The sequence below is a fragment of the Juglans microcarpa x Juglans regia genome, chromosome 3S (genome assembly GCF_004785595.1).
Source record: "Juglans microcarpa x Juglans regia isolate MS1-56 chromosome 3S, Jm3101_v1.0, whole genome shotgun sequence".
Classification (NCBI taxonomy): Eukaryota; Viridiplantae; Streptophyta; class Magnoliopsida; order Fagales; family Juglandaceae; genus Juglans; species Juglans microcarpa x Juglans regia.
In genome coordinates, this window is record NC_054599.1 from 487,106 (window position 1) to 616,259 (window position 129,154).

Genomic DNA, 129,154 nt, shown 5'->3' on the forward strand with positions numbered 1-129,154 from the left:
ATACTCCACATTAGATATACCATCTTTTTGCTAAGAAGTTGATATCGAATGTTGACGAATTTGTAATGCAGGACTCTAGATCCCATAACTTTAGAATAAACATCATTTGATGCTTACGTGACTCTAGATCCCATTTCTATGGAGATTGTGTGTGGTATCAAAAGTTCGTCAATCTCAATCTGTAATAGATAATAAAAATACACATTCTTCATTTTCTAAAACCATTAAAAAAAAGTGATAAATTTGAAAACAAACATACCACTTTCTTCCACGTCTCACCGTTTGAGTGAGTGTCATCTTTTTTCTTACGAGTTGTGACAAACTATTGAGCTCAACTTGGTAAAGTACCGATTGATTTGTTGTGTGTAACTTATGAGTTAACATATATATTAAAAAAACTAATAAATATTAAATAATAAATAAATACTGCATCATGAGCATATCTTATATAATTTTTTGATTCATCATTGTAAAAAATGTATAAGAGGAAGATGAAGATGAAGAGATGCCGATAAAGGCCGATAATAATTTATATACTTACCTGCACATATAAAAGTGTCGGGAATATAAATCCTGGTAAACTGACTTTTTATTTTTTATTTTTGATTTTTGTAGTGGGTCCACAAATGATAAATACCAAACAATATGATCCCATCAACAGTGCGGTGAACAGTTTGCTTGTTTTTACATAAAACCCGTGACCCATGTCGTTAATAACATGCATGTTTATGAATAAGTTCAGAGCGGTAATTCCCTTGAAGTGGATTCTCTCGACTCTCGTTATTTATGCGCTGAAAAACATTCAGGTCCGAAGTTTTTCGTCTCATAGACCATGAAGCCGTACGTGCCTAGGATTGAATAGAAAAAATCTATTCATCATCTCAACTTTCATCATTCTCTCATCATGTTATGATATGATATTAAATGATAGGTTCATAAGTGAAATGTAATAAATAATTTTCAATTACCTAATGCCACATCATAGGATGATGAAATGATGAGTAATATTACTTTTCAGAACAAACTTGCATGCATGTCCTTTCTTTTCTGATGAATATATATGCTTCTGATTTCTCCATATTAATTATAAACTTTGTTAAGGGTTTGAATCTCACAAAACAGACTGTTCCTTTGCATATTTATGATCTAATTGTTAGAGCATTGTCATTACCAAGTCCAAATTTTGATTAAAGCTAGAGTTTTTAGCTAAAGTCCAAACCAATAGAGGTAGTGCTCCACGTTGGACTAGTCATCCTAAAGTTAAAATAATAATATAAAATTAGATGAAATTGATGTAGCTCAAAGAACTTTGGCTAGTCCAATATAGATCAATTTTAACACTTTTAGCTATAATTTGATGAGCAACTTGTATTTGGCTAGGCCAATACCAATGTTGTAATTGGGTCAATCACGAGTGACACTATATTATATGTGGTGGTAATGGACTCGTAGCGTGATTTGGTTACATAGATGAAACTGTTTCATCTTATATAATTATTACAATTTTCTCAAATTATCACACAAAATATAATAAATAATTTAATTTTTTCAAATTCAAAAATAAAAATTATATTCTAACAATATTTTATTAAATTTTTAACTTTTATCTCATTTTATCTCATCTAATCTGTGTAACCAAATAAAATCTGACTAGCTCGATCTGTTCTGTTTTTCCTCCCAAATTCATGCATAAACACACGTATTAAGGACTGCTTCAATAGTCTCAGGGGATGATTGCATTGCAGTAAGTGGTTGGATATATATGGAAGAAAAATTCTACTCAGCATCCTCACACTACACGCTACACATAATTTTTTAGTTTTTTAATTTTTTTCTTTTACCAAATCTGTAGTGTATGAATGGTGAGTAAAAGAATTCAATTAGTTTAAAAAAAATAAAACAAATAAAAAATAAAAAAATAAAAATAAATATGATGTGTATGGATGATGGGTAACAAGCTCTATATAGAATATTCAAATTTGGAATGCCCACAAATTAAGCACCTAATCATCATCATTAGAAGGCTTACCTTCATTTCCCCCCGACAGTGCAGGCTATTGCTGCCCATTGCTTTAGGTAATGAAATGTTTGGTGGAATTCAAGACGTTAGGATTCAAGACATCACAACCATGATTAATACTCAATCTGGAGTTAGAATCAAGATCTGTACTGCAATCAGTACAAGAGCTTTCGCGAAGGACATCTATTTACAACCAAGGTAAAACTCATCTCATAAAAGCACTTGTGAATGAGATGATGCCTTTCTCAATGTAAAGTCGCTAGACAATCTCTTCTCCTATTGGGGGTCCCTTGCCATGGGACCAATATCCACCTCGGGGGACACTTGCCAGTAGGGACCTAACAATACTGACACATCGTTTGGCTCTGATACCAATAAGATATAACTCATCCCACATAAATGCTTGTAAAGAAGAAGATGTCTTTCTTCATATAAAGTCATTAGCAGTATCGATCACTACTAGCCGATGTGGGACAAAACCTTCCCCACTCGAGGGTCCCTTGCCATGGACTCATATCCACCTCGGGAGATCCTTGCTAGTAGGGACCCAGCAACACCAGCGCACATAGAGGAATATTGAATGGCCTTCAAGACAATGAAGTATGTTTTCTGGATGACAGACACTAATAATAAACACCCTCACTCTAGATACGATCAAAAAGCTCTTCATTCCAGAGATTTTAAACGAATCAATTAAAGAGATCATGAGGTGGCGAAGAATATATATATATATATTTATATATGCTATATTACTAATTGTTAAGCATGACTTGAGGGGATTGCCAATCATGATCATTTTAGAGGAATATATATGCACTTCTAATGTGACTATCTCATTGACTAAGAAGCCAAAGGAATTACAATATTGGAATTGTACTAAGGGTAGTGCTAGTGTGCCGCCCAACTTTGACCACTGAGCGTGCTTACTAGTATAAATTTCATTTTTTATTATTATCATTATTTTTACATTCTTTAACATATTTAAATATTTTAAAAAATAAAAAAATATATTAATACAGTGATAGTCACTTTCTTAATTAGTAAGTAAAAAAAAAAAAAAAATTAGATACATGAATGGTCAAAATGAGAGAACAAAATGAGGCGACATACTATAGTATTATTCATTGTACTAATTAAGAAAAAATTTTCTTATCAGTTATTATTCACTAATCTATACCTTACATCTTATAAAAAACATCTTCACACCTTATGAAAAAGTTATAAGTATGAGGTTAAGAGCACTCTCATTGGATTAGCCAAAGTTAAAGGACATTTTTTATGAATGTAAGAGAAATTTGACTTTTGGCTATTCCATTCACATAAATTTCTATATTGGAATAGTTATTTTTTCATTATATAATAATAAAATAATATAAGATGAATTTGATTTTAGTTATTCACATCAAATCTCTACATTAGATTATACATTTATTCATTATATAGTAGAATAACTAATAATTTCAAAAATATTTAATTTTTTTAATTATTAATTTATTTTATTTTATCATATTTTACTATTCTACCTATTATATATTAATTAATAATCATATTCTTATTAAATTAATATATCACTAACTCAAATTAATATATTAATTGTGATAAAATATGTGATAGAAAGAAAGGGAGAGAGAAATAATTAATAAAATATGTATTTGATATATGTATAGTAACTTTCAAATTTGAAAAAAACTTTTGAAAGTCACTGTGGTTAAATTCTAAATATTTAGAATTTGACTAATGTAATGTAAGTATATTTTGTTCTTTAATAGCTAAATTCTCATTAGATTTAATTTTTAGAATGCGTTTAGATGTTGAAGTGAGTTGAGTTGAGTTGAGTTGATAAAATATTATTAAAATATTATTTATTATTATTATTATTATTTTGAGATTTAAAAAAATTGAATTATTTATTATATTTTATATTAAAATTTAAAAAAATTATAATAATGAGTTGAAATGAATTATAGATATAAATCTAGCCTTAATATCATGCCAATTGTTGCTTGAGAAGAAAAGCCAGCTTGATTGTTCCTAATTTCCTGAGGCGGCCGGCTAAGGACAGGTTGCCCATTGATGATGTTCCCTTGAAGACTTTTACCTACTGCCAGTAATTGTGACATGACGTGAGTCTGCAAGAGCTGAGAGAGAGATGCGGAGACGGAGACATACGGCGTCCAACTCATTGATGACCTCCATGATGATCATCACTATGATAATTTCCAAAATGATCATCAAATGGTAGCTTTTGGAAGCTGCTTTCACCACCTTTATTTGTTGTGTTAGGTGATCCACCACCACCAGCAGATACGGAGACGGCTAAACTTTCTTCTGGGTGATTACAACAAGAAGTTTCTCTCATTTTCCGGCCGAGATCCTTAATTAGTATATATAAGAAACAAGGGAAAGTGGAAATATTGTAAAAAGAGAGTGAAAAGAAAAAAAAAAGGATAGAAGACATGCATTCAGAAGAAACGTCAGATTGCTCTTACATCATTGAGTAACATATCACAAGGCTCGAGCATGTGAAGAACATCTCCCATTTTAGGCCTATCATTTATATTAGGATCCACACATCGAAGAGCAACCAAAATAATCCGTTTGAGTTCCTTTGAAGAAGGCATTTCTTGCAATTTAGGATCCAGCACATAATCAACTTTGTGATTTGCAACCATTGACTTCAGCCACTCAATCAAATATGGCTGCAATATTACGTCAACTCGTTCAAATTCATGATCTAGTAATGTATATATAAGAAGTAACAACAAGTACTGTTGGGGGTAAAATTAGTTAATTAGGTACGTAGCTTATAATTATATACATACTTGGGGATCATGACGGCTATCTACAGGGGTCCTCCCAGAGATGATCTCCATGACAAGTATCCCGAAGCTATAAATATCGTTCTTCTCAGTGAAAGCATCAGTTGAATCATATTCTGGAGCTACATAACTGGAGAGTGATCACTATAATATATCAGACTTTTTACGGCGCTCAAAATAATAACGGCTGGAGAGTCGGTACTACTTTTTCACTTTTAACGTCGTCAAGATCAATTCCAAAACAATAATAATAATAATAAAGGATATGCTGTAGATTATCACATTTCATGTATATTTATGTTTATAAAGCTAGCAGAGATCTGACCCTAATGTTTCCATTATCATGCGACTCCACTCGGGACCAAAAAGCATAGCAAGGCCGAAATCGGTTATCTTTGGATTCCATTTGTGATCAAGCAGTATATTGCTGGATTTTAGGCATCGGTGAATAACTTTCGGTTCAAGGTCCTCATGAAGGTAGGCTAATCTGCCAAAAAAAAAAAAAAAAAAAAACACATTCATTTGAACTCATGTCACCGTAAACTCGTAACGAGGAATTTATAATGAAATAATTAGATGCATTGAAGATTTAGCTAGGATGCTACATCGATCTCACCCTTTTGCAATTCCTCGAATAATTTTAACCCTTATACTCCATGTTAGAGGACTGACTTTTTCTGGATTTTCATGAAGCCACTGGAACAGATTACCATTATCCACATACTCATATACAAGCATCCTAACAGAAAAGATCAAAGTCATGAAATTTAGTGTTTGAAAATCTTAATTATCACCTAATATATAATGGCAATTAAAACATTCTCATAATATTTAAGTCAGAAAAAACAAAATTAAAATGACTTATCCTATAATAATTAGAAACCAAAAATTAGATGATACCTGTAAGTCCCTTCACTGCAGTATCCAAGCAAATTGACCAGATTCTTGTGCCTAACTTGCCCAAATGCCTCCATTTCTGCTATGAAGCCCTCAGCTTTGCAACTGATGATTATTCATGAATATTCCATGAAAAAATCACATATAATATGGTTCATTTCGATTCAAAAATAAGATTTGGTTGAAGACTCTAAGCATGCATATTGCATAGAATTACAATTCAGTATGTTTCGGGCCGGGTCAATCTATTATATATGGTCCAAATCATTTCCGGCATCAGAATTATAAAATGAACAAATCATCAGCATCCAAATCTAGCACAAGGTACGTACACCGCATCTATATATATGGTTACCAGCCCATATATGATTATGCTAAAAAGCCTGTCGACACTGTTGGCCAGTCTTACTAAGGCAGCAAATATTGATTTTCACTAAAGCGCGAACTAAATCTGCCACGGGAGAATCAATTAATAGCAAGAACTGGGTTATTACCTGACACTAACAAGCTTCTTCACGGCCACGGGCGTATTATCCAACAAAATTCCACGATAAACAGCCCCATAATCCCCACTTCCGATCACATTTGCTTTTGCCAACCCGTTCGTGGCCATCTCAATATCCCTTAGACTAAACCTGCTTCCCGGCCTCCAAACCTCCTTAGCCCCCGGCAAGTACATAGAAACTTTCTCCATATCATCAGAAAAAGCAGCATGATGTTCCAAATACCCCCGATTGCTCATCTCAGACTCGTGTATGTGACGTGAAAGCAACCTCCTATCGAGGGAAGACATGCTGTGACTATCGAAATGACGATGCTTGGAAGGGACAGGAATGGTTAAACAGAAGTTGCTGCCTTTGTAGGATTTTCGGCGACGACAAAAGACAAAGTAGAGTGATAGGATGGCAACGATGAGAACAAGGAAGAAAGCAAAGAGAGATACTATCAAAACCCATAATGGAAGGCCAAAGAAGGAGGTATGCTTAGAGAGCTTTCTCGTAACAATATCGGTGAAAGACATGATTAGGGATCGACTGCAAAAAAATGTAAACCAAGAGCTTACCGTTTGCAAAAGCTATAAAAATTACGAAGCTAGCAGATCAAGAGGAAGAGTTCAGCTAGAACTAGAAGTCTCCGGCCTGTAAAATTGAAATTCAAAGTTGCAAACTAATCGGCGCGAGCAGCGGGAAAATATATAATAGTTGGCCAGCATATATAAGTTCTAAGTTCATATATATATATATATATATATATATATATATATATTATAGTGAATGAACCAATAGCTATTTGCCTCCTCTAACAAATATGCAATCACGTTACGGGTTCCTTTGACGTGGTAGATCATCACACCAACAAGGAGTTCTCTTTTTTCTTTTTAAAATTTTACTATTTCTTATGTTCAAGATATTGAGTTTGAATTTTGAAGTCATAAATGCCGATTTGAAATTTCTCTTTGATAAAATTTTGAAAAAAGCATTTATTTGAATTGAGTTCTTGCAAACCGGTGTACTGGAAGACACATCATGATCATCCACGTGTTACTGACTTGGTGACATGTCATTTGCAACATTCAAAATCTTAAATTAATTTTGCAAATCAAATAATGTCACATCAACAATATAAAAGATATTACTATGACTCTACACTGATTTGCAAATAGAATGTTTCATTCAAATTTAGAGAAATCTACTTCTACATTGCTCTAGCATATCTTAGTGGGGGCTCGTTGCTTTTGATGGTAATGATAAGGTCGAACGTCCATCCTTTTCCATCATGTTTTAATCCATGTGAAAGCATAAAGTTGGGAGCCCTTGGAACATAGCCTGCGGGGATATTAAACCCCTGAAAAAAATGTATATACCAAGATGAAGCATATATAGATCTTCAAAACTATGAAAAGAAGACACTATGGGAATGTTACAATGACGCTAGATCCACATTCTTAATTAATCCTAAGTTCAGAAACCATAAACTCCAAAGAACAAAAGTAACTTCAAGCAAAACTTGAACTCGGGGGATCAGCTGCACCATTGCCGCGCCCACGGCCAAAGCCTGGCCTTCCACCAGGAGTCTGCATTATCAAGAGAGCATATGAATTAGTATACAAAAAGTATTTATCACTATAGTTGCATCCCAAAGCTAAGCACTTTTGGCAGGATAACTGTAAAGGCTAAGAACACCAATCAAATATATATTTTTTTATAAGTAAAAATATTATATTAATATCAATAGACGTAACCAATTACACCGAGTGTATACAGGAGAGAATACCTAACCCATAATAGAGAGCTCCTGAATGAACATCGCCCAAAGAGGGAGGAATTAAAAACCTATCCAATTATATACACCAAGCCCTATTGTGACAAAACACGCATTCCCAAAGCAAAGCAAGTCACTCTAACTATCCCAACCCTTTGTCTCCCACACCAATCAGATATATAAAGTTATGAATAAATTTTTAAGAATCTGAAAAGACAATCAAATAGTACTAAGTTTGCGTGGAACACAACTTAATATTACAATTGACTGACACGATTTCAGGTCATCTAAAATGGAAAACCCCAGCATTGCTACCATTAAAATTTTTTGGATAATCCTAAATAATAATTATCGAACAGGAGATGTGTGATACCCCATATGATAAGGATAATGGCAAGTGATATATGAGATTCCATATAGCTTGGGAAAAAGAAGTTCTTACTCTTTATAAGATTTTGATGGGCTTCCAATTATATCATTAACTAGTTCTTTTGGAGTATAGACCATATGATTTGGGTCTTCCATTGGGGCGTTACAGTTGGTATCAGAGCCAGGTTTGAGGTTCTGTTAGGGGTGGGCAGCGGGCCCCGCACCCCGTTGCCCCTCTCCCATTCGCCTCGCCTCCTTAGGGCAGGGCGGGCAACCCCGCTCCCCCCATGCCAGGGCTGGGCCCCTCGCCCTGCATTTAGGGCTCCTAGCGGGGCCGGGTGGCGGGGAGGGCCCAAACCCCCTAGCATTTCCCCACCTCGCCCCTGTCTACATTTATATACATATATATTATATATAAACATAAATATATATTTATATTTTACAAATTGTGTATATATAAATATATATTACAATTTGTTAGACTTGTTCACAAAATATGCATTGGCAAGTTTAAAAACTACATAGTTTAAAAGCTAATACACTACAATTTACACAAAATATACACTAGCAAATTTAAAAATTACATAATTTTTAAATTATAGTTATATTTAAAAAATTTAAATTTATAATTTGGGTCTAAAAATGTATTTTTAATTACTTTTACACTTAAAAATAATTTTTAAACCAAATAAAATGTAGTATTTTTTTAAGTAGATGGAGGTGGGGAGGATTGGGATCTGCCCCGTACCCTGCCCCCCATCCCGGGGGCGAGGGATGGGGGTGAAAACCCCACCCCCCGCCCCATGCGGGGTGGGGTGCGGGGAAGGGGTGGCCTTGCCCCTTAGGGGCGGGTAGCACCCCTAGGTTCTGTAGACTTTAAAATATGAGATTTTGGATATCTGTGGCTTTAGGAAATAATTTTTTGATTTGATGTTTAGGAATTAGTGGACTTCAAGAGACAATTATGTTGATATTTAAGGTTTAAGGTTCCGTAGACACTAATATATGGGGTTTTGGATTTCTGAGGACTTTAGAAAATAATTTTCAGATTTGATATTTAGAGTTCTGCAAACTTCAAGAAATAATTATGTTAGTATTTAAGGTTTTAGAATCTTTAGGCTTTAGGGAATGTGTCTTATGAAACTTGAGGTGTTAGATTTTGTAGATTTTAAGAACTGATTTCATGACGTTGATGTTTTAGAGTTTGTAGGCTCATTCTGAAGACTACAAAATGTTTGTGATAAGATTTAAGGTTTAAATGTATATAATATTGATCGAATGACAGGTTTTAGATCTTGCAAACTTTAGTATATAATTGTTCAAGTCTAAGGTTGTAGATTTTGCAGACTTGTCCCTCTATCCCCAAACAAAAAAAGGTCAAAGGGCCTAATACAACAATGCTTGCATCGTGAATATTAAGAGATGACTTTTATGGGATTTACAGTTTTAGACTCAGTAGACTTAAAGAAGTGATCTCGATAAAGTTCAAGATTTGGATTTTGTAGATTTTAAGAAATAATTCTTTTCGAGATTTAAGTTTTACATTATGCAGACTTTAGGAGAACGATTTTGATTAGATTTGGGATTTTAGACCTTCCAGACTTTAATAATGAGTTGGATGAAATTTAAGGCTCCAGATTTTGCAGACTTTAAGCTATAATCTTTTCAGATTTAAGGTTATAAACTTTGCATATTCTTTGAGCAATTCATTTTAATCGAACTTGAGATTATAGGTTCAACAGGTTTTAAGAAATGATTCTTTTCAGATTTGAGGTTATTAATTGTGGGTGAGAATGAAAGAGAGTATGTAAGAGTATAGTGAGTGTGCATGGATTTAGGAGACAAGAAGTAGGTTGCTATCAAAGTGAGGTAAGAGTCATCTTGATAGGTACTGAAATGGATTAGACTCCTAGTTTTAGACATTTTGTCAAAGTTGTTAAAGTGCGCAACGGAAGCGTAGTTTTTGGTACTTAAATGTTGAGATCACTTAGGACTTAAATGTTGTGGGCACGATTTGGATACCTTCATGAACCGAGTGTGAGATTAAGTACCCTAGACTTTGGAGAATTTTATTTTGCTATTGTATGAAGTTATTACATTGTGTGGATAGTTCTATTTACTATTTTATACGAGGTTAAAACAAAAATTGGGTGGAACTTTTGTTAGGCATGGAATGGATGTGAGGGATAAGTATTTTAGACTTTGTTTTAGCTGTAGCAAATTTCAACAACGAATTTTTTTATGGGGGCAAGAAGTAACACCCATGCCCAGGCCAAGCCTGCATACTATTTTTTTTTTTTTGTTAATATGTATGGAAAACTCACTTGAGATTTAATGAATAATTTTGAATAGCTAGGCAACGAGTCCAAAATTTATTTTGGTGGAATATGGATCAATTTTATTGGGCTTGATAATTAGATTAAAACTATTTAATATTTTATGGACCAAGTGAAATCTATTTATTTGGTAACTGGCTCGAAAAAAAATTTATGAGCGAGATTATTAAGTATAGTGGATTAAGCATAAAAGGATGCCATGGTTATTGAAAAATGTTATTCAGTAAATTTTTTGTGCTCTGATGACGTGGTATGCTAAGAAGTTGACATTTATATTAAGACTTTGTGGTGTTCCTAGTTGATTATTTTGGAGTAGTTGGTTTAAAACATATTGAGATCTATGTGTAATTGAGAATTTGGAGCTTATATCTGTATTGTGAGATGTGATTGTGAAGTGAAAGGAAGTAACTTTCCGATCCCATTCGGGTGCGGGGCATTACAAGATGATACTATATATTAATCCATCACAAGTTCTGGATGCTCAAATGATTTTATTAAGTAATTAAGCTAACCCACTGACCATTGGTAGCTTAACTAAAAGCTAATCTACGTGGTACATACAACATTAATTTCATCCAAAAAAACATATATATAGACAGATTAAACAGTATATTACACAATAAAGACAGATGAGTACCAAAGAAATTACCAACAATAACATGAACAAACTAGTCAATTCAAACATCCACAAGAGTTAAATTACCTTGTAAGAAGGTTGGAAGTCTAGTGGAGCTCCTCTTTGTCATTGGAAGGCCCACGTGCACCTCCACGATACCCATCACGATCGCCAAATCTTGAACGTCCCTCAAAGCGACGTGGGCCACTAGAAACTCAAAACAATTAAAAATAATAATCACTGTATAAGAACATGCAAAATTGCAAATAAATCATACAAGAGATCTCATATAGCGTGGACGGTCACCAGGTGAGCCCCCAAATGGCCTGCTAGGAGGCTTTGTGGATTTCTTCAAATTTCAGATGGAAGATTGAGGTAAGTTTGTAAATACTCAATTCCATCCATTCCATGCAAAAGTCTCATGCACATACTCCTTGGATTTAAAGCTTTACATGATATTAGCTTAATCACCTGCAGATTCGGGACATCGATCTCCGGATGCTTTGCAAGATTGAAATCCTTCTTTGCAAAGCATGAGACTCCCTCTGTTGGTAAGAAAAGGCTGCTAGCATTGCTTTTTCAGGAGGGGCTCTCATTGCTCTTTCAGTAAACTAGGATAGAAGAGGAGTATTATGTTATACATATAGCTAGCTAGGCAAGTTCCCTTTTTTTTCCCCCTTGGGTTAAATAAGGGATCAAGTGGGAGGTTGGTTCCATTACTTTTACTCATGAAATTAAAATAGGATGATAGTGTGGTATATATAATTTTTTCTTTTACTTTATTACAATGAAGTGACATTATCCATCAATTTTTTATTTATTTTAAAAAAAATTAAGAGATAATCTAAAGACAATAGAAAGTGCCAAATTTACAAAGTGAAATAAAAATGAAATATATAATAATACATTATTAAACATTACTACAACAACAGAATAAGACCATAATAGGATAGTGATATAATTCATATCTTAATAAGTTGGCTGGTCGCTTAACACATCAAATTGAATAAATAAGAGAATATGCATTATGTTATGTTCTGTATTTCTTTTTTTTTTTTTTTTTTGAGGGAAAGGTTTTCATTGTTATACTAGGCATACAATCGACCGCTTCTCACCGTAAAAGATGAAATAGTCGCTTTCGATTGCAGTGACAGACTTTGGATGACAACATTGGACCATATAACATACGCTGGCTGGTTGTAGTAGTAAACATTAACCCATAAAAACTAGGGGTGATACCCGCATGGTGCGGGGCGGGGGGGTACCCTCCCCTGCACCCCGCCCCGCACCATGCGGGGGTTGGGGGTTTTTCCCCCGCCCCCCGCCCTCGGGAGGTGGGGGCAGGGGAATGGAAAAAATCCCATCCGCCCCGCCCCTCGCTTAGGCCACCCCATTGTGTTTAAAAAAAAAAATTTTGGTCTAAAAATATTTTTTAAACCCAAATTATAATATAATTTAAATAATAAATTAAAATTTATAAATATAAAAAAACCTTAAACTCATTAGAGTCAAATTTTGGATTGATTTGGCCTCCTAGGCCAACCTTTATATAAGAGACCAATGCAATACAATAGTCATTCTTAACCAATGTGAGACTTAGTAGTAAATCTCACATTGGTTAAGAATGACTATTGTATTGTCTTGGCCTCCTATATAAAGGTTGGCTTAGGAGGCCAAGACAATCCAATGACTTGAATATAATTTTAAGTCTTTGATAAATTGTATATATCTATATACAATATATTTATTTATATATTAATATACATATAAATAAAAATATATATATATGGAAAGCGGGGGCGGGGGCGGGGCCTCGCTGCCCACCCCTACAAGAAACCACCATGAATGGATGACTCTCTATTTTTTTTTTTAATTTATTTATTAAAAACCTTACTTATAGCGGAGAAAAATTGTGGTAACAATCCAGACACCTGGGGTTACATATAGAAACCCAGGCATCAAAAGAAATAAAGACCCAAAACTATTTTGTACAAACCCAATAAAAATCCTATCTTGACCAAATATAAGGTAAACCCCATCTATCACTGCGTACAAGACCACGAAACCAACCCTTATCAAAACTATCCCCCAATAAAATCCAAAGAAACCCCTTGGTACCTTCCTTTGCCACAATACTTGTTTCTCGAAAGACATGTCGCACCTGAGCATTAAGAGAGTAGATGAGCTCTTAAGCGTCCTCCCAAAACTCACATAAATACCAAAATTTACAAACTACCGACAAGAACCATCCCACTACAACACTTGAATCCGGTTCCACCAAAATATTCCTCAAACCCAATTGCCGACACAACTTCAAGCCATCTACAAGCACTCTAAACTTTGCAAGAGTATTAGTCGCATGTCCATAATGGTGTGCAAAACTCGCCATGACTCTACCATGAACATCTCGAATGACCCCACCACCTCCTGAAGGCCCCGGGTTCCCAGAAGACCCTCCATCCACATTAATCTTGAACCGCCCCTCTTGAGGCCGATTCCACGCTACCCACTTCGAAGGCTTATAAGCCACGGGAACTACAGAGCAATTAAACTCCTGCAGCAACAAAACATCTTTATGATTCAATCTCTTAAATTGCCGAAGGGTTTGAGATTTCCATGAAAAAACCTTTAACTACACGGATAATAGCCCTCCAATTAAATGTTACCCCCTCCATCCGAGCTGCACATGATCTAGCTCTCCAAATCTCCCAAGAAATAACAATAGGAGCAACACCATGTAACCACCCCACTTGAGAATTCAACGATGCTCGCAACCACCAAATATTGAGCACCCCCTTCCACAACCTCACTTGCAGCAAACGGACCCTAAAAATTCCTGTGAAAAAATCCCAAACTTTCCTCACCCCCTCACCATCACACAAAACATGATCTAACGTTTCAACCTTAGGCTGCACACAACAATCACACTTTGAAACTAGCGGCACTCCCAACCCCTTAATAGCCTCATCTATCGGCAAAGCATTTTGTCGTACCCGCCAGCTGTAACGCCTCATTCCTGGAGGTTTGGAGAGTTATCTCTTGTAATCTAAAAACATCTCTCATAACATATTTATATACTCCAAATTCTCCATCAAAATACAAATTAATTTATTCAAACTAAGTATATATGTTCTTCCACTAGGAGACCAAATAATTACTTCAATGAAATAGTTTAAAAACTCCATAAAGATTCAGAAATATCCATAACTCCAAATAGTAAATAACATAAAATTATAAACCTACTAAATAAGACTCTCCAATAAAAACTTGTATCCTCTAGCACTTATTCCTCTATGATCATCAAACCTTACTAACACTTCATACTCTTGACTTCCAACAGAGGCATCAAAATTATCTAAAAAATATTGTAAAGATAAGGGGTGAGTTATTAATAACTCAGTAAGCAAAGAACATATACTAGTATGCAAACATGAGCATTTTTAGAATTTAGAATGCAAAACAAAATATTTACTTTAAGAATGCAGAATCAGAAACAACTACTTTCAGAATGCAAAATCAAAACATGTTACTAGAATATCATAGCGAAACTTTCAGAAAACATTCTTATTCAAAAATCATTTGGCATATCAAAATCTGAGACCTCATCCTCATCAATCAGATCATCACATCGAGACAGATACCATATTTAACCCGCGTGGTAGGATTATAAACCACAATTATAACCCGTGAAATGACCGTATCCACTATTATAACCTGTGGTTGGGCCGTATATTATGTTTAACCCCCGTAGTATGGTTATAAACCACAATTCTAACCCGTGGAATGGCCGTATCCACTATTATAACTCGTGTTTGGGCCGTATCCACTAATATAACCCGTGGTTGGGCCGTATGCCACTATTATCACCCGTGGCTAGGCCGTAACGGAAATTGAACTGAACATCATAATTAGACTTAATCAGAATACAGAATCAGAATCTCATGCCAAGGTTTTCAGATGCCACAACATATCCAAATAGAGTACTAAACAAATTCAGATCTTTTCATATATTCAAAAACAATTTCAGATTATTTTCGCATCACATGTACAAATTTTCATAAATTTCATATTCGCTCTTTTTGCATAGTTCAGAAACAGAAAGCACAAAATTAGCTCATATCTACATCAGTCATGACAGAAAATATTTTATCTTATACAGTTTTCATGCATATGCAGAACATATATCTGAGATTGTTTTCAAATTTCTTTTTGAAACAAACATGCGTATTTTCAAAATTAATCTCGTTTCATTTTCTTTTATGTAAAGTCTAGTATAGGAACTCCGCTTATTTGGATTTCTTAACTTTTCAAAAACTTTCCTCAATAATGCCAAACAAAATTACTCGTCACCTATAAAATAATCACATAATTTCTGTAAATTTTCAAACCAATACGTATTTTGATATTTAAACCTGAAATCCCAAATTAATCTATTTTAATTTCTCAAAACCTAAAATTCTCATAATCCTAAAATACCATAACTTCCCAAATTCTCAATGTCCACTTATTATCTTCGACTAAGATATTAAATTATAACTTATTTACTATTGAAATCAAACTATAAAATTTAATACTATATAATATAATGAAAGTAATATACTTTAAAACCCTAACTATGTTCTGTAATAATATTTATACTTAAAACCAAGCCCAACATATAACCAGGGGTATTTTGGAAAATATTCATATAATGCATGGGTTCTTTGATGAGTAAGTTACAAAAAATAAACTTCTGAAAATATAAAACATAACCCATGATAGCACTAATCTCACCAAGAGAGAAGAAGCCGCGATTGGGCTGGGCGGCTGAGGTGCATACTCCGGCGAGCTGGGCGGCTGAGAGAGAGAGAGAGAGGGAATCCGAGAGAAACAGGGAGAGACGGAGAGGGGACCGTGGGGAGGATTTGAGTGGGCTTTCCGAGAGAGAGCAGTGGCTTGGAGCGGTGTAAAGTGTCTGGTAGTGTTTTCTGTGCAGGTGGTGACGAGGGAGAGGGGGCTGGCGTCGTGAGGTGGCTGGGTCGTGGCCTACAGTAGGGGAAAATTCCTCTATTTTGGTGCAATAAAACAGAATGTTTCGTTGGTGGTTTTCAATGGCTGGGTGACGGTGGTGTAGGGCAATGTTGTGGAGGCTCTTGACCTTGCACTGTGGCTGAGAGGGAGGAGATTGCAACATGGTGGTGGTGGTCATACGCGTTTGCGTGTGGTGTACGTGTAATGGCGTTGCTAGCAGGCTTCATGGTAGTTTTGTTCTGGACAGTTTGGTTTCATGTGGTGGATGACTAGTATTGGGCTTCCATGGTGGCGAGGATGCAGCCTAGAGTTGAACGACGGCTTGGTGGTCACGGCCAGGGGGCCCAAGGCTGGCGGTTGGATGTGAAGGTGATGACGACAGTGTATGGGAGGAGTCAAAGTGGTGTGGAGGTGCAATAATGCAGGCTACAGCAACCCTATTCTGGGAGTTTCTTCATGTAGGAGGGATAAAAGTATGTATATATAGGTGATTGAAAACAAAGAAGAAAAACCTAGCAACGAGGGAAGAGAGACGTACGTGCATGGGACTATGGGAGTGGAAATCGTGCATGGTGGGGGTTAAAAAAAAAACTGACATTGGTTCTCACGGGTTAGATTTTGAGGTGATCGGGTAGGGTCCATTTCAAGTATTTGGGCCCATGTCTTGGGTAGTGTCTGAAAATAATAAATGAGTTTTTTCCCGAGTTTTGGGTCTCTAATCAAGCTCTAAAATACTCCTACTTTTCCTACAAATTTCTTAGCCTAATAAAAAGATTCCACCTAATCTAAAAATATTTAAAGATTTTCACTTCATAAGCAAGCCCAATAAATATTCGATATCCTCAAAAAATAAAAATTGAGCCCGGGTGTTACACCAGCAAACAAAAGACATTTTTTTCGGGATTTTCCGCTGCCAGAACCACGTCCTCCATATACAAACAGCACCATGATACCGAATTAGATTCCATGCAGACTTGGCACCTAAATGAAAATATCATCCGCTTCTTTGAACCGCACCTGAGCACGTCTAGTTTTCTCCACCATTTCCTCATTTACTAACTCATGCAGCCTACAAAAATCTCACGTAGCTTCAGTTCTCAATTCACTCAGCTTGATACTAGGATCACCCACCACTCATACTGCATCAACCATAGCCCCTCCCAACCAATTATTAAGCTAGAAACTCAAATCACCTCACTTAACTAAGTATCTTGAATTACTCAACACGAGGTAAGACCCGTAGAACCCCCTTCCAAAACCGAGAACCTCTAGTAGTGAAACTAGAGCCCCTACCTCTTTTACTGATACATAAATCATGGACCAAGACACCCAATTCCATTTTTTCTTCCCCTCATTCGAACCCCAGAGAAAGTTCGAAAAAAAATTTCTTCAAGCCTTTAAGAACACCTTTTGGCAAATTCATCACCGAAAGTAAATGTATCGGCATACCATTCAGCACATGTTTTAAAAGCACAAATTTACCACCAAATGATAAGAGTTACTCTTCCATCTCGCAAGCTTTTTCTATACTTTAGCAAGAAAATGATCAGACATTCTTAACTTTAATCTCCTCACATGTAATGGCACACCCAAATAAATACAAGGCCATGTCCCTTCTGTAAAACCATAAATTCTCATCATTTCCTCCTCCCTCTTCTTTCGATAAATCACGAATACCCAAACCTCCCTCTGGTAATTGTTGCGGCCTGGAGACTACAACATCAGCAAACAGCACTGAGTCCCTTGCAAGTGATTTTCCCCAACCCCTGCCTATCTTGGCTACATCTTGCACTGCCAGATTCTCTTGAGAGCCACTAGAAGTCTATAACCCGCCGCCAGCCCCTGATTGACAACGGAAGACACCATGGAAACCCTAGAAGAATCCAATCTAATGCCCATAAAACCACCATGCCATTACACATCAATAGAAAAACCAAAAGTTATTTAATTATACAGAGCAACTCACCAATTAGTACATTTGAGACAGGATTACACTGGTATACACAAGATACTACATTTTCTCAGCAAATTAATCCTAAGAAGCCAAAACTTGACAGCAACAAGTCTTGACACTGTACACTTAATCCAATTCGTATTCTTTTGTCAGATATATACATGACGCCAAAATGGCAAACAATTATAAGCTAAACTATTTAGCCAATGGCCTCACTATATGCAATACTACTCCTAACCAGTGCAGCAGATCATCATCAACATCAAGGACTTCAACCTGTTGAATCGTCACCTTTCCCTCGCGGAATCAGTGTGGGTTGTGCAGAAACTTATGAAGAGAGCGCAAGCGCAACAAATAAGGTAAGAACAAAAACTTGATCTCATTTTTTGTACCATGTTATGCAACATTCTTGGATGGATCATTATAAAAGGCTTTATCAGCTTCACCATAGGTAATTGTGTCTATGTCAATCTCGTAGGATGACAGCAACCCTCTCTGCATTGAAGCAAAATATAAGCATATATCCACAAAGAGGCAATTATATCGATGAACTGGTATAAGCAAGCAATTACTTAGAATGAGGCAAGAGCATAATAATCGTACCAGTATTAATGAGGTGCAGTACCTGATCTAGGAATAGTGTCGAGAAGTTAAGATTTAAGACACATGGTTATGTAGACTTGCCAACATAAGGACCAGAATCATATAACAAGCTCTAATCAGGTTCTTCCCCACACTACAAGTGAAAGAGAAAATGTGAAGACCACCATTGAAGCAGCCCAAGCAATACTTTACTATATCCATGTGAATTATATCCCCTAATCTCTATTAATATGATGGAATTATTCTACTATGGTTCACTAACCATTATCATGTTCTTTAATAATAGTGGAATCCCTAGCAAAGAGTCAAAAGGGGATTCTAACCCATCACAATTGATGAAACAATCCAATAAACCCACAATTATAATAGTTTCTTATATGATTTCTAGTTAAACCAGAATGTCCTTATTTTGTGGCAGAATCTAATGGTGAAACTATTTTTGAATGCAATGCATTCACATAGCTAACTGTAAAATCACAAAGAAACGTCACTTGCAGGCAAGCTAACCGAGTGCAGGGTCATATGATGTCTATCGGATCATCCTGTGCCAGTTTTTAACCCATTAATGCAGAAGCCCAAAAAAACAGAAAAAATAAATCATATGTAATGTATCAGACTTGGAAACATAATTGTAAGCTGAATACCCAAACTCAAAAATTAATATAGAACTATGGGCCTTAAGATTGCAAAGGAGAGAAACAGAAGTTAAACTTTCATTCATATGCAACAATGGGCCTTAAAAATACCATTTTCATACCATTCAATCTGCCAAAAATGCAGTAGCCAAATTTAACTTTTTGGCTGCTAAAGGAGTCAAGGACTAGCCAAAGTAATTATTACTCTTGATCAAGTTATACCACAATAGGTAATTTACCAGTGCCCGTGCATATGCAGTTTGCCAAATATTCTCAACCATTCAAAAAAGATCTTGATGAACCGGGTCTTACATGATCCTCAAAATCAGGGCTGGTCAGATTGACGGATAGGTTTCTCATTAACAGTAGCACCTGGAGAAGAGCCAAAGATATGAACAAATTACTGTGACATCTTCAGAGCATAGGTAAAAGTGTTTCATCTCATCTCATCTCATTATTAGAACTTTCACAAATTCTCACACAAAATATAATAAACAATTCAATTTTTTCAAATTTCAAAACAATAATAATATTAAAAAATAATATTCTAACAATATTTTATTCAACTTTTAACTTTTATCTAAAACCATCTCATCTCATCTCATCTCACTATTCAAATTGCACCGGTTTGTCTTTATAATTGTACTAGTTGAAGTGCGAAAAGCACGCCTAGACATGCTAAAAGTGCAAAACGCTGAAGCATAGAAATGTATGCTATTCAATTACAATAATTATCGATCACTAACTAACTAAAATTTACCCTTGATTAATGATAGTCAATTTTTTCACAACTTGGAAAATTTGGTTAAAACTATGTGCTCAAGTTTGATCACTTCTGCCATGTTATACATCAAACTAGAACTTCAAACTAGAAGTTCAAACAATTTGCAAAGATTAAGCAGCATCTTTCCCGCCCAATCCTACAACCAGGTAACATAAAACATTATAGGTTTACATACTGTTTCAACATTTATAGGGTCCATCTTTTTTAGCTTCTGCAGATGACCAGTAGCATTTGGATCAAAGACACCGCCAATAAAGCTGTATACTTGAGCAAAGTCAGGCAGAACTGCATCAGAAAAAGAGATTTTGAGCATGCATACATTGTGTAATATCTGAGACTTTTTCTTTTAATAAATTACCCAAGACCTACTTTATGCCTTTAGTATGAAGAATTTCGTTGAATAATAATTGGACATGTTCCAGCATGTGTGTAGAGAGAGAAGTGCTACAGCCACAAAGAGATCTGTAAAAGTAAACCTACAAACTGATATGACTTCATATATAAATTTTTTTTTTTTTTTTTTATAAGGGCTTCATATGATATGTTAGATCTACTTTACAATAAAAGTAGTTTTATAATCTAACATACCACATTAATGTATGTCAGTTTGTAGATTTATTTTTGTGAAATTTCTTTGTGGTTAAAGTATTTCTCACACACACACACACATATATATATATATATATATATATATATATATATATAAAGCTGTATGATGGTTCTGTTTTAAATTAGATGTTTATCTTTAAAAATGGGAAGGATTTGTTTCTAAAAGAAAGTGCAGCCTGCTTAGGATTTTAGAGAAGTAGAAAAGGAAATAGAGAGGCAAACAAATATGGATCAAATCTCTACAGAGATTTTAAGAGGAATACACGGAGCTGTTTATGTAGGAATTGAAGCCCTAGGTAGAATCAACTATACCGCACGGTCCCTTTCCTCTTGAGTTTCCAGCTTTTATAAAAAGAGACCCTTGAGCCCAAAAATCAAAATGTAACACTAGCAGTCTCAAAACCCACCATACACTCTCTGCCACCCTCCATCTGTAGCCCTAGTAGATGAATTCAAGAAAAAGTTCAGCGGAGAAGAGTATATGTTACTTCAGCCACAACATGAAACCACTCCCTTTGAGGAGTAGTTTGCAGGCCAGAGACACAAGAAGGGCCGTCTTAGTTAAGGATAGAATAAGTGCCAAGCACATAGGATATTACTTTTATGTTTAAGACGAGGTTTGAAGTTTATGTTTCTTCATTTTCCATATTTTATGAGTTTCTTTAGTTAAATGCTTTGAACAGTCTGGTTTATTAGAACTCTTAACACCTTGGTGCTACGTAATGAGATGAAGTAACATTCCTAAACCCTTGGAAGGGGGTCTTACATTACAAATCACAACTAACATGTAATAAAAGCATCATATGTATACATTATTTTTTTTTATAAGTATGATACATATACACACTATGAATCACTGAAAGCATGCAACAAAAGTTAAAACCACCATTTTTTTAAGTATCATCATGATTAAAAAGACAAAGGTAAGAGAAAAAAAAACTAGAAACACGAGAAAAAACACGGCGCTAGGGTTGCGATGCTTGCCGCTGGGGGCCTCAGCATCGTCTAGCCGACAGTCCTTTGCTGATATGTTGGCCCAATCTCCATAACCTCTTCCTGAGGTGGAGATCCCTTTGAGGCCACTGAAAGTTTTGGATGGAGAAACCTTCATCAATTTCTCCAAGGAGGAAATTGATCAGTCTGCGAAGCCATTTAAGTTCTCACCGATTTTGAAGTTTCTTCAACAACGGCCTTCACTGGATTCTATTAGGGCATTTATTCATGGTATATGGGGTTTGGATTTTCAGCTTTGTGGTTTCGGCAATGCCAAATCCCAAAGTTGTCTTTGTGAGGTTTTCCAATGAGGTGGATTTTACCAAGGCTTTTTTGAGGGAAACCTGTGAAGTGGAAGGGATGTCGTATCAGGTGTTTCATTGGAGCCTGGATTATTCTGAGGAGTCTGAGCCGGAGGTGGTTCCTGTCTAGATAGTGTTGCCGGGATTACCCCGCAATCTCTATCATGAATCGTTTCTCAAGAATATCACTATGCCATTAGGAAAGTATGTGCGTAGAGATAATTGTACTCGGTGTGCTTCTCGCACTGATGGTGCTAGGGTGTGTATTGAAATGAATATTGCCAATGATTCGATTGATTCATTCTAGATTGGTATGCCACATCAAAAGGGAAGTTTTATTCAGTATGTGGTGTACGAGACTTTACCGGCGTATTGTAGGAAGTGTGCAAGGGCATAATCTGAATACGTGTAAACGAATTGGAAAGTAGCAAGGTGAACAACAGAAGGTTGATGGTGGTAAACATGGCCAAAGATGGGTCTAGAAGTATAAATAGGATGTAGACCCAGATGAGTTGCAGAAAGTTAGGGAAAAGAAGGTTTTGAATAAAACAGATGTTTTGAGCTTTGATGTGAGTAGTGATGTCCTGAAAGGTAGTGGTTCTAGTATTGCTCTGGAAGGAAATACATCGTTTGTGTTGTCTCCTATTCTTGAGGAGGGGGTCGAAGGCTTGAAGGCTAGGAATACGGATGTTCATACTCAGAGAGAAGACAATGTTGAAAGTTTTGTTGTTGTTCTTGTGGAATCTTTGGCAAAATCTAATATAGGATTGGAGGGTGTCATTGTAAATGGGAGTGGAGAGCATGGCGATGGTTTTTTGGGCTTCCCGGTTAATGAAGTAGATGGGAAGGAATTTGAAATTTTGGCAGCAGATAATATTGTGTTACGGAAGTGGTTGATGGAGAATGTTGTGATGAAGATGTGGTTCAGCAGGATGATGATTGTGACGCGGAAGTTAGATCTGATTCTGGGCAGGATGAGGATATATCACAGTTATGTAAAGAGAAGGATATTATGCCTTGGATCCCGATATGTTTTGAAAGGGAAAAAGAAAGGCATTTCTATCAAAAGCTCGACCAGGGCTAAAAGCAAGCCCCCAAGAATGAATTTATGATGCATCCAATTATATATTGGAATATTATGGGGTTAGGTACTTCGAAAAAAAGATTGAGAAAATTATGTAGGAAAAATAAAAATGGTATTCTGGTTTTGGCGGAGCTGTTTCAATCTAGTAGCAAATTGGATAAGGCTCAGAATCATTTTGGGTTTTCTGGCTGTTTGTCTAACGAAGAGAAAGGGGGAAAGTTGTGGCTTTTGTGGAGATTTGAGGTGCAGGTATCGATGGTGGCTACGTCTAATTAGTCAATTACAGTTATTGTGAAAGATAAAGATGAAAGTATCTGCCATTCGTTTATGTATGCAAAATGTTCTCAATATGAGCGAAGGGAGTTATGGGAGGAGTTGCGTAATGTAAGTCCGAGTGGGATGTCGTGGGTTGTTTTGGGAGATTTTAATATTATTAGAAGAGATTCTGAACGTAGAGGAGGAAGTTACCTTCTGCAATGGAAGATTTTAATGATTTCATCGATGAGGTGGGGTTGCTAGATATGAGGTTCTCAAGAAATCAATTCTCTTGGTGTAATGGACAAGAGGGACGATCGAGGAGCTGGTCGAGAATTGATCGTGTATTGCTCAACTCCGATTCTCTTACTAAATTTCCTGGTGCACATATGAGGTATATGGATAGATTAATGTCAGATCACTCTCCAATGGTGGTTTGGATGGAAGAGGATGATAGGCGATATGGATTTCCATTATTTAAATTTCAGCAGATGTGGATAACACATGATTCTTTTAAGGATTGTGTGGAAAAAGCTTGGTGGTTGATGTTGAGGATGGTGGTATGGGGAGGCTTGTCCGGAAACTGAAAAATACAAAAGTGGCGTTAAGAAGGTGGAATAAAGAAAAACTTGGAATATTACGAGGTTGCAAGATAGGCTATCAAAATTAGAAGGTATTTTGCAAGAGGATAATTCGGAAAAAGATGAACAAGATTTTTTGTGTACAAAAATTGAATTGCAAACTTGGACAGACCGTGAGACTACCAGGTTGAGGCAACAGGCTAAGCAAAATTGGTTGGACGAAGGGGAGGCATCAACTGAATTTTTCCATGCTCATGCTTCTAAATTATTTATGGTGGTTAATGAGATGAGACTTCATGATAGAACGCTGTTATCATCTCCGGAAGAGGTTCATGAAGGGGCGGTAAGGTACTTTGAGCAGTTCTTGGCGCATAAACAAGTTCACTCTATACCTGATCTATCTTCTATAGTTAGTAAAACCATTTCTGAGTGTGATAATGATATGATATATCAGCTCCCTTCAATCCAAGTTATTAAAAATGTAGTTTTTTCCATCCCTGTGAATAGTAGTCCTGATAATGATATGATATATCACCTCCCTTCAATCCAAGTTATTAAAAATGCAATTTTTTCCATCCCTGTGAATAGTAGTCCTGGCCCAGATGGATTTGGGTCAGGTTTTTTTCAAGCTTGTTGGAGTATTGTGGAGGAGGATGTTGTTTGCACAATGCATGATTTTTTTCGAGGTGTTGAATTGCCTCTTTTTTTATTGCGTCAGCTTTTTTACTCATTCCAAAAGTTGAAAACCCGGCACCCTTTGATAAGTTAAGGTCGATCAGTTTATGTTCTATGTTTTATAAAGTGTACTCCAAGATTCTTGTAGATCGTTTGGCTACTATTTTACCGAGCATTATACCTCAGGAATAAGGTGCTTTTATTAAAGGAATGAATATATTTGAGAATATTAGTCTTACTAAGGGATGGTCCATTGTATTAATAAACCTGTGAGGGGTGGAAAAGTTATCCTTAAAATTGATATGGCTAAAGCTTATGATAGTGTGGATTGAGAGTTTTTGTTCCATGTGTTGGAAGGTTTTGGTTTTTCTGAGATGGTGTGTAAATTGCTTCAGCAATGCGTTACAACACCTTAGTTTTCTGTTGTGATGAATAGCGTATCCAAAGGTTTCTTTAAAGGGGGTCGTGGGTTGAGGCAAGAAGATCCTCTTTCTCCATATTTATTCATTATGGTTGAGGAAATGTTATCTCGGTTGTTGAAGAAAGCATTTGTGGATAATAAAATAAAGGTTTTTATCACCCTCGGAACACTCCGCTTATTTCTCATTTATTATATGCAGATGATATTTTTCTAATGGTGGTAAATCTTCCCTTAAGTCCATTGCATTTTGAGAAAGTACGAGTTGTGGTCCGGACAATCTGTTAGCAAAGAAAAGTTTTTCATTACTTTTGCAAGATATATTTCTCCTTCTCGGCAGTGTCTATTGTCGGTGTCTATTGTTACGAATGATGAGTTTTGTGGAAGGATTTTTTCCGTTTTGGGGTGCCTATTATTTCAGGAAGGTTAAAAGCTATCCACTTGGAGGATTTGATTGGGAAAGTTAAAAAGAAATTGGAAGGATGGCAAAACTGATTTCTGTCTGCTGGGGCTCGGCTATTGTTTCTGAAATATGTGCTTTTGAGTTTATCGATACATCTTATGTCCGTTGTTCAAGTGCCTTTAACTGTTTTGAGGAAGTTAAATCGATATTTCAGTAACTTTTTTCTGGGGGATGGTTGATGGGAAGCCGAAGAAACATTTGGTGGCATGCCAGATTTTATGTCAATCGGTAGGTGAAGGAGGAGTGGGTTTGAGGAAGCTTCAAGATATTAAAAAATCCTTGCATATGAAATTTGCTTGGAAAATACTTGTGAATAATTCTTTGTGGTCTCAATTCTTTAGTGCAAAATATATTCATAATAAACATGTTTCATTGATTGATTGCAGTAAGGGGTCTCAATTTTGGAAATCGGTTATTCATAGTATGCCGGATGTGCTTCGGTTCTCGAAGTGGAATGTTAAGGAAGGAAATGTGTCTTTTTGGTGTGATAGGTGGCTTGAGGAGAGGGGCCATTGATGCAGCTACAACAATAAGTGAGAGACCGAATTTGGTAATAAAATAGTACAAACTGGATTCTGGTTGGGATGTTGGTCTGATTCAACGTATGGTTGTTGCGGATAGAACAACTGAAATTATGAAGGTTTTGAGTAAGTGTCGAAATGGGGTAGATTGTTTGGTATGGCTGGAGAGTGTGGATGGAAAATTTTCTACCAAGAGTGCTTGGGATTGTATTCAAATACGTGCACTAAAAAATAGATGGTCGGATTGGGTGTGGCACTCTTGTTTGCCAAAAAATATGTCGGTGACGATGTGGAAGGTTGTGCTTAATGGTCTTAGTGTGGATGAGCGAATTAAAGCTATTGGGATTCCTTTAGCTTCAAAATGTGGCTGTTGTATGCATGGGGACTTTGAAACTCTGGAACATGTGCTAGCTAAGGGGGACATTGTTAGAGAAATATGGAGAATAAGCTATATGTTAGTGGGGTTGCTATTTGTGGAAGGGAGGGGCTGGAAAGATATGGTAGAAATATGGATCTGTAGAGCATCTCGAACATCTCAAATGGAGCAGCTGATTGGTTTGTTACCGGGAATAATTATTTGGTGTCTTTGGATGAGGAGATGTAGAGCTCGGATGGAAGGTATAGTGGATAATGTTGCTACGGTTTGGAGGCATATTGTGTACTGGGCTTCTTGAACTGGGGAGAAATTAAGTGCAGGAAGGGGTCTTTCTAAAAGAGATGAAGCTATTTTACTAGCCTTGAATGGTCCTATTAAACCGACCAAGAGAAGAATGCCAAAGTTGGTGCACTAGAAGAAGCCGGAAGCAGGGTGGATTAAGCTCAACACGGATGGTTGTAATCGTGGGAATCCAAGTGATGCTAACGTAGGTGGTGTGTTGAGAAGTCATGAAGGAAAGCTTCTTTATGCTTTTGCAGTATCAGTGGGGTCTGGCACAAATAATTTTGCAGAATTGATGGGTTTGTTGCATGGACTTAGGCAGGTGAAAAGACTGGGAGCAACCTGTGTGGTGCTAGAGCTTGATTCCTTGGTTGTTCTTAATTGGATCATAGGAACACGTTGTAACACCTGGTACTTGGAAGACTATTGGAGTGAAATTTTGGAATTGCTTCATTAGATTGATTTTTGAGTGCAGCATGTTTATCGTCAAGGAAATTGTCCAGTAGATTTCTTGGCACGTATAGGTGCGGATGGAATCTCGAGTTTGTTGGATTGCTTTAGAGACTTGCTGAGGGAGGTGAGAGGTTTGTTGAGACTTGATTATTTAGGTTTGCCATATCTGAGGTTTGTTGAGGTCCGGCATATTTCTTCCACTTGATTGTCTTTTGGTTTAAATTATAAAATACACATGATCTCTGTGTATCTTTGTTTTTAAAGAAATTTTTCCTGTATCTCCTTTAGGGTCGGACTGTTCCTATAAACAATGATTTTAGGAGAGGTAGCCAGGTTAGAGAGCAGTTTTTTTGTATTGGGTCTTTTTAGTGTTGTTGGTATGTTTTGGGTCGTTTGAGTTTTTGTAAAGGTATTCCTTCGCCAAAAGTGAGGATTTTTAATATAGTGGCTCTTTTTGAAATAAATAAAGTTTCTTTGTAAAAAAATTATTAAAAATTAATAAAAAGAAGAAGAAGAAGAAGAAGAAGAAGAAAAAGATGAAGGCACACTCCTACAATAATTCCTCAGCAATATATATATATATATGTATGTATGTATGTATGTATGTATGTATGTGTAACACCCCATTCCCGTAGGATAGAGATATTACCAACATTTAAAACATAATGCCCGGTAAAGAGATTCATATCCTGAATTACCTCATTTATTGAAATTCATCAAAACGTTAAAATTGAATTGAACATGATTGTTTTGGAAACTGAACGAAATATAAAGAAACATAACTAATCCTATGCATGACATAAAAGAAATCTAATTCTGGTGATAAAATCACTTATTCATTCCTAAGTCTTGGTACTAGATCTACTCCTGGCCATCTCGCTCTTCATCATCATAGACATCATCTGCGAGAATCAGACATGGAAGAAACAAGAAACACACAAAAATAATGAGTTGAATACTCAGTAAGTAGTACATCGTATCGTAAAATATAGTCCTTGCCTAACATACAATTCATCTCTAGGATACCCTTCAGAACGTACATACAACTTCATGGATTTCAATCAAATACGTAACATGATCTTCTGGAAGACTTTACATACATATATCATCACAGATTTACATGGCACACATTTTCATTATTAACATAAGCGGAATCATATATAATCAAAACATGTCATTGTGAATGCATAACGTCCTAGTTATCTTGTATTAACATGAAGTGAAATACGCTTGAGTCCGTGTTTCACTTAACTTGCATAATATGGAGTGAAACACGCTTGAATCCGTGTTTCACTTAACTTGCATAACATGGAGTGAAACACGCTTGAGTCCGTGTTTCACTTAACTTGCATAACATGGAGTGAAACACGCTTGAGTCCGTGTTTCACTAAACTTGTGGTTAACCACGCTTGAGTCCGTTGTACCGTTACCTTTCTTATCTTTCTTAATGCATGAGATTTGCTTCATGAACATCTCTAACATGGCATAATCTTGTACATGGCATATTCTTGTATGATTTAGCATGGCATATCTTTGTACATGGCATATTCTTGTATGATTTAGCATGGCATATTCTTGTATGATTTAGCATGGCATAGTATAACGTGATATTACATAACATGCTATGAATGTTTTATGACGTTCCAAGGCATACATGATCCAGGTACTACTTGAACATGGCATACATGGTTTAAGTATTACACAAACATGGCATATATATAACCTAAGCATTTCATGGACATGGCTTGCATAATCTGACTATTACATGGCATACTTGACTTTGAACTACTACTTCAACATTTCATGGCTTTCATGTGAATTTAGTAACATTAAATCAATCAACAATAAATTCATTCACTTAAGTATAATCTCATATTTCATCAAGACCGAAAAAGTAAACTAACCTTGACTTGCCTCTTAGTGTAGCGTAGTTAACAATCATAAGCACATCACATTTTTTTATACATAATAATAATATTCACAATACGTATTTATTAATATGATCATACTATTTACCTCTTAGCACTGCTTCCTGATTTCCAACTTGTAGCGCGTTACCTAAACGAGATTCTAGACGTTAATAACTTCCTAGCAAAACGTGTCGTAATACTCTACGTAATTAAATACGTATAAGGAATTTAACTACTAATAGACTCCAACAAATGCTTTGAAATCCTTTAAAAATCTTTTATAAAAATTGTGTCTAAATGCTGATAATTGTTCAATTAGATAAAGCCCATGTAAAGGTAATGTATTTCTGAAAATATACTATCCTTCTTTAAAATTGTAAACTAGTTTCTGTCGATCCAGAGATTAACCACTTAAAGAAAATACTATCTGATTGACTTAAGGCCCCAAGAAGTCGAGGCTCAGGGAATTACACCCTCACGGGTCAAAAGGGCATGCATGGAATTACAGAATTAATGGGGGGCTTTTTGGGAACTGAAGCACACGGAATAAAACAAGAAGAAAGAAAGAAAAAGAAAGAAGAAAGAAAAGAAATGAGAAAGAAAAGAAAATAAAATAAAAGAAGAAGAAGTAAAAAACAAAGGCTTACGGGAGAGAGAGCTGTGCGATGCTCATCGAGGGAGAGCAGAGTGCGTCGGCGGCTCTAGGTGGCTAGAAGCGACCGACGATGTGACTGGGGGGTCCCTATGGTGGTGCGACACCGAGAGAGGGAGAGAGAGAGAAACAGTGAGAGTTTAGAGAGAGATGGGTTTGAAACTCAAACAACTGAAAGGGAGGAAGGTGGCGTGCGGCGGCAGGGGCTTACCTGAGGGGGTGGGTTCAACGGGGTTGAGTTGGCCGGCGTTTTCTGGCGCCGTGGGTAGGGCTCCGACGTCACGGGGGTGGTCGACGATGGTTGGGCAGAGGTATGGTTTAAGCGGGAATGTTGTTTCTCTTGATATATCACTGTGTGAATCACAGAGGCTTGAGAGTCTTTTATAGGCGATGGGAAGAAGCAACGTGAAGAGATTGGTTGAAATTTGAAATTGCCTAAACTTTAGGAATCTATTCTCACGTGGATACCGTTTCTGAGAGAGTTTGAAAAGTTTGACTTGGAGTTGCTCAAACTCTGGAAACCGAAACTAGCACGGGGACTAAGTGGACAGAATATTCGAAGTTTTAAAAGGAAAAAAATTACTAAATCGATCTATCTGTTATCACAAAATCTAAAATAAATAAATAAATATAAAGAAATTAAAATACCAATAAATGAATAAATAAAATACTAGTTTTAAACTCTAAATTTAGACCCGTATGTTACAGCATGTACACATGAAGAGAATGTGACCAGTGCTTGTGGATTCAAGCTCAATGTGAGAAAACAAGTCTAAGTGCCAGGGTTGGCAACACGAGAAGGTTTCTATACTATATTTACATTAATCTCGTATCCAGCCAAATGATTGTATATTCCTCAACTTAAGTCTACATAAAAGGATGTTCATCAAAATCTCAACAGGTCACCTTTTGGAAATTATCTAGCATTCATGCAATTTTTTTTGGAAACTATACTTTGCAAATTAAATACGATGGTAGTTAGAGGATAATATCGTTTCTCCTTTTTTTTTTTTTGGTTAATTGGAACCCATGACCATGTCCTCCAATGGTTTTTCATGAAGGAGACAAGGTGCCACTGCAACAAAGATTTATATCATACGGAAAGCAACAGTTATTTGCCACTATAGGCACTGGAAAGCAAACATCATACGGAAACACACGGCACTTAGATGCCACAAAGATTTAACTAGCACTTATAGAATCCATAGACCAGATATCAGATTGATATAGTACAATCCAAAACAGTAAGAAGCAAACCTTTTGTCCTATGCAATATATTAATGGTCTGCATACTGTTGTTTGTCCAGGAAGACACAGCAGCACCAGTAATAGGACCCCTAAGCATTGACGAGGAATCAGGCCTCAAGACATATCCAGATTCATGTAAATAGATGGGGCTTGAAAAGATCCTGACACTTGCAAGATCACTGGAGCTGCTATATATGACATATATGAGCCTGGGGTTGCACAAAGTTGGCGTTAAAAACTAAATCATACCGTAAATAAAGTTTGCTGACCATTATTTGAAGACTTCTGAGGATATGGATGAGCAGCTTTCCTTTTTGACCGAGGTGGTGGCAAATGTTCCCTTGTCCTGTTCTTTTGAACCTTCATAAAGTACTTCTGTGCATGGCTACGTATCTGCAAAAGGTGTCCTCGATGGGATTGGCATTCAATTCTAAATGAATTAAAATACATGAGATTAAAAAAAACTGCATCAGTTAAATGAAAAAGTCATTCATTGCCTTCAATGCATTTGACAATGTAAAATAAATTCCTAAAGATCACAAAAAAAAAAAACATTTAAAAAACTAATGCCTACCTCAACCGCTCCCTCCTATCTTTCTCTTGGATCCCCCTCTCTCTCATCATTCTCGATTGCAAATCGGAGCTCCTCGTCAGCATTTGTTGAATGACGTGTGCCGACACTGCTGCTTCTAGGGTTCCGGTCACTGAGTCCTTTTGCCCAAATTCTTGTTCAACGTCGTCGTCTCCCACCTCTTCCTTTGCCCGAAGTCCAGCATATTTGTTTTGTTCGACTTGATATTTGGGAATGTTAATGTTTATTTTGAGATTTTATATATTAGAATAATTATATTGGAATAGTTGTTTTGAACGAATGAAATTTACGTTTTATAGAGATCTTAGACTTAATGTATAAATTTGAGATATGATTTTATGTCTGGAAATAACTCTATGAACCTTATGCGGGCGTTATAGCTTTTGTCCCATGCTTTTCTTTCTTCTAATGTCATGACGAATAAAGATGATATTAAAGATTGGTTTGATTATATAAAATTAAATTATTTCATCTTATTTTATTTTATTTTATATAATTATTATAAATTTTTTAAATTCATAAATAAAATATAATAAATAATTTAATTTTTTTAAATTTTAAAATAAAAACTATATTTAAAAATTATAGTATAATAATATTATATTTAATTTTTAATAAAATTTGTGATCTTATCTCACTTAAACTGTGTAAGAAACGAAGAATAAATAGCAAATAATGTGATAAGATGGAATCATAATATGCACATCGATCTGCAATTAATCGCACACAGAGTCTTACGTATAATATGTTTCTTAGTCACATAATTATGACTAATTGGTCGCTAGAGACAAACTTTTATAACTATAAAATAATAATATAATATAACTTTTTAATAATAATATTATTAATTTATTTTTTTCATATTTTACGATTACACTAACTATATATTAATTAATAATTTAATTTGATACTTAAATAATTATTTTTCAACTTAAATATATTATGGCACAAAATCAAAAAAAATAATTTAAATAAATAAAATAATAATTATAGAGTGTGAATAATGAATCTTTAAATTTGAAAATGAAGTGAAATGCAGTGTAATTTCAAATTTCAAATTTTAGTATTTGGTGAATCTAATACAATAATTTTAAACATAAATTCATTAAAATTTAAAGATTAGACTCATTTAATTATTATAATGCCAATGCTCTTAACGGTGGAAAAGCCACAACTAGAACTTAAATATGTAATGCCGACGCTTAAAATTCTCTCCAAAACGGTATAAATGAGCCAGGTTCTCTCTTTTTCTCGATCCATCGTTCTGTAAACGGTGACTGTTTTTAGCATTGCAACTCTTTGGCATTACAGCATCAACTTCATTTGAAATTTAAATGGCCAAAAGAGATTCATATCATCTTTTAGTTAACTACAGTTATAAAATTCAAAAGTGTCGTGTATTTATTTAAATAAATAAATAAATAAAAAATTAATTTTATAATAATAGACTTTATTTTTTTTTAAAAAAAAAATACACGATATTTACATAATTTATAATCAATATTTACATAATTTATAATTTATAATTGTAACTAGCATTGCCACGTAAACCAACCAGAGGCACTATTAAGCTGAGTCAAGTTCTGCACCATTGATGTAAAAGTTTAAAACCCACTAACCAAAACAATGTACGTAACATCCCAAGCGCGCAACGAAACATAAAGATCAATCAACTCACTATCACCTACTACTGTCCAGCAGAGACCTCTATTCTTGAACACCAACCTTTTGGACGTTAATATTCTTCTAAGATATAAGAATTAACAGATCACGCAACTGTTAGGATCCTCCCTGCGCTTCTTGCATAATAATATGTGGCCATGTAAGGATTACAGTTATAGGCATGGTACGCTTTCAAAAGCTCGGCTATCATCCTTCTTTTTATCATCTGCCTTCTTGGGCTCATCCTTCTTCTTCTCAGACTCTTTCACTAGTCCAACAGAGAGTATCTATGTGCGATAGAGCTTCCTCAACTTGCTCACTATATCAACCGGATCGATGTCTCCAATCACTGTCAATTTCTTGTCCTTCAAGTCCAAGGTGATTGAATCAACGTCTACGGAATTACAACACAAAAACCAGTCAAATTTGTCAATTTGGCTGGCATACTTCACAGACCAACAAGGTTATTGCAACCACTCAAGATTCCAGAACGGAAGTGGGAGCATGTTTCTATAGATTTTATTACAGGCCTACCATGGATATTGATTGGGCAGGATGCAATATGGATGATAGTAGACCACTTGACGAAGATCGCTCACTTTGTGCCTATCAAAATTTATTATAAGCTGGAGAAATTAGTTGAGTTGTATGTACATGAGATAGCGAGATTGCATGGAGTACTTGTGTCTATTGTGTCGGATAGGGATCCTCATTTCACTTCAAAATTTTGGTGAAGTTTATAGGAGGCCATAGCCACTAGGTTAAATTTCAGCACTGCTTTTCACCCACAGATGGATGGTATGTCTGAAAGGACCATTCAAATTTTAGAAGACATGTTGTAACACCTCGTATTTTAGTGTATTTTCACTGAAGGATTATTTTTAATAATTCAAAAATTTATTCTCTTAATCTATAATTATCGGATATTTTAAATGTGTTATTTTATGATCTTTAAATTGTGAAAATTAAATTTTTATGTTTTCTTAATATTTATTTATTTTTGTACATTTAAATTGTTATTCTTTTAAATTAATTGATTGTGAGATTTAATTATTTTATTTTCATTGTATCATTACGTTTAATTTAATTTAATTGATTTGCTGTTTTAAAATCATTTTCGTTGGCTCATTTTTGTGACCCAAGAGTTAAGGATTGTACCTCATTTCTTTTCCCCACTTTTCTTTTTTTCTTTCCTTTTCTTCTTTCTTCCACGGAACTCCTTCCCCGTGCGACACATTCCCTCTCTCTCCCCCGTGCGCTTCTCTCCTTCCACCCAACCCACCGCCGTGCGCGACACCTCCCGTCCCATCAGCTTCCCCACCGGCCGGTGACCACCCCCCTCCATTTCCAGCTCCTCCATCGCCGCCGATAGCCCCCACGCACCACTCCAAGCCGCGGCGCATCTTGAGCTCCAGCGCCACCGTTGCACCACCTCCGGCCACCATCTCTTCACCACTTCATCCCCGACCTATTGGCAACCCAATGGACCCAACTCCGGCTCCGATCCGTCACCGGTGAAGCACAACCAAGCTCATCTCCGATTTCGACATTTTTGGCCTAAAACCACCCTTTGCGCCGCCACCTCTGGCAAACCACCACCACCATTGGCTTCACCGACCTCTCTAGGCCCTACCCTATCAATTTCGGGTCTTAGTTTGTCTCCGTTGAAAATTGGGTATTTGAGACCTACGGCCACAATGTATTTTACACTGTTACGTTGCTGAGTCACCACTTCTTGCACCTCTGTGATCCTTCGAAAATCATATTATAGCGCTGTAAGTATTTTTCCAAATAACTATCGTGATTTAAATGTATTTTTACACTAACCCATATTATTGTGATCTGGTTGGATATGCTAGATTGAGTCTGAGGAGTTCGGGGGTCGGATGGATTATGGACGGAGTTGTGTGTTTGGTTGGTATTGTGAATTGATGGTTGTTGTGGTGTTGTTCATGTACATGGCATATCGCACGCATGATTATGTTTGTAAAGGAAACTGGGTTTTCGTATACATGCATTCATGTTCATGTGTTTCATGAAAACTGGATTTTCATGTATTAAAGGATTTTGGATGCGTGCATATCACGACCCCAAGCCGAGATGAGGTATTATCTCGGTGGAGCTCCTCTGGTCACTCGGGAGCGGAATATACTGAGTGACGTCCCCTGGGTTGTCGCTGGGCGACAACGGGATAGGACAAGATGGTCTCGTGCCGACTCTGTGGCCCCTCTGCTGGTGGAGGCTAGAGGATACTTGGCCACGTACACGCTGGGCGCGGAACTGGGCATCGCTCGTTGCGTAGTGGGTACTTGGCCACGAACGCACTGGGCGCGGAACTGAGTATCGCTACGAAGTCAGGACGTGCGGATGATCCCTAGGGGAGATCATGGTGCATTGGTTAATGGAATAATGAGCTGTTTTCTAGAAAAATAGCGTGTGTTGATTAAAAGGTTTTTATGTGATTCATTTTCTGAGAAAATGAGATTTTATTGATTTGGGTCATTTTCTGAGAAAATGAAAGAGTATTATTTTTGGGCTAAAATGAGATTTTGGCGTGTGTTAGAAAATATATATTTTCGGAGAAAATAGTATTTTTAGATTTAATGCATATCTCATCATATGCATGCATGTTGGTAGCATTAATGTATTTTTATCTCGTGGTTATTTGGGTTATACTTACCTGCGATATTGTTCTATAGTAACGCAGATTTTGATGCAGAGGAGGATGAGGGTGAGCCTGAGGAGTCGGCTCCGCCCGAGGAGTGATTGAATCACTCGCATTTTGGTTTGGGACTTGTAAATATTTATTTCGGATGATTGTATAATATTTAAATCTTTTTACTGATTGTTTAAATTGTATTAACAATTCTGGTACTTAGCTGTATTAATTATCCGCTGTGTTGTTGTTGTACACCGTTGCATGTACACACACTTGGCACTAAGGTTGGGATGTGTGACCCTGTTGTCATCATCCCGGCGACTCGATTCCCGTGTCTCCTTACATGGGGGTCGTGAGCGCCACACATGTTGAGGGTGTGTATGTTGGATTTCAGGGGAACCTGGATACGACACTTGCCTTTGGTCGAGTTTACTTATAATAACAGCTACTAGGCTAGTATTGAGATGACACCTTATGAAACACTATATGGTAAGATGTGTAGATCTCCCTTGTTTTGAGACAAAGTAGGGGAAAGATAAATTTTGGGTCTAGAAAACAACAGAGAAGATAGAGACCATTGGAGCCAGAATGAGAGTTGCTCAGAGTCGTCAGAAGAGTTATACAAATAATCATCGTCGTTAATTAGAGTTTGAAGTCGAGGATAATGTATTCTTGACAATTTCATCGATGAGAGACGTCATGAGATTTGGGATGAAGGGCAAGTTGAGCCCTAGATATGTCGGGCCTTTTGAGATTCTTGATCGGATTAGCCCAGTGGCTTATAGGGTAGCCCTATCACCAGCACTCTCAGGGATATATGACAGATTTCATGTATCTATGCTGGGAAAGTACATACCCGACCTCACCCACGTTATTGACTACGAATCGCTTCCTCTTCCCGCTATGCACATCCTTAATTCACTCTCTCCACTTCACACCCACCATGCACCTCACTACATAATTAGTCTCTCTATTTCTCTTAATTCTTCTGCCTAGGCCCTACCTCAACTGCTCCCTCCTATCACTCTCTCTTGGATCCTGCTCTCTCTCATTGTTCTCGGTGTCAAATCAGAGTTCCTCGTCAGCATTTGTTGAACGACGTGCATCGACATTGCTGTTTCTAGGGTTTCGGTCGCTTGAGTCCCTTTGCCCGAATTCTTGTTCAACGCTGCCATCTCCCACCTCTTCTTTTGTCCGAAGTCCAACATATTTGTTTTGTTCTGTTAACTTGATATTTGAGAATGTTAAATTTTATTTTGAAATTTTATGGATTAGAATAATTATAATGGAATAGTTGTTTTGAATAAATGAAATTTACGTTTTATAGAGATCTTGGAATTAATTTATAAATTTGAGATATGATTTTATGTCTAGAAATAACTCTATCAACCTCGTGCAGGCATTTCAGCTTTTGTTCCATACTTTTTCTTTCTTGTAATGTCATAACGAATAAAGAGGATGGAGTTGGATAACGATCTGCAGACAGAGTCTTACGTGTAATATGTTTCTTAAGTCACATCATTATGACTAATCGGTCGCTAGAGACAAACTTTTATTGTTGCGATGTGTTGTAAATGACCCACCAAGTGACACCAAAGAGAGATCAAGTTCAAATTTCCTTCATAACCGATGGAGACATTTCTTTCTTTTTCTGTTAGTGGTGGAAATTAGCCACAACTAGAACTTAAAATATGTAAAGGCAGCGCTTAAAATTCTTCGGTATTACAGCATCAGCTTCATTTGGTGTTATAGATGAGTCAGGTTCTCTATTTTTCTCGATCCGCGGTGACTGTTTTTAGCATTGCAACTCTTTGATATTACAACATCAGCTTCATTTGAAATTTACATGCCCAAAGAGAGATTCATATCGTTTTTTAGTTAGAAATAATATTTATAATTATAAAATGTATAAATATTGGGCATTTATTTTTTTACAAATAAAAAAATATAAGACTTAAATAAAAAGATTATTTTATAAATATTGCGCATTTATTTTTTTACAAATAAAAAAATATAAGACTTAAATAAAAAGATTAATTTTTTAATAATAAATTCTATTTTTTTTTAAAAAATATACAATATTTACATAATTTATGACTTCGTTATAATTACCTAAACCAACCGAGGCGCTATTAAGCTGATCGAAAGTTCTACACAACTTGAAAGCACTAAAAACTCTTCCATTGATGTAAAAGTTTAAAACCCACCAACCAAAACAATGTACGTAACATCCCAAGCGCGCAACACCAACGAAACATAAAGATCAATCAACTCACTATTACCTACAACTGTACAGTATACTGTACAGTATAGACCTCTATTCTTGAACACCAACCTTTTGGACTTTAATATAATTCTTATAAGATATTAGAATTAAGAGATCACGCAACTGTTAGGATCCTCCTCTGCATAATAATGTGTGGCCATGTAAGGATTATAGTTATAGGCTTGGTACGCTTTCAAAAGCTCGGCCATATCATCCTTCTTTTTTTCATCTGCCTTCTTGGGCTCATCCTTCTTCTCCTCAGGCTCTTTTGCTGGTCCAACAGAGAGTATCTCTGTGGGGCAGAGCTTCCTCAACTTGCTCACTATATCAACCGGATCGATGTCCCCGATCACCGTCAATTTCTTGTCCTTCAAGTCCGAGGTGATGGAATCAACGCCTACGGAATTACAACACAAAAACCAGTCAAATAATTTGTCAGTTTGGCTGCCATACTGCACTATCTACTGGGTGTTACTTGCTTTAAATAAAGCAAACGTTAAGAAAGAAATAAAATGAACCGATTACAGGAGCAGTCATACTACAGAGACAGCCAAACAAAGGACTTAAAGTGGAATCACAACGAAGTAAAACTCTATACCTGAAAGGCCCGATACTTTCATCATGGCCTTTTGCTTTCCTTTGTCATCATGCAGTTCCACTTTCAAAACCACTTTCTGTCATAAAACATGATATATAGAGCTCTATTCAGAATTTTGTAAATCAGAGAATCATATAAATAAAAATAAAACTATCAAATCGTTAGGGAACCCGATAAAGTTTTGTCATCGGGGGGACAAAAAAGGTCTTTTAAGGCGGAGACAAGGAGAGCGAAAGAGAGATAGAGCTCGAGGGAAAGGGATCAGATTCTTACCTTCATTGCTGGAAGGTTCGAGGGATACCAGAAGTATATCAGATAAAGTTGCAGGTCCCGAAGCCAAGAAAAGAATGTTACAGAATTCAAGAGAGAAAAGTCTAGCTGATCACTTGGAGGCGAGAAGGACCTTTGGACACATTTATATTGAGCGGAGGAACCCAAAAAGAGTATGGGTCCAGTCAACGCTGCTGATTGTCTATAGTCAATCAATAGTAATGCGTGTGGGCAAAGTTTAAAGGGCCAAACCATTGTGTGGATATAGAAGGGAGGGTACGCTAGTTTCTCAGCGTTTTGCATTTCCAACATGCAAACATCGTGCTTAGGAAAAAAAAAACTTGCAAACATCGTGTGAAACTTCTGCACTGATCGATCTTCTTTTCTTTTTCCTTTTACCTTTTTCCTTTTTCTTTTTACTGCTCTTACCAAAAGAAATCTCAAAAAGTATGATCGCTCTTAATTGCCCAACCAAATCTATTACCGTATTTCGTGTGGCCCATAGTAAGACCTTGACTTTCTGGGCCACATGAGTAGACCTTGACTTAATTAGCCATCTTGATCTTCCGACCACGTGCAAGCTGAGAGTCCATCAATGGGAGAAAAGAATTGTAAGGAACTTCCTTAGTTAGACGTAGTGCAGTACTAGCCACTAAGCATTCTCGCCAAACACGAGTTCTATACATGAATATTTTAGGTTAATATATATGGGAAACCAAATAAAATTTAACAAGTAATTTTGAAATATGCTCAAAGCCTAATACTTAGTTTGGAATTTTTTTATTGGACTTGAAAATTAGGTTAAAATCAATTAATATTTTATGAACCAAGTGGAATCTATTTATTTGGTAATTGACCTAAAAAATTTATTGGATGAATTAAATTATTTTAGAATTTGAGAAGATGCCCATTGGAAATTTTGGGAACTTGGCCCAAAAAAATATGGGCAAGCTCGGGAGATTCTTAGATCAGTTCAAATGGCCCAACTCACTTTTAAACCCAAAATCCCAAGAAAAGGCCCAAGTTTAGTTACGCAACATCCAAACTTATATATAGGTCCCTTCCTCCCCTTTCTTTCTCTAGGGTTTCCATCTGCCTATATATATATATATATATATATATATATATATCACTCTCATGCACGTAGAGATCTCCCTCAACTAGAGTTGCCGCACATCCAAAATTCCTTTAGTTTCATTGTAATACTCAAGCCCAAGGCCCATGCCCGCAACCCAAGCCCAGGACCACAAAAATTCAACCTCTGAAAACCCAGAAACGGTGTCGTTTTGGTAAGCCTCCTTCCCTTGCTTTCGGTTTCTTCTTCCCCAATTCTTTCTCATTTTTTCCCCTTTAGTTTCTTCCCCACTTCTCTTCAACGAAATTCCCTACCTCCACGTTTCAGCACTTACCTCATATTTTTGGATTGCATGTGTTAAGTTTTCTTCCATTTTTCATTTCACTTGTAACAGACTCTAGAATTTCCTTCTTCAATTTTCTAAACACCTTGGTGCTGTGTGATTTTGAAGCCGTTGCTGACAAGCTCCATTGCCTGAGCAACTTCAGTAAGGGCTCTTCCCTGTTCTTTCTCACCCCTCTGTGATGTTTTCTCCCTTTCTGTTACCTCACATTGTTCTTTTCACAAGATCCCTCTTTTCCTCGCATAGGACACCCTCCGCCACCACGCCGTGCACCTCCACCATTAAGGGCCATTGTCGATTGCCCCCTTTGCACACTGGTAAGCATTTCCTATTTCCCCTTAATTTCTAGGTTTATCTCCCATCCCTTCTTTGTTTTCATTCACACACACTAATTTTCCTTCACTCACTTACTGATCTCACTCACGCACACACTCAGACTCTTACTCTCTCTCAGATTCTAACTCTCGAACTCCCTTAGATCACTCTTCCAAACTGTGTCGTGCTATCATAGTGCCTTGCGTCGTCGCAAGTGGATCCTCCACGCACTGGTAAGCCCACGTTTCTCTATCCCTCTATGTTCATTATTCCACCTAAATTTTGGTATCAGTTTTTATGTGTATTTTTAATTGTGTTTATTTTAATTTTTCCCTTGCCAATCAAATAGTTGTACAACATCCTTTTGTCCGAGTGTATTCGATTGCCTTCAAACACTCGCTGCCGTCGAATTTCTGTGCTAATATTCCTGTATCAAACAACTATAACTTCATCTCACCTACACATTCTGTTTGTTCTCTTCATTATGTCTCTCATTTATTCTCACTCGTTTTAAAATTAAGATTCATTGGCTCTTTTAGTATTGCCACCGTGACCGGTAGAAAGTGCTATTGCCCGATCTCATTTCGAAGTGCGGCAAGGTAATGCCTTGTTCAATATTAGTTGTTGTTTTACACGACCCAATGCTTGAATTATTCTAGTGTCACTATTTTATATTACAGGATAGTACAAATGCCCCTAAACAGTGTTATTTCCGCTCTTTAATTTCACAAGTCGCAGGCACAAACTTAGGTAAGATATTTATAATTTTAGGTTTCTTGTCGACATTGTAACGTGGAATATTGTTTTATGAATTATGGCTGCTGGATGGATTTTGTTAATGAATAAAGTTGAGTGGTGGGATTGTTAAGCTGATGTGCTTTTGTTGGATTAAAGAGGAGGGGTTGGGTTGATGAGCATGCTGTTTTAGGGTGAGACGTGGGACTAGCCAAATTAGTATATAATTGTATCTAACGTACATTACCACCTAAACCAACTAGAGGCGCTATTAAGCTGATTGTCAAGTTCTACACAACTAGAAAGCACTAAAAACTCTTCCATTGATGTAAAAGTTTAAAACCCACTAACCAAAACTATGTACGTAACATCCCAAGCGGGCAACACCAACGAAACATAAAGATCTGTTGGAGGAGAAAAACTGATATTCTATTCTAGAGGGAAGAGATGAGAGACTATTTCTGAAATTTCTCTAAGTGAATTACTTCTCAAGTGGCTTGCTTTGTGCCAATACATACATGGGTATTTATAGGCTTGTAGATTCCCCTAGCATTTACTCTAATACATGAACTTCCCTAGTACATGAATTCCCAAGTACATGAATACTCAAATATATGAATCTCCAAATACATGAATTATTTCTTCCAAAACTTGGACTCTAGTTCATGAATCTACTAAAAGACAACTCTATTTACTAAATTAAGTTTATTATTCAACACTCGCCTTTAAACTTAATTCTTAGTAACTCCGAGCAACATCCGCAACTTGTTAAAAGTATCATACTTGAGAGACTTCGTAAAAATATCTGCAACTTGATCATGGGTCTTCACAAATTTGACTTGTACTTCATTCTTGACAATGCATTCTCGAAGAAAATGAAATCTTGTATCAATATGCTTGCTTCTATCATGAAAGACCGGATTTTTCGCCAATGGAAGTGCCGACTTATTATCAACAAAAATCTCTGTGGCTTCCTCTTGTGGCATGAGTAGTTCCTTCAATAACCTTATCAGCCAAATTGCATGACAAACACAAGATGTCACAGCAACATATTCAGCTTCACATGTGGAGAGTGTTATAATTGGTTGCTTCTTAGAACTCCAAGTAAATGCCGTATTTTCCAAAGAAAACACAAAACCGGTAGTGCTCTTCTGGTCATCCAAGTCTCCGGCCCAATCACTATCACTATACCCCACAAGCTTAAATTCATTAGAAAATGAATAAAGTCCGTAATCAATAGTACATTTTAGATAACGTAGAATCCTCTTAGCCGCTTTGAAATGCATTGTGTTTGGTGACTCCATATATCGGCTAATAAGTCCAACTCCATAAAGTATATCGGGTCTTGTGGAAGTCAAGTATCTCAAACTTCCAACAAGACTCTTGAATATTGTGGGGTTTACCTTTTCTCCTTCTTCATGCTTGGACAATTTCGCTCCATATTCAACTGAGGTGCTCACGAATTGACAAATTTCCATCTTGAATCTTTTGAGAATTTCCTTTGCAAAACCTTCTTGAGAGATAAAAATTCCATCCTCCATTTGTTTGATTTCAATGCCAAGATAATAAGACATAAGACCAATATTGGTCATTTCAAATTCTCTCGTCATAGCTTTCTTAAATTCTCCAAACATGCTTGAATTGCTTCCAGTAAAAATTAAATCATCAACATATATGCAAACAAGCAAAATGTCTCCATTTTCATGCACCTTAGCATAGAGTGCATATTCATGCGGGCACTTGTTGAATCCATTTTCCTGAAAATATTTATTAATTCGACTATTCCATGCCCTTGGTGCTTGTTTTAAGCCGTACAAGGCTTTCTTTAACTTTAGTACTTTATCTTCTTGGCTAGAGCCCTCTGGCCACATAACTCATAGGTTGCTCTACATAAACTTCTTCCTTAAGGATTCCATTTAGGAAAGCCGATTTGACATCCATTTGATAAATGCTCCACTTCTTTTGAGCTGCAAGAGAAATAACCATTCGGATCGTCTCTAATCGTGCAATGGGGGCAAAGACTTCTCCATAATCAATACCGAGATGCTAGCTATATCCCTTAGCCACCAATCTCGCCTTGAATCTTTCTACTTCTCCCTTTGCATTATTCTTTACTTTGAAAACCCACTTCACACCAATGGGCTTTTGTCCCTCTGGTAAAGTCGCCAATTCCCAAGTATCATTCTTCTTGATTGATTTGATCTCCTCATCCATAGCAATTCTCCACCTTTTCTCTTGTACTGCTTCTTCAAAACCTATTGGTTCATAATCAGCGAAGTGATAAAAAGAGTTAGATCATCACTTAAATTCTCCGTTACCTCATAAAGATCTTGAAGACTTCTCATTTGGGATTGACTTTCACTAGAACTTCCTTCATAAGAAGATGATGGAGTACTAGGAATTGTTAGTGATTGAGGGGGTGTCGTGAGTTCTTGTACATCATTTCCTTGATCTTCATCTTCAGGGAAGGGAAAGAAACCATATCTTTCATTTTCTTGACCACTCCAATCCCACGAACGTTCTACGTCAAATTTCACATATCTACTAATGATCATCTTCTTAGTGCTTGGATTATAAAGCTTGTAGCCTTTGGATCTTTGATCATAGCCGATGAATATGTGCTTCTTGCTTTTATCATCAAGCTTGGATCTTTCTTGATTGGGCACATGCACATAGCCAATACTTCCAAAAACTCTCAAATGGAAAACACTTGGCTTTCTTCCACTCCATGCCTCTTGGGGAGTTGAGTTCTCTACACTTCTTGTAGGGCGACAATTTGATAAGTAAACATCACAATCAACTGCTTCCGCCCAAAACTCTTTAGGCATCATCTTCGTCTTCAACATGCTTCGAGCCATATTGAGAATCGTTATGTTCTTTCTTTCAACCACCCCATTTTGTTGAGGTGATCTCAGAACCATCAAATTCCGACGAATCCATGTGCTTCACAAAACTCATTAAATTCATTAGATATAAACTCACCCCCTCTATCTGATCTCAAAGCCTTAATCTCATAGCCACTTTGTTTTTCAACAAATGCTTTGAATTTTTGAAAGCACCAAATTCAGATTTTTCTTTTAAAAAATATACCCATGTTTTTCTACTAAAGTCATCAATAAAGAGGAGGAAGTATCGATTTTTACCAAATGAAGAAGGCTTGATCGGTCCACAAACATCGGTATGAACAAGTTGGAGCTGCTCACTTGCTCTTGTAAATGATTCTTTTGGAAAGCTCTTCTAACAAGACACTCTTCGCAAAGTTGATCGGATTGATCAATAGGCGGCAAACCTTTCACTATCTCCTTTTGAGCCAACAACTTCAATCCACCAAAATTCACATGCCCAAGCCTCAAATGCCAAAGCCAAGACGTATCTTTCACACAAACTTTGAGGCACTTAGCCACATTAGTTTGAATATCAAGCAAAAACATCATGTTGCTTGTCATGGACACTTTAACAATCAAATTCTTCTTGTCATCTCTTAGAAAAAGACTATGATTTTTCATTTCAAGCTCATAGTCATTTTCCAAGAGTTGCCCCAAACTCAAAATGTTGCTTTTCATACTTGGAACATAATAAACATTTGACATAAATTGATGGCTCCCATTTTTTAACCAAATTAGAATCATACATTTCCCTTTGATGGGAACTTTTGACATATCTCCAAAAGTGACATTCCCGCTAACCGATTCTTCAAGCTCCACAAACTTGCTTTTATCTCCGCACATATGATTGCTTGCAACATTATCAAGATACCGCACATTTGATTTGCTAGTTTCTTCTCCTTTGTAGGCTAGTAGCAAAGTGGGCTCCGCTTCCTCATTTTCAATGTGATTCGCCTTCTCTTCAGCATTACTAGGAGAACTCCAGCATTCCGAAGCATAGTGGCCATACTTTTGACAATTGTAGCATTTGATTTTGGACTTATCATATTGTCTCTCATTCCGACTTGAGTAATTTCCTCTTCCACGACCTCTTGAGGATTGACCTCTCTCTTCATGGTTGGCGTTTTGATTGCCTTGTCCGCCTCTTCCTCGTCCTCGTCCTCTTCTTTCTCTTCCTTGTCCACGTCTGCGTCCTCTTCCTCGTTGACTTTTATCATGCTCTCATTCCTTCTCTTTTATAGATAGCTTTGTGGCTAGAACCTGCTCAATATGTTGATCAACCGTCATCATCTCTAAATTTTTTGACTCTTCAATAGCCACCACAATATAATCAAACTTTGAATGCAACGAGCGAAGAATCTTGTCAACCACCCGGACATCCTCCAGCTTTTCTCCATATCTCCTCATTTGATTCACAATGGCCAACAATTTTGAAAAATAATCTGCAATCGTCTCAGATTCTTGCATAGGAAGGACTTTGAACTCACCTCGTAGCGTTTAGAGCCGCACCTTCTTCACTTTATCAACTCTTTGATAGGAGTTTTGTAAGATCTCCCATGCTTGCTTGGAAGTAGTGGCATTGGCCACTTTCTCGAACATTGCTTCATCCAAACATTGATGGATGAGTGTGAGAGCTTGTTGGTCCTTCTTCCCTAACTTTTGCAGAGCCTCCTTTTGATTAGGACTCAACGAAGCTTCATCTCTAGACTCCTCATAGCCTTTCTCTACGATATCCCATGCATCTTGAGATCCAAGCAAAGCCCTCATTAGAATGCACCAATTTTCATAATTCTCATTTGTCAAATGTGGAAATTGAAACGGAAACGTCGAGTTGGCCATCTTCAGGATCTAGAAAAGACTAGCTTTGATACCAGTTTGTTGGAGGAGAAAAACTGATATTCTATTCTAGAGGGAAGAGATGAGAGACTATTTCTAAAATTTCTCTAAGTGAATTACTTCTCAAGTAGCTTGCTTTGGGCCAATGCATTCATGGGTATTTATAGGCTTCTAGATTCACCTAGCATTTACTCTAATACATGAACTTCTCTAGCACATGAATTCCTAAGTACATGAATTCCCAAGTATATGAATCTCCAAATACATGAATTACTTCTTCCAAAACTTGGACTCTAGTTCATGAATCTACTAAAAGACAACTCTATTTACTAAATTAAGTTTATTATTCAACAAGATCAATCAACTCACTATCAACTACAATTGTACAGTAGAGACCTCTATTCTTGAACATCAACCTTTTGGACGTTCATATAATTATTCTAAGATACAAGAATTAACAGACCTCCTCTGCATAATAATGTGTGGCCATGTAAGGATTATAGTTATAGGCTTGGTACGCTGTCAAAAGCTCGGCCATATCATCCTTCTTCTTCTCAGGCTCTTTTGCTGGTCCAACAGAGAGTATCTCTGGGCGGCAGAGCTTCCTCAACTTGCTCACTATATCAACTGGATCGATGTCCCCGATCACCGTCATTTTCTTGTCCTCCAAGTCCGAGGTGATGGAATCAACGCCTACGGAATTACAACACAAAAACCAGTCAAATTTGTCAGTTTGGCTGGCATACTTTTACTATCTACTGGGTGTTACTTGCTTTAAATAAAGGAAACGTTAAGAAAGAAATAAAATGAGCCGACTACAGGAGTAGTCATAATACAGAGACAGCCAAACAAAGGACTTAAAGTGGAATCACAAAGAAGTAAAACTCTATACCTGAAAGGCCCGATACTTTCATCATGGCCTTTTGCTTTCCTTTGTTATCATGCAGTTCCACTTTCAAAACTACTTTCTGTCATAAAACATGATATATAGAGCTCTATTCAGAATTTTGTAAATCAAAGAATTGTATAAATAAAAATAAAACGATCGAATGGTTAGGGGAGACAAAAAAGGTCTGTTAAGGGCGGAGACAAGGAGTGCGAAAGAGAGATAGAGCTCGAGGGAAAGGGATCAGATTCTTACCTTCATTGTTGAAAGGTTCGAGGGATACCAAAAGTATATCAGATAAAGTTGCAGGTCCCGAAGCCAAGAAAAGAATGTTACAGAATTCAAGTGAGAAAAGTCTAGCTGATCACTTGGAGAGGCCAGAAGGACCTTTGGACGCATTTATATTGAGCGGATCGGAACCCAGAAAGAGTACGGGTCCAGTCAACGCTGCTGATTTTCTATGGTCAATAAGTTGTAATGCGTGTCGGCAAAGTTGAAATGGCCAACCATTGTGTGGATATAGAAGGCAGTGTACGTTAGTTTCTCACGTTCTGCATTTCCAACATGCAAACGACGTACATCGTGTGAAACTTGTGGACTGATTGATCTTCTTTCGTTTTTTTTCCTTTTCCTCTTGCCTTTTTCTTTTTTCGGCGCTTACCAAGAGAAATCTCAAAAAGTATGATAGCCCTAATTAATTGCGTATTTGCGCGTCAGGAAGCAACCAAATCTATTACCGCGTTTCGTGTGGCCCATAGTAAGACCTTGACTTGGTATACTTTGCCCATGACTCCGGAGTAGACCTTGACTTAATTAGCCATCTTGATCTTCCGACCACAACCACGTGCAAGCTGAGAGTCCATCAATGGGAGAAAAGATTTGTAAAGAACTTTAGTTAGTAGTGCAGTAAGCATTCTCGCCAAATGAGATCATGCATGCTTTTCGAACAAACATAGATCACTAATATTATTGGATCTCGGTGCTCTAATGTTTCTACGTAACACCCAAGCCTAGCATCATGCCTAAGCCAAACACGAGTTCTATAGAATTTTTTAGGTTAATATGTATGGAAATCTCACGTGAAATTTCATGAATAATTTTAGAATAAGCTCATGGTCCAAAACTTAGTTTGGCGGAATATATATGAATTTTTTTTGTTGGATTTGAAAATTAGGTTAAAATTATTTAATATTTTATGAACCAAATGGAATCTATTTATTTAGTAATTGACCCGAAAAATTTATTGGATGAATCGGATTATTTTAGAATTTGAGAAGATGCCCATTCGAGATTTTGGGAACTTGGCCCATAAAAATATAGGCAAGCTAGGGAGATTATTAGATTAGTTAAAATGGCCCAACTCACTTTTAAACCCCAAAAGCCCAAGAAAAGGCCCAAGTTCAGTTGCTCAACATCCAAACTTGTATATAAGTCCCTTCCTCCCCTTTCTTTCTCTAGGGTTTCTAGCTACCTCTCTCTCTCTCTATATATATATATATCACTCTCATGCATGTAGAGATCTCCCTCAACTAAGGTTGCCGTGCATCCAAAATTCCTTTAGTTTCCTTGTAATAGTTGAGCCCAAGGCCCATGCCCGCAACCCAGGCACAGGACCATGAAAATTCAACATCTGAAGACCCTAGAAACAGCTTCGATTTAGTAAGCCTCCTTCCCTTGCTTTCGGTTTCTTCTTCCCCGATTCTTTCTCCTTTTTTCCCCTTTAGTTTCTTCCCCACTTTTCTTCAATGAAATTCCCTACCTCCACGTTTCAGCATTTACCTCATATTTTTGGATTGCATGTGTTAAGCTTTCTTCCATTTTTCATTTCACCTGTAATAGATTCTAGAATTTCATTCTTCAATTTTCTGAACACCTTAGTGCTGTGTGATTTTGAAGCCGTTGCTGACAAGCTCCATTACCTGAGCAACTTCAGTAAGGGCTCTTCCCCGTTCTTTCTCACCCCTCTGTGATGCTTTCTCCCTTTCCGCTACCTCACCGTGTTCTTCTCTTGAGATCCCTCTTTTCCTCGCATAGGACACCCTCCGCCAGCACACCGTGCACCTCCATCATTAAGGGCCATTGCCGATTGTCCCCTTTGCACACTGGTAAGCATTTCCTCTTTCCCCTTAATTTCTAGGTTTATCTCCCATCCCTTCTTTGTTTTCACTCACACACACATAGACACTAATTTTACCTCACTCACTCACTGATCTCACTCACGCACACACTCAGACTCTTACTCACTCTCAGATTCTAACTCACGAACTCCCTCATAGGTCACTCCTCCAAACAGTGTAGTGCCATCACATCGCCTTGCGTCATTGCAAGTGGATCCTCCACGCATCGATATGCCTACATTTCTCTATCCCTCTATGTTCATTATTCCACCTAAATTTTAGTATCAGTTTTTATGTGTATTTTAATGATGTTTATTTTAATTTTTCCCTTGCCAAACGAATAGTCTTATGACATCCTTTTGTTCGAGTGTATTCGATTGCCTACAAACCCTCTCTGTTGCCGAGTTTCTATGCTAAGATTCCTGTATCGAACAACTATAACTTCATCTCCCTACACATTCTGTTTGTTCTCATCATTACGTCTCTCATTTATTCTCACTCGTTCTAAAATTTAGATTCATCGACTCTTTTATTATTGCCACTGTGATCGGTAGAATGTGGTATTGTTCGATCTCATTTCGAAGTGCGGCAAGGTAATGCCTTGTTCAATATTAGTTGTTGTTTTACATGACCTAGTGCTTGAATTATTCTAACATCACTATTTTATATCACAAGACAATACTAACGCCCCCCAAACTATGTTGTTTCTGCCCTTTAATTTCACAAGTCACGCACACGAACTTAGGTAAGATATTCAGAATTTTCGGCTTCTTCTCGACATTGTTACGTGTGATATTGTTTTATGAATTATGGATGTTGGATGGTTTTTGTTAATGAATAGGTGGAGTGGTGGATTGTTGAGCTGATGTGCTTTTGCTGGATTAAAGAGGAGTGGTTGGGTTGATGAGCATGGTGTTTTAGGGTGAGATGTGGGGCTAGCCAAGTTACTATATAACTGTTATTTGGATTGATCATGATAGGTTGGATGTATTGGTGTTGTGTGCTGATTTGTTTGAGTTTAAGGAGATTTTTGGGAGTTGTTATGTGTGATAAGAAATGATGGAAGTTGCTGGAAATTTTTTTAACTGGGTTATGTTTGAATGGTAGGATCTGTAAATGGCATGGTGTTTTGTTAAGTAACTGGCTGTGAGAAATGGTTGGCTGTTTGGGGCATTATGTGACTAGTTTGTCGTGATGTTTTGGAGGGGATTATTATTAAGCCATACGAGTTGATAAGTGGCTATTGGGTGGAGATTACTTGGTGGTGCTAGAGTGTAAATATTGATGGTTTGAAGAGGTAGCTGTTATGGTTTACCTTATGGTGGATTTTGGATTAAAAAGGGGCTGGTTTGGGGTTTTATTAAATAAGCTTAGTGGTATATTTGTTTGTGTTATTAATTGTGTGGTAAATGTTTATTGTTTTAGGTTGTAATACGACTAGAGTACATATTCAAGACATAGATAATATACAAAAGTCAGGTAAGCTGGATTTCTATACTAGACTTTGCATAAAAGAAATGGAACAAGGTCGATTCTGAAAATATGCATGCTTGCTTTGAAATGAAACCAAAAAACAACCTCAAATATGTGTTTTGCATATTCATAGAATCTGTATATGAATGAAGTATTTTCTGTCATGACTGATGTAGACATGAGCTTATTTTGTCGCATTCTGTTTCTAAATTGTGCAAAAAGAATGAATATGAGATCTAAATGTTCGCTTTGATTAAATGAGAAAGTTTTGACTATGCTATTTTGAATATGTGAAATGATCGAAAGCTATTCAATACTTTGTTTTGATACGATGTGTCATCTGAAAACATTGGCATGAATTTCTTACTCTGTATCTGAATATGATCTGGTTTCAATGTCACCTTTGTTCGGTCTCCGTTAATGCCCTGTCATGGGTATAATAGTGGTATACGACCCACCACGAGTATAATGGTGGCTTAATACCCTACCACGGGGGTTAAACGTGGTATACGGCCGCGCCACGTGTATCATGGTAGTTTATAACTATAACCTTACCACGGGGGTTAAACATGGTATCTGTCCTGATGTGATGCTATGATATGGTATGAAGATGAGGTCTCAGACTGTGATATGCCAATGGATTTTGAATATGAAAGTTTCGTTCTAATATTTTGATAGCATGTGTTGATTATGCATTTTGAAAACAAATATTTTGATTCTGTATTATGAAAGTAAATATTTTTTTTTCGAATTTTGAACTTGGTAAATGCTCATGTTTACATACTAGTATATGTTTCTTACTTACTGAGTTGTTGATAACTCACTACTTTATGTTCACAATATTTTAGATGGTTTCAATGTTTCAGCTGAGGATCAGTAATAGAGTACATGGGCAAGATTAGATGAGGATTGTAGATGAGTACCACGAGGTATTAGTGCTATTGGTGGATTTAGTTATTCAGTAGACACATTTCAATATGTTTTGGATGATTCTGGAGACTTATGCAAACTGTATTTTATTTATTTTTATGTTCATTAAGATATGTGGAGATGTTGATTTAGTTTATCTGATTTATGGTATTGAGGATCTCATATGTGGTTATGTGTGTTAAAGGATTTGAAGTATTGATATTTGATTTAGAGCCGTTGGAAGTGTATATATTGAATTTTTGAAAACTTTATTAGCATTATGAAGTTGATTATTAGGTGATAGGAGTTAGCTCCTTGAACCTCCAAGGTCGGGGCGTTACAGTTGGTATTAAAGCCAAGTTTGAGGTTCTGCAGACTATAAATGTATTAGGTTTAGATATCTGTGGGTTCTTGGGAAGTAAATTTCAGATTGGAAGTGTAGGAACTTGAGGACTATAAGGCTGTGTTTTAAATTTCGTACCGTACAGGCTAGTAAGGTCGAAATTTTTCGTTTCAGCCATCCGGCCGGTACAGGTACTATACCTGTTCCGTACCGGCCAAAATACCGGCCGGTACCGGCCTCAATTTCGGCCTGTACCAGTCTATATTTCAGCCTGTGTGTGTTTTTTTTTCATTTTTTCAAACTACAAGCTTATTTTTTAACCCTCAATTCAGACTAGACTATTTATAATTTATATATATATGTATTTATATATAATTTATTTATATATCGACTATCCCGAAATGGTACCGGTATCGAAATATTTCATTCCAGTGCCTTGACCGGTACGGCGTCTGGTATGGTATTCAAAACATTGCTATAAGGATGATCATGCGGATATTTAAGTTTGAACTTCTCCAAACTTTATGATTGATTTTGATGGGATCTAAGCTTTTAGATTTGACATATATTAGGAATTGAATTCATAACTTTAAGGTTTTAGATTCTAAAGATGTATGTGAGTTTTAAACGATGTCAAATTTACGATTATAGAAGGTAATAATAGTGATATGAGTTGGTTAAAGATATAAAACAATAAAATTTGAACTTGTTTTAAATAGTCATCTGGTATATATTTTTTTTGTTTATACATATATTTTGTTTTTTTTTTTTATTATTTAATTTTTGTTTTTATTTATTTGTAGAACGTTTCACCAATTTTAAGTTTTCAAGATGGCGTCTCGTTATTGAGTCTGAAGTCTTGAAAATTTGATCGAAAACAATAATGATGGGGCCTGCACGTTTGAGCAATTTAATTGAACGCATCCTCACACCTTGATAGAAGAGGCAATCCAAACACAACGGAGGATTGGATTCTAGATATTGAAGAAATATTCAGTGTTTTGGAGTGCACCGATCAACAGAAAGTTTGGTTCGCAGCTTTTAAATTAACTGGAGAAGCAAAGAGATGGTGGAATTCTAAAAATTCCACCAGGGAAGCTGAGGGAACAAGAGTGATTAGTTGGCTTCAATTCAAGCAAAATTTCTTTGACTGGATTTCCCTAAAGCGGATAGAGAAGTTAGAACTTGAGCGTTCACCAACTTGGTATAGAGGACCGTGACTGTACGACAATATGCTGCAAGATTTGCGGAATTGGCATGCTTTACCGCATACCTGATTCCTGATGAGGAAAAGAAGGTCAGGAAGTTTGAGGAGGGTTTGGACCACAAGATATATGAACGGGTGATGTTCCTACAGATTCAGAATTTTTCAGAGTTAGTGAATAAGACGACGTTGGTTGAGTAGAACCTCAAGAGAGGTGCTGAATTGCAAGAATAGAGAAAGAGAGCTACTCCACAAGGACCCTCTAGTATGGATCAAGGGCCATGGAAGAAGAGAAAAGAGTGGAGCAGCTCAAGTCAGAGACAGATTCAAGGAAATCATTCAACTAACCCCTGTAAGTTCTGTAACCGCGTGCACGCTAGGTAATGCAGAAAGGAAGTGGCGTCATGTGGTTGGTCACTTCATTAGAGAATGCTCATTGCTTGCAGAGGACAACAAAAAGCCCAACCCACCTAAAAAATTTAGGCCGAACAACCAGGGCAACAACCAGCGGAGAACTGTGCCAACACGAATATTTGCTTTGATGCCAGGAGAAGCTGAGGACAAGAATGACGTAATCACAGGTATAATACCTATGATTCTCCTATTAAGTTACAATTTTGTTAAAAATTTAGGACTACTTATCTTTTTATCTTCTTGGATTAGATGACGTAATTAAAGGAAGTATTCCCTCTTTCTCAATAAAGCTATTGTTTTATTTGACTAGGGGCTACCCACTCTTTTATCTCAATGGATTATGTTAAGTTTTGCCCAGCTGAAGCTGAAAAGATGGATTGCAATTTGATAGGTTCAACCCCAGCAGGAGATTCAGGGACATGCAACAAGATTTTGCATAGATGTCTAATAATAATTAGTGGGAGAGAAATGTCAGCTAACCTGATAGTTTTTCTTATGATTGAGTTTGATGTGATATTAGGAATGGATTGGTTAGCTTTCAGTTATGCTAGTATTGACTGTTCTAAGAAGGAGGTGGTGTTCAAATTTTCAGAGGGAGAGGAGCTTCGATTTATGGGTTCCAAAGTGCATGCCCTTCCACTAGTTATATCTGCTTTCAGGTTGGCAAGTTAACACGTGATGGGTGTCAAGGGTAATTGGCCTATGTGGTGGATGAACCAAAGCAAGAATTAGAGGAGATCCTTATTGTGAGAGAATATTCATAAGTATTTCCTGAAAATTTGTCCTGACTACCACTCGAGTTGAAAGTTGAGTTTGCCATTGAACTAGCCCCAGCCACAACACCTCTTTCCAAAGCCCCGTACCAAATGGCACCATCTGAATTTACAAAACTCAAAGAACAATTGCAAGATTTAGTAGACAGAGAACTTCGATCTTGTTTGTGAAAAGGAATGATGGATCAATGAGAATGTGTAATAATTACAGAGAGCTTAACCGAGTGATAAAAAATAATAAATATCTGCTGCCCTGCATAGAAGATTTATTTGATCAGTTGCAAGGCACTCCAGTATTTTTCAAGATTAATCTCAGATCAAGATACCATCAATTGAAGATCAAGACATGATTTATGCCTAAGATAGCTTTTAGGACTAGGTACGGTTATTATGAGTTATTGGTCATGCCTTTTGGCCTAACTAACGCCCTAGCCGTATTTGTGGATTTGATGAATCGGGTATTTCTCGAATTCTTGGATAAATTTGTTTGAATAAGATGTTATTTGCTAAATTGAAGAAGTGAGAATTTTAGCTTGAGTCTATTTCATTTTTGGGACATGTAGTCTCCAGGGATGGTTTCCCAGTAGACCTCGGGAAAGTTGAAGCGGTAGTTAACTTGGCTCAACCAACCAATGTGCATGAAGTTAGGAGTTTCTTGGATTTGGCTGGATATTACCGTTGGTTTATTGACAGTTTCTCAAAAATAGTGGTTCCTCTTACTTTCCTTTCCAGGAAGAATAAAAAGTTTGAGTGGACTACAAAGTGTGAGGAGAGTTTCCAAAAAATTGAAGAAGAGATTGGTGACAGATCCAGTTCTGACAGTACCCAGTGAGAGAGGAGGATTTGTGGTTTACAGTGACGCGTCACGATTAGGTTTGGGGTGTGTGTTGATGCAACATGAGAAAGTTATAGCATATGCTTCTCGACAATTGAAGGCATATGAGCAAAATTACCCCACACATGATTTGGAATTAGACGTCGTTGTCTTTGCACTTAAGATTTGGTGACATTATTTATATGGTGAAAGATGTGAAATCTACCAGGATCACAAGAGTTTGAAGTATTTCTTCCCTCAAAAGGAAATGAATATGAGACAGAGGAGATGGCTTTAGCTAATCAAGGATTAAGATTGCACCATTAACTACCATCCAGGCAGAGCTAATGCCGTAACTGATGCACTTAGCTGGAACTCTATGTGACTAGTAGTTGCAACTCTTACCACTCAACACCACTTATTAATAGACTTAGAAAGAGCTGCTATTGAGGTTGTTACTAGTGATCAGCAAGCATTGGTAGCCAGTTTGATGGTTCAACTAGCTTTGATAGACAAAATTAAGCATACCCAAAAAGAAGATTCAGGATTAGCGAGATTGGTGGAAGAAGTAGAAAAAATAAATAAATCTAAGTTTAGGATTTCCAAAGACAGAATATTAAGGTTTGGAAGTAGATTGTGTGTGCTGGACAATGAAGAAATAAAACAATCATCCTTAAAGAAGTGCACCGCTCTCTTTATACAATTCACCCAGGTAGTAAAAAAATGTATTGGGACTTGAGAGAGTCTTTTTGGTAGAATTGTATGGAGATGGAGATTGCCAAATTTGTGGAACAGTGCCTAATTTGCCGTAGTACAAAAATGCATCGGGACTTGAGGGAATCTTTTTGGTGGAATTGTATGGAGATGGAGATTGCCAAATTTGTGGAACAATGCCTAACTTGCCAATAGGTGAAAGTGGAACATCAGAGACTAGCAAAGTTATTGCAACCACTCCAGATTCTAGAATGGAATTGGGTGCATATTATGGATTTTGTTACGGGCCTACCACGGACACTGACTGGGCAGGATGCAATATGGGTGATAATGGACCGCTTGACAAAGACCGCTCATTTGGTGCCTATCAAAATTTCTCATTAGTTGGAGAAACTAGCCGAGCTGTATGTACATGAGATAGTGAGATTGCATGGGGTACTAGTGTCCATTGTGTCAGATAGGGGGTCCTCGTTTCACTTCAAGATTTTGGTGAAGTTTACAGGAGGCCATAGGCACTAGGTTAAATTTCAGTACTGCTTTTCACCCGCAGACGGATGGTCAGTCAGAAAAGACCATTCAAATTTTGGAAGACATGTTGAGGATGAATATGCTAGATTTCAGGAGAACCTGGATATGACACTTGCCTTTGGTCGAGTTTACTTATAATAACAGCTATTAGGCTAGTATTGGGATGGCACCTTATGAAGCCCTATATGGTAGGAGGTGTAGATCTCCCTCGTTTTGGGACGAAGTAGGGGAAAGATAAATTTTGGGTCTAGAAAACAAAAGTGAAGATAAAATTATAATGGAATAGTTATTTTGAACAAATGAAATTTATGTTTTATAGAGATCTTATAATTTATTTATAAATTTGATATGTGATATTATGTCTAGAAATAACTCTATGAACCTCGTGCGAGCGTTATAGCTTTTGTCCCATACTTTTCCTTTCTTGTAATGTCATAACGAATAAAGATGATGGAGTTGGATAACGACGTTAAATAGCAAGTAATGTGCATGATAAGATGGAATATTCATGATATGCACATCGAACTGCATACAGAGTCTTACGTGTTGTAAATGACCCACCAAGTGACATCAAAGAGAGATCATGTTCAAATTTCCTTCATAACCGATCACAAAACTCGAATGTCCTAAGGTCCATGGAGAAGCAATGCAACCCTATTACTGCTAAAAAAAGGCTACTCTGTCAACACTGCAACAGAGGGATATGTAGCTAACAAGCTGCAAAAGCTGGACTGGCAGCCACCATGATAAAGCAAGGGGAACTTGCAGTATGCTTTTGGTGCCAGAATGTTGCTTTACTGTTTATGTACATTTTGTAGAATTGATTGTATACTAGAAAAAGAAACTTAGTTGTATTTTTCCTCTTTCCTTAATCTTTGTACCCATATGGTTTGTGCAATATATAAATGGATAGTGTGTAATGGAGAACATCAATTAATGAAAAGAGTCAAACATTTTTTTTGGCCTTAGCTGCTCTCTTGATTTTCTTTCTCATTTTCTCTTCTCTAAAGGTGCAATTCTAACAATCGATGGAGACATTTCTTTCTTTTTCTATTAGTGGTGGAAATTAGCCACAACTAGAACTTAAATATGTAAAGGCGATATAGATGAGCCAGAGAGATTCATATCGTCTTTTAGTTAGAAATGATATTTATAATTATATAATGCACAAGTGGCACCATGTATTTTTCAATAAATAAAAAAATATATCATTTAAATAAAAAAATTAATTTTTTAATAATAGACTCTATTCTTTTTAAAAAAAAGTGCACGATATTTACGTAACTCATGACTGTATCTAACGTACATTACCACCTAAACCAACCAGAGGCGCTATTAAGTTGATCGTCAAGTTCTACATAACTTGAAAGCACTAAAAACTCTTCCATTGATGTAAAAGTTTAAAAGCCACTAACCAAAACTATGTACGTAACATCCCAAGCGGGCAACACCAACCAAATTAGGTTAAAATCATTTAATATTTTATGAACCAAGTGGAATCTATTTATTTGGTAATTGGCCCGAAAAATTTATTGGACGAATTGGACTATTTTAGAATTTGAGAAGATGCCCATTGGAAATTTTGGAAACTTGGCCCATAAAAATATGGGCAAGCTCGGGAGATTCTTAGATCAATTAAAATGGCCCAACTCACTAATAAACCCCAAAAGCCCAAGAATAGACCCAAGTTCAGTTACTCAATATCCAAACTTGTATATAAGTCCCTTCCTCCCCTTTCTTTCTCTAGGGTTTCTAGCTGCCTATATCTATATATATGTATATATATATATCACTCTCATACACGTAGAGATCTCTCTCAACTAGGGTTGCCGCACATCCAAAACTCCTTTAGTTTCCTTGTAATAGTCGAGCCCAAGGCCCAAGGCCAGGACCACGAAAATTCAACCTCTGAAGACCCCAGAAACGGCGTCGTTTTGGTAAGCCTCATTCCCTTGCTTTCAGTTTCTTCTTCTCCGATTCTTTCTCCTTTTTTCCCTTTTAGTTTCTTCCCCACTTCTCTTCAACGAAATTCCCTACCTCCACATTTCAGCAGTTACCTCATATTTTTGAATTGCATGTGTTAAGTTTTCTTCCATTTTTCATTTCACCTATAACAGACTCTAGAATTTCCTTCATCAATTTTCTAAACACCTTGGTGCTGTGTGATTGTGAAGCTGTCGCTGACAAGCTCCATCGCCTAAGCAACTTTGGTAAGGGTTCTTCCCTGTTCTTTCTCACCCCTCTGTGATGCTTTCTCCCTTTTTGCTACCTCACCGTATTCTTCTCACGAGATCCCTCTTTTCTTCTCATAGGACACCCTCTGCCAATGCGCCATGCACCTCCACCATTAAGGGCCATTGCCGATTGCCCCATTTGCACACTGGTAAACATTTCCCCTTTCCCTTTAATTTCAAGGTTTATCTCCCATCCCTTCTCTATTTTCACTCACACACACACACACACTAATTTTCCCTCACTCACTCACTGATCTCACTCACTCACGCACACACTGAGACTCTTACTCACTCTCTGATTCTAACTCACAAACTCCCTCATAGATCACTCCTCCAAACTGTGTCATGCTATCACAATGCCTTGCGTCGTCGCAAGTGGATCCTCCATGCACCAGTAAGCCCACATTTCTCTATCTCTATATGTTCATTATTCCACCTAAATTTTGGTATCAGTATTTATGTGTATTTTTAATTATGTTTATTTCAATTTTTCCCTTGCCAATCGAATAGCCGTAAGACATCCTTTTGTCCAAGTGTATTCGATTGCCTTCAAACCCTCGCTGCTATTGAGTTTCTACGCTGAGATTCCTGTATCGAACAACTATAACTTCATCTCCCTTACGCATTCTGTTTGTTCTCATCATTACATCTCTCATTTATTCTCACTTGTTCTAAAATTCAGATTCATCTGCTTGTTTATTATTGCCACCGTGATCAGTAGAAAGTGGTATTGCCCGATCTTATTTCGAAGTACGGCAAGGTAATGCTTTGTTCAATATTAGTTGCTGTTTTACGTGATCTGGTGCTTGAATTATTCTAACGTCACTATTTTATATCAGAGGACAGTATTAACGCCCACAAACAGTGTTGTTTCCGCTCTTTAATTTCACAAGTCGTGCGCATGAACTTAGGTAAGATATTCAGAATTTTAGGCTTCTTGTCTACATTGTTACGTGGGATATTGTTTTATGAATTATGGTTGCTAGATGGTTTTTGTTAATGCATAAAGTTAATTTGTGGTAGATTGTTGAGCTGATGTGCTTTTGCTAGATTAAAAAGGAGCGGTTGGGTTGATAAGCATGGTGTTTTAGGGTGAGACGTGGGGCTAGCCAAGTTACTATATAACTATTATTTCGATTGATCATGATAGGTTGGATGTATTGGTGTTGTGTGCTGATTTGTTTGAGTTTAAGGAGATTTTCGGGAGTTGTTATGTGTGTGATAAGAAATGATGGAAGTTGCTGGAAATTTTTTTAACTAGGTTATCTTTGAATGGTAGGATCTGTAAATGGTATGGTGTTATGTTAAGTAGCTGGTTGGGAGAAATGGTTGGTTGTTTGGGCATTATGTGACTAGTTTGTCGTGATGTTGTGGAGTGGATTATTATTAAGCCATACGAGTTGATAAGTGGCTGTTGGGTGGAGATTACTTGGTGGTGCTAGAGTGTAAATATTGATGGTTTGAAGAGGTGGCTGTTCAGGTTTACCTTATGGTGGATTTTTTATTAAAAAGGGGCTGGTTTGGGGTTTTATTAAATAAGCTTAGTGGTATACTTGTTTGGTTTATTAATTGTCCTGTAAATGTTTATTGTTTTAGGTTGTGATACGGCTAGAGTGCAGATTCAAGACAGATAATATATAAAAGTCAGGTAAGCGTGGTTCCTATACTAGACTTTGCATAAAAGAAATGAAACGAAGTTGATTTTGAAAATATGCGTGCTTGCTTTGAAAAGAAACCTAAAAACAACCTCAGATATATGTTCTGCATATTTATGGAATCTATATATGAATGAAGTATTTTTTGTCATGATTGATGTAGACATGAGTTTATTTTGTCGCATTATGTTTCTAAATTGTGCAAAAAGAATAAATATGAGATCTAAAAGTTCGCTTTGATTAAAAGAAAATGTTTTGACTACGCTATTTTGAATATGTGAAATGATCGAAAGCTATTCAATACTTTGTTTTGATACGATGTGTCATCTGAAAACCTTAGCATGAATTTCTTATTTTGTATCTGAATATGATCTGGTTTAGATGTTGCCTTTGTTCGGTCTCTGTTAAGGCCCTGTCATGGGTATAATAGTGGCATACAGCCCTATCACGAGTATAATGGTGGTTTATAATCCTACCACAGGGGTTAAACGTGGTATACAGCCTCGCCAGTGTATAATGGTAGTTTACAACTATAACTCTATCATGAGGGTTAAACATGGTATTCGTCCCAATGTGATGCATGATATGAAGATGAGGTCTCAGACTGTGATATGCCAATGGATTCTGAATATGAAAGTTTCGCTCTGATATTTTGATAACATGTGTTGATTATGCATTTTGAAAACAAATATTCTGATTCTGCATTATGAAAGTAAATATTTTTTTCCGCATTTCGAACTTGGTAAATGCTTATATTTACATACTTGTATATGTTCCTTGCTTACTAAATTGTTAATAACTCATCCCTTTATCTTCACAATATTTCAGCTGAGGATCAGTAATAGAGTACATGGACAAGATTAGTTGAGGATAATAGATGAGTACCATGGGCTACTAGTGCTATTGTTGGATTTAGTTATTTAGTAGGCACATTTCAATATGTTTTGGATGATTATGGAGACTTATGTAAACCCTATTTTATTTTATTATGTTCATTGAGATATGTGGAGATGTTGATTTAGTTTATCTGATTTATGGTATTGAGGATCTGATATATGGTTATGTGTGTTAAAGGATTTGAAGTATTGATGTTTCGTATAGAGCCGTTGGAAGTGTATATATTGAATTTTTGGTAAATTTATTAGCATTGTGAAGTTGATTATTAGGTGACAGGACTTAACTCCCTAGACCTCCAGGGTCGGGGCGTTACAGTTGGTATCAACGCCGGGTTTGAGGTTCTGCAGACTATAAACGTATGAGGTTTAGATATCTGTGGGTTCTTAGGAAGTAAATTTCAGATTGGAAGTGTAGGAACTTGAGGACTATAAGGATAATCATGTGGATATTTAAGTTTGAACTTCTGCAAACTTTATGATTGATTTTGATGGGATCTGAGGTTTTAGATTCGACAGATGTTAGGAATTGAATTTATAACTTTAAGGTTTTAGATTCTAAAGATGTATGTGAGTTTTAAGTGATGTCAGGTTTACGATTATAGATGGTAATAAGAGTGATATGAGTTGGTTAGAGATATGGTTAGGAATGGAATAAAATTTGAACTTGTTTTAAATAGTTATATGATATTTTTTTTTTTGTTTATACATATATTTTGTTTCTTTTTTATTATTTTTATTATTTAAATTTTTTTATACATTTTTTTTAGAAAAAAAAAAGCAGGGAGCAGAAAATTACCTAAAGGTTTCTATTTTTACCTTTTTTCTCTCTATGTGAGATTTAGGGTTGTCGCTTGTGTTTTGCATGATCATTCATAGTGGGCTGCATGGCAGCCACAGATGGTGGTGTCAGGAGGCCTTCTTTTGTCGACCTGGCAACTACTGTCCCACAGCCCATCCCTGAGATGGTGCTGCCTCCTAGACCCCAAAAGATGCTGGATGGAGGAGTTTACTTTCAATTTTCACGTGAGGAGATTACGAATTCAATGGAACCATTCCGCTTCTCTGTGATTCTTAAGTTTTTGAAGCAGTGTCCAGCTTTGAATGCAATCCGTGCATTCATTCAAACTCGCTGGGGCCTTTCATCTATTCCGATTGTTTCTTCCATGTGAAGGCCAAGGAACATTTTTGTACGTATGACCAATGAGGCTGATTTCGCGAAAGCGTTGGCGAGAGATGTTTGTGAGATCAATGGAATTTTTTATCGGGTGTTTCGTTGGACCCTGGAATTCACGGAAGATGAGGAACCATCTCGGGTACCGGTATGGATCTCTCTTCCGGGACTTCCTCCAAATTTTTACAGTGAAGCGTTTTTAATATTCTTATGGCCCCGATTGGTACTTTCATTCTTCTGGATAATCCTACGCGTTGCGCCAAGAGAACAGATAAGGCGAGGTTGTGTGTTGAGGTTGATGCTGCCAAAGAACCTTTCTCATTTCTGGATTGGAGCATCGGGTTTGCCACCTAGTAGGAGATAAGAAGTTGTCTACGATACACTCCCTACGTATTGCTGCAAGTGTCGTATGCAAGGCCATAACTCAAACGTGTCAGGCTGATCATATTGAGAAGGTGGGGAAGGCTCGGGGAGGAAAGAAATGGTAGAAAGAGATGGTTGTTAGTGGGGAACTTGCTGTGGGTTCAAGTGCAGTTGTGGCTTCGAGTGCAGTTGTGGTGTCGAGTGCAGTTATGAAGGTTTCTTTGATTGACTCAATGGGGGCTAATTCACAGAAAGATTTGGTTTCGGCACCTATTGTTTCCATGGTGCAGGTAGAGGTCGTTGAAGAGGATTCGATAATTCCTGAGATAGGGAATGTGATGTTGAACCAAGAGTGCTTTCGGGCATAGCAGAGGAAACAGAGGTTCCTGAAACAAAGGTTGCTAAGGAAAATGTTGATATGGTTACTGCTGTGAGTTCGGTTGTAGCAAATGAACCTGTGATGGAAGAACAACCTGGGGTTGTTTCTGATTCAGTGCTGGTGACCTTTGAGAGGGAGTCTTCGACTATTGCCCAGTTTGTTGGCTAGGAGACTGAGGTGGTTGCTGTGGAACCGTAGATGAATTAAATGAGGATCAGCCGATTTTGGAGGACTAGGTTTTCGAACCAAAGCCTGATTTCTACCCTGCAATTTTTCCATAAGATAAAGACTACTTGACAGAATCTGAGGCCATTGAAGGTAAAAGAATATATAAGAAAAAGACGTTTGTTAAAATGAGAAGTTCTTCTCGCGTTCTTGCTTGAGTCTATAATCCTTCTCAATGATTGATCCCATTTTAGTATGGAATATTCGAGTCATTGGGAATTCGAAAGGTAGATTAAAAAAGTTGATTGGTCAGTTGAGGCCGAAAATTGTTGCTCTTTTGTGGCCTTTTCAAAACCTTGATGTTGCTAGGTGATTGGGTCGTGTTCTGAAATTTGACAATTTTCTTTCAAATGAGGTTAGGGGGGGGGGGAATTTGGATTTTTTGGGATAGGACTCTAGTGGTAAGTTTGGTTCGAATGGGAGAGCAATATGTTTCTCTCCAAGTAGGTGAATGGGCTGAAAAGTTCCTGCTCACAATTGTTTATGCAAAATGTACCATGGCTGATCGGCATGTATTGTGGGATTCTCTTAGTATTCAGAATATGTGCTCAGACCCATGCATTTTTGTTGGTGATTTTAATATTATCTAGAATGATTCAGAGCGACGAAGAGGTAGGCCTCGACCTCTTATAGCTATGGAGGATTTTAATAACTGGATTCAACAGGGGTTTTGATTGAAATGGCATCGAATGGGAATGTTTTTTCTTGGTGCAATGGACGATATGACCTTGCTCGGTCTTGGGCACGGTTGGACCGTGTTTTGATGGATACCTCATCACTTGCGATATTTTCGAATGTTATTTGCTCTTATTTGCCTCTTTCTACTTTGAATCACGCTCCTATGCTTATAAAGTTTAAACCAGATCCTTTCTCTTATGGTCCATCCCCTTTTCGATTTCAATAGATGTGGGTGGAACATCAGAATTTTCTAGATTGTGTTCGACAGGCTTGGTCAACTCGAAGGGGTGGTACAGCCATTCAGAATCTGGTTATGAAATTAAAATAGACGAAAGTCGCCTTGAGGGAATGGAACAAAAGGGTCTTCGGTCATACGTTGCATCGGATTGCTGCTCTTGAAAATCAAGTTGAGGAGCTAGAATTGCAATTCAATTAAACTGGGATGATAACTTAGATAGAGATTTACAGGTGGCAAATGTGAACTTGGTGGCATTGGGAAGATATTCGATTGAATCAAATGGCAAAGATAAAATGGGCGGTAGATGGCGATCGGAATTCCAAATTTTTTCATGCTTGCTTAGCCAAGAAAAGCCGTAAGTGGGTTCTAGCTATGCGGTCGAATGGTGTGTTGTTTGAGTCTCCAGAGAGTATTCACCAAGGTGCAGTAGATTATTTTTCATCTTTTCTCCAGGGTGAACCACCGACTGAGCAACCTACTCTTAAGGGCCTTATAGATTTGGTAATTTCTGCGGAGGAGAATGCCTTCCTTGTTAGTGCGCCTTCATTGGAGGAAGTATTTGCTGCTTTGTCCTCTATTCCTATTAATAGTGCTCCTGGTCTTGATGGTTTTGGCTCTAGATTTTATAAGAGTTGATGGGAGGTGGTTAAAAATGATTTGTGGCCTACAATGTTGGAATTCTTTGCTTCAAAGTCTCTTCCCAAGTTCTTTACAGCTTCTTATTTGGTTTTAATTCCAAAGGTGGATGCTCCAACAAGTTTTGATAAGTTCCGTCCCATCAGTCCGTGTTCAGTATTTTATAAAATTTGCTCCAAGATAATTGTGCATCGATTAACTAATCTCTTGCATCAGCTGGTTGGAGCAATACGCCTTTATCCTAGGTAGAAGTATTTTTGAGAATATAAGCCTCACTTAGGAAATGGTTCACTCTCTAAATAAAAGGAATCATGGTGGTAACATTATGTTAAAAATAGATATGGCAAAAGCATATGATCTTGTTGATTGGAATTTTCTAACTAAGGTCATGTTAAGGTTTGGTTTCTCTCTTCAATTTTGTGAATTGATCTTCTTTTGTATCTCTAGTCCTTGGTACTCAGTTATGATGAATGGGACAATAAAAGGTTTTTTCTCGGGAGGCCGTGGTCTTCAACAAGGTGATCCCTTCTCTTCTTATTTGTTTATTATTTAGCAAGAGATTCTTTCCCGGATGATCGATCAGAGTGTGGCGGAGAATAGATTTGGGCACTTTCATCAGGCCAAAGGTACGCCTATTATTTCTCATTTAATGTATGCTGATGATGTGGTTATTCTTTCTAATGGGAGCCAAAGGTCGGTTCGGGTGCTTCAAAGTATCTTGGGTCAATATGAAAGATGGTCAGCACATGCAATTAATAAACAAAAGTTGGCCTTGTATTGTTTGAATAGATTCTCCTGTTCTCATAAGCAGCGTCTTCTTCGTAGCACTGGTTTCATGGAAGGGCAGTGTCCCTTCAAATACCTTGGTGTCCCTATTATTCTCGGCCGTCTTAAGCAATTACACCGTGAAGACATGGTCAATAACGTGAGACAAAAAATCAGTGGTTGGAAAATGCGGCTATTGTATTCTGGAGGGAAATTGGTTTTGTTACGTCATGTTATTTCCAGCCTGGCCCTTCACCTATTTGCTGTTTTACAGGTCCCTCAAGTAGTAATCAAGAAGATACATCAGCTAATGAGTTCTTTCTTTTGGGGTGAGTCAAATGGAAGAGATAAAAAGAAATGGGTAGCTTGGAAACATATGTGTAAGCCTGTGGCAGAAGGTGGTCTCGGCTTGAGGCATCTCCAGGACATTCAGACAACCTTGCACATGAGGTTTGCTTGGAATCTTCTACAAGGTAAATCTCTTTGAGCAAATTTTTTTTAAGGCTAATTATGTGGGCTCGAGACCTTGGCTCCTAATAGATGTTGATAAATGCTCGAGATTTTGGAAAATGGTTGCTCATTGTATCCCTTTGATGTTGAATAATTCCAAGTGGAGAGTTGGAGAAGGAGATATTTTTTTTCTGGTATGACAAATGGAGGGAGAATGGACCCTTAATTAATGACTTGCCAATTGTGGGTCAGCCTTTGTTGAAAATTAAAGAGTGTCGGTTGTCAGATATCTGGGATATGAATCTGCTTGAGAACCTGGTGGGGTTGGAGAATGTTGATGATATTTTGGTCTCTTTATCTGGGCATAATTCGGGGAAGGATGTTCTTGTCTAGACCCAAACAGAGACAGGTATGTTTTCCACTAAATCTGCATGGCATTGTATAGAGTCCGAGGCTCCTTTCTTGATTGGCACTCTTGGATTTGACATAAAAGTCTTCCTTTAAAAATGTCTATTCAGTTCTGGAAGGCTTGGCATAGAGCCTTAAGTGTGGATGATCGGTTGCGTCATATTGGCATTCCAATTGTTTCCAAATGTGAGCGTTGTATTACAAGTGAATATGAAGATATTAATCATGTTCTTTTTTAGGGAGATTTTCCCAAAAGAATCTAGTCTTTCTTCGAAAATTTATTTGGACTTACTCTTGGTAGAAATTGGAATCATCAAGTTTCCTCTTGGTTCAGGCGTGCTAAGTCCTATTCTCAGGTGGGTGTTCTAATTGGTCTTATGCCTATCATAGTCACTTGGAGGCTTTGGGAGGAGACGATGCCTAGCTCAAATGGAGGGCATCTTTAACTCGCATGAAGTTGTTGTCAGATCCATTTGTGCATGGCTTAGTTCTCTTTGTTAGGTGATTGATGTTTCTTCTAGCTTATCCCGCTTTGATGGCATGATTCTTGAGACCCTACAGATTGAACCCGCTCCTTTGAAAGAGAGGCGGTGCCAAGTCGTCAAGTGGCATAAACCACCATTACGGTGGTTTAAATTGAATACGAATGGCAGCAGTTTTGGCAACCCAGGTGCTAGTGGTATTGGTGGTGTAATTTGAAATGATTTAGGATGGCTTGTGCAAGCGTTTGCCTCTCCCATTGGTTTTGGTTCTAATAATAAAGCGGAACTTATTGCACTTCTTAATGGCTTGCGGTTGTGTACGATGCTTCGGATTTTCAATGTGATTGTTGAGGTTGACTCGATGGTAGTTATATCTTGGTGGCATAGAGGGCGGTGTGGGGTTTGGTATCTGGAGGATTATTGGGAAAAGATTGTCGGTTTGGCTCAAACTATTAATTGTTAGTTTCAGCATGTCTTACGGGAAGGGATCAACGCATCAAGAAGGAAACCGTATCAAGGTTCAATCCCATGGAAACAAGGCCATCAAGGTCCGGAAGCCACCTCAATGAAGCAAGTGCGTAGCACTGGGTGCCATAACACCGTCTGCCGTGCACATGTACGTGAACGAGGAAGCAAACAAACACACAGGCCCAGCCACCATGAGGCCAACCAAATGTAAAATGAAAAATGGAGATGCCCGTCAAACTCCATGGAAGCAAGGCCAACATCATCCGTATGGTGGATTAGTTGGCTAAGGAGGATGCCAATGGTGCTACCATGGCATTTACTAATAATTCAATATTGCCTAGAGTCTTGAGAGGTTTGCTCCGGTTGGATTTATCTGGCCTTCCTTCTTTAAGATGTCGATAAACCTTATTTATGGTCTTCCTCTTTTATTTTGCCATGTTTTTCCTCGATGTTTCATAGGCTTGTCTAAGGTCTTTTTCCAGGCTTGGTTTTTGTTTGTTTCTCAAGGAGCTTGTTTTTTGTTACCATAGTTTTCCTCCGCCATATGTAAGGGTTTTTATTAATAAATTTGGAAAGGCGTCACTATTGGACAGGTGATTGCTCACTCTTTAAAAAAATAAAAAAAAAATTGTTTTTATTTATTTTTAGAACGTTTCACCAAGTTTAAGCTTTCAAGATGGCGTCTCGGTGTTGAGTCTGAAGTCTTGAACATTTGAACGAAAACAACAATGATGGGGGCTGCACGTTTGAGTAATTTAATTGGATGCATCCTCCCACCTTTAATGGAAGAGGAAATCCAAACAAAGTGGAGGGTTGGATTCAAGACATTGAGAAATATTCAGTGTTTTGGAGTGCACTGATCAGCAAAAAGTTCGGCTCGCAGCTTTTAAATTAATTGGAGAAGCAAAGAGATGGTGGAATTCTAAAAATTCCATCAAGGAAGCTTAGGGGACAAGAGTGATTAGTTGGCTTCAATCCAAGCAAAATTTCTTTGACTAGGTTTTCCCTAAAGTAGATAGAGAAGCTAGACCTCGAGAGTTCACCAACTTAGTACAGGGGACCATGACTATGCACTAGTATGCTGTAAGATTTACGGAATTATCACGCTTCACTGCATACCTGACTCCTAATGAGGAAATGAAGGCCAGAAAGTTTGAGGAGGGTTTGGACCACAAGATATATGAACGAGTGATGGTCCTACAGATTCAGAATTTTTCAGAGTTAGTGCATAAGAGGATGTTGGTTGAGCAAAACCTCAAGAGAGGTGTTGAATTGCAAGAACAGAGGAAGAGAGCTACTCCACAAGGACCCACTAATATGGATCAAGGGCCATGAAAGAAGAGAAATGAGGGGAGCAGCTCAAGCCAGAGATAGATTCAGGGAAATCATTCAATTAACCCTTGTAAGTTCTGTAGCCGCGTGCACGCTGGGTAATGTAGAAAGGAAGTAGGGTCATGTGGTTGGTCACGTCATTAGAGAATGCACATTGCTTGCAGAAGACAACAAAAAGCCCAACCCACCTCAAAACATTAGGCCGAACAACTAGGGCAACAACCAGCAGAGAACTGTGCCGGCACGAGTGTTTGCTTTGACGCCAAAGAAGCTGAGGACAAGAATGACGTAATCACAGGTATATTCCCTATGATTCTCCTATTAAGTTACAATTTTGTTAAAAATTTAGGACTACTTATCTTTTTATCTTTTTGGATTATATGACGTAATTACGGGAATTATTCCCTCTTTTCTCAATAAAGCTACTGTTTTATTTGACTAAGGGCTACCCATTCTTTTATCTCAATGGATTATGTCAAGTTTTGCCAAGTTGAAGCTGAAAAGATGGATTGCAATTTGATAGTCTCAACCCCAGCAGGAGATTCAGTGACCTGCAACAAGATTTTGTGTAGATGGCCAATAACAATTAGTGGGAGAGAAATGTCAGCTAACCTGATAGTTTTTCCTATGATTGAGTTTGATGTGATATTGGGAATGGATTGGTTAGGTTCCAGTTATACTAGTATGACTGTTTTAAGAAGGAGGTGGTGTTCAAATTTCCGGAGGGAGAGAAGCCTCGGTTTATGGGTTCCAAAGTGCGTGCCCTTCCACCAGTTATATCTGCTTTTCAGGTTGGCAAGTTAATACGTGATGGGTGTCAAGGATTCTTGGCCTATGTGGTGGATGAACCAAAGCAAGAATTAGAGGATATCCTTATTGTGAGAGAATACCGGAAGTATTTCCTGAAAATTTGTCCTAACTACCACTCGAGCGGGAAGTAGAGTTTGCCATTGAACTAGTCCCAACCCTGACACCTCTTCCAAGGCCACTTACCGAATGGCACCATTTGAATTAGGAGAACTCAAAGAACAATTGCAAGATTTAGTAGACAGAGAGCTCCGGTCTTGTTTGTGAAAAAGAATGATGGATCAATGAGAATGTGTATTGATTACAGAGAGCTTAACCGAGTGACCATAAAGAATAAATATCTCTTGCCCCGCATAGAAGATTTATTTGATCAGTTGCAAGGCACTCAAGTATTATTCAAGATTGATCTCAGATCTAGATACCATCAATTGAAGATCAAGACAGGATTTATGCCTAAGACAACTTTCAGGACCGGGTACGGTCATTATTTGTTCTTGGTCATGCCTTTTGGCCTAGCTAATGCCCTAGCCGTATTTATGTATTTGATGAATCGGGTATTTTATGAATTATTGGATAAATTTGTAGTGGTGTTCGTTGAAGATATATCGATACACTCGAAGAACAAAACTGAATATGGAGAGCATCTGAGACAGGTACTTGGGACACTCAGGAGTAAGAAGTTATTTGCTAAATTGAAGAAGTGAGAATTTTGGCTCGAGTCTATTTCATTTTTGGGACATGTAGTCTCCAAGGATGGTCTCTCAGTAGACCCCGGGAAAGTTGAAGCAGTAGTTAACTGGTCTCATCCAACCAACGTGCATAAAGTTAGGAGTTTCTTGGGTTTGTCTAGATATTACTGTCGGTTTATTGACATTTTCTCAAAAATAGAGATTCCTTTTATCTCCTTTACTAGGAAGAATAATAAGTTTGAGTAGACTACAAAATGTGAGGAGAGTTTCCAGAAATTGAAGAATAGATTGGTGACAGCTCCAGTTCTGACAGTTCCTAGTGAAAGAGGAGAATTTGTGGTTTACAGTGCGCGTCACGATTGGGTTTGGGGTGTGTATTGATGCAGCATGAGAAACTTATAGCATACGCTTCTCGACAATTGAAGGCATATGAGCAAAATTACCCCACACATGATTTGGAGTTAGCCTTCGTTGTCTTTGCACTTAAGATTTGGAGACATTATTTATATGGTGAAAGATGCGAAATCTACACGAATCACAAGAGTTTGAAGTTCTTCTTCACTCAAAAGGAAATGAATATGAGACAAAGGAGATGGCTTTAGCTAATCAAGGATTAAGATTGCACCACTAACTACCATCTAGGCAAAGCTAATGTCGTAGATGATGCACTTAGCAGGAAGTCTATGGGACCAGCAGTTGTAACTCTTACCACTCAGCACCACTTATTAATGGACCTAGAAAGAGCTACTATTGAGGTTATTACTAGTGATCAGCAAGCATTGGTAGCCAGTTTGATAGTTCAACCAGCTTTGATAGACAAAATTAAGCATGCCCAGAAAGAAGATTCAGGGTTAGCAAGATTGGTGTAAGAAGTAGAAAAATGGAATAAATTTGAGTTTAGCATTTCCGAAGATGAAATATTAAGGTTTGGAATTAGATTGTGTGTGCCGGACAATGAAGAAATAAAAAACAATCATCCTCGAATAAGTGCACTGCTCTCTTTACACAGTTCACCCAGGTAGTACAAAAATGTATCGGGACTTGAGGGAGTCTTTTTGGTGGAATTGTATGGAAATGGAGATTGCCAAATTTGTGGAACAGTGCCTAACTTGCCAGCATGTGAAAGTGGAACATCAGAGACCAGCAGGGTTATTGCAACCACTCCAGATTCCAAAATGGAAGTGGCAGCATGTTTCTATGGATTTTGCTACAGGCCTACCACGGACACTGACTGGGCAGGATGCAATATGGGTGATAGTGGACCGTTTGATGAAGACCGCTCACTTTGTTCCTGTCAAAATTTCTTATAAGCTAGAGAAACTAGCCGAGCTGTATGTACATGAGATAGTGAGATTGCATGGGATACCTGTGTCCATTGTGTTGGATAGGGATCCTCGTTTCACTTCAAAATTTTGGCGAAGTTTACAGGAGGCCATGGGCACTAGGTTAAATTTCAGCACTGCTTTTCACCCGCAGACGGATGGTATGTCTGAAAGGGTCATTCAAATTTTGGAAGACATGTTGAGGGTGTGTATGCTGGATTTCAGCGGAACCTGGATACGACACTTGCCTTTGGTCAAGTTTGCTTATAATAACAGCTACCAGACTAGTATTGGGATGGCACCTTATGAAGCACTATATGGTAGGAGGTGTAGATCTCCCTTATTTTGGGAGGAAGTAGGGGAAAGACAAATTTTGGGTCCAAAAAACAACGGAGAAGATAGAGACATGCGAGCCAAAATAAGAGCAGCTCAGAGTCGTCAGAAGAGTTATGCAGATAATCGTCATCATCAATTAGAGTTTGAAGTCAGGGATAAGGTATTCTTGAGGATTTCATCGACGAGAGGCGTCATGAGATTTGGGAAGAAGGGCAAGTTGAGCCCTACATATGTCGAGCCCTTTGAGATTCTTGATTGGTTTGGCCCAGTGGCTTATAGGGTAGCCCTACCACCAAAACTCTCAGAGGTACACGACGGATTTATGTATCTATGATGAGAAAGTACATACCCAACCTCACCCACATTATTGACTACGAGCTTCTTCCTCTTCCTGCTATGCACGTCCCTAATTCACTTTCCCCGCTTCACACCCACCATGCACCTCAGTACATAACTACTCTTTCTATTTCTCTTAATCCGGTTGGTCCGATTTTAGATAAGATTTAGGACCGAACCGGTATGTATCAGTTTTGTATTTTTCAAAATCAATTACTCATCGGTTATCCTCCTAAACCGGTACTTCCAGTTTTACTGGTTTCCGGTCCGATTTTTCGATTTTTTTTTAATGTAAGTTTGTTATTAAAAATATGTTTATAAAAAAACACTAAACCAAAGACCAAGTATAACCATTCTATTAACTATAAACATTCATCTGCTATAATGGGTTTATATATGCTAGAATATATATATATATATATATATTAATATTATAAGCTCCAATTAATTTATTCACCCGATCCATATATACCATATACTAAAACAATCCAACTAACTAATTAATAGTAATTTCTTACATGTTTTTATTCCTTATTTTTATTTTTAAAACAATATGAGATGTTGTAATCTGCAGATGCAGATTATAAAATCATTTTGGAACATACAAAAGCATAATGGGATTTTTGACTTGTAGATGATATGCAGATGCAAATGATAAATCAGTTTAAAACAGATGATATGCATTGGAGCAAAGCCACTTAAAAAAGCTTTCATTCAACTCAAAATCTCAGTCTTAAGATGCTTAATTAAACCAAACAAACAGAGCTTTAGGCTAACGTGGTCCTTAGAAAAAAAAAAAAAAAAAACTAGGAAGTCTGCAACCCAAACATATTATTGCAATTTGCAGATTAAACAAACAAAGCTTCACTATTGAGTATTGATGTTAGACAAATAAAGATCCTCAAGAAAAATTACCGTCGACGTGAGAGAGGGGATGTCGGCTGCATGAGACAGTGCGAGTGAGAGCATAGATGCAGAGAGGCTGTGAGAGGGCAGAGTCGGCAGAGATGGAGGCTGTGATGCAGAGACGGTGAGAGTGAGACTCGGGAGATGGAGCCATGACTGAGTGAGAGGCAAAGTGAGAGAGTGAGGAAGATTGAAGAGAGGGGCGGATTAGTGTCTTACCATCTTAGGGTTTGGCCTTGGGAGACTTGGAGCCTGGAGGCTGGAGGTGCAAGTTTGCAATGGCGTCGTTTAACAATAAATTATAATATCAAAATTATTACCTTTTTTTTTGTGGAAAACATATCAAAATTATTCCTAAATTACTAATAGTCTAATTAGACTAAACTCTTATTCTGTAAGTCTATAACTATATTAGTAATTTAGTATAAATATAACTATAGTCTGTATTAGACTATTAGTATTAGAATAAATATTAATATTAATTATAGCTATATAATATATTAGACTATTAGTATTAGAATAAATATTAGTATTAATTATAGCTATATAATATATTAGACTGTTAGTGTTAGAATAACTATATATTAGTACTAGTTATAATGATTTAGTATAACTATATTAGTATAAGTTATAACTATAGTCTAATAACTATAGTCTATATTAGACTATTATTATTAGAATAACTATATATTAGTATTAGTTATAGCTATATAATATAGTAGACTATATAATAGTATTAATATTAGACTATTAGTATAGTTATTAGCTATATATTAGTATTAGTTATAGTGATTTAGTATAACTATATTATTATAAGTTTAACTATAGTCTATATTAGACTATTAGTATTAGAATAACTATATATTAGTATTAATTATAGTGATTTAGTACAACTATATTATTATAAGTTAAAACTATAGTCTATATTAGACTATTATTATTAGAATAACTATATATTAGTATTAGTTATAGCTATATAATATAGTAGACTATATAATAGTTTTAATATTAGACTATTAGTATAGCTATTAGGTATATATTAGCATTAGTTATAGTGATTTAGTATAGCTATATTATTATAAGTATAACTATAGTCTATATTAGACTATTAGTATAACTATAGCTATAGTGAGTTTGTTAATTGTTATATTAGTCCTTGTTAATTGTTATAGTGAGTTTAATTTATTATAACTATATTATTGATAGTATTATAGTGATATAATTAATATAGTAATTTATTATAGTGAGAGTATTAGTATTACACTATATCATTATTTTATATGTGATTATTTAGTATAGTAATTTATATACTAATAGTAATAGTAATATAGTATTAGACTATTAGTATTAGGTCATAAAATGTAATAATATTAAGAATTTATTAGGCCATCAAAATTTAGTAATAATATTTGAGTGATTTTCTTTCTTTTTTGGTTCTTTCTTCTTGTGATAAAATGTTATTAATAATTTAATATATATATATTTTATATTTAAAGTATATGATCAATTAAATTTTCATTTTTAAGATTAAACTTTTATTTTATAAATTATAAAAAAATTATCTTATATATAATTATATTAATAACATATGATCAAACAAATTACAAATGTTCATATTTATGATTAACATTTTATGTTATAATTTATAAATTATAATATGAAATTATTTCATATATGATATAGAGTTATATATATTATATATAAAAACTTCATATATAATTATATATTATATATAAAACTTATATATATAAAATATTTTGTATAATATTAATTTTATATAAAGCTTATATATATAATATTAATTTATATATTTTTTCCCCAACTGGGTCGGTCCGGTCCTGGAAACCATGGAATTGGGACCGCATCAAGTCTTGCCGGTTTTCCAGTTACAAGAATGGGTCCCAGACCGGATTGATTCAAAACCGGGCCAACCGATCCGGTTTGGATCGATTTTTCGATTTTTCAATTTAAATTTACAACCTTATCTCTTAATTCTTCTACCCAAGCCCTACCTCAACCGCACCCTCCTATCTCTCTCTCAGATCCCGCTCTCTCTCATCCTTCTCGGTGTCAAATCAGAGCTTCTTGTCGGCATTTGTTGAACGACGTGCGTTGACACTACTGCTTCTAAGGTTCCGGTCACCTGAGTCCCCTTGCCCAAATTCTTGTTCAACGCCGCCATCTCCCACCTCTTCCTTTACCCAAAGTCTAGCATATCTGTTTTGTTCTGTTAACTTGATATTTGGGAATGTTAACATTTATTTTAAAATTTTGTGAATTAGAATAATTATAATGGAATAGTTGTTTTGAACAAATGAAATTTACTTTTTATAGAGATCTTATAATTTATTTGTAAATTTGAGTTATGATTTTATGTCTAGAAATAACTCTATGAACCTCGTGCGGGCGTTAGAGCTTTTGTCCCATGCTTTTTCTTTCTTGTAATGTCATAACGAATAAAGACGATGGAGTTGGATTAAATAGGAAGTAATGTGATATATAACATGGAATATTCATGATATGCACATCGATCTTCCTACAGAGTCTTACGTGTAATATGTTTCTTAAGTCAAATCATTATAACTAATCGGTCGCTAGAGACAAACTGTTATTGTGGCAATGTGTTGTAAATGACCCACCAAGTGACATTATCAATGCACTACAATAAATTTGAGATTTTGGGACGAAATTATTTAGGGACGAAATTTTTTTCATTCCTAAAAGTCATTTTTTGAGATGAAATTTAAATTTCGTCCCAAAAAATCGATGAATTTAGAAAATCGTTCGAACGTCAAAATAACCGTTCGAACAGTATTTTCTGTGACGAATTAAATCGTCTCAAAAAAATTTTTCCGTTCGAAAGTGAAAAAATACGTTCGAACAGTAAAATTTGGCGGATAATTACTTTATTATGGCGGGGAAAGTTCAAAAACATTCGAACGAGAATTTGTTGTGTTCGAACGGAAAATATTTGGTTGTAAATCCTGGCGGGAAGGTTTCTAAACCGTTCGAACGGAATATATTTAGTTAGAACATATTCAAGCACCACATTTATACATTCGAAGGTATAATATTAATCTCGGTACGAAACTCAAAATATAAAAAATATATATCATATATACAAATTCATTAATTAATATTATGTAATTAATTTTAAAATATTTTAATAATTTCTTTTACGTTAAATAAGATTTTTAGTTAAATAAATATTATCAACCACATATATATTAATCAACCAAATAAAGCAAATTATCAAAATGCCATATATATTGTTCATAATTACAACAAAGAAAATATAAATAAAAGATAAAAATTATTGTGATGCGAGGTCTCTACACACATCCTCGACTGCAGCTAATTGTGTCTCTACCTGTGTCAGTCGAGTACTAACTGTGACCTGAGTTGCATTATTGGCATTAATCACTGTACGTAACTCATTAACCTCTGTACGTAACCCAGAGACGGTAGCCATAATTTCTGTACGCAACTCAGACATGGCAGTATGCACTGCATCAATCACTGCTGATGTGTGTACGCTGATCTCAGCACGCAATATGTCAGCCATCTCCTCGCGAATATATGTGCGTGATGTCTCAGCCTGTGTAGATGTCTCACCAGCCGATACTCCAGTATCTCCCAGCTGCGCAACTCTCTGAATCTTAGCCCTGTCAGGAACAGCCCCACGAAAACGAAATCTAGAGTGTCCCGTGCTCCGTGATAGGGTGGTGCTGTTGATCGGTGCCATCTGAAATCGGGAACGCTCGGCAGGTTCGGACACAACCCCGGCATGTAGCAAAAATCGAGTGATGAGGATCCCAAACGGAAGTATATTTGTCGTAATGAACCGTGCCTCTGATCGGATTCTCTCAAATATATAACCAACGAGGTCGATCGGGATGCCACGAGCGACCCGTATCATAAATCTCGCTCGATCCATGCCGACCTCCGTCTTGTGCTGCCGTGGGTCAATATTATTGGCAATGATCAAATTCATAATCTTGAAGAATGAAGATAAATCTGCCTGCCTAATACTCTTGGAGCCATCGTACACTGAAGCATCTGGACCAACAATCAAGTCTCTGATCTCGTGATCAGCAAGTGTATCGATCTCATCTGTGTAATCTAGTCCCTCGTCCTGAGACATAGCTGCATCACCTGAAGGACCAGACTCTCTAGGCGGCAGGTTTGGATAGGCATCAAGAAGCCTAGGAATACCCAGATATACAGCGAGTCCGTCTGCTGAAAATATAACAGGAGCTCCTCGGACACAGATCCTATATGCCCCTCCATCGTCTGGGCTAGCAGCACCGAGCTCTTTATAGAACTCAGTAACGATCTCAATGAAGGAAACGAGCTCCATTCCTTCTTCTCGCTGATCTAAGATTGGTGCCCAACCACGATCATTGAATACTGATGGGAGGGAATGACCCTCCCATATAAGAGCGACAAAATCAGATAGTTTTACCTATCGCTCAAGTAAAACGGTCCGCTCTCGAACTGTTTGGATGGAAGGTTCTCCTGATCTACCACGTTTACGGCCCCGATAAGATATTATTATGATCCTGAAATTTTAAAAATAAAATATATATTCAAGATTAGTGATAAAATCTAATTACGACTAAAAGATTTACAAAATTATATACTAATAGCAATTTAATAAATTAATTGATAGAACATATAATCAATTAAACGATGAAAACAATTTAATAAGCGAATAAAATGTTAATGGAATGAATTTAATAATTAGCGTTCGAACGTCTAAATATATGGTCGAACGGACAATTAATAACGTTCGAACGTGTCGATCAAGTTCGAACGTATAGGTTTACCGTTCGAACGGACTGGTTAATACCGTTCGAACGTAAAACAGATCTAACTCGGCCATGGCTGAGTCAACTCAGTGGCCATGAAAATACTCAAAAATTAATCGATTCCGTGGTTTCTTCGACTAAAAAAAAGTACTCTTCATTTCTAAACATCCTACGATAGATTTATGATGTTCTATGGTAATTATTGATGAAAAAATGCAATTTAAAAAAAAACAAATAAAACCATAAAATTATAAAATAAACGGTAAAACGAGTTTGAAAATACATACCTTTACTTGGGAGGAAAAGTGATTGACGTATGTGCTGATCACGACGGCAGACGGCGGTGAATGTAGTGCGTTCAAACGTTTTCTCGCTTTTTCAAACGGTGGGGACGGTGGCGTGAGAGAAGGAGCTGCCTGCGATAACTTATACGTGCATAACCGTTCGAACGTTAATAGTTAAAGTTCGAACGTTAATATAAAACCGTTCGACCGTTACTATTTCACGTTCGAACAGAAGTTTTGTAAGTTTATTAAAAAATATATTAAATGTATACTATATTTATATTCCTATAAATTGTTACAATATATATACTATTATAGTAGATTATATATACTGTAATATATATGTAATATTATAATATATATTATGATAGTAGAATACTTTAAATGAAAGCATAATAACTTATAAAATATTTTTTTATAGTATAATAGTAATATATCATAATACTTTACTATCAAAGTGTTATATATGAGATATTAATATGTATATAGTACCACATAATAGCATGTAGTGCTATATGGTATGAGTTTATACTTAACTAATATATGTCATATTATATATTCCATTATACTGACCTACTAAAGTTATATATGACATTATACAACATATATATATAGAGTATAGCTTACTAATATACTATCATCTTATAAATTTCTCTACACTTTATTATGTGACCTTAGTATATTTGAGGCTATATATATGTGAGTATATATTACTAATACATATGATCTTAATAATATATATGATAGTATAGGTCACTATATATATGATAATATATATTACTATATATATATACTATATATTTAGTATAGATTACTATATATATGATAGTATATTTAACTAATACATATGATGTTATAGTACTTTTTATTTAACGATGAAAAAAGTTATATTTAAACATAAAGGATATGTGTTCGAACGGTACTCGTAAACCGTTCGAACACATATGTTAACGTTTGAACGTAAAAATACATTCGAACGGACAAGGCAAATGGCGGGAAAACATCCCGCCAAAAACAAGACAGCTGGATTACCGTTCGAACGTAATTTGTTATAGTTCGAACGGATTATTGCAGTGGTGGGAAAATATCCCGCCAATTAAACTATAGTATCATCTAATATGTCTATATATATTAATGTTGTTCTTTTATTCAAAAGGTGTAATGAAAAAAAAATATAAATAAACATTTACAATACCGTTTGAACAGTTAGAAATTAAAGTTCGAACTGTTAATTTTCGAGCGGTAATAAATCAATAACGTTCGAACACATATGTTAACGTTCGAACGTGAAAATTAGAAGGGAATTTTCTCCCGCTTAATATTTTCACGTTCGAACGGTTAGTAAATAACCGTTCGAACATGAAATGTTCTTCAAAAACACGACAGAACCTCACAATTCTGTTTGTCTCCTCCTGCTGTCGCTCCGTGTGGTCGCCCGAAGATTACCCCTTCGCATATCAGAGGTATTCTTTCTCAAACTAGCCCTTAAGCTCAAAAAAATTGTTCATCTCACTCCATTATTCTCGGATTATTACTTGTAGGATAGTTTGTGATTATTCTCGGATTATTCTAGGATTATTTCCTTTTCATCTTCAAAAATTCAGGTATTTCTTTTAAAATAGAAATGTATGATTTGAACTTTATATTTTGCAATGTTAGAAAGTTGTATGCTTTGAGATTGTTGTTTGTGTTTGTTAGAGTTTGGGATTAATGGAGTTTTCGGCGTTGTTGAAGGTGACTGGAATCTGGAATGAATACGGTCGAACGGGTTCGGATTACCGTTCGAACGTATTCATTTTGTTTGAACATAGGTTCTCATAGTTCGAACGGATAATGACATTACATCAATAACGTATACAGAATACGTTAGGTTTGGTATGGTTATAAATTATACGTACTACTAAATCACAAATAATTAGGACTAACTACCATTTAATATTGTTAATTCTAAATAAATAAAATTAATATTCAAATTAAAATACTACTAAATCTTTAAATTAAAATAGAAATAGTTAAGATTTAATAATACTTAAATACTTAAAGATAAATTAATAAGTTTAATATTCAAATTAAAATACTACTAAATCTTTAAATTAAAATAGAAATAGTTAAGATTTAATAATACTTAAATACTTAAAGATAAATTAATAAGTTTAATATTCAAATTAAAATACTACTAAATCTTTAAATTAAAATAGAAATAGTTAAGATTTAATAATACTTAAATACTTAAAGATAAATTAATAAAATTAATATTCAAATTAAAATACTACTAAATCTTTAAATTAAAATATAAATAATTAAGATTTAATAATACTTAAATACTTAAATATAAATTAATAAAATTAATATTCAAATTAAAATACTACTAAATCTTTAAATTAAAATAGAAATAGTTAAGATTTAATAATACTTAAATACTTAAAGATAAATTAATAAAATTAATATTCAAATTAAAATACTACTAAATCTTTAAATTAAAATAGAAATAGTTAAGATTTAATAATACTTAAATACTTAAAGATAAATTAATAAAATTAATATTCAAATTAAAATACTACTAAATCTTTAAATTAAAATATAAATAATTAAGATTTAATAATACTTAAATACTTAAATATAAATTAATAAAATTAATATTCAAATTAAAATACTACTAAATCTTTAAATTAAAATATAAATAATTAAGATTTAATAATACTTAAATACTTAAATATAAATTAATAAAATTAATATTCAAATTAAAATACTACTAAATCTTTAAATTAAAATAGAAATAGTTAAGATTTAATAATACTTAAATACTTAAAGATAAATTAATAAAATTAATATTCAAATTAAAATACTACTAAATCTTTAAATTAAAATAGAAATAGTTAAGATTTAATAATACTTAAATACTTAAAGATAAATTAATAAAATTAATATTCAAATTAAAATACTACTAAATCTTTAAATTAAAATATAAATAATTAAGATTTAATAATACTTAAATACTTAAATATAAATTAATAAAATTAATATTCAAATTAAAATACTACTAAATCTTTAAATTAAAATATAAATAGTTAAGATTTAATAATACTTAAATACTTAAATATAAAATAATAAAATTAATATTCAAATTAAAATACTACTAAATCTTTAAATTAAAATATAAATAGTTAAGATTTAATAATACCTACTAATTAAGTTTTTGTTGTATTGTTGTATAAATAATATGTTGTTATTGTTTGACATATATTAGCATATTTTGCATTGTTTGTTCATCAAAATAAACCTTAGACCCGTTCGAGAATTATCAATCCGGATGAATGCTTGATTGATAACTCTTGAATTGTCCAGAGTGGACAGTTTGAGATTGTAAGATCATTCTCGCAAACTATAGAACTATATCTGTTGTCGTCCAACATTATGATTTTGGTAGATTCATCCATTGTTCTCTGGATATACAGTTTCGGTGATGGTGCAACGACGTGTTAATCGTCAGTGCACACAACCAAACGAGTATATTTGGAGAACTATGGACAAATGCTGCCGAAATTTTGTTGGACGTGACAGATAATAGATCATAGGTTGGCGACTATGATCTTACAATACCGAACGGGATAGGACCAACTACCCGGTGAAAGGTGGCATACTCATTAATTGGTACATGATACATAGTTGTTTGCTGATGCATTACAATATTGTTTGTAATGAATATAGTTAGGCATGGAACTAGGAGTAAATGATATAAACCAAAAACATGAAGAGGAGTTCCCAAGATGGTTTGAAGAACGGGTAATGAAATTACATATGCGTTACTCAATAACAAATGAAAAATTATTAATTTCAACTTTGATATAGTATACGTTTTACTCAATATGTAGGTTGTACAATTGCATGCGAATAATCCAAATGATATATCTGATGAACTGTATGCATTGGCGCGTGGCCCATCGAGACGCGCTGCTCGATTTTCTGCATGTATTTCTCGGGGAAGTAGGTATCACACACTGGATCGAGATTGTTATAAGAAAATCCAAAATAGTGGTGTCCTAGTCGAAGGAAGTCATGATGGAGAAAATATTGATTTTTATGGGGTTATTGTTGATATAATTGGAATGAAATATTTGGGAGAGCTTGCGGTGTATCTGTTTAAGTGTGATTGGTGGGATTTAAGCAATCCTCGTACTGGAGTCCGTGATGATGAATATTTTTTGAGTGTTAATACATCAAAAAAATGGTATGAAGATGATCCTTTTATTTTGGTTTCTCAAGCATCTCAAGTATTCTACTTAGATGACCCGAAGTTAGGAAATCAATGGCGAGTAGTTCAAAAATATTCTCCAAAAAATATATATGATGTTATCCCTCAGGCGGAAGGACAAGATGAAGAAGAAGATGACTCTTCTACTCAAGAAGCATACCAAGAGAGTCAACCCGCCTTAAATTTGTTTGTGGATTTGAGCCAGTATGAGATGATTCCATTAAATAGAGAAGATATTGAGGCTGAAATTGTTGATGCGACAGTTGAGGAAAATGTTGAATCATCTGAAGTATCTACAGATGATGAGAGCGAATTGTCAAATGAAACTGATACAGATTCTGATTGACCAATTATGTGTTAACATTACACTTGATGACAAATATTTTACTTATTGAATGTATCAGTAGTTTGAAATTATGCCGCCAAAGAGGAAGGAAGTTCGCAACCCATCTCTACCTGTTCCTAGCTCTCCTTCATTGTCACCATTAGAGATTGATTTTATAGAATAAGGTAAAAATCTAATACTCATAAAAGTTATTAATTAAGGTCCTATAATAGAGATATAAATGAAATTGATTACAATGTTATATTTTATAGAATCTACAGTACAATCTCGTCAAGGTCGAGGCACCACTAGAGGGGTGACGTTGGAAAAATATCGGAAAGTGGGTAAGATCAAGGTTAATATTCCTGACGAACATACTGGGGGCGAAGGACAACCAGCAGCTTGGCTTGCATCACATGTGGGTGCTCTTACACGAACTTACGCACCTTTGGCAACGACTTCATGGAAGAAAGTCCCCCAAGATGTTAAAGAGCTTATCAAGAAGCGTTGTTTGGTAATGTTTAAAACATTGATTTAGTAGAATAAATTTCTATATTTTACTTAAATTTAGAATATTATAAATGATAATGTGCTTGTGACTATTTTTTTAAGGATGATTTCGAATTAAATTTTGGTCGGAGAAAGGAGCGTAAGACTGTGGAAGAGCTTATGGGTAATGCATTCCGTAAATATAAGGCGAGGTGTCATGAGTATTGTAATAAGTTTGAGAAGAAGGAAGATGCACGCCAACATCCTTTCCAGGATGTCCGACCTTCTGAGTGGGAAAAACTTTGTGACATGTTTGAGGATCCATCATATCAGGTATAATGAAATTTAATTATTTTACTTGTCCTATCTGGCATTTCGTTTCATCATATTTTCAATTTCTTTGCAGGAGTGAAGTTCTATAAACAAAACAAATAGATCAAAATTGAAGATTAATCATCATGCAGGCTCAAGATCTTTCCATCGCCTTTCTAAGAAATTGGTATTGCTATTTTTTTTATTGGATATAGTTAATTATTTGGATGAATCATAATGACTTTATATCTTAACACATTTATTGTAGCAAGATTCAGATACAAATTATGATCTGACAAAATTATATGCTGCATCGCACACTGATCGTAATGGAGAGTGGACTCATCCTGATGCTCATGAAAATTATGTAAGTTTTATAACCTGTTTTAATTAAATATATTAGAATATTTATGACGATATTAATTCTTTATCTTATATATGGCTAGAATAAAATGATTGCCCTACGTGCTGAATTTGCGTCAGATCAAAATTCCTCAACAAGTGATATTGAGATTTTTACACAAGTCCTGGGTCAACGTTCAGGATATTTGAGGGGTTTGGGTCGTTGTGTAAAGCCTGGTCCCTCTTCCTCTTCTTCTGGGAATGCATCTATGACTTCTATAGCGCTAGAGAATGCGAATTCCAGAATCGAAGAATTGACTGCAAGACAGCATGAGTTAGAGGCTCAATTGGCAAAACAAGCAGATATGGAGATGCGCCTCAAACAACATGAAGAACAACAAGAAGAGTTCAGAAGACAGATGCAACTCCAAATGCAGCAGCTTATGCAACAGTATAGGCCTCTAAGCAACTGATGGATTTTGGGATTATCTATTTATGTACGAACAATGCCCGTCTCGATTGTTATTTATTTAGTTTGCGCTTATTTTAACACTTTTGTGAGTGTTAAACAATTTCTAATGTATTTTTTCAAATAGTATGAATGTCTATTTGGTTTTCTATTATTGATTTAAATTAAAGAGATATCGTTCGAACGAACGTAAAACGTTCGAACTCTATGTAACGACAATAGCGTTCGAACGTAAACATAATGTTCGAATGAAATTTATGTTCGTAGAGTTCGAACGATCACACAACGTTCGAACGTAAATAATTTCAGTCGTGTTCGAACATAGCCTATACCGTTCGAACCCATATACCGTTCGACCTGACCATTTAACGTTCGAACACAAAGACAATTCATAACGTTCGAACGAATTCATGTGTGTTCGAACATATTTCAAAATCGTTCAAACACGTCACTACTGTTCGAACTTAAAATTTTTGTTCGAACGTGTTCGAACGGTTTCCTTCAATTTCGTCCCAAAAGAAATTTTTTGGGACGAAATGGTGATTTTCGTCCCAAAATACCTTTTGGCACAGTGATATTGGAACGACTTTGGGACGAATTTTTTTCGTCCCAAAAATTTTTTTGGGACGAAATTGGGGTCTTTTGGGACGAAAATTTTCATCCCAAAAGACCCTTTCTGTTGTAGTGATGAGAGATCAAGTTCAAATTTCCTTCATAACCGATGGAGACATTTCTTTCTTTTTCTGTTAGTGGTGGAAATCAGCCACAACTAGAACTTAAATATGCAAAGCCGACGCTTAAAATTCTGTCCAACACGGTATAGATGAGCCAGGTTCTCTCTTTTTCTCGATTCATCGTTTTGTAAATGGTGGCTGTTTTTAGCATTGCAACTCTTTGGTATTACAGCTTCAGCTTCATTAGAAATTTACATGCCCAAAGAGGGATTCATATCAACTCGTCTTTTAGTTAGAAATGACACTACAAGGGGAATCACCTTTCCCAGCGATTCAATTTCGTTGGAAAAAGTAATAAAATCGCTGCCTATCACCTTTCCCAGCGATTTATAAATTGCTAAATGTTCGCCGATATTAAAACCCCACTTTTGATCTACTCCAACGGAAGCCAAGAAACGCCAGGAAATATTTTCTTTACCGGCGAATAAAATTCGCCGCAAATAGTACCATTTATCTTCGGTTAATCGTTAGGAAAGTTTAATTCCAGTGATTTAATATTGTCGCTAAAAGATGGAAAATTGCCGGAAATACCATTTCCCAGCGATTTCTTAAATCGCCGCAATAGACTAAATGGTTTTGAAATAACAATTGCGGCGATAAAAATTTGCCGGTATACATCAATACCAGCGATTTTTAAAACGTTGCAATTGAGTTATTGATTTTGTGAACTCAGTTCCAGCGATCATTACATCGCTGGGATTGATCTATACCGGCAAATTGCAGTCGTTGCGAAAATTAAAATAAATTACCGCTTAATAAAATCGTTGGGAAAACTTGTAATATTCGCCGTAAATACTCTAAAATGCCGGTAAAAATTATTTCCTGCGATATATAGTCACCGAAAATAATAAGTTTAGTGTAAAAAATTATTTCCGGCGAAGTTTAATCGCCGAAAAAGATATTTCACAAAATAAAAAAAAAAATCCACAAATTAAATGAACACAGGAACTCATTAAATGACAGGAGCAAAAACTAATTGAAATTAGCCCAACAATAAAGGTACAATCATCAACTTGGCATACAGAAATAATGCACAAAATTTCACAATATAAATCCCAACACAAACATACACAACACAAGCCATTAGAGAGAGTCTAGAGGGGGGAGAGAGAGAGAGAGAGAGTCTTTGATTTTTATATATTTACCGATGATCACAAGAAAGAATCAGGGCTGTACATAATTCCAACCACAGCAACTTTTCCATCGAAACTCTCATGGACCATGTGCACCTCAAGATCAAACTTCCGGCCATTGATAGTGTGTTCAAAGGGTGAGTGCCAATGGCTTTTGCATCTTTTGCTCAACCAAAGTTATTTGTTTGTATGAAAAACTATTGAAAACAAGGGACAAAAACCAGCCATCTTTAAGCTTTAGCTCTTCATTTAATTTGGTTCCAACAAGTTAGTAAAAAGCTGTCAAATGCCATTTTAACGATGAAATTTCAGCGATTTTTTATACTTCCTTGTTCTCTTCCATTTCTAAGTAAATTCCTATCATTTGTACATTCTTAACCCACGATCTTCATATATCTTTCATGTAGAAAACTCAATGGCATTTATTGGACAGCAAGCATGCTATTAGTTATTTTCATGAATTCCTTTAGAATGCTTGAAATGAGGAGTTTTAAAGTTTGATAACTATAAAAAAATCGTATAGTCTACTTAACCTATATATTTGCACAGCGATTTATAGGAAGCAAAATCAAGAACCCAAGTTCACAATTTTTTAACTCAAGTCAGGTACTTCATGACTTTGTTCAACTAATGATCTTTGTTCAACCTACTCAAGTCACAATATTTTAACCTAATGGTCTTTGTTCAACTACACTCTAAACAAGTTGATGTCACAATAAAATATAAGATTAAGACAAAAAAATAAAAGATTGCATTTCTTTAACATCAAGAGCAACCTGAAAGACTCAAGTGAGAGCAAAACAGGTGCATAAATCTAAAAAATGCATTATATATGGAGAAAATCTCATTAAATATAATCAAGAGTTAGACTTCTTGTCTTACTTCTGCTGCTGCTCCTTCTATCGATTTTCTTTCGTTTTATGCACATTGGAGAACTATATTAGCAGCAGTAAAAGTCTTCGCACTTAAAGACAAAAAAAAAAAAAAAAATTACAATTCTTTGTTAACGTACCTTGATTATATTCTCAGTTTTCTCCTTCTTCTTCACTTTTCAGAAGCTGAAAGGCTTCATGCCTATGATGTTTCATCTGCTCTACCTCTTCCTTTATAAGGTTGACAATTTCTTCATCTTTTTTCTACTTGGATGCTTCCATTTCTTGCAAATACATTTCCTTATTCTTCTTTGCCATCTATAAGTTTAAAATAGAGAAAATAATGAGATTCGAGCTAAACATTTTCAAATGGAAGGTGAAACTCACTACTTAAAAAAGGTTGACAGTAGCAGAAATTCAAGAAAAAGCAAAACATGATTGTTGTTTGTGTGCATAGCTTGAACCTGAGAATGAATGTGTACTGATGATCATGAATTATAGAAAGAAATCATGCATATATAATTAGTATCATCCAAAATAAATGTGTAAGGTTTTGCACAAGTAGAGACACAAAACCAATAACAAGTGTCACCAAAGTGGTGCTTCCAATCATCACAACAACTTCAGCTATGCCTTGCAAGAGAAAGGCATTGCCCACGCCGCCTCGGCCAGCTTCCCCTCCAGGTGCCTCGCCTCGCCAGCGAAAACGATGGGAGGGAAGGCCTCGATGGTCTGGAGCACCGAGTCCAGCTCCTTCTGGTCCGGGTACTCCGGGAGCTGCAGCGCAGTCTTGGACTTCCAGGTCTCCACCGTCCATTTCAAATTCGATGCCGCGACGGGCAGCGTAGACTGCTTGGTCGAGGGCTCGGCAGCATGGACAGCCGAGATGCGAGTGATCAGGGGCTTGGCGTCATACGCTTTGGCGGAAGTGGGAACCAGAGAGTAAGTGGGTTGGTGATGGGGGTGAGAAGGAGGGGGTGGCCGTCGAGGTGAGGTCGCAGTGGCCTGCTGGGGCCGTTGGTGACGGGCTGTGCGCGGCGGAGGGTTGAGGGAGAAGAGGGACTGCGGAGAGAAAGGGAGAAGGGGGAGAGATGGCTGGAGGGAACAAAATGAGAAAACCTAACGCGGGGGATATAATTTAATGAGCTTTTCCGGCGCTTTTGAATCGCCGCTAATAAGTTAAAATGGGAGCATGTGTTTTTACAGCGACAATTTTTGCCGCAAATAGTAAATACTACGGCGATTTTCTTTAATCGACGGAAAATTAGTTAATAATTTTATTGCGACGATAAAAATCGCTGCAAAAGGTATAAATGTCGCCGCAAAAGTGAATTATACATTTTTCCTCAGTGATTTCCCAACTTCGCAACGAAAATTAAGCGGCGACTTAAAATTGCCGGAAATAACCTCTATTTGCAACGAATTTTTTTGTGACGATTTTAAAATCGCTGGAAAAGGCCTAATTTCTTGTAGTGTGATAATTATAGAATGCACAAGTGTCACGCATTTATTTTTTAAAAAATAATTAAATATAAGATTTAAATAAAAAAATTAATTTTTTAATAATAGATTTTTTTTTTTTTAAAAAAAAAAGAGTGCACAATATATATATATTTTTTTCCTTTTTCTCATTACTACCTAAACCAACCAGAGGCGCTATTAAGCTGATCGTCAAGTTCTACACAACTTGAAAGCACTAAAAACTCTTCCATTGATGTAAAAGTTTAAAACCCACTAACCAAAACAATGTACGTAACATCCCAAGCGCGCAACACTAACGAAACATAAAGATGAATCAACTCACTATCACCTACTAACCTCTATTCTTGAACACCAACATCCTTTTGGACGTTAATATAATTCTCGATATAAGAATTAACAGATCACGCAACTGTTAGGATTCTCAGGCTCTTTTGCAGGTCCAATAGAGAGTATCTCTGTGCGGCAGAGCTTCCTCAACTTGCTCACTATATCGACCGGATCGATGTCCCCGATCACCGTCATTTTCTTGTCCTTCAAGTCCGAGGTGATAGAATCAACGCCTACGGAATTACAACACAAAAACCAGTCAAATTTGTCAGTTTGGCTGGCATACTTTTACTATCTACTGGGTGTTACTTGCTTTAAATAAAGGAAACGTTAAGAAAGAAATCAAATGAAACGATTACAGGAGTAGTCATAATACAGAGACAGCCAAACAAAGGACTTAAAGTGGAATCAAAACCAAGTAAAACACTATACCTGAAAGGCCCGATAATTTCATCATGGCCTTTTGCTTTCCTTTGTCATTATGCAGTTCCACTTTCAAAACCACTTTCTGTCATAAAACATGATAGAGCTCTATTCAGAATTTTGTAAATCAAAGAATCATATAAATAAAAATAAAACTATCGAATGGTTACATTGGTTAGGGAACCCGATAATGTTTTGTCATCGGGGAGACAAAAAAGGTCTGTTAAGGGCGGAGACAAGGAGAGCGAAAGAGAGATAGAGCTCGAGGGAAAGGGATAGATTCTTACCTTCATTGCTGAAAGGTTCGAGGATACCAGAAGTATATCAGATAAAGTTGCAGGTCCCGAAGCCAAGAAAAGAATGTTACAGAATTCAAGAGAGAAAAGTCTAGCTGATCACTTGGAGGCCAGAAGGACCTTTGGACGCATTTATATTGAACGGAGGAACCCAGAAAGAGTAAGGGTCCAGTCAACGCTGCTGATTGTCTATGGTCAATAAATAGTAATGCGTGTGGGCGAAGTTGAAAGGGCCAACCATTGTGTGGATATAGAAGGCAGGGTACGTTAGTTTCTCAGCGCCTGCATTGCAAACAAGCAAAGGACATCGTGCGAAACTTTTGCACTGATTGATCTTCTTTCCTTTTTTTCCCTTTTCCTTTTTCCTTAAATCCTTTTTGCCTTTTTCCGTTTTCCTTTTTCTTTTTACGGCGCTTCCAAAAGAAATCTCAAAAAGTATGATAGCCCATAATTGCGTATTTGCGCGTCAGGGAGCAACCAAATCTATTACCGTGTTTCGTGTGGCCCATAGTAAGACCTTGACTTACTATACATGGGCCACATGAGACCTTGACTTAGCCATCTTGATCTTCCGACCACGTGCAAGCTGAGAGTCCATCAATGGGAGAAAAGAATTGTAAAGAACTTCTTTATAAAGCTGGTTTGGGAGTTCATACTAGATATGAAATTTTCATCCTGTTTTATCCTTGAGATGAAATCAAATATCTAAACGACCATTCACGCAAAAACCCACTGATATCTATGTTTCAGAATTTAATATACTGTTCACCGACCTGACTATACACAGACTAAACAATGTCTGTTGTCCCTCTTCTGATCGTACTTTTCCCTGGCCATTACTTTTCTTCCCTCTTTCAAGAACCCTCCTCCGCCTGGCCGTGACGCTCCCGTTCCCTTCATGCGTCGACCCTTTTATCTCTTCAATCTTCGTCCATCTCAGCTTCTTTTGAAGACGCCATCCATCACAATCTTGTGGATTTTGTTTCGCCCCAAACCAAAAATTCCTTCATGCCCTAACTGTTGGTATATGCTCATCTCACCTCCTAATCGCATCTCTGCCCGCCCCCCAGTATTTACGTCGTTTGTGTTCCCGTTCCCTTGAAGGCACTGTGCTTGAAGCCTTTCCAACTTCAAATCATCATGCACATTGCCCTGCGAATCTCTGGCTCTAATCTATGCATTGCCAATGTAATCTTGACCCCCACCCAGTTGAATCGCTGGCCCTAAAGCATAGCCTGTGTTGTGCAGCCTTCAGACGAAGAGAAGTGACTCCCACAAACACAACTGGGTTCGCGTGGTTTGAAATAGTGGAGTCACAGTCTCGTGTATTGAGCTCGGCTGTCTCATTGCCCTGCAAAATGGTCTATAAAGGTGCAGTGCCCAACCCGACGGAAGGCACCCCAATGAAGCACTGCAAGTCTCGCAACGCCATCCCCAAATATCGCAATAGATGGTGGAACCTCCATAACTCGACCACCACGGGTCCTAGGACACACTCCTACCATGTATTGCACATTATTTCAATTTCGAGTCCGATTAGTCAGGGAATTTATATTTTCAGAATGTTTAGGAATTATCCATGCGTGCTCTGTCCAATAATAGATGACCATCGCACATTATTTCAATTGTGATTACCCAAGGATTAACGAACCTAGTTTAGCAAACAACTCTTCCACAAAATTATGATTCCAAAGACTTCATTGTTGAAGCCTTTCTTTTGCCATGGGTGTCTCCTATCTTGTGCCCCATCCAAACCCATTTTCTGTAAGTTGAATTTTAGGGAAAGTGAATATTTGATTTCATATATCCACCTGCAACAACATCTCATAGAACCCCCATAATTTATGCTGATATTTTAGTTCGCAGTGATGTTTTTGGTAAAATGACGGAAACAAGAAAAATGGTTTTATGATCTTTTGTAATGGGAGCTGGAAAAATGGTGAGCACAATTAAACACCACAAGAGCATAACTTTAGAAAATGTTTTTTTCTTTTTTTTTTTTATAAGACTGATGTCTTTTGCTGAGTTTGAAAAAACTGGCAACATGCATTTACTTATTTGGTTGCAGTTTTGATGGAAAAATTCCAACAAAGAAAAATCTAATTAAAGGATTGCTTCTAATTTGCTGAGAAAATAGCGAGCAAAATTTTTCTCCACATTTTGGATTTACCTAAAATAACATTTTATCTGCTTAGTTCTTTCATTTGCTTTTGTTCTCTTTTGAAACAATATGTTTTATGATAGTGGGTTTTTTGCTTCGCTTCATCTACTTTTTGTTTTATCTGATTTTGTCTTCTAATTTTTTCTTATTTCTTCCCATTGATGTGTGAAACTTGAAATTTCTCAGCCTAGTAAAAAAATATTTTTTATCAGTAAGATCTATTTTTTAACAAAAGAAAATTATATGAGGCTTCATTTACAAGAACACATATTTTTGCTAAAATCTATAATAGCTTATAGAATCTAACCTCAACCGTGTACTTGAAAAGAGAGTAAAGTAGCAATATAACAGATGTCCTGTTACTAGACAACTGGGGGCAAGCCACACCCATTTCTTGTATGGTATATATAATTGCCATTAATATTGCTCTTGTTTATAATTTGTATTTTTTTTTTCAATTTTTGTTTTGTTGATGGATTGAACATGAGATTAACTGAGAAACCATGACTGATCTGTTATCTCAGTTTAGGTTTAATGATTTGAGAACTTGTGGCCATGGAAACCTCTCTCTGTTTTTTTTTTTTCTTTTCCTCTGCACATTTTTTTTTTTTTTCTTTTCCCAGCATGCATCCGATGCTTGCAAACTCTAAGCCACGTTAGACAAAGCTTTTTCATGTTGACCGGTAGTGACTCGTATTCACTTCAATCGTTTGCTCATTATGGATGAGTTATTACGCTAAAAACTCATGTAGATATCTCATGGTAGCAATACTACCATGGAGCTAGGTAAGAGTTTCCCAGCTTCATTTCTTTTATATAACATTCTAACATAACTCTCAGCCTAGTAAAAGACCACCAATGAAACACATACAAAATTGTCCTCCTCTGGACTGGTGGTAACGTGTTTGTGTTTGTGTTTGTGCTAACCTTCCTGGTTAAAATATTATACAAAAGGCTCCTCCTCTGGACTGGTGCTAACGTGTTTGTGCTAACACATTTTTCAAAACTGTCCTATTCTTGTTTAGCAGAAATTTGTTATCTATAAAGTCATGTAGGTTATCCCTTTTTGTTGACATCCATTTCATCCCTTCCTCTGAATATAAACTGTTTGAGTTGACTTGGATGAGTTATTATTTTTGGCAGCCATCTAACTCAAACCTTCTCATATTTTATTTCCTAAAAACTGGACACTGTTGTATCAGCATAACTTATGTCATGCAAATTGTTCGGGAGCACACTTTGTTCTGTTTTTTTATGGTGGAGGCCTAACTTATATAATTTCTTGTTGTAGCATTGCTACTTACGCTCAACATCCAGTTCATCATCTCAAAAGGTATGGCTGTCTTTAGTCTAAGTACGACCTTTTTTTAATATTGTTTTTTCAACTATTTACATTATTTCATCTAACCTTTTTACCTAGTCAGTTCATTCTAGAATTGATCCTTCACAATTGGTGTCATTATTTACCAATTTTTTTCTATATCATGTCATTATGTCATCCAAATATAATGATGGTTTGTAAGAAACCATATCTGGTATATCATCTGATTGCATGTTCAATCATTGGTCTTATTTGAGCATATATTAGAACCATATGGACAATGATACGATCGATTCGACCAGTGATGGAAGCTTTTGGAATGATGGGTTTGAGGATTTGCTTATAGACATGTAAGACACCCTCATGGATAGATTGAGGGGAGGGAGGATCACAAACGGTGATTATGTAAGGCTTGCTGAAAAGTTGTCTGCCATTGGCCTAAAAAAAATCAATTGTGAACAATTTAAAGCCAAACTTGCTCGTCTCAAGCGAAGACAACGCGAATTTTTTGATCTTATGAAGCAAACCGATTTGGGGTGGGACCCAGAGAGGAAGGCCCTAGTTGCTAGTGAGAAACACTAGGCAATGCCCTTCGGGTACGATATAAACTGTTGGATATTTCTCCTAGAGGTTTTTTCCAGCATTCTGTGATTGTATCTAATCACTCTTCGATGTTAGGTGAAATCATCATGGAAGTATTTCAAGACGATGGGATGCCCAAAGCATGAACAACTTTGCACAATATTTGGTTCTTCAGTAGCGACTGGGACAATGCATCGGGCTTCGACTGATCTGGCCCAAGACAGTGACGATAAACGCTTGCTTGATGAGGAGATGCAAAATCGTGGCCGACCAGTTACTGATCATAATGCGGGCCTCTCGGGAGATCCCCAGCAAGCATCGAGACCCTTCTCCCCCTCCTATGCCAGCGGATCTCGTAGACGACAGAGGGGGAGAGCCCATCCAAGACGCAGGCATTCAAATGCAAATGAGCAAAACCCTTGATGCTATTAAACGTAGTGCCAAAACTAGGCAGTAGGTTGCGATGGAGTCTAACAGGTCGAGGAAGCGCAGTAAAGGGGATATTAGCATGGAGTCCGATGGAGCGTTTGATCTCCAAATGCATTGTATGAAGTTGTTGGAAGAAGTACAACCTCCTTTACCGCCTGAGTAATTTAAAAAGGCCTTCAACTGATTGTTGAGCACAAAAGTGCAGAGGTCGTTTGTGTCGATCTTGGATAGTCACAGGAGTCAATGGGCTTGGAGTTTGTAATGATCGGTCAATTAATGGAAGCATTTTCAGGGGGATTGTCTGCCGGATTGGAGTGATTTTATGGTTATCACTTTCAGGGATAACCATTTATTGAGATGGAGTCTTAGGATTTCATTTATGCATGTCTTAAATATTGTCTCTTTCAGTTTTTTTCATTTCATAAATAGTTATGTGGCTTCTGGGCTTATTTCTTTGAGTTTGTCATGTCTGTTAACATTTTTGCAGTTCTAATATGTTTTCCGAATTTGTGACTGAAAAAGTAATGGTTCTACCCAACACAACACTTAGAGGGGGTGAATAGGTGTAAAACGATTTTTATGGTCTATTTAAAATATTGACAAGCACACATCTAACTCAAAGAGACAAATAACACAAATAATCAATACAATAATTTTGGTCACCACAAGGAAACTCATTTGAAGAACCTTTTCAAAATTTAAAATCACTCCGAGTGTAAGACACCACCTCAACTATATAAACTTTAGTTTGTTACAACCAATTTAGAAACACTCACAAAACATTTGCAGTAGCTAAACTTGACTTGCAACACCACGAGTGACCCACTCGATATCTACACTCATTTAGTGCCAGAACTCTGACCTTTCTATATTGTCCCACAAGAATCCTTCGCTCTCTGCAGCAACACGTCTACTCTAATGGACTCAACTGTGTTTTATCTTGAGTGTGATATGGTGGAGGTATATTTTCCAAGAGATATTCAACTTTGAATGTGGAGGGGAGTCTCTCTCAAATGCTCTTGGAATGGGCTCTTTTTTTAGCTCTCTCACCTCTGCCAAAGGGCAGAACAAAATGTGAGGCTCTCAAGCCCTAAGAAAAATTGGGTTTTCTAAACATTGGCTTGAGCTACGTGTCGAGCAAGGGTTGAGCGTACGTTGTACTTCTGAAGCAGCTTGAGTGCATGTCGAGCGAACTCTTTGGATGAGTTCTGCTCGAGCCGTCTGTTGAGCAAACTCACTGGATGACCATTACTCGAGCGCCATGTCGAGTGCATGTCGAGCGAACTCTTTGTATGGGTTCTGCTCAAGCCGTGTGTCGATATAAACTGTCGAGCGAACTCTCTGGTTGCCTTCCGCTCGAGCGCCATATTGAGAGCAAGTCGAGCGAACTCTCTGGATGAGTTCTGCTCGAGCTGTGTTTTGAGCGCATGTTGAGCGAACTCTCTGTTTGAGTTCCGCTTGAGCGCCAGTTGAGCCCATATCGAGCAACCTTCCCGTATTTGTTCTACTCGAGCCGTGTTGAGCTCACTTGACCCCCGTTTCACCTGGACACATTTCAACACTTGTTACAACACAATTTTACAAAAGTTTTCACAAGAAAATGCTAATACACTCATTTTTACATTAACAATTACATTATTCACCTTATGCATTCCGGTTTATTATTGAGTTACTGTGATTATGCATTTCGCTTTAGTCCAAAACTTTTCCACCTCCATATTGTTCATAAACATGAGTGTGTAATTTTCCTCACATCTGATATATATATATATATATATATATATTTTACGCACAAGCATTCCGTTATTCAGAATGGACAATGATAGTAATTCAGAGGAAGCCCCATCGATGGAGATGAATAGCGAGATAGAGGATACATGCTTAAGTAGGTCTCATACCAGTGAGGCGGACGACCCTATTGTGACATATCCTTCGAGTGGAGATGAAGCCGTAATGCAGGAGGTGAACATAGTGAACATGATGTGGATGGCACATCAATTGTTGAGAGGTTGGCTTCGAATGCCCCAACACAATATTGGGCTACGGGAGGATCAATATACTCAAGCAGTTTTGAATGGAAAACCCATGACTTGCAAAGAAATGTTTCGAATTGAAGTGTCTGCATTCCGTTATGTTTGTGACCTCTTACAACAGTAATTAATTATGGATCCTATAGAGAGGGTGTTCGTGGAGGAATCAGTAGGCATGTTTTGCCTTCTCGTTGGCCATGCACAAGGTCAACACATCGTTGGGAACTGCTTCCAACATTCAAACGAAACTATTAACTGCTATGTAAAGACGGTGATGTGGGTGCTACATCAACTAGGGAAGACTGTGATTAGGCAAACAAACAGAGATGGGGTCCATCCTTATATTGCGGGAAACGCCCACAATTATCTATGGTTTGAGGTATGAACTTTCCTATATGTGCCCTTCGGGTTTTAAATTTGCTTATCTTTTTTAATTAATGATATAAATATATTTATACTGATTGGGATGTGTTATATGATAATGGTTTTGTAGAAATGTCTTGGTGATATGGACGACACAATGATTGACGTTGTTGCACTAGCTAGATTGAGTAACGTATATAGAAATCATCATGGTCGAATTGCACAAAATGTCTTGTGCTTATGTGACTTCGATATGAAGTTCACGTATGTATATATTGGCTAGGAGAGAACAACTCATTATGCACGAATATTCCTAGATGCCTTGAGTTGAAGTCGGAATCAATTTACATGGCCACCACAAGGTAAATGTTATGTTTTTTTATTTAATTTGACATATTCTAGAGATTTTGCTTGTGCTTACTATTTTGTATAGGTAATTAATTTTAGTTTTTCATGTATTTTTTCATTTGTTTAGGATATTATTATCTTGTCGATTCCGCATTTCTCTGCATTGAAAAGTTTATGCTGCCTTATCCACGAGAGAGGTATCATCGATCTGGTCATTATAGTGGCCGTCAATTCTAAGGCTACAAAGATTATTTCAATTTACGACATTCATCGCTGCACAATATTATTGAACGCACATTCGCGTTATTGAAAAACCGGTTTCAAATATTGAAAATGATGCCTCGATATCGCCCTACCAGGCAAGGGATGCTTGTTACCGCATGTTGTACGCTACACAAGCTTATTAAAACGATGACGCGAAATGATGAGTTCATTTAGGCTGCATTGGGGCTTTAGTTAATGAAGAAAATATGCATGGGGAAGAGGACGCGGCGAGACCTCTGAAGTGGTTGACATGTCCCATGAGTCAACCGGAGCTATGGCAGCACAAAGAGATGGGATTGCGATTCCTATGTGGGCACATAGGCATGGAGGATGAACGTGTAGTGCCGAAAAAAGATTTGTAATTTTGTAGCATTTAAAAAATTATTACTATTTGATATGCATGTTTTCTCAGGATTTTCACTACGTGGTATATGTACAGTGAAAATTAATTATGTATGGGTTATTTGTTGAAGGAAATTGCTTTGTCTTTATTCAATGGCCACGCACAAAAATTTAAAATGATTAAAAAAATAAATCTCCTAAAATTTATTATTGTCTATAAAATCTTCAAGCATCCAAATATGGTTCATTGTCTATAAATTTATTATTGTCTGTAAATTATTGTCTATAAGTTACGTTAACAACGTGTAAATGAGATGTCGGCGATCACCAATCCAATAGTTGGGTAGATCATATAGCAAAAAAGTAGTGCGTATTTGGAACGACGACACTACCAATAGTTTACTTGTACATGGTTTGTTTGGTAACAATAGTGAACTAACCCAGGTACTTGACAAAAATTGAAATATAAATACAAGAGGAAACTTTGGTGACAAATTATAGTAGCATTAAATGATTTACATTATCATTAACTTTAAAAAATTTAAGACTACATAATAATGTAATAAATGAAAGCAAGACGCAATCAAAGCACATTTGTACTTCATATTCATTGATTGGAACTTTGCGTCTTCTATTCTTGCACGTTTATCTGCTATCTTTTCATTCCTTCGTTTGGTTCTACTAATTCTAAGGTGTGCTTACAACAATCGGGTTGCGACATTGTAAGATCAACCCATTTGAAAAATCAACGCCGGTTTTGACCCTTATAATATCAACAATTCAAAAAATGCCTCCCAAAATTGTTAGGCTTGGCCGACGTCCAAAGTTTGGAGGAAATGCCACAATAACAAATAGGTATTCGTCCCAACACCAGCTCATCTTCTGAGGGTAGTTTATGGACATACCGCTACTAGTTTCCATAATTCTTGCACAGAAATTAAAAACAACGAAGTAAACAAACACTAGTAAAGTTTCCACATTTCTTTCAAAGAGCATAAAAAGAAATGGGGTGTGCATTGCCCACATTTCTTGCATTAAAGTAATAAAAAAAGTACTGGCAACATGATCTGTCCAAGATGTCAGGTTTCTTCAGATCACAATATGGGTATATGGTTTTGCGGAAGATCACAATGTGTACAAATTAATTATGATCTGGGTGGCCATAATATCGGTATAAAGGAAAATGCATTATCACAAAATATAACAGCATCACAATAGATTGGTTTGAGTTACTAGAGTTCAGAAGATTATAATAGCAACATATACATTCCAAAATATAAATTTATTAGATGAATAACAAAAGGTGCATGAGTTCCAACCACTTATTAAAAAACTGCCTTGACCCTGACTTTGTAACCCACTCAAACCAATGAAACCATAAACATTGGTTGCTACTATATTCTCATACTACCATAAACCTCCCTGCCCCCTTTCCCAACCAAACAACATGGTGACTAATGAAACAGAGTAATTTATAATAGAATCTCGCCAACATGCTCAGTAATGGAAACAAACACAGTAATGGAACTAAAATGAATTACAGACTCCAATATAGTTAAGGTTTTGGATAGTTCAATATAGTTAAGGTCTTGGATATGCAGTAAATCTATGATTATATTTAATGCACGTTGGTCTTGAGCACCATGCAAGTTTTTACCTAAGGGTATGATAGTACTGATATGAAAATACATTGACAGATCTCCAACTAAAGTCATTCACTTGATATATGGATCAATTCTAATGGGCAGGAAGAAATATATATATGTTCATGCAAAGTTGAAGCAGTCATAGAAGTAAGTGGACCCATGCCCCTAAGCATTAATCCACCAGTATAATTCATCTCATTTTAACTGGAATGTTTTGACCAAAACAGCAGACACGCACGATGAAGACCTCATGCGAAAATCCAATAAACCCCCAAAATGGTATTTTGAAGTGCCATTGAAAATGATATTTGAAAGTGTCAATTGGGTAAAAATGATGTGAGCCTAAAATTTGAAAAATGGTGTAAGATACCCAGAGCACAATTAATCATCCACCATAGCAATCGAAACCCAACAGAGAGCGAGATCAATGACCGGGATACAGCATGTTCAAACCAAAAAATCACAAGTGCATGTTGGAAATTACCACAAAATTGCACTTCGGATGGTTGCAATTGTAAACACACGAAGTAGAAAAATGGCACAAGAACAAGTAAATATAAAAATGTACAACGACAGGATCTTCAACTTTCAACAGAAAATAAGATCCTAACCATTGTCACTATAAATCGAACCCAATCACAAAATGAAATGGAGATGCGAAACCCATCAAGGAAACCCCAATCACGTACATTTGGATTTCGTTTAGTAGAGAACACAAAGTATACGGGAACTTACCCCGTCGTCGATTTCGCAGTTGTGGCGCAAACGGAAAATCCAAAAGGGAAGACGAAGGCTAGTGCAAAAGTCCTTGGATACAGTTGTAGAGGGAGGGGGTGGGGATATGCGACTCTTGAAAAGCACAAGAAATGAAGAACTGAAGGGTTGAGGGGAAAGAGATCAGGTATCGGGAGTGGTAAAAATTTTTCTTCCCACGACAGGCCATAAAGTGCACAGATAGTGGGATCCACGAAATTTCTTCCATTTCGAAAAAGGGAAAAATCTCATCTCAACTTTACTTCCAAATACATCTGTATTATGGGACCTACAAAATTTTTTTAAAACCAACTCAAAATTTCAACTCATATCATCTTCACATTATTCACAAAAATCTCAAAATTATTGTCTCATCTCACCTTCCAAACCAGCATATCTCAAATAAGAAGAAAAAGAGTTTTGCAGAATCTAATCGTGTTTAAAATTAGAAAGCTCGGACTTTCTAATTCTACTCAGGTCACGAAAGACCCAAAGGGCCTAATACAACAATGCTTGCATCGTGAATATTGATTCTTATTCTACAATTCTCGCCAAATGAAATCATGATTTCCAAACAAACATAGACTAATATTATTGGATCTCGGTTGCTCTAAATGTTTCTCTGTAACACCTAAGTCCAGCACCAAGCCTAAGCGAAACATGAGTTCTATACAATTTTTTAGGCTAATATATATGGAAAAACCACGTGAAATTTAACTAATAATTTTGGAATAAGCTACAGGCCTAAAACGTAGTTTAGTGGAATATGAATTTTTTTATTGGGCTTGAAAATTAGGTTAAAATCATTTAATATTCTCTGAACCAAGTGGAATCTATTTATTTGGTAATTGGCTCGAAAAATTTATCGAAAAAATTGGATTATTTTAGAATTTGAGAAGATGCCCATTGGAAATTTTGGGAACTTGACCCATAAAAATATGGTCAAGCTCGGGAGATTCTTAGATTAGTTAAAATGGCCCAACTCACTTTTAAACCCAAAAGCCCACAAAAAGACCCAAGTTCAGTTATTCAACATCCAGACTTCTATATAAGTCTCTTCCTCCCCTTTCTTTCTCTAGGGTTTCCAGCTGCCGTATATATATAAATATATATATATATATCCCTCTCATGCACGTAAAGATCTGCCTCAACTAGGGTTGTCATACATCTAAAATTCCTTTAGTTTCCTTGTAATACTCGGGTCCAAGGCCCAAGCCCAGGCCCACGAAAATTCAGCCTCTGAAGACCCCAAATACGGCGTCATTTTGGTAAGCCACTTTCCCTTGCTTTTGGTTTCTTCTTCCCCTATTCTTTCTCCTTTTTCCCCTTCAATTTCTTCTCCACTTCTCTTCAACGAAATTCCCTACCTCCACGTTTTAGCAGTTCATATTTTTGGATTGCACGCGTTAAGTTTTCTTCCCTTTTTCATTTCACCAGTAACAGACTCTAGAATTTCCTTCTTCAATTTTCTGAACACCTTGGTGCTGTGTGATCGTGAAGTCATCGCTGACAAGCTCCATTGCCTGAGCAACGCTAGTAAGGGCTCTTCCCCATTCTTTCTCACCCCTCTGTGATGTTTTCTCCCTTTCCGCTACCTCACTGTGTTCTTCTTACAAGACCCCTTTTTTCCTCGCATAGGACACCCTCCACCACCACGCCGTGCACCTCCATCATCGAGGGCCGTTGCCGATTGCCCCATTTGCACACTGGTAAGCATTTCCCATTTCCCCTTAGTTTGTAGGTTTATCCCCCATCCTTTCTTTGTTTTCACTCATGCACACAATAATTTTACCTCACGCACACACCAATCCCACTCACGCACACACCAATCCCCTCACTCACGCATACAATCAAACTCTTACTCACTCTCTGATTCTCACTCACAAACACCCTCACAAACCACTCCTCCAAATCGTGCCTTGTCATCACAGTGGCTTGCGTCGTCACAGGTGGATCCTCCACGCACCGGTAAGCCCACGTTTCTCTATCCCTCTATGTTCATTATTCCACCTAGATTTTGGTATCTAATTTTATGTGTTGATTTTAATTTTTCTCTTGCCAATCGAATAGTCGTATGACACACTTTTGTCTGAGTGTATTCGATTGCCTTCAAACCTTCACTGCTGTCGAGTTTCTGCACTGAGATTCCTATATCAAACAACGGTAACTTCATGTCCCCCCACGCATTCTGTTTGATCTCATCATTACGTCTCTCATTTATTCTCACTCGTTCTAAAATTCAGATTCATCGACTCGTTTAGCATTACCACTGTGACCGGTAGAAAATGGTATTGTCCAATCTCGTTTTGAAGTGCGGCAAGGTAATGCCTTGTTCAATATTAGTTGTCGTTCTACATTACCCAATGCTTGAATTATTCTAGCGTCACTATTTTATATCACAGCACAGTACTAACGCCCCCTAATAGTGTTGTTTTTGCTCTTTAATTTCACAAGTCATGTGCACGAACTTAGATAAGATATTCAAAATTTTAGGCTTCTTGACGACATTGTTACGTGGGATATTGTCTTATGAATTATGGTTGTTGGATGGTTTTTGTTAATGAATGAAGTTGAGTGGTGGATTGTTGAGCTAATGTGTTTTTGCTAGATTAAAAAGGGGCAGTTAGGTTGATGAGCATGGTGTTTAGGGTGAGACGTGGGGCTAGCCAAGTTACTATATAACTGTTATTTGGATTGATCATGATAGGTTGGATGTATTGGTGTTGTATGATGATTTGTTTGAATTTAAGGAGAGTTTCGGGAGTTGTTATGTGTGTGATAACAAATGACAGAAGTTGCTGAAATTTTTTTTAATTGGGTTATGTTTGAATGGTAGGATCTGTAAATGGCATGGTGTTCTGTTATGTAGTTGGCTGGGAGAAATGGTTGGCTGTTTGGGGCATTATGTGACTAGTTTGTCGTGATATTGTGGAGTGGCTTATTATTAAGCTATACGAGTTGATAAGTGGCTATTGGGTGGAGATTACTTGGTGGTTCTGGAGTGTAAATATTAATGGTTTGAAGAGGTGGTTGTTCAAGTTTACCTTATGGTGGATTCTGGATTAAAAAGGCGATAGTTTGGGGTTTTATTAAATAAGCTTAGTCTTATACTTGTTTGGGTTATTAATTGTGTGGTAAATGTTTATTATTTTAGGTTGTGATACGGCTAAAGTGCAAATTCAAGACATAGATAATATACAAAATCCAGGTAAGCAGGGTTCCTACACTAGAGTTTATATAAAATAAATGAAACGATGTTAATTTTGAAAATATGCATACTTGCTTTGAAAAGAAACCTAAAAACAACTTTAGATATGTGTTCTGCATATTCATGGAATCTATATATGAATGAAGTATTTTCTATCATGACTGATGTAGACATAAACTTATTTTGTTGCATTTTATTTCTAAATTGTGCAAAAAAAGTGAATATGATATCTAAAAGTTTGCTTTGATTAAATGAAAATGGTTTGCCTATGCTATTTTGAATATGTGAAATGATCGAAAGCTATTCAGTACTATGTTTTGATACGATGTGTCATTTGAAAACCTTGGCATGAATTTCTTATTTTGTGTCTGAATATGATCTAGTTTCGATATTGCTTTTGTTCGGTCTCTGTTATGGCCCCGCCATGGGTATAATAGTGGCATTCGGCCCTACCACTGGTATAATTGTGGTTTATAACCCTACTGCGCAGGTTAAACATGGTATCTGTCTTGATGTGATGCTCTGATATGATATGAAGATGAGGTCTCAGACTGTGATATGCCAAAGGATTTTGAATAAGAAAGTTTTATGAAAGTTTCGCTCTGATATTTTGATAACATGTGTTGATTATGCATTTTGAAAAAAAATATTTTGATTCTATATTATGAAAGTAAATATTTTGTTCTGCACTCCGAACTTGATAAATGCTCATGTTTACATACTAGTATATGTTCATTGCTTACTGAGTTGTTGATAACTCACCTTTTTATCTTCACCATATTTCAGATGGCTTTGATGTTTCAACTGAGGATTAGTAATAAAGTACATGGGCAAGATCAGCTGAGGATAGTAGATGAGTACCACGGGGTACTAGTGCTATTGGTGGATTTAGTTATTCAATAGACGCATTTCAGTAGGTTTTGGATGATTGTGAAAACTTATATAAACCCTATTTTATTTTATAATGTTCATAGAGATATGTGGCGATGTTGATTTAGTTTATCTAATTTATGGTATTAAGGATCTGATATGTGGTTGTGTGTGTTAAATGGATTTGAAGTATTGATGTTTGATTTAGAGCCGTTGGAAGTGTATATATTGAGTTTTCGGAAAATTTATTAGCATTATGAAGTTGATTATCAGGTGTCAGGAGTTAACTCCCTGGACCTCCAGGGTCGGGGCATTATAGTTGGTATTAGTGCCAGGTTTGAGATTCTGTAGACTATAAACATATGAGGTTTAGATATCTGGGGGTTCTTGAGAAGTAAATTTCATATTGGAAGTGTAGGAACTTGACTATAAGGATGATCATGTGGATATTTCAGTTTGAACTTCTGCAAACTTTATGATTGATGTTGATGGGATTTGATTTTTTAGATTCTAAAGATGTATGTGAGTTTTAAGCGATATCAGGTTTACGATTATAGATGGTAATAAGAGTGATATGAGTTGGTTAGAGATATGGTTAGGAATGGGTAAAACAAGAAAAATTGAACTCGTTTTAAATAGTTATCTGATATATATATATATATATTGTTTATACATATATTTTGTTTCTTTTTTTTATTATTTAGTTTTAGTTTTTATTTATTTTAGAACGTTTCACCAAGTTTAAGCTTTTAGGATGGCGTCTTGTTGTCGGATACAAAACGAAAACAACAATGATGGAGGCTGCACGTTTGAGCAATGTAATCGGACGCATACTCCGACCTTTGCTGGAAGAGGCAATCCAAAAGCAGCGGAGGATTAGATTCAAGACATTGAAGAAATATTCAATGTTTTGGAGTACACCAATCATTAGAAATTTTGTTTTGCAGCTTTTAAATTAACTAGAGAAGCAAAGTGATGGTAGAATTCTGAAAAAGCCATCAGGGAAGCTGAAGGGATAGGAGCGATTAGTTGGCTTCAATTCAAGCAAAATTTCTTTGACCGTATTTTTCCTAAAGTAGATAGGGAAGGTAGAGCTCGATAGTTCACCAACTTAGAATAGGGGACCATGACTGTGCGCCAGTATGCTACAAGATTTACAGAAATGTCATGCTTCACCAAATACCTGATTCCTGATGAGGAAAAAAAGGCTAGGAAGTTTGCGGAGGGTGTGAACATGAAAGAGTGATGGTCCTATAGATTCAAAATTTTTCAGAGTTAGTGCATAAAGTGATGTTGGTTGAGTAGAACCTCAAGAGAGGTGCTAAATTGTAAGAACAAAGGAAGAGAGCTACTCCACAAGGACCCTCTAGTATGGATCAAGGGCCATGGAAGAAGAGAATTGAGGGGAGCAGCTCAAGTAAGAGACAAATTTAGGGAAATCATTCAACTAACTCCTGTAAGTTATGTAACCAGGTGCATGCTGGGGAGTGCAGAAAGGAAGTGGGGTAATGTTTCCGATGCGGTAAGGTTGGTCACTTCATTAGAGAATTCCCATTGCTTGCAGAGGACAACAAAAAGCCCAACCCACCTCAAAACTTTAGGCCGAACAACCAGGGCAACAACCAATGAAGAACTATGCTGGCATAAGTGTTTGCTCTGATGCCAGAAGAAGCTGAGGATAAGAATGACTTAATCATAGGTATAATCCCTCTAATTCTCCTATTAAGTTACTATTTTGTTAAAAATTTAGGACTACTTATCTTTTTATCTTTTTGGATTATATGACGTAATTACAAGAATTATTCTCCCTTTTCTCAATAAAGCTACTGTTTTATTTGACTAGGGGCTACCCACTCTTTTATCTCAATGGATGATGTCAAGTTTTACCAATTGAAGTTGAAAAGATGGATTACAATTTGATAGTCTCAACCCCAGCAGGAGATTCATTGACCTGCAACAAGACTTTGCGTAGATGTCCAATAACAATTAGTGGGAGAGAAATGCCAGCTAACCTGATAGTTTTTCCTATGATTGGGTTTGATGTGATATTGAGAAGGGATTGCTAGCTTCCAGTTATGCCAGTATTGACTGTTTTAAGAAGGAGGTGTTGTTCAAATTTTCGGAGGGAGAGGAACTTCGGTTTATGGGTTCCAAAGTGCGTGCCCTTCCACTAGTTATATTTGCTTTTCAAGTTGGCAAGTTAATATGTGATGGGTGTCAATGGTACTTGGCCTACGTGGTGGATGAACCAAAGCAAGAATTAGAGGAGATCCCTATTGTGAGAGAATATCCGAAAGTATTTCTTGAAGATTTTTCTGGACTACCACTTGAGCGGGAAGTAGAGTTTGCCATTGAACTAGCCCCAGCCACGACACCTCTTTCCAAAGCCCCTTAGCGAATGACACCATATGAATTAGCAGAACTCAAAGAACAATTGCAAGATTTATTAGACAAGGGTTTTATTAGGTCCAATGTGTCACCAGGGGGAGCTCCGGTCTTGTTTGTGAAAAAGAATTATGGATTAATGAGAATGTGTATTGATTACAGAGAGCTTAACCGAGTGACAATAAAGAATAAATATTCACTGCCCCGCTTAGAAGATTTATTTGATTAGTTGCAAGGCGCTTAATTATTTTTCAAGATGATCTCAAATCGGGGTACCATCAATTGAAGATCAAGATAGAGGATGTGCCTAAGACAGCTTCCAGGACCAGGTATGGTCATTATGAGTTCTTAGTCATGCCTTTTGGCCTAACTAACACCCCAACCATATTTATGGATTTGATGAATCAGGTATTTCAGGAATTCTTGGATAAAATTGTAGTGGTGTTCATTGAAGATATATTGATATACTCCAAGAACAAAACTGAACATGAAGAGCATCTGAGACAGGTACTTGGGACACTCAGGAATAAGAAGTTATTTTCTAAATTGATGAAGTGAGAATTTTGGCTTGAGTCTATTTCATTTTTGGGACATGTAGTCTCCAAGGATGGTATCTCAGTAGACCCCGGGAAAGTTGAAGCAGTAGTTAACTGGGCTCAACCAACAATGCATGAAGTTAGAAGTTTCTTGGGTTTGGCTGGATATTACTGTCGGTTTATTGATAGATTCTAAAAAATAGTGGTTCCTCTTACTACCCTTACCAGGAAGAATAATAAGTTTGAGTAGACTACAAAGTGTGAGGAGAGTTTCCAGGAATTGAAGAAGAGATTGGTGACAACTCTAGTTCTGATAGTTCTCAATGAGAGAGGAGGATTTGTGGTTTATAGTGACGCTTCAACGGTTGTTGGGTTTGGGGTGTGTATTGATGCAGCATAGGAAAGTTATAGCATATGCTTCTCGACAATTGAAGGCATATGAGCAAAATTACCCCACACATGATTTGGAGTTAGCCGTTGTTGTCTTTGCACTTAAGATTTGGGGGCATTATTTATATGGTGAAAAATGCGAAATATACACGGATCACAAGAGTTTGAAGTATTTCTTCACTCAAAAGGAAATGAATATGAGACAGAGGAGGCTAATCAAGAATTATGACTGCGCCATTAACTACCATCCAGGCAAAGCTAATGTCGTAACTAATGCACTTAGAAGGAAGTCAATGGGACTAGCAGTTGCAACTCTTACCACTCAGCACCACTTCTTAATGGACTTAAAAAGAGTTGCTATTGAGATTGTTACTGGTGATCAGCAAGCGTTGGTAGCCAGTTTGATGGTTCAACCAGCTTTGATAAACAGAATTAAGCATGCCCAGAAAGAAGATTCAGGGTTAGCGAGATTGGTGGAAGAAGTAGAAAAATGGAATAAATCCAAGTTCAGCATTTCTGAAGATGGAATATTAAGATTCGGAAGTAGATTGTGTGTGCTAGACAATGAAGAAATTAAAGCAATCATCCTCGAAGAAGTACACCGCTCTCTTTACACAATTCACCCAGGTAGTACAAAAATGTATTAGGACTTGATGGAGTCTTTTTGGTGGAATAGTATGAAAAGAGAGATTGCCAAATTTGTAAAACAGTGCCTAAATTGCCAACAGGTGAAAGTGGAACATCAGAGACCAGCAGCGTTATTGCAACCACTCCAAATTCAATGGAAGTAGGAGCATGCTTTTATGGATTTTGTTACAGGCCTACCACGGACACTAACTAGGCAGGATGCAATATGGGTGATAGTGGACCGCTCGATGAAGACCGCTCACTTTGTGCCTATCAAAATTTCTTATAAGCTCAATAAACTAGCCGAGCTGTATGTACGGGAGATAGTAAGATTGCATGGGGTGCCCGTGTCCATTTTGTAGGATAGGGATTATCGTTTCACTTCAAAATTTTGGCAAAGTTTACAGGAGGCCATAGGCACCGGGTTAAATTTCAGCAGTGCTTTTCACCCGCAAACAGATAGTCAGTCAGAAAGGACCATTCAAATTTTGGAAGATATGTTGAGGGTGTGTATGCTGGATTTCAGGGGAACTTGGATACGACACTTGCCTTTGGTCGAAATGCTTATAATAACAGCTACCAGGTTAGTATTGGGATGGCACCTTATGAAGCACTATATGGTAGGAGGTGTTGATCTCCCTTGTTTTAGGACGAAGTAGGGGAAAGACAAATTTTGGGTCCAGAAATCATATAGAAAACAACAGAGAAGATAGTGAACATTCAAGCCAGAATGAGAATAACTCAGATTTGTCAAAAGAGTTATGCTGATAGTCGTCGTTAATTAGGTTTGAAGTTGGGGATAAGGTATTCTTTAGTATTGCACTGATGCGAGGGGTCATGAGATTTGAGAAGAATGGCAAGTTAAGCCCTAGATATGTTGGGCCCTTTTGAGATTCTAGATTGGATTGGCTCAGTGGCTTATAGGGTAGCCCTACCACCAGCACTCTCAGTGGTACACGACGTATTTCATGTATCTATGCTGAGAAAGTACATACCCCACCCACATTATTGACTACGAGACTTTTCCTCTTCCCACTATGCACTTCCCTAATTCACTCTACCCACTTCACACCCACAATGCACCTCACTACATAACTACTCTCTCTATTTCTCTTAATTATTCTGCCCAAGCCTTACCTCAACTGTAACGCCCCGTCCCCGAGGGTCCGGGGAGTTAACTCAAATTACCTGATAATTAACTCCAACATTGCTAATACTCTTCCAAAAGCTCTAAATCCAATGTAAACACTTCAAATTTAATTAACCACACATACTCGTATATAAAATCCTCAATACAGTAACCCCAAAAATTACCAACTTCTCTTCATGTCACTTAAACTCACATTTCAACAATATAATTATAAAAAATCACCAATATTCATCGAAAGCTTTCTATTCTCAATCCACTATTCTTAAGTCATCCCACCCAATTCTTCATGGTCCTTATCCTCAGCTGAAATATCCAAAAATCATCTAAAAATATTGGAGATAAGAGGGGGTGAGTTATCAACAACTTAGTAAGCAGAGAACATATACTAGTATGTAAACATGAGCATTTTCAGAAAGTTCAGTATGCAAAAACAAAATATTTTATTTTTATATGCAGACCTCAGAAACTTGTCATCGGAAAATCAGAGCAACTTTTCAATCTTTTCATACTCAAAAATCAACTGCTCATAATTAAAGATCCGTTTCATATTAAAAAAAATGCTTTGGCATAACATAACTGAGCATCCTCATCTTATCATATCATATCATATCATATCATATACCATGTTTAACCCCTGTAGTAGGGTTGTGCAATCCCCGGTGGCCAAACCAGGCAGTATCATGTTGTGAAACTTTTCCTTTTTCAATCTCGGAGCCCCGAATGTGCACACAGGAAAGAACACATAAAAGACCACTTTGTTTCCAAAGTGGGTACACTCATATCATATCATATCATGTTAGTACCAACCATATCACGTGAACCAGTACCATCATATCATAACCATATTCAAAATTAGATTCAGAACAGATAAGTATGCCAAAGTTTTATCATATCCACATCATATCAAAACACGTGCAAAACATATTCATATCATTTCCATTTGATCAAAAGATCCAAATCATTTCATACCACATGCATAAAAATCTCAATGATATCATATTCGCTCATTTGCATATTTCATAAACATGTCAAATATTGCTCATGTCTACACATTTCATGTCAAAAAAATTTCTCTTCTCTTTCATAGGTATCTCATGAGTGAATACAAAACATATACTAAGGTTGTTTTTCACTTTTTCTTTTTAAAACAACATGCACATTTTTACAAACCAACCTCAGTTCATTTCTTTTTATCCAAATCTAGCATAGGAACCCTGCTTACCTGGACTCCTTAGTCTTTCAAAAAAATTCCTTAACAATGTCGAACAAAAATTAATCATCACCCATAAAAATCACGTAATTCCCGTAAATTTTCGATCAACCAAGTATTTCGATATTTAAACCTAAAATACTAAAAGAACCTATTTTAACATCCTCAAAATCCAAAATTCTCATAATTCCTAAAACACCATCATTGTCTAAAACCATCAATATCCATTTAATCAAAATCATACCGAATAAGAAATTTAATTGAACAAGTATTAAGATAATTACGGAACTCAATAAAAGTAATATTTAAAATATCTAAAATACCAACAACATATTATAAATTAATAGAATACTTTGATTACTTTAAAAATCTTATAAAATACGTCCTGAAAATCTCCTCTCTTAAAATAGATTTACTTGCTTTGGTTAACAATATTATTAAAATTTTATCTACACAAAATTAATATTTTATGATACTTAAAACAAAAACACATTTAATCATAAATCCAAAAAGAACCTCCAAAAACATATATCTGGAAATTCACTAAGGTTAAACTGTAGTAGTACTCAACTATTAGGTTACAATTATATATATATATATATATATATATATATATATATACACATATATACACGCACCATATGAGGAAACTAGCAGTGAACCGATCTAAGAACACCGAAATAATAGTAGTGCAGCGGCAACAGGGGCTTACACCAGGAGGACTTAGGGGCCGCGTGCGGTAGCTAGGCTGGAATACTATGGTGGTGTGGCTGTCGAGCTGGGAAGGGGGTGCGGAGGCGAGAGCGAGAGAGGCAGAGAGAGATGATGGGAGGGAGAGCAAGAGATGGCATGCGATGGCAACGGGGTTGCATGCGGTGGCTTCGGTCGTGTAGCAAGGCTGAAAGCCGAGGGGCACGGGGGGAGTGAGGGGCCGGCGGAGGGGAGCTCCATGGAGGACTTGAGCAAGAACTTGCTCTGTTTTTGGATGGATAAAACAGAGTATGGGGCTTGGGCTTTGCTGTTGCTCATTTACAGTGGAGAGAGGGGCTACGGTGCAACTGGGTGGTCTGATTCAGGCTTTGTTTCGGGCTGTGGTTGGGGACCGGATGGCCTTTCCACGGTGGTCCCGTGGCTGACACTAGGATGAAGGGAAACAAAGCACGCGATGCTAGAGAGGTGGTGGTCGGTGTCCTTGAAGCAGTGCTGGTTTTGGTTGTCCACAGAGCAGCAGCGAGGAAAATGAGGCTTGGTGGCGGCAGTTCACTAGTTGCGAACCGAGCTCCACGGTTTGGTGTTTACGGGGGAGTGATGGTTGGTGCGTGCGATGCGGTTTGGCTGAGGTTCATAGTGAGAGGCGGAGACTCAGACAAGTTGAGTGGCTGAGAGCATGAAGAGATATTAGCGACACTGAAACTAGGTCAAGGATGCATAACATATATATATAAGCTATAAGAAGTAAAAGGTAAAATCCTAGAGGGAAGAGGGATGAACAGTATGCATGAAAATGGAAATAAGAACGTGAACAAGCGACAAAGACGTGAACCCGTGAACCACGTGCATGGATGGCAGTGAGTTGGGTCTTACATCAACCGCTCCTTCCTATCTCTCTCTCTCGGATCCTACTCTCTCTCATCGTTCTCAGTGTCAAATCAGAGCTCCTTGTCGACATTTGTTGAACGACGTGCACCGACATTACTGCTTCTAGGGTTCCAATCGCCTGAGTCCTTTTGCCCGAATTCTTGTTCAACGCTGCCATCTCCCACCTCTTCCTTTGCTTTAGGTCTAGCATATTTGTTTTGTTATGTTGACTTGATATTTGAGAGTGTTAACGTTTATTTTGAAATTTTGTGGATTAGAATAATTATATTGAAATAATTATTTTAAACGAATGAAATTTACATTTTATAGAGATCTTTGAATCTATTTATAAATTTGAGATATAATTTTATGTGTGAAAATAACTCTCTGAACCTCGTGCGGGCGTTACACCTTTTGTCCCATGCTTTTTCTTTCATGCAACGTCATAACGAATAAAGACGACATTAAATAGCTAAGTAATGTGATAAGATGGAATCATTATATGCACATCGATCTGCATACAGAGTCTTACGTGTAATAAGTTTCTTAAGTCACATCATTATGACTAATCGGTCGCTAGAGACAAATTGTTATTGTGGCGATGTGTTGTAAATGACCCTCCAAGCGACATCAAAGAGAGACCAAGTTCAAATTTTCTTCATAACCGATGGAGACATTTCTTTCTTTTTCTGTTGGTGGTGGAAATTAGCCACAACTAGAACTTAAATATGTAATGCCGACGCTTGAAATTCTCTCTAACATGGTATAGATGAGCCAGGTTCTCTCTTTTTCTCGATCCATCGTTTTGTAAACGGTTACTCTGAGCAGTAAATAGTTTTTAGCATTGAAACTCTATGGTATTACAGCAGCAGCTTCATTCGAAATTTACATGCCCAAAGAGATTCATATCGTCTTTTAGTTAAGAAAGAATGAATAAATACGCAAGCATAAGTACATTTATTTAAAAAAATAATAATAAATATAAAATTTACATAAAAAAATTAATTTTTTAATAATAAACTTCATTCTTCATTTTAAAAAAATGCATACATAACTCAAAATTTTATCTATCATTTCTTGAACACCAACCTTTTGGACGTTAATATAATTCTTCAAAGATATAAGAATTAACAGATCACGCAACTGTAATGTGTGGCCATGTAAGGATTATAGGCACGGTACGCTTTCAAAAGCTCGGCAATAGCATCCTTTCTTTTTTTCATCTGCCTTCTTGGGCTCATCCTTCTTCTTCTCAGGCACTATTGCTCGTCCAACAGAGAGTATCTCTGTGGGGTAGAGCTTCCTCAACATGCTCACTATATCAACCGGATCGAAGTCCCCGATCACCGTCAATTTCTTGCCCTTTAAGTCCGAGGTGATGGAATCAACGCCTACAGAATTACAACACAAAAACCAGTCAAATCTGTCAGTTTGGCTGGCATACTTTTACTATCTAGTGGGTGTTACTTGCTTTAAATCAAGGAAACGTTTAGAAAGAAATCAATGAACCGATTACATGAGTAGTCATAATACAGAGACAGCCAAACAAAGGACTTAAAGTGGAATCACAACGAAGTAAAATTCTAACCTGAAAGGCCACATACTATCTTCATGGCCTTTTGCTGTCCTTTGTCATCTTACAGTTCCACTTTCAAAACCACTTCCTGTCATAAAAAATGACACGGCTCTATTCAGAATTTTGTAAATCAGAGAATGATATAAATAAAAATAAAACTATCAAATGGTTAGGGAACCCGATAAAGTTTTGTCATCAGGGAGAAAAAAGAAGAAAGACACAAAGGGTCTTTTTAAGGGCGAAGACAAGGAGAGCGAAAGACAGATAGAGCTCGAGGGAAAGGGAGATTCTTACCTTCCATGTGAAAAGCTGGTTCCAAAGGCAGTTGTCGATCCAGAAATTGAATTTTGGGGGTGCCATATTGATTTATGCAATGACGAAGATGCGTTATATAGATGGATTTTGTTATACATCTACTGTGCACCCCCACAACTTTTTCTTGGAGCCTGAAAGCCAGAAGGAGCGGAGGAAGTTGGAACCCAAAAAGAGTACGGGTCCAGCAAAGCGTGTTGCCAAAGTTGAAAGTAGTGTTTTAAATTTCGTACCGTACCGGCCGGTACGGTCGAAATTTTTCGTTTCGGCCGTCCGGCCGGTACAGGTACTATACCTGTTCCGTACAGGCCGTATCGGCCGGTACCGGTCGTACCGGCCTCAATTTTGGCCTGTGTTTTTTTTTTCATTTTTTCAAACTACAAGCTTATTTTTTAACTCCCAATTCAGACTAGACTATTTATAATTTATATATATATGTATTTATATATAGACTATTATTTTAGAATATAATTTTTATATATATTTATATATATAATTTATTTATATATCAACTATCCCGAAACGTTATCCCGAAACGCTATCCCGAAACGGTACCGGTACCGAAATATTTTATTCCAGTACCTTGACCGATACGACGTCCGGTACGGTATTCAAAACACTTGAAATGGCTATGGTCAATAAATGTGTGTCGAATACATGTCTGCAAAGTTCAAAGTTGAAAGGGCCGACCATTGTGAGGAGGATAATAATAGAGTTACTGTTCTTTTATTACTTATTTATTATTATTTTTATTTAAATTTATTTTTATTTAATAGTTAAAGAATTGACTATTAGTAAAATTATATATTTTTTTAATTTTTTCTTAATGATTAATGATGTTAAAAAAATACTTAAAAGAAAATTATAAAAAAATAAATATGCTATAAGTAATAAATGAGGTAGTAACCCTATCACTATCCTTGTGAAGATATTAGGGTTTTGTTATATTATATATCATTCATTATTCACTTTTACATCAACCTGATAATTTTTTTTAGAGAAATTCTATTTGCAGTCCCTACTTAGGGACTATATATGCAGACCCTTTATTAAATGAGAAAAAATATCATTTTAGGAGGGATATTTTTGTAATTTTAAAAAATCTTAAAGATAAAATTACTTAAGCTTGCATTGCAGTCCCCATTTTAGCATTGCTCTTTCTTTTATAGAATGTGGAGTATAGAATATGAAGTGATGAATGTTAACTGATGAGAAAAATTTATTCTTTTTGAAATGCAATTGCTTCCCAAAAAGCATACAATATCATAATCTACATTGAGAAGGGAATATAAATCAGGTGTAGATCATGTGACCAGAAAACCATCTCAATTCTCCAAATAAAACATCTGAATTTGAAATCTCTTATCCCTTGTTAAAAAAAAAAAAAAAAACTTGTTTAACTATTTTAAAGTGCGCCTTAGTTGCTGAAGAACTTGACATTGGATTGGTCACTCATCATCTCATAATGTGACATTAGATGATTAGAAATTATTTATTGGGTTAATTACACTTTGCCCCCTCAAACTTTTAGTCAATTCACAATGTACCTCCGAAACTACTAATTGCATCAAAGTGGATCCTCGAACTTTCAAAACTTCTCAATCCCCCCTTCTGTCTACCAGCAGCGTTAAATCTAACGAAATTTTCTTGTAAATATGTAATTTTCATCTAATTTATTATCATTGACCATATAAAATATAAAATAATATATGCTATCAATTAAAAATAAATCATTAATCATTAACCATATATAAAATTATTTTATATTTAAGTTGCAAGCAAGTATGAATAATATATGTACACAATGAAATTATTTGATATTTATTAATCATACATAAATTAATAAAAAAAAATATTTAATAATTTATGATTTATTATTAATTGATAACATATATTATTTTATATCTTATATAGTCAATGATAATAAATTAGATGAAAATTACATCTTTGCAATGAATGTTATGCACATGAGCAATACATGCAGTGAATTTTCGTTAGATTTAACGTTGCTAGTAGACGGAATAGTGGATTGGGAAGTTTTGAAAGTTCAAGAGTCCACTTTGATGCAATTAGTAGTTTCGGAGGTACATTGTGAATTAAGTGAAAGTTCGAGGGGGCAAAGTGTAATTAACCCATATTTATTACATTTCATTTGTGAACCTATCATCTAATGCCATATCATGGGATGATGAGATGATAATGAGAAAATAATGATGAATAAATTTACTCATAAATAAAAATCTCATATGTACAATTCATAAAAATCTCTATAATATAATAATCTCAAAATATCATAGACAACTGCATAAAGTGCAAGACACATCATTATTCACTGCAACACATATGACTCGAACCTACTTGTAAAAACTTATCATAGTTCACTGCCACCACATATCGAATATCCTCCATTTGTCTTTTCTTTCTTTCTTTCTTCTTCTTCTTCTTCTTCTTCTTTTTTGATAGAAACAGACTTCATTTCATTCAATAATCGAAGTTACAACTGTGACTTATCAATACAGAAAAAATCTGGACTATAAGCCAAACTACGCATCTGCTCTGGGGCATCCCGCACACAAAATACTTTGTAACGGACAATGTCTTAACCTCTAAAAACTCTCTCCTAATAGAAAAAATGCTCTATAAAAACAGAAGTAAGTTGTCCCCTCCGTCCTCCCACAGAGCAGGAGTACGAGACACTACTACTATGGACATCAAGTCCAAGGCCTATTTATTTTTTATTAATAACTAACAACAATACTACAATAAATAAAAAAACACAATAAAAAACTACAGAAACCACGAGCAAAAGTTACCAAAAGTTTTGGTAAACTTACCAAAAGTTCACTTTCATCTCGATAAAGGTTGTGACAGCCTTTGCAACCCTCCATAGGCAACATTGGTATAAGCTGAGACCACTTTCTCCAAAGCAATTTTTAAAAAACAAATTCCGTTAACTAAAACAAAATATTCTTCAGTAACTCAAAACTAATCTAAATTTTGAATAAATGAATGCTTTGAAGATAAGGTGTTTGATAAAAGGTTTGAACAAGCTCTAATTTTCCAAAAACAACTATACTTTCAATATTCTCATTTTTTCCATTCCATTGATTTGTATTGCTACTTTACTATTTATAGCTATTACATATAACAGCCTTTCATTCTTTCACCACTTATACAATGACAGCTATCCTTCTAGATAGTACAATTCTGTTATGGGGTATATTCTGGAATGTCACAATTATTTTCAGTGTTGATTTGGTTGTTGTCTGCTGCTGCAACCGAGTGAGTGGGAGTGGTAGTACTATGTGCTGCTACAGACTAAGGTGCCTTAATACCCTCCCACGATCCAAGCAGCACATAAGCAAGTGTGAGGCTTGATCGTAACTGAAGGAACTGAGCAATGGACAGTGGTTTGGTCAGGATATCAGCGAGTTGATCTTTGCTGGATATAAATGAAACTTGAAGAGTCTTAGCCGCAACACGATCACGAACAAAATGATAGTCTAGCTCCACATGTTTGGTGCGAGCATGAAGTACATGACTGACAGACAAATATGTTGCTCCTAAATTATCACACCACAAGGTAGATGAGTTAGTAAGAAAAATGCCAAGTTCTTTTAATAAGGATTGAAGCCAAAGAACCTCACAGGCCGTATTGGCCACTGACTTGTACTCAACTTCGGTAGATGAGCGAGCAATGGTAGCTTATTTCTTAGATCCCCAGGAAATAAGATGAGATGAGATCCAAAAAATACACAAAAGCTCCTAGTGGACTTGCGATCATCAGGGCATCTAACCCAATCAGCATCAAATAAGGCAAAAATTTTGGAGGAAGAAGGAGAAAAAAATAAATCCAAGTGTTGAGTATTTTGAAGGTATCGCAAAATGCGCTTAACAGCTTGCCAATGGGAATTTCTAGGACAATGCATATACTGACAAACCTTACTAACAGCAAATGATATATCGGGTCGAGTGAAGGCTAAATACTGAAGACTACCTACAACACTTTGGTATAATTGAGGGTTCTCAAAGGTGGGTCTATCAAGGGCTGAGAGTTTCACTGAAGTGGACATAGGGGTTGAAACAGGTTTACAATTATGCATATGAAATAGAAGGTCAACAATATATTTTGATTGAGAAAGGAACAGACCAAAAGACCCCCATTTAACTTCGACCCCTAGAAAATGATGTAATAGACCTAGGTCTTTAACTGGAAAATGAACACTCAATGAAGCTATAAAATCAAAGACAAGAACAGAGCTAGAACTAGTGACAATTATGTCATCAACATATATTAATATGTAAATGCAATCAGATTGAGTATGCAGTATAAACATAGAATTATCATAACGAGATGCATGAAAACCTAGGTCATGTAATTTCTCAGTAAGTTTCACAAATCAGACTCGAAGGGCCTGTTTCAATCCATAGATAGATTTTTTTGACTTACAAACATGATTTGGATAATCAGGATGTACGAACCCAGGGGGGTTGGCGCATGAAAATAGCTTCCTCAAGGTCCCCGTGTAAGAATGCGTTCTGCACATCGAGTTAATAAAGAGGCCAGTTAGATGTGACTGCAAGAGAAAGAAGAAGACATATTGTTATAGGTTTAACCACAGGGCTAAAGGTTTAGGAGAAATCTATCCCGGGCTGCTGATGGCAACCCATGGCCATAAGCCGTGCTTTACAGCATTCCAGAGTCCCATCAACTAGCCTCTTGGTCTTTAAGACCCATTTGGAACCCAACACACTTAAATTAGAAGTAGGAGGAACCAGATCACAAGTCTGGTTCAAAAGCAACGCTTGAAATTCGATCTGCATAGCAGATCGCCATTCTAGGTATTTCGAAGCTTCAGAGAAAGAGGATGGTTCTTTAGGAGTGATAGAAGCAGATGGGAGTAATGATGATGTAGTGGCAGTCAAGGACATAGAGGGTGGTGGTGGAGGCCAAAGAATCGTGCCGTCTGTGCGCTGTTTGGGGTAGTGGATATGAGCATAGGAACGGGTGATCATGGGGTGGGAAAGAGGCAGATGTGTAAACTGTGGGATAAGAGGAGAAGGCTGTTGTGTTATGGGAGAGGAAGTGAAATCAGAGTTTGGGAAGGAAGATGAATGGGTGGAAGAAAAATGAGAACTAGGGTTCTAAGTTGGGGAAGGAGTGCTTGAAGACGGAGGGGAAATATGGGCTCCCCGATAAGTCACGAGGAGAATATGGGCCTGTGGACTTAGATGAGGGTATGAGAGGGTCCACGTGTGGCGATACAGATTCAATGTGAGGGAGAAAGGAGTGGACTGTGGGCCTTGGATTCGAAGTGACTTGGTTGGGCTGTTGTGCAAAAGGAAACACAGATTCATCAAAGATAACATCCCTTGAAATATATGTACGGCCCGAAGGGAGATGAAGACAGAGATAGCCCTTGTGGTATGGGCTATAGCCTATGAAAACACATATTTTGGACCTTTGATCTAGTTTATGATGATTGTATGGCCTTAAGTTAGGCCAATAAGAGGACCCAAACACCCGAAGAAAGAAATAATTAGGAGGATGTCCCATTAAACATTCATAGGGAGATTTATGGTTAAGTATGGGGTGGGCATTCAATTGATACGGAAAGTGACCATTTGGAATGCTTGAACCCAATACTGTTGGGGCATAGATGCATGGGAGAGTAAAGAAAGACCGGTTTCCACAATATGGCAGGGGCATCTTTTAATGCTCTCGTTTGGTTGATGAGAATAGGGGCAGGAAACCCTATGAATTATGCCATGAGATTGAAAGATGGGCCTAAGATGTCAAAATTCTCCTCCCCAACCCTATTGAACTGAAATAATATTTTTGAAAAAAACATTATGAACATAGCTAAGAAATGCAATCATGATAGGAGATACATTAGACTTGGATTGCATGGGAAAAAACCATATATATTTGGAATAGTCATCAAGAATGGAAAAATAAAAACGACTTGAATTACTAGATAAAACTGGAGCTGGGCCCCATACATCAACAAAAAGTAAATTAAATGGCCCATTGGATCGAGTGGGTGAAGAGGGATGAGGCAAGGCATGGGCTTTGGCTGAAGTGCAATCTGGACAGTAGGAGAGCCCATAGTTTGATGTAGTGGGAAGATGAAAACGTTGAAGTGTGAGGGAGGTGACTCGAGAAGAGGGGCGACCGAGTCTTTGGTGCCATTGCTGCGCAGAGGTGCAAGAGCTTAGGAAAGCGGTCGGAGGAATAGAGGAAGATGATGAGGAGGTAGTAGAGGTGGATGGCAAAACATAGAGCTCGTCTTCAATGAGGCCTTTGAGAAGCACTGCCTGAGAATTCGAATCCTTCACAAGAAAAAACTAAGAATGAAACTCAAAGAACACATGATTGTGATTGTCAAGACAAAATTGCCTAATAGATGGTATGCTTCTAGGAATTGAGGGAATTTGAAGAAGATTATGAAGGAGAAATTTGCCAGTGGGAGAGTTGATTTGGGCAGATCTAACATGCTGAATGGGTAGGGAGGAGCCATCTCCGATGCTCACTTGGTCGAATCCTTGATACGAGGCAAAGTCCAGGTTGAAAGAGGCAAGGTCGGCAGTGAAGTGGTGCGCCGCGGCAGAATCAGGGAACCAGCTGGATGATGCCAGAGTGTGAGGTGGCAATGCCGTAAAGTTCACAGCTGGTACGCATGGTTGAACCGGTGATAGCATGTAAGTGTTGTGTGACCTGCCTTATGACACACTTGATAGAGGGGACGAGTCTCAGACCGATTTTGAAAATAGTTGAAGAGGGATTGACACTGCGACCACTCAAGAAGTTATTACGCCCATTGCCACGGCCCCGACGACCACCTCGAAACTGTGAGTGCTGACCTCTACTAGAGGCAGTGTTACCTGGAAAAGATTTTGAAGTAGTTGCGTTAGTAGAAAAGGGAGAGGTCGAAAGCAATGCTTGCGTCTGATGAGCCAGACGCGATTCGTGATTAAGGAGAAAACTGTAGATCTGGTGGGGTGAGAGAGGGTAGGGACGAGTGATTAGAGAAGTCACAAGAGACTCATACTCTATCCCTAGACCTACAAGTAAATAAATAGAGAACTCTTGATCTGTAAAAGTATGACCTGCAGCACTGAAGGATAAGGAAAGAGTTTTGGCTTTATTGTAGTAATCAAAGATGGATTCAGACCCCTTCCTCAGAGTGGCGAGTTGATATTAGGTCTGGATGACACGGGCACTGGATTTGGCTGAGAAGAGGTTTTGAAGGGTGGTCCATACTTCATGAGAGATGGTGCAGTCTAGAACTTGAGCAAGAACTGAGTAAAAAAGAGAATAATTAATCATGGAGATGAGCAATTGATCCTGTAATAACCATTTTGTGTGGGCAGGATTCGGATTACCATCAATAAAGGCTATAGGAGCTGGAATGGAGCCATCAACATATACATATAGTTGGTGGCCTTTCCAAGAAAGGTACTGTTTGTGCTTTCCAAAGCAAAAAATTGTCAGTGGTGAGTTTGATGTTGATCAACTGTGTGGAGGAGGTGATCATAGAGGAGGTGGGAGTCTTTTCTGGAGATGCCATGGATATGTAAGAGGACATTAGTCTTGGGCTCTTGATATCATGTTGAATAAATGAATGCTTTGAAGATATGGTGTTTGAGAAAAGGTTTCAACAAGCTCTGGTTTTCCAGAATCAACTATACTTTCAATATTCTCATTTTTTCCATTCCATTGATTTGTATTGCTGCTTTACTATTTATAGCTATTACATATAACAACCTTTGATTCTTTCACCACTTATACAATGACAGTTGTCCTTCTAGATAGTACAATTATGTTATAGTGTATATTCTGAAATGTCATAATTATTCTTCAGTGTTGATTTGGCTGATGTCCGCTACTGCAACCGAGTGAGTGGGAGTGGCAGTTCTTCTACAGGTACACGGGATTGGGTACACGAGGGGAATTGGCTGACGTCAACCGATATATTAAAAAAAAAAAGAACCGAAAAACATAAAATGCAGAAAATGAAATCGAAATCCAGATGTTCAAAACCTAGAAACGAAATCCCTTCACACCAAAAGCCACGGAATCTAGCCAAATCCCATCGGTTGTTGGTGTCATTGTGGGTAGCCACTGAGCCGAATCACGTGTTGTCATCATTGTGGTAGCCACTGAAAGCCAAATTCAGTCGTTGTGGGTAGCCGTCGTTGGCATCACTGGGGGTGGATGTCATTGGCGTCGTTGAATATCGACTTTCTGAGGTCCATTGTATGTCCTGAGCTTAAATGAGTTTATCATTTCTCTGTTTTGTTTCATAAGCATCTAAGCCTAACCAGAAACTAATCTTGTTTCATGTTTTATAGTGCTTATTCTCTTCTAATGGGAAACCTATTGCCTACCCAAATCTAGTGTCTTAGATGAATAATGATTCTTTACTTTTTGCTCAAATTTAGTGTCTAGGATAACAGAACGCGATACATAAATGCCACAAGTGTATGTAATCCTGAAATGCTGGACCAAAATCAAGTGGATTCTGCCATTAATGTTGTTTTATTGGTTCTTAAATTAAAGGAAGTTATACCAATTGGGGAGTTGACATAATAACTGAATTGAATCTAGGATTCTACAGAATTTAATTTTGTTTGAAGAGTTGTTCCATTTACTTCCTCCAGTTCATGGTATTATTGAAACTCAAGATCCATTTTCATATCATACAGCTAGAAAAGAATGGCATTAGGATTCAACTCGATATTGAGGTAGACAGAATGCCCTTTTAGGGGGCACTTGTCAAATGGCATTTTACTCGTGGGACATGATACCCCCAAACCCCTGGAGTAGAAGCTATTTGTGACTATTTTACTCGTAGACAGTGATGAGGAATTATCTACTTAAGAGTGACTATTTGTGACTATTTGTTTAAGGGTCCTGGAAAGTTATCTTTTCTTTATTCAAAAATGAGAAGAAGTGATAAGGACATACCATCAAATTGTCCAAACTTCACAAATTACATGCACGGTTACTATGGACCAATTCCATATCCAGATGGCTACCAATATCCAAGTAACATTCAAGTGGTGATGCAACTATGTTCATGTATTTCTTTTTTTAAAGTTGGTTTTTTTTTTTTTTTTGTTAAAGTGTACTGTCATAGATTTTTTGTTCTTTTTGTAGAATACTGTTACCTGACTCCTCTCATGACTACAAGCTCCACTACGAGCAGAAAAGTTGGTGTAGAGGAAACACCCGAGTGTAGGGAAACTGATATTCCATGTACCTCCTCTAGAGTTGAAGATGGAGACGAAGATAGACCAGATTCATGAGAAACTGAGGATGGCACTGTTGGGACATCTCAGTTAGAGGATGAAGTTGGTGCTGATACGATTGAGGAGCCAAAGTCGAGGGTAATGAGTTATTATAAGCAGTATGCTAAGAAATGTGGGTTTGAAGTGATGATAAGAAGGACTGAGAAGGGAGAGGATGCCAATGTTAGATATAGGGGTGACAATATGTGATACGACTCGCTAACCTAACATGAACACGATACGATAAAAGTGGGTTAGGGTTTAGCCTTAACAGGTTCGGGTCAAAGCGGGTTAACCCGTTAAGACACGATTGCTTAACCGATTAATAACAGGTCAACCCGTTTTGACCCGTTATAACCAGTAATGACCCGTTAAGAAAGTTCAATTTACAATTATACCCTTATACCTAAAAATAAAATTGTTGAGATTTTAATTTTGATATTTTTATTGTTTGGATTGTAATTTGGACTTGTAATTAGTTTTATATTTTTTATAGATATTGTGATTTTAACATTTATATAAAATTATGTCAAACTTAACTAGGTCAAACGGGTTAATTTCGGGTCTATTCAACCGATTTACATAAATGGGTTGACACGATACGACCGGTTATATTAATAGATCGTGTTAGGGTTTGATATTTTGACACGATAAGCTTAACAGGTCGAGTTAGAGTTGACCTATATAATATAATATATATGTATTGACACGACCCGTTAATACGATTTGACACCCCTAATTAGATATGCCACCGTTGGTTGTGCCCGTGGTGGGAAGGTTGGTAATAGGACCTTGAATATCGCCAGACCACGACCGACATGAAATATAGAATATAAAGTAAAGATTAATGCCTTAAAAGTTGATGGAAAGTTTAGGTTGACAACAGTTCATAATATTCATAACTATGGCCTCAATCCAACTAATCCTGCTTCTTCCAATGAAATAGAGAAATGAGTGACTCCATAAAAAGAGTCCTAGATACAAACGATTTGGCTGACATCCGGATGAATAAGAGCTTTGGATCTCTTGTCATTGGCGCAGGTGGATTCAAGAACCTCTCATTTTTAGAAAAGGATTGTCGAAATTATATTGACAAAACAAAACATCTGCAACTTGGGAAAGGTGGCACTGGTGCGCTTCAAGAATATTTTTTAAGAATGCAGTATAAAAATCTTGGGTTCTTTGCATTGATGGATTTAGATGATGACGGGAGGTTAAAGAATGTCTTTTGGGCAGACCCCCGTAGTAGGGCATCATATCAGTATTTCGGTGATGTGGTCACATTCGACACTACATATCTGACGAATAGATATGGGATGTCCTTTGCACTATTTGTTGGTGTAAACCACCACATCCAGTCAATTCTATTGGGTGCAGGATTGATATCCAGTGAGGTTACGGAGACGTTTGTCTGTTATTCCAAACCTGGTTGCAGTGTATGGATAGTGTAGCTCCGAGAGCTATTATCACAGATCAGGACAGAGCGATGAAAAATGCGATTGCCATTGTATTTCCAGAAAGCCGACACCGATTTTGTTTGTGGCATATACTGAAGAATTTCCATGAAAAGCTTAGCTCGCATGCTTCGTACAAAAATAGGATGAAAATTGCATTGATGAAATCTGTGTATGACACCCAAAGTGTTGAAGAGTTTGAAAAGAGTTGGGATCAGCTAATCACCACGTACAACTTGCATAAGAATGCCTGGCTGCAAAGTTTATATGCCGAGCGTGAGCATTGAGCACCGGCATTCTTGAAAGACATATTTTGGGCTGGAATGAGTATAACACAGCAAAGCTAGAGCATGAATGCCTTTTTTGACGATTATGTTCATGCTAAGCCAAACTTGAAAAAGTTTGTTGACCAGTTTGATAACACGTTGAAAAAAGAAAATTGTGAATGAAACTGCAGCGGACTTCCACTCATTTAGTGTCACTATTCCATGTATATCTAGATCTCCAATTGAAAAAAATTTCAAGATTTGTACACGAATGCTAAATTCAAGGAAGTTCAACAACAAATTACCGGCATTATTAATATGGATCCAAAGTTACTTAAGAATGATGGTGTTGTAAAGATCTATCGCATAGAGGATGAAATTTGTGTTGAAGAGTTTACTAAGTGTGTTACACACTATGTGGACTTTAGTGAGGAAGATACAGCTGCAAAGTATTCATGTGGGTTATTTCAGATGGAGGAGAATATTGTGTAGGCACATTTTGGTAGTATTCAAATGTAACAAGTAGGGGTGTAAATTTAAACCGGACCGAACCGGACCAGTTGGTCCCCTTTTTGAACCGGTCCGGTCCGGAACCGGTTCCTATATATGCCTACACAATATTATTCTCCAAACCGGTTCCGTAGTTTCCGAGACCGGACCAAACCGGACCGGTTGAAACAAAATATATAAAAATTAATTTTATATATTATAAAAATATTATATATATATAAGTTTTATATATAATATATAATTATATATTAAATTTTTATATATGAAATAATTTCATATTAGAATTTATAAATTATAACATGAAATGTTAATCTTAAATATGAACATTTTTAATTTGTTTGATTATATGTTAGTAATATAATTATATATACGATAATGTTATTATAATTTATAAAATAAAAGTTAAATCTTAAAGAAGAAAATTTAGTTGATCATATGCTTTAAATATAAAAAATATATATTAAATTATTAATAACAATTTATCATAAGAGGTAACACTTTATTATATATTTTTACATTTAAAAAAAACTGGAAAACCGGACTGGACCGGACCGGAAACCGGTAAAACCAGAAATACCGGTTTATGAGGGTAACCGGAGCGTAATTGGTTTTGAAAAATGTAAAACCGGCACATACCGGTTCGGTCCTAAATTTTGTCTAAAACCGGACCGGACCGGTTACACCCTTAGTAATGAGATTAAACTTGTGCTAGATAGATACATTTTAGAGCGATAGAGGAAGGACATCAAAATGAGATACACGTTAATCCACAGCAGCTTTGACGCAGGGGATCAGCAGGCAGATGCTAACCGATATTCAAGTCTATTGAATATCTGTTATAAGATGATTACTCTTGCAGCAGGTTCAGAAAAGCATATTGTGGATGCAACACATAACTTATTTGTAATGCTTGACTTATATGATGACAACCAAGAACCCCCATCGATAACGGTCATGGGTTCCAATATTGGTTGTACAGCAAAGGACACAACTACAGGTGGTATCTCAAAAAAAGTACTCAGTCCACTAGCTATGAGAGGGAAAGGCAAACCTCCATCGCTACGGAGAGCATCAGGGATGGAGAAGCGCATACGAAAAGTTCGAGCAAAGACAAAGAAAGCACCAATGAAGGAGAAACGCAAACATGCGGACTTTTTTTTACTTTACATATTTATTTGTAATTTACATGAGTAATGAGTAATTTAGTACTGCTGAGATTGACAAATGTGTTTTGTTTTTTGTTATTTGCTTATTAGCGAGATGGAGGAGATACACCAGCCGTGGCGACTTGTAGGAATTTATTTGGCACTTCACAAAGTGTAAGAATTGTTAAATAATTACATATTTTTATAGTAATGTCGATATCACAATCTGAAATTAATATTATCCATTACAGATGCAATTTGGATTGGATGAATCACAATCGGTGCAACTTGGGATGGATGAGCTCTCACCAGTGCAACTTAGGTTCGATGAGACAACCAGCATACTGAGATAGTCCAATTTTGATATTTAGAATATTTATGTGTATTCAATGTAATTCATGGACAAATGGTAGATTTGTGTTTTTGTGGATTTGGAACAAATTACTATATTATTTTGGATGGTATGAAAGTTTATAAAAGGGTGGAAATATAAAGTTGGTTCCAAGTAGATTTGTTGTTTATGGAATATTGTAGAGCAATAAGCATGAACTTATTTGTGTTTGTTTATTGGAATAGGAATTGGAGATCGTTACCCAGTTTGTTTTTCTTCTAGAGATTTGGTTCCAATGTTTATTTGTATGTTTATTTGGAATATGAATAGATTTGTGCTTTTTCTAGGTTAGGTTTTGAAAGTTGGTTCCAAGTAGTTTTGTTGTTTATGGAATATTCAAATCCTATTCATATCTTAAACCTGAAGTTTGTTATTCATGTATTTATTCAATAGCAGATAAAAAGAATTAAAATCGACAAAATTGTTGTCAAACTAGCATAATTCAGTTCTCATTGCACGTTTCAATTCACAGAAATTACACCATATAACATTAGCTAACATTAGACAAATTTGTCAATACATACAATGAAAAACATGTCTCAGTTACTGTCGGTCACTGCACAACACTAATAGGTAACATGACACAACAACTGAAAAAATCCAATACACCCGGAGTAGTGTTCTTGACCGTCTTATTTCAGCTTCTTGATCTCGAACCAACATCTCTCTCTTCTTGATCTCATCTACACTCCTAAGCACCTCAATCTTCATCTTCTTGATATCGTTGAGTATCTTCTTGATGTATTTTTCCTTCCTTAACAATTCATTATTTCTTTCTTGAAGTTTGAGCTCTATTTCTTTATTACTATCTGCCCACTTGAAAAATTTGCAGTACGGTAATCACTGATCATTTTATACATATATAAAAATGTTAGATGCACTATATATTAATCATTTTTCACAAAAAATGTTAGATGCACAAATGATATAGTTACCTCTTTGTTGCACTTTGGACATCCTAAGAAGGGTCGTCCAGGATTTCTTCTAGTATTTGAGTATTTCAATGTGGCTTCGACTTCACAGTAGCATAATTGTTGAGTTGAAGTATGTTTAGTAGAAGATGAAGAAGACAATGATGATGATGACGCCATTCTAGCTTGAACCAAAATCACAATCATAAACATAAAAAAACCACTTGATTATTCTGTTATGTTGCGCACAAATGCCGACAAGTGTATCATAAAAAACCACTTGTATCATACAAGTGTTTTAACTATGACAATGTCAATCATAGCATTGGATGCTTACTTTTTCTATCTAGTAACAAGTAAAACCAAGTTTAATTCATTCTCATGTAGTCACAATATTACCAATCTGAGAAGGACTCAAGTCAATTATCAATAGAATACCACACATACAAAAGTACTAAAACTTACTAATATAGTAGTTGTCAACCAACCAACACAAAGATTTTGTAACCAAGTGAAAACCTACTTCAAAAAAAATATCTCAAATCCTAAAACCAATTTTAGGTCAGCCAATCCAAAGGTATCTCTTCAAAATCTTTGTATCCTCAGAAGATCCAACTTACAACTACGAAAAATGACCTGTTCACCTACCATTGTAATGGCTATTTTAGTCGAAAAACTAAAAAAATACGCCAACAAGATCACAGTATTCAGCAACCAACCATTTTAGTTACAATTTGAAATGCATTAAACCAAACAGAGCAAGTGGAAGCTCTTCATGGGTTAGGGTTTCGGGCTTCGTGGGAAGGGGAAGATAATGGCACGTCGGCAAAGACGCAATATGAAAAAGATGAAATACGAAGAAGATGAAGTTGAGAATGCTAACCTATTTTCGTGGTGAAGAAAATGGGAAGCAGAGAGGTCTCTCTGGGGTGAAGCTCTTCATGGGTGGGAAGCAGAGGGGTATCCCCTAGGTACACTGGCCTCCATGTGGACGCCAGAATAAACGCTTCATTTCAACTTGTGACTAACAGCTTCAACAAGTTGAAATGCAGTGTTTCTTCTGGCGTCCACATGGAGGCCCGTGTACGCAGGGGTACCCTCCCAAGTGCAAATAGCTTTTTTCTATTACTAAAGAGGATTTTAAAAAATCAAATTAAAAGATTTCCATATAGCAATAAAAAGTGGAAGTAAAATGGAAATTTTGAGAGAAGTCACTGTGTGAAAGAGCCAAATAGAT

General features: G+C 36.7%; 5 protein-coding genes and 1 long non-coding RNA gene across 11 annotated transcripts; 1 reads left to right on the plus strand and 5 right to left on the minus strand.

Annotated features, from left to right (window-relative positions):
• Positions 1 to 4,199: 4,199 nt before the first annotated feature.
• LOC121257811 (probable serine/threonine-protein kinase At1g01540) lies at positions 4,200 to 6,757 on the minus strand. The gene is made up of 7 exons (XM_041159057.1): positions 6,231 to 6,757; positions 5,740 to 5,841; positions 5,456 to 5,578; positions 5,165 to 5,326; positions 4,843 to 4,969; positions 4,510 to 4,719; positions 4,200 to 4,394 (listed from the first exon to the last, which is right to left on the minus strand). The coding sequence occupies exons 1-7, from the start codon at positions 6,755 to 6,757 to the stop codon at positions 4,200 to 4,202; spliced, it is 1,446 nt and encodes a 481-aa protein (XP_041014991.1).
• An 11,497-nt stretch (positions 6,758 to 18,254) lies between these two features.
• LOC121257722 lies at positions 18,255 to 20,714 on the minus strand. Its single transcript, XR_005939267.1, has 4 exons — positions 20,481 to 20,714; positions 19,834 to 19,893; positions 18,887 to 19,019; positions 18,255 to 18,778 (listed from the first exon to the last, which is right to left on the minus strand). It is a non-coding gene; the product is annotated as an uncharacterized LOC121257722 (long non-coding RNA).
• Positions 20,715 to 30,932: 10,218 nt separating this feature from the next.
• LOC121257814 lies at positions 30,933 to 33,394 on the minus strand. The gene is made up of 4 exons (XM_041159059.1): positions 33,309 to 33,394; positions 31,878 to 31,883; positions 31,137 to 31,365; positions 30,933 to 31,009 (listed from the first exon to the last, which is right to left on the minus strand). Exons 1-4 carry the CDS (start codon positions 33,309 to 33,311, stop codon positions 30,933 to 30,935), a joined length of 315 nt encoding a protein of 104 aa, XP_041014993.1. The 5' UTR covers positions 33,312 to 33,394.
• On the minus strand, positions 33,311 to 113,826 carry LOC121257720 (heavy metal-associated isoprenylated plant protein 39-like). Of its 6 annotated transcripts, XM_041158899.1 has the most exons (5): positions 47,505 to 47,567; positions 47,256 to 47,331; positions 46,827 to 47,056; positions 46,721 to 46,759; positions 41,952 to 42,046 (listed from the first exon to the last, which is right to left on the minus strand). In XM_041158899.1, the coding sequence occupies exons 1-4, from the start codon at positions 47,508 to 47,510 to the stop codon at positions 46,739 to 46,741; spliced, it is 333 nt and encodes a 110-aa protein (XP_041014833.1). In that variant the 5' UTR covers positions 47,511 to 47,567; the 3' UTR covers positions 41,952 to 42,046; positions 46,721 to 46,738. The 6 variants fall into 6 exon arrangements, with proteins under 6 accessions (XP_041014834.1, XP_041014832.1, XP_041014830.1 ...); XM_041158900.1 differs by lacking the exons at positions 41,952 to 42,046; positions 46,721 to 46,759; positions 47,256 to 47,331; positions 47,505 to 47,567 and adding exons at positions 33,311 to 33,506; positions 89,579 to 89,724; positions 113,794 to 113,826; XM_041158898.1 differs by lacking the exons at positions 41,952 to 42,046; positions 46,721 to 46,759; positions 47,256 to 47,331; positions 47,505 to 47,567 and adding exons at positions 33,311 to 33,506; positions 89,579 to 89,654; positions 89,857 to 90,074.
• On the minus strand, positions 38,208 to 39,444 carry LOC121257719 (heavy metal-associated isoprenylated plant protein 39-like). Its single transcript, XM_041158895.1, has 3 exons — positions 39,178 to 39,444; positions 38,905 to 38,980; positions 38,208 to 38,703 (listed from the first exon to the last, which is right to left on the minus strand). Exons 1-3 carry the CDS (start codon positions 39,427 to 39,429, stop codon positions 38,414 to 38,416), a joined length of 618 nt encoding a protein of 205 aa, XP_041014829.1. The 5' UTR covers positions 39,430 to 39,444; the 3' UTR covers positions 38,208 to 38,413.
• Positions 113,827 to 124,190: 10,364 nt separating the features above from the next.
• Positions 124,191 to 124,981, plus strand: LOC121257818 (protein FAR1-RELATED SEQUENCE 5-like). The gene is made up of 2 exons (XM_041159067.1): positions 124,191 to 124,634; positions 124,676 to 124,981. The coding sequence occupies exons 1-2, from the start codon at positions 124,191 to 124,193 to the stop codon at positions 124,979 to 124,981; spliced, it is 750 nt and encodes a 249-aa protein (XP_041015001.1).
• Positions 124,982 to 129,154: the final 4,173 nt, after the last annotated feature.

Excerpts from the sequence above, each read along its gene's own strand:
- LOC121257811 (XM_041159057.1), bottom strand. The coding sequence starts at position 6,757 with ATGTCTTTCACCGATATTGTTACGAGAAAGCTCTCTAAGCATACCTCC. Across the intron at positions 4,720-4,842 it reads ATAGCCGTCATGATCCCCAA|CCATATTTGATTGAGTGGCT; the intron begins GTATGTATATAA and ends GTAATATTGCAG. Across the intron at positions 4,395-4,509 it reads GTGATATGTTACTCAATGAT|GATCTCGGCCGGAAAATGAG; the intron begins GTAAGAGCAATC and ends ATACTAATTAAG.
- LOC121257814 (XM_041159059.1), bottom strand. Across the intron at positions 31,010-31,136 it reads TATATTGCATAGGACAAAAG|TGCCTATAGTGGCAAATAAC; the intron begins GTTTGCTTCTTA and ends TTTGCTTTCCAG.
- LOC121257719 (XM_041158895.1), bottom strand. The coding sequence starts at position 39,429 with ATGGTTTGGCCCTTTAAACTTTGCCCACACGCATTACTATTGATTGAC. Across the intron at positions 38,981-39,177 it reads CGAACCTTCCAGCAATGAAG|AAAGTGGTTTTGAAAGTGGA; the intron begins GTAAGAATCTGA and ends GTTTTATGACAG. Across the intron at positions 38,704-38,904 it reads GAAAGTATCGGGCCTTTCAG|GCGTTGATTCCATCACCTCG; the intron begins GTATAGAGTTTT and ends GTAATTCCGTAG.
- LOC121257720 (XM_041158898.1), bottom strand. Across the intron at positions 47,057-89,578 it reads GAAATTATCGGGCCTTTCAG|GCGTTGATTCCATCACCTCG; the intron begins GTATAGTGTTTT and ends GTAATTCCGTAG. Across the intron at positions 33,507-46,826 it reads CACATTATTATGCAGAGGAG|GATCCTAACAGTTGCGTGAT; the intron begins GTCTGTTAATTC and ends AAGCGCAGGGAG.
- LOC121257818 (XM_041159067.1), top strand. The coding sequence starts at position 124,191 with ATGAGTGACTCCATAAAAAGAGTCCTAGATACAAACGATTTGGCTGAC. Across the intron at positions 124,635-124,675 it reads CAGGATTGATATCCAGTGAG|TGTATGGATAGTGTAGCTCC; the intron begins GTTACGGAGACG and ends ACCTGGTTGCAG.